Genomic DNA, 144,179 nt, shown 5'->3' on the forward strand with positions numbered 1-144,179 from the left:
TTTCCAAAATGGTGCATTTGGTGCCTCTTCCACGGCTACCATCTGCACGGGCGTTGGCTGTCTTGTTTATCAAGCATATCTTTCGCTTACACGGTATGCCAGACAAAATTGTTAGTGACCGGGGTCCCCAGTTTGCGTCTCGATTCTGGAGGGAGCTATGTCGTCTACTCAGTATTGAGTTAAATCTCTCTTCGGCATATCATCCCGAGACGAGTGGGTTGGTAGAAAGGGCCAACCAGACCTTGGTCACATATCTGCGACATTTTGTTTCTGCCAGACTGGGCATCCTTGCTACCGTGGGCAGAGTTTGCACTTAACAATGCCGTAGCCGACTCTACTGGTCAGACTCCATTCCTCTTATATTACGGCCAGCATCCGCGTGTTCCTGTGCCCCAGCCTGTGTCTTTCGCTGATCCCAGGGTGGCAGACTGGGCTGTGGAGGCACGGGACATTTGGGATCGCAAGCAGGATGCCATTCGGGCCTCCAAGGAGAGAATGAGGTCCTCCGCCGATGTTCATCAGCGCCCCGCTCCGACTTTTGCCCCTGGCGACTTGGTGTGGCTCTCCGCCCGTAACATCAGGCTGCGAGTTGAGTCCACTAAGTTTGCTCCTCGCTACTTGGGTCCCTTCAAGGTTCTCGAACAGGTTAATCCTGTGGTCTACCGCCTGGCTCTTCCTCCACGCTTGGGTATCACCGACACCTTTCATGTGTCCCTCTTGAAACCCGTATACATGTCCCGGTTTTCCGAGTCATCTGCCGGGACATCGGGTTCGTCTACGGACGATTACGAGGTGAACGCTATTTTGGGGTGCAAGGTGGTACGCGGCAAAAAGTTTTATTTGGTGGATTGGAAGGGTTATGGTCCAGAGGACAGGTCTTGGGAGCCTGCTGAAAACATTCGGGCCCCACAGCTCATTGCTGCCTTCGAGCGTAGCGAGGCCCTAGGAGGGGGGGGTAATGTTAGGAGTCGAGTTTCCTCTGCTGCACAGGGGGAATCTCGATCCATCTCCGCTGCGGTCTCCCATTCTCCTCCAGCCGCAGTGGAGTCTGCTCAGCAGGGACGTCGCTCCCAGTGTCTTGCTCACTCTCACTCTGTACGGAGAGTTACTGCTGCTTCTTCAGCTCCTGCCATTAAAGTCAGTGCTGGTCAGCGGCGAGCGGACTTCCCTGGGACTAAGTCCTTGTTTGCGCACACTGAGCATGCCCAGAGCAAGATCTCCCGTTGGAGATCGAGGGTCATGTGCTCTGGCTCTGCAGCGCATTCCATTGGTCCTCTTGGCAGGCCCTGGAAGGGCAAAGTTTCTGTGGCCACTTCCTGTCCTGCAATTATATAAACTGCGCATGACCACACGGCCATGCGCTAGTGTACAATTGAATACAATTTTTGTTTGTTGTGAGTGCAAGTCGTTCATTAAATACCCTTACCCTATTGTATGACTGTTCGCGTATGGAGTATGGCTGCTATCTAGCGCCCAACAAATCACTCAACGTGTCACACACGTATCAGCGTCTATTGCTGTGACCGCCAGTGCGGCGCCACGCGCCAGTAGTGCGCTTCCTGACCCACGTCTGGGTGCTTTGTGGTGCCTGCCAGCACGGCACAGTTCGCACTTCGGTGCTCTAATTATAAGAGTTGCCTAACACACCCTGTTGCGGTGTTGTTTCAGCAAGTGGTCTAATCGGACTTCAATCCTAGTTGGGGTTAAGTTCGCTGACTGCTTGCTCGCCTTCTATGTGCGGTACCGCGATCCTGTGACGCAACAGGATCGCTTCCTTCACGTTGGGTGAAGTTTAACCCACGTGAGTATACTTATGAGTACCGCCATATAGTCCGTCATTACTCAGCAGCAGGTTCTATCTCTGCACGGTGGACCTCGGGCTACGAACGCACCGTACACTATCAGTCTTATTATTTGGTGCGTTCCGCTAGCCCTAACACACTGTCTGCTGAAAATACTGACTCTGCTGCATAGCCTGCACGTAAGCATCATTGCAGGCCTGCATGACACTAAGCTGGAGATCAGGAGTAAGGTGTTCTGACATGCCCTGTTCAGTTTGATTAAAAAAATGATGTACTGGCCTCTAGAGGTCAGCTTTCACTTCGTCAAGGCTTTTGGTGACCTCCTGGATAAGTGTATTCATATGGTTTATGGCACTATCCAGTCAGTCACCCATCGCCTTGAGTCCATCATGAAAGACCGAGCTCAAGTGCAAAAACTCGGGCATGAGTGACCTGTCCGAGGCCCTCTGCCACTGCAGAGAAGAGCCCCCCAAAAAAGAGGCAGAGGACTGGGACAGGGGAACATCTGATGAACCAGCTTCAAGGTCTACAGTCTGTGTGACAGGCCCACTTGCTGCAGCGCTGCTGGAAGGCTGGGACGGGTCCGTGGCTGTTTGATGAAGTACCGCTCCAGAACCAGGGCCAAGAGTGCTGCTCCATGTGCTGAGAAAAAAGAAGAAAAAAACACATTACTACAAAACATTTACAATAGTAAAGCACCAACTTCTCTGGACTAGAAAAATACAGATTATGCAATCCAACACAACCCATTACACCACAAAAAATACTTACGTTCTCTGGGCAAGGCCCGGTCTCAAAAATGTAAGGATGCAGTGATACTTGTATTTGCGGATCCTTGCTCTAGAACCAATAGAAAGCAGGCTATCTTGACAAAGGTCCTTGTTGAAGCGATCCTTCATCGAATGCCAATGTGTTTTGACTTTGAACACTGTTGAAAAATATAAATAATGGTTAGACAATGCACTGGTAGTGGGGGACTAAATTATTAGGGGAACAGATAGGGCAATCTGTCACAAAGACAGGGATCGTTGAACGGTGTGCTGCCTACTTGGCGCTCGAGTCTGACACATTGCTGATCGGGTGGACAGATTACTGGGAGGGGCTGGTGAGGACCCAGCAATCATGGTGCACATTGGCACAAATGACAAAGTTAGAGGTAGGTGGAAGGACCTTAAAGATGATTTCAGGGAATTAGGCTGCAAGCTGAAAACAAGGACCTCCAGCGTAGTATTTTCTGAAATACTGCCTGTACCATGTGCCACGCCAGAAAGGCAACGGGAGATTAGGGAGGTTAATAAGTGGCTCAAGAATTGGTATAGGAAGGAGGGGTTTGGGTTCCTGCAGAACTAGGCCAACTTCTCAGTTGGCTACAAGCTCTACGCTAGGGACGGGCTCCACCACAATGGGGAGGGTGCTGCGCTGGGGAGAAAATGGCTAGAAGGTTGGAGGAGTGTTTAAACTAGTGATTGGGGGAGGGTATTCATTTTATAGGAGGGGAAGATAGTGCAGATAGAGACCTGGGCACAAATAAGGAAGATGAGGGTGGCGGTGGCATGGGGGGTGGGGTTAGAACAGTTAATAATTTAAGAAAGAATAGAGGTACAGAGAGGAACATCAAGTGCATGTATACTAATGCCAGAAGCCTTGCCAACAAAATGGACAAATTAGAATTAATGTTGTTGGAGCATAATTATAACATGGTGGGGATATCTGAAACGTGGCTGGATGAGAGCCATGACTGGGCTGTTAACTTGCAGGGTTATAGTCTGTTCAGAAATGACCGAATGGATAGGCGAGGAGGAGGGGTGTGCCTATATGTAAAATCGTCATTAAAACCCATCCGGCGTGATAATATAGGTGAATCTAATGAAAATGTAGAGTCCCTGTGGGCGGAGATAAGGGGAGGGGGAAAAATTACTGATAGGGGTTTGTTATAAATCTCCAAAAATAATGGAAGCAATGGAGAATATCCTCGTAAAGCAAATAGAAGAAGCTGCGACTCAAGGGGAAGTCATTATTATGGGGGAATTCAACTACCCTGAAATAGATTGGGGAACAGAAACCTGCAGTTCCAGCAAAGTTAATCGCTTTTTGACAACTATGAGAGACAATTACCTTTCACAACTGGTTCAGGATCCAACAAGAAGGGGGTCACTGCTAGACCTAATATTAACCAACAGGCCAAACCGCATATCAAATATAAGCGTTGGGGTCACTTGGGGAATAGTGATCACAAAATAATAAGTTTTCATGTATCCTTTAATAAGATGTGTAGTAGAGGGGTTACAAGGATACTAAAATTCAGGAGGGCAAATTTCCAATGGATGAGAGAGGATCTTGGTGCAATTAACTGGGATGATATCCTAAGACATAAAAATACACAAAGAAAATGGGAGACATTTATTAGCATCCTGGGTAGGACCTGTGCACAGTATATACTGTATGGGAATAAACATACTAGAAAGAGGAGGAAACCAATATGGCTAAATAGAGCTGTAAGGGGTGCAATAAGTGACAAAAAGAAAGCATTTAGAGAATTAAAGGAAGTAGGTAGTGATGAGTAGTGTTGAGCATTCCGATACCGCAAGTATCGGGTATCGGCCGATATTCGCGGTATCGGAATTTCGATACCGGGTTCCGGTACTTTCAGTGTATTGGAAACCGGAATCGGAAATTCCCATTCTGCAAACTCCCGGGTTTTTATGAATCAGCCAATGAGGAATGATTTGAAGTGTGGGCACTTCCTGTTCTGCAAGGTGGGCATGTAACTACTGGCATGGCTGTGATTGGCTGCTGAAATGATGTCACAACGCCCTTTAAAAGTCACCACCGCCATTTTGCGATCACTCTGCTGTGAATTCAGTTAGGGACAGGACGCTGTGTTCTGACTGAGGGCCAGTTTAGAGATTGTGATTTGCTTAATCGTGCTTAATCCAGGCTAAATTAGCAACCGCTGTGTGTTCACCTTGCTTTTGCCTTGCAGCGCTGTTCACAGCTGTCTGCAAGGTCTGTGTGTGTGAGTGCCGCTCACTCTCCTGTCTGTCCATAGCCATAGCCGGTTTTGGTCAGCTCAGGGTGCTTCACTGCCTCATACTGCTTAATCCTTTTTTGGGGGGGGCAATTAGTGCAGCCTGCTGCACATTATTTCACATATATCCTATATTAGTGGCTTTCCATCTGTATCATGCTAGATTGTGGAAAATCACTATATAGGATTAGATAGAGGAGCTTTGTTTGGCCTTGCAGCGCCATTCGCGACTGTCTGCACGGTCTGTGTGGGTGCAGGTCACTCTGCTGTCTGTCGATAGCCATAGCCGGTTGCGTTCAGCTCAGAGTGCGTCACTGCCTCATACTGCAAAATCCATAGTCCTTTTTTTGCAATTAGTGCAGCCTGCTGCACATTTTTTCAAATATATCCTATATTTGTGGCTTTCCATCTGTATCCTGCTAGATTGTGGAAAATCACTATATAGGATTAGATAGAGGAGCTTTGTTTGACCTTGCAGCGCCGTTCGCGGCTGTCTGCACGGTGTGTGAGTGCAGCTCACTCTGCTGTCTGTCCATAGCCATAGGCGGTTGTGTTCAGCTCAGAGTGCGTTACTGCCTCATACTGCAAAATGCATAGTCCTTTTTTTGCAATTAGTGCAGCCTGCTGCACATTTTTTCAAATATATCCTATATTAGTGGCTTTCCATCTGTATCCTGCTAGATTGTGGAAAATCACTATATAGGATTAGATAGAGGAGCTTTGTTTGGCCTTGCAGCGCGGTTCGCGGCTGTCTGCACGGTCTGTGTGCGAGTACTGCACTCACTCTGTAGTGTAGCGCATAATAAAGTCTAGTCCACACTCCCTAAAATAAGTGTTTCTTATAACTGTTAGCAGCTGTTCAGGAATAAGCACACACTAAGCCGCTAGTACTTTTCTGCCTATCTTTATCACTCAGTCTATCATGATGAAGAAGGCAGGGAGTAAGGCACGTGGGCGTGGGCGTGGAGCAGGGAGAGGACGTGGGGATTCTGTGCCAGCTGCAGGCACCGGTGACTCACCATCCCCCAGTTTCAGCAGGGAGCAGATCTTCATGCGCAGCTTTGTCGGAGCTCGCCGTACCCCGCTGCTGCGAGATGAACAAATTGAAGCTGTTGTCGGATGGATGGCAGCTAATGCATCGACTTCAATTAGTGCCACATCTTCTCAGGCACAGAGCACTGAAGAGCAACCATCTGTCTCTTCACCACCTGCCAAATTGCCCAGGCAGTCAGAGAGCCCAGGAAAGGAGCCATCTCTACTTCTGTTCTCTGAATCTCTTGGCTTGGAAACAGGGGGCCAGCCAAGCAGCATTCAAGAATCAGAAGAAGAGGCTGTATGCAGTGATGCGCAACAGCTTTGTCTCTCTGAATCAGAAGAGGCGGGTGGGACAGTGACTCCGGTTACCACTTCTCAGTACGCATCAGATGAGGAGACCCAGGTGCCAGTTTCTGTTGCGTACTGTGGTGCCGAGACTACCCAGGAGAAGCAGTTGGTGGCAGAGGGTAGCGTAGATGATGAGGTCCTCGACCCATCATGGCGTGAGGGCCAGGAAGGTGGTGGGAGCAGCTCTGAGGAAGAGATTCCCCGAACGGCTGGGAGAGGGAGGGGGAAGACTGCGGCACCTGGAGCCTCCACTTCAGCACCCATTAGGAGCATGCCTCATCCAAAATCCAAAGCGGGCGCTCCCAAGACTTGCACTGCCTGGTCCTTTTTTGACACAGTTGCAGATGACATTTGCTTTGTCAAATGCAAGCTGTGTAGTCAAAAAATCAAACGAGGTAAAAATGTCAGCAACCTCAATATCTCAAACATGTGGAAACATGTGCGGAACAAGCACGCGGTGGAGTTACAAAAACACACTGAAGACCTAGGCCAACGTCCAGCGGCACCTACCACCTCTTCAGCTCATGTTGTTGCCTCTTCCTCCAGCTCACACACTGCTGGTTCGGCATCCTCACTCGATCGCCATGGAAGAACCTCTTGCACTGTTGTCCAGAGACCCAGTGTAATTCCACCCACAGCACCATGTTCCCAGTCATCCTCACACTCCCTGCCCAATCTACAGCCATCAGTAGCACAGGTATGGGAGAAAAACCACCCACTGCAAACCACCCACGAGCACAGGCTCTGAATGCAGGCATTGCCAAACTTCTGTCACTGGAAATGCTCTCATTCAGGCTGGTGGAGACTGACAGCTTCCGTAAGTTGATTACATTGGCAGTCCCACAATACAATGTGCCCAGCCGCTTTTATTTCAGCAGACAAGCTGTCCCTGCCCTACAAAAGCATGTGGAGGCAAACATCAAACATGCGCTACTAAACGCCGTTAGTAGCAAGGTCCACCTCACCACCGATGCGTGGACCAGTCACCATGGACAGGGACGATACCTTTACCTCACTGCCCATTGGGTCAATGTTGTAGAGCCGGGTACAGACATGGCGAGTGGCGCTGTATGTGTACTGCCAATGCCAAGGATTGCAGGAATCCAGCCTGTACACATTGACTCCTCCTCATACTCCAGCTCCTCAGAATCATTGCTGCAGGAGCCGTCACGGTCTACCTCCACCTAGACCCGTGAATGCTTACCTGTTACAACCGATATGAGCACAGCTGTGGCCAAATGTCAACAGGCCGTACTTAAATTAATTTCTTTGGGGAATCGAAGCCACACAGTGCAGGAGCTCTGGAATGCCATCAATTCTGAGAGCGACAAGTTGTTTGCGCCAGCGAATCTCCAGACAGGCATGGTAGTGTGTGACAATGGTCGAAATCTGGTGGCAGCTTTGACCCTTGGCAACCTCACTCACATCTCATGTCTAGCACATGTGCTCAATTTGGCTGTGCAGAGTTTTCTGAGGGACTATCCGGATCTTGATGCACTGCTGCACAAGGTCCGCCTTGAGTGTGCTCACTTGCGGCATTCCAGCATGGCCAGAACGCGCATTGCAAGTCTGCAGCGCCGATTCCGTCTTCCTGAACATCACATCATATGTGACCTCCCCACCAGGTGGAATTCCACGTTACATATGTTGGAGCAGTTGTGTGAGCAGCAGCCAGCAGTAATGGAGTACCAGCTGCATCAGGCGCAAAAAAAGTCGCAGTGCGTGCCGTTCTGACTTCACAACCACTGAGTGGGCCACTATGAAGGACATCTGCCAGGTTTTACGGGCCTTTGATGAATCAACGCGGATGGCTAGTGCAGATGATGCACTAGTCAGCATGACTGTCCCCCTTATCTGCTTGCTTGAAAGAACCCTGCAAGTGCTAAGGGATGAGGTGGTGGAAGAGGATGAGGAGTCAGAAATGCAATCGGCTTCTGGACAGTCTGCATGATGTGGTTCCTCACAAAGGACTAGGTAGGGGACCTTTGGTGAGGAGGATGAGGAGGAGTCAATGGAGGAGGAAGACATCTCTCCAGAGGAGGGAGTAACACAAATCTCCAGTAGTCAGTATGTAGAGCGAGGGTAGGGTGATGCAGAGCAGGCAGACATCATGCCTCAAGCAGGGGGCAGCGTTCCTGGGCCAGTTGGCAGTCTGCAGCACATGGTGGATTTCATGGTGCAGTGCCTGAGAAACGACCGCCGCATCGCCCACATTCTTACCACGGCTGATTATTGGGTGTACACCCTCCTCGAGCCACGCTACAGGGTCAATTTGCAAACCCCCATACCACCGTTGCAGCGGGAGCGGAAAATGCGGCTGTACCAAGACACACTGGTGCAGTCCATCATCTTCTCCAGTCCAATCGAGAGAAGTGCTGCGCCAGCTACAGCTTTACAAAGCAGCTCTGTGCGTAGAGGCAGTGGAGGAATCTCTGCACAAAGAGGTAGCAGGAGCAGTGGCCCAGCACAAGCCAAGACCAGTCTGTTCCAACAGTGGCAAAATTTTGTGTGCCCGCCACAAATGTCTACGCCATTACTGATGGTGACGGATCCAGTCAGCAGGAGGCCCCGTTTCCGTCAGAGGGTGACAGACTACATGTCTTGCACTCTCAACGTACTCCCAGACGGCTGTTCCCCTTTCAAGTTTTGGGTCTCTAAGCTGGATACATGGCCAGAGCTTAGCCAGTATGCATTGGAGGTGCTGGCTTGCCCTGCTGCTTTAGTGCTGCAGGTGGTGTACTAACAGACCGTCGCATGCGACTATCATCTGATAACGTTGACCGGCTTGCTTTTTTGAAAATGAACAAGGCCTGGATCTCACAGGAATTTGCCACTCCTCTTACCGATTAACTAATTGGTTGCCAACAGAATCCAGGTCTCCAGCTGTGTTCAAGTTTCAACCACCTGAACTTTAGTCCCTGTGCTCCAACACCACCAGTTGCTGCACAGACAACACATGACCCAGTGTCACGGGCGCGTGGGCTCCGTGACAGATTCAAGCAACGCTGATGAGGCGGCACCCGGCGCCATGGGGGTGTGAATGCCGGCTGTGCTGCGTCTCATCACGACGGAAAGTACCACCTGTGGGACGGTATCACAGTATCAGGGGACACATTTTATAAGTGTTTAGTTCACCGTGTGCAAGGAGCATAATTAAAAGAACCACCTTGTCCTTGTGCACCATTAGTGCTGCACAAGTTGGCTCTTTCAGTTGCTAACGCATGGGGGGGTTAAAGGTTCACTTTCAACTTGATCCAAGTAGGCCTTGGCCTACACTCAGCTGTCCCTGGGCTCTAACACTGCTAGTTGGTGCCTGGAAGTGCTGGCTGCACAGTTAACACTTGCTACCATGTTCTTGGGTTTCAGTAACGTCAGCTGATTCCCAGCTGTGTATCTGGCAAAACCTCCTATCTGCTCCTCCTGCTGTCCCTGGGCTCTAACACCGTCAGTTGGTGCCTGGAAGTGCTGTTCGCACAGTCAACATTGGCTCCTCTGTTATTGGGGTTCGGTAACGTTAGCTGTTCCCCAGCTGTGTGCGCAGCAATACCTCAAATCTGCTTCCCCTGCTGTCCCTGGGCTCTAACACCGCTAGTTGGTGCCTGGAAGTGCTGGCTGCACAGACAACAGTGGCTCCTCTGTTATTGGGGTTCAGTAACGTCAGCTGTTCCCTAGCTGTGTGCATGGCAATACCTCAAATCTGCTCCTCCTGCTGTCCCTGGGCTCTAACACCGCTAGTTGGTGCCTGGATGTGCTGGCTGCACAGTTAACACTTGTTGCCGTGATCTTGGGTTTCAGTAACGTCAGCTGATTCCCAGCTGTGTATCTGGCAAAACCTCCTATCTGCTCCTCCTGCTGTCCCTGGGCTCTAACACCGTCAGTTCGTGCCTGGAAGTGCTGTCCGCACAGTCAACAGTGGCTCCTCTGTTATTGGGGTTCAGTAACGTCAGCTGTTCCCAAGCTGTGTGTGCGGCAATACCTCAAATCTGCTCCTCCTGCTGTCCCTGGGCTCTAACACCGTCAATTGGTGCCTGGAAGTGCTGGCTACACAGAAAAAACACTCGCTCACGTGTCAGTGGGGTTCCGCAACGCCAGCAGTTCCCCTGCTGTGTAGCCAGCAACGTGTCCAGCACAAGCCACGCTGGCACAATAACAGACATGTTCCTGCCTCCAGTGCAGGCTGCGGCCTACACTCTGCTCCTCTTTGATTCCCTGGGTTTCAACACTGTCAGTTGTCACCTGGAAGTGTTGGCTACACAGAAAAAACACTCGCTCACGTGTCAGTGGGGTTCCGCAACGCCAGCTGTTCCCCTGCTGTGTAGCCGGCAACGTGTCCAGAACAAGCCATGCTGGCACTATAACAGACATTTTACTGCCTCCAGTGCAGGCTTCGGCCTACACTCTGCTCCTCTTTGATTCCCTGGGTTTCAACACTGTCAGTTGTCACCTGGAAGTGTTAGCTACACAGAAAAAACATTCGCTCACGTGTCAGTGGGGTTCAGCAGCGCCAGCTGTTCCCCTGCTGTGTAGCCGGCAACGTGTCCAGCACAATCCACGCTGGCACTATAACAGACAATTTACTGCCTCCAGTGCAGGCTTCGGCCTGCACTCTGCTCCTCTTTGATTCCCTGGGTTTCAACATTGTCAGTTGTCACCTGGAAGTGTTGGCTACACAGAAAAAACACTCGCTCATGTGTCAGTGGGGTTCAGCAGCGCCAGCTGTTCTCCTGCTGTGTAGCCGGCAACGTGTCCAGCACGAGCCACGCTGGCACAATAACAGACATTTTACTGCCTCCAGTGCAGGCTTCGGCCTACACTCTGCTCCTCTTTGATTCCCTGGGTTTCAACTCTGTCAGTTGTCACCTGGAAGTGTTGGCTACACAGAAAAAACACTCGCTCATGTGTCAGTGGGGTTCCGCAACGCCAGCTGTTCCCCTGCTGTGTAGCCGGCAACGTGTCAAGCACAAGCCATGCTGGCACAATAACAGACATTTTCCTGCCTCCAGTGCAGGCTTCGGCCTACACTCTGCTCCTCTTTGTTTCCCTGGGTTTCAACACTGTCAGTTGTCACCTGGAAGTGTTGGCTACACAGTAAAAACACTCGCTCACATGTCAGTGGGGTTCCGCAACACCAGCTGTTCCCCTGCTGTGTAGCCGGCAACGTGTCCAGCACAAGCCACGCTGGCACAATAACAGACATTTTCCTGCCTCCAGTGCAGGCTGCGCTTACACTCTGCTCCTCTTTGCTTCCCTGGGTTTCAACACTGTCAGTTGTCACCTGGAAGTGTTGGCTACACAGAAAAAACACTCGATCATGTGTCAGTGGGGTTCCGCAACGCCAGCTGTTCCCCTGCTGTGTAGCCGGCAACGTGTCCAGCACAATCCACGCTGGCACTATAACAGACAATTTACTGCCTCCAGTGCAGGCTTCGGCCTGCACTCTGCTCCTCTTTGATTCCCTGGGTTTCAACATTGTCAGTTGTCACCTGGAAGTGTTGGCTACACAGAAAAAACACTCACTCATGTGTCAGTGGGGTTCAGCAGCGCCAGCTGTTCTCCTGCTGTGTAGCCGGCAACGTGTCCAGCACGAGCCACGCTGGCACAATAACAGACATTTTACTGCCTCCAGTGCAGGCTTCGGCCTACACTCTGCTCCTCTTTGATTCCCTGGGTTTCAACTCTGTCAGTTGTCACCTGGAAGTGTTGGCTACACAGAAAAAACACTCGCTCATGTGTCAGTGGGGTTCCGCAACGCCAGCTGTTCCCCTGCTGTGTAGCCGGCAACGTGTCAAGCACAAGCCATGCTGGCACAATAACAGACATTTTCCTGCCTCCAGTGCAGGCTTCGGCCTACACTCTGCTCCTCTTTGTTTCCCTGGGTTTCAACACTGTCAGTTGTCACCTGGAAGTGTTGGCTACACAGAAAAAACACTCGCTCACATGTCAGTGGGGTTCCGCAACACCAGCTGTTCCCCTGCTGTGTAGCCGGCAACGTGTCCAGCACAAGCCACGCTGGCACAATAACAGACATTTTCCTGCCTCCAGTGCAGGCTGCGCCTACACTCTGCTCCTCTTTGCTTCCCTGGGTTTCAACACTGTCAGTTGTCACCTGGAAGTGTTGGCTACACAGAAAAACACTCGATCATGTGTCAGTGGGGTTCCGCAACGCCAGCTGTTCCCCTGCTGTGTAGCCGGCAACGTGTCAAGCACAAGCCATGCTGGCACAATAACAGACATTTTCCTGCCTCCAGTGCAGGCTTCGGCCTACACTCTGCTCCTCTTTGTTTCCCTGGGTTTCAACACTGTCAGTTGTCACCTGGAAGTGTTGGCTACACAGAAAAAACACTCGCTCACATGTCAGTGGGGTTCCGCAACACCAGCTGTTCCCCTGCTGTGTAGCCGGCAATGTGTCCAGCACAAGCCACGCTGGCACTATAACAGACAATAAAATGGAACCTGTCCCTCCCCCCAGGCGTTTGTAACTTAAAAAGCCACCTTGTGTAGCAGTAATGCTGCAGAAGGAACAGTTGGCCATTTTTGTTATGCTTCTTGCACATGCTGCACTTAACACTTATTAAATATGTGTCCCCTCATACTGTGACACCATCCCTTAGGTGGGACTTTCCTTTGCTATGAGACTTAGCATAGCAGGCATTCATACCCCCATGGTGCCGAGCGCCGCCTCCTCAGCATTGTTTGCATCTGTCCCGTAGCCTGCGCTGTTATGTTTAACCTTGGGCATGCACAGTTAGCGCAGCCCATCTTCTGCCATCATTTGATGTCATGGTGCCTGTGCCTGTGCGGCCGCGCTGCCAGAGATCATGCCACGCTGTGTCTTCTGATTTTGTCACACTGTGGTGCTGTGATTCATGGGCCTGCGCAGTGCATATCTTTGCCTCTCCCTCTTCTCCCTCCTCCTTCTACAGACAGTGTGGCGTCAGCGGATCCCAATTCACATGCCACGGCCGTGACGCTGCACACTCCAAAGAAGGCGGATGTAGAGTAGGGAGAGGCGAAGATAGGCACTGCGCAGGCCCCGGAATCCCAGCCACGCAGTGGGACTAAATCAGAAGACACAGCGTGGCGTGATCTCTGGCAGCGCGGCCGCACAGCCACAGCCACCACGACACCAAATGATGTTAGAAGCTGGGCAGCGCTAACTGCGCATGGCCAAGGTTTAACATAATAGCGCGGGCTCCGTGACAGATTCAAGCAAAGCTGATGAGGCGGCGCCTGGCGCCATGGGGGTGTGAATGCCGGCTGTGGTGCGTCTCATCACGACGGAAAGTACCACCTGTGGGACGGTATCACGGTATCAGGGTACACATTTTATAAGTGTTTAGTTCACCGTGTGCAAGGAGCATAATTAAAAGAACCACCTTGTCCTTGTGCACCATTAGTGCTGCACAAGTTGTCTCTGTCAGTTGCTAATGCATGGCGGGTGTTAAAGGTTCACTTTAAACTTGATTCAATTAGGCCTCGGCCTACACTCTGCTCCTCCTGCTGATCCTGGGTCCAACAACGCTGGTTGCTGCCCGGAAGTGCTGTTTGCACAGAGCCAAACACCTCGCCAATGTGTTAGTGGGGTTAAGTAACGCCTGCTGCTCCCCTGCTGTATATTCAGCAACGTGTCATGCGACTGCCACGCTGGCACAATAACAGACATTCAAATGCCTCCAGTGCAGGCTTCGGCCTACACTCTGCTCCTCCTGCTGATCCTGGGCTCCAACAATGCTGGTTGCTGCCCGGAAGTGCTGTTTGCACAGAGCCAAACACCTCGCCAATGTGCTAGTGGGGTTCAGTAACGCCTGCTGCTCCCCTGCTGTGTATTCAGCAACGTGTCATGCGACCGCCACACTGGCACAATAACAGACATTCAAATGCCTCCAGTGCAGGTTTCGGCCTACACTCTGCTCCTCCTGCTGAACCTTGGCTCCAACAACACTGGTTGCTGTCCGGAAGTGCTGTTTGCACAGAGCCAAACACCTCGCCAAAGTGTTAGTGGGGTTCAGTAACGCCTGCTGCTCCCCTGCTGTGTATTAGGCAACGTGTCATGTGACCACCACGCTGGCACAATAACAGACATTCAAATGCCTCCAGTGCAGGTTTCGGCCTACACTCTGCTCCTCCTGCTGATCCTGGGCTCCAACAACGTTGGTTGCTGCCCGGAAGTGCTGTTTGCACAGAGCCAAACACCTCGCCAATGTGTTAGTGGGGTTCAGTAACGCCTGCTGCTCCCCTGCTGTGTATTCGGCAACGTGTCATGCGACCGCCACGCTGGCACAATAACAGACATTCAAATGCCTCCAGCGCAGGCTTCGGCCTACACTCTGCTCCTCCTGCTGATTCTGGGCTCCAACAACGCTGGTTGCTGCCCGGAAGTGCTGTTTGCACAGAGTCAAACACCTCGCCAATGTGTTAGTGGGGTTCAGTAACGCCAGCTGCTCCCCTGCTATGTATTCAGCAACGTGTCATGCGACCGCCACGCTGGTACAATAACAGACATTAAAATGCCTCCAGTGCAGGCTTCGGCCTACACTCTGCTCCTCCTGCTGATCCTGGGTTCCAACAACGCTAGTTGCTGCCCGGAAGTGCTGTTTGCGCAGAGCCAAACACCTCGCCAAAGTGTTAGTGGGGTTCAGTAACGCCAGCTGCTCCCCTGCTGTGTATTCGGCAACGTGTCGTGCGACCGCCACGCTGGCACAATAACAGACAGTAAAATGCCTCCTGTGCAGGCTTCGGCCTACACTCTGCTCCTCCTGCTGATCCTGGGTTCCAACAACGCTAGTTGCTGCCCGGAAGTGCTGTTAGCACAGAGCCAAACACCTTGCCAAAGTGTTAGTGGGGTTCAGTAACACAAGCTGCTCCCCAGCTGTGTACTCGGCAATGTGTCATGCGACCGCCATGTTGGCACAATAACAGACATTAAAATGCCTCCAGTGCAGGCTTCGGCCTACACTCTGCTCCTCCTGCTGAACCTGGGCTCCAACAACGCTGGTTGCTGTCCGGAAGTGCTGTTTGCACAGAGCCAAACACCTCACCAATGTGTTAGTGGGGTTCAGTAACGCCAGCTGCTCCCCTGCTGTGTATTAGGCAATGTGTCATGCGACCGCCACACTGGCACAATAACAGACATTAAAATGCCTCCAGTGCAGGCTTCGGCCTACACTCTGCTCCTCCTGCTGAACCTGGGCTCCAACAACGCTGGTTGCTGTCCGGAAGTGCTGTTTGCACAGAGCCAAACACCTCGCCAATGTGTTAGTGGGATTCAGTAACGCCAGCTGCTCCCCTGCTGTGTATCCGACAACGTGTCATGCGACCGCCATGCTGGCACAATAAGAGCAATTAAAGGGAACCAGTCCACCCCTCTCAGGCATTTGTAACTCTAAGAGCCGCCTTGTGCAGCAGTAATGCTGCACAAGGAACAGGTGGGTCTTTTAGTTATGCTCCTTGCAGACGCTGCACTTAACACTTATAAAATATGTGTCCCTCATACCGTGAAACCGTCCCGGAGGTGGGACTTTCCTTTGCAATGAGACGCAGCACAGCCTGCATTCATACCCCTTTGGTGCCAGGCGCCGCCTCCTCAGCGTTATTTGAATCAGTCACAGAGCTCGTGCTGTTGTGTTAAACCTTGGCTATGCGCAGTTAGCACTGCCCATCTTCTGACATCTTTTGGTGTCAGGATGACTGCGCCTGTGCGGCCGCACAGCCCGAGATCCCGCCACGCAGTGTCTTCTGATTTACTCACACTGCGGAGCTGGGATTCATGGGAATGCCCTGTGCATTTCTTCGCCAATCGCCTCTCTATCATCTCCTTCCGCCTTCCTCTGACTGTGCGGTGTCACGGCCGTGGCATGTGATTTGGGGTCAGCTGACGCCGCCCACTCTGAGGAAGGCATAAGGAGATGAGTGAGTTGCAAAGACAGGCACTGCGCAAGTTCATGAATCCCAGCCCCACAGTGTCTACCAATTTACTCACACTGAAGGGCTGGGATTCATGGGAATGCCCTGTGCATTTCTTCGCCAATCGCCTCTCTATCATTTCCTTCCGCCTTCCTCTGACTCTGCGGCGTCACGGCCGTAGCATGTGATTAGGGATCAGCTGACACCAGATACTCTGAAGAAGGCGGATGTAGAGGAGTGAGAGGCAAAGATATGCACTGCGCATGGCCATGAATATCAGCCCCACAGTGTGAGTAAATCAGAAGACACTGCGTGGCGGGATCTTGGGCTGCGTGGCCGCACAGGCGCAGTCATCTTGACACCAAAAGATGTCAGAAGATGGGCAGCGTTAACTGCACATGGCCAAGGTTTTACACAACAGCGCGTGCTCTGTGACAGATTTAAACAACGCTGAGGTGGCGGCGCCTGGCGCCAAAGGGGTATGAACGCCGGCTGTGCTGCGTGTCATTACGAAGGAAAGTCCCACCTCCGGGGAGGTTTCACGGTGTCAGGGGACACATTTTATAAGTGTTTAGTTCAGCGTGTGCAAGGAGCATAATTTAAAAGAGCCACGTTTTCCTTGTGCTGCGTTAGTGCTGCACAAGGTGGTTCTTTGCGTTACTAACGCCTGGGGGTTAGGGTTCCCTTTCATCTTGCTCCAATGAGGCCTCTGCCTACACTCTGTTTGTCATGCAATCCCTGGGCTCGAACACCGCCAGTTGCTGCTCAGAAGTCTCTTTGGCACGGGTGCTCCCTCCTGCCCAACCTGGTTCCAGCATCGTCAGCTGGTTCCGGGTAGTGTCAAGGTCCCTTACATACCTATACGTTGTCCCGTCATGTTGCGGTCGGGTTAGCCGACTCCATGGTGCCTCCAGTTTAGGAGCTTCCTATGTGGGCTGCGGGAAGTGGCAATCAAGGCTGGTTCTGTAGTGCCAGTAGGCCAAGCTCCCCCTGTAGGACTGTTGGTGTTCGGTAACTGCGGCAGCCTCGTGGCCTAGCTGTTCTCTCTTCTCCTGTGGACCTTCTGCTCCACATCCTGGTTCCAGCACCGTCAGCTGGTTCCGGGCAGAGCCTTTGGCTTAGGTGTCTCCTTCTGGGTATCCGAGTTCCGCCAACATCAGGCGGTCCTTGGTATTGCTTTATAGCACGGGTACCTCCTGCTTAGTAACCGGGTTCCAGCACCGTCAGCTGGTCCTCGGTCATGCCATTGGCTCTTGCACACTTGGGCAATGCATCGGGGTTCCAGTACTGTCAGCTGGTTCTCGGCAGTGTCTTTGTCATGGGTACTCCCTCCTGCCCAGCCTGGTTCCAGCACCGTCAGCTGGTTCCGGGTAGTGTCAAGGTCACTTACACGCCTATAAGTTGTCCCGTCGTGTTGCGGTCGGTTTAGCCGACTCCATTGTGCCTCCAGTTTAGGAGCTTCCTATGTGGGCTGTGGGAAGTGGCAATCAAGGCTGGTTCTGTAGTGCCAGTAGGCCAAGCTCCCCCTGTAGGACTGTTGGTGTTCGGTAACTGCGGCAGCCTCGCGGCCTAGCTGTTCTCTCTTCTCCTGTGGACCTTCTGCTCCACATCCTGGTTCCAGCACCGTCAGCTGGTTCCGGGCAGAGCCTTTGGCTTAGGTGCCTCCTTCTGGGTATCCGAGTTCCGCCAACATCAGGCGGTCCTTGGTAGTGCTTTATAGCACGGGTACCTCCTGCTTTGTAACCGGGTTCCAGCACCGTCAGCTGGTCCTCGGTCGTGCCATTGGCTCTTCTACCTTCGGGTAGCCATCCGGGTTCCAGTACCATCAGCTGGTTCTCGGCAGTGTCTTTTGCTCTTATACCTTCTGCTCCCCATCCTGGTTCCAGTACCGTCAGCTGGTTCCAGGCAGAGCCTTTGGCTTAGGTGCCTCCTTCTGGGTATCCGAGTTCCGCCAACGTCAGGCGGTCCTTGGTAGTGCTTTATAGCATGGGTACCTCCTGCTTAGTAACCGGGTTCCAGCACCGTCAGCTGGTCCTCGGACAAGCCATTGGCTCTTCTACCTTCGGGTAGCCAGCAGGGTTCCAGTACCATTAGCTGGTTCTCGGCAGTGTCTTTTACTCTTATACCTTCTGCTCCCCATCCTGGTTCCAGTACCGTCAGCTGGTTCCGGGCAGAGCCTTTGGCTAAAGTGCCTCCTTCTGGGAATCCGAGTTCCGCCAATGTCAGAAGGTCCTTAGTAGTGCTTTATAGCACGGGTACCTCCTGCTTAGTAACCGGGTTCCAGCACTGTCAGCTGGTCCTCGGTCATGTCATTGGCTCTTGCACACTTGGGCAACACATCCGGGTTCCAGTACCGTCAGCTGGTTCTCGGCAGTGTCTTTGTCACGGGTACTCCCTCCTGCCCAGCCTGGTTCCAGCACCATCAGCTGGTTCCGGGTAGTGTCAAGGTCACTTAGACTCCTATACGTTGTCCCGTCGTGTTGTGGTCAGGTTAGCCGACTCCATGGTGCCTCCAGTTTAGGAGCTTCCTATGTGGGCTTCGGGAAGTGGCAATCAAGGCTGGTTCTGTAGTGCCAGTAGGCCAAGCTCCCCCTGTAGGACTGTTGGTGTTCGGTAACTGCAGCAGCCTCACAACCTAGCTGTTCTCTCTTCTCCTGTGAACCTTCTGCTCCCCATCCTGGTTCCAGCACCGTCAGCTGGTTCCGGGCAGAGCCTTTGGCTTAGGTGCCTCCTTCTGGGTATCCGAGCTCCGCCAAAGTCACAAGGTCCTTGGTAGTGCTTTATAGCACGGGTACCTCCTGCTTAGTAACCGGGTTCCAGCACCGTCAGCTGGTCCTCGGTCGTGCCATTAGCTCTTCTACCTTCGGGTAGCAATCCGGGTTCCAGTACCGTCAGCTGGTTCCGGGCAGAGCCTTTGGCTTAGGTGCCTCCTTCTGGGTACCCGAGTTCCGCCAAAGTCAGGCGGTCCTTGGTAGTGCTTTATAGCACGGGTACCTCCTGCTTAGTAACCGGGTTCCAGCACCGTCAGCTGGTCCTCGGTCGTGCCATTGGCTCTTCTACCTTCGGGTAGCCATCCGGGTTCCAGTACCGTCAGCTGGTTCTCGGCACTGTCTTTTGCTCTTGTACCTTCTGCTCCCCATCCTGGTTCCAGTACCGTCAGCTGGTTCCGGGCAGAGCCTTTGGCTTAGGTGCCTCCTTCTGGGTATCCGAGTTCTGCCAACGTCAGGCGGTCCTTGGTAGTGCTTTGTAGCACGGGAACCTCCTGCTTAGTAACCAGGTTCCAGCACCGTCAGCTGGTCCTCGGTCGTGCCATTGGCTCTTCTACCTTCAGTTAGCCATCTGGGTTCCAGTACCGTCAGCTGGTTCTTGGCAGTTCCTCGGCCTTCTTGTACCTCCTGCTACAGTTCCAAGTTCAAGAGCCTAAGCATGACGACCCTGAAGACCGAAAAGCAAAAGAACAAGAAGCTGCAGAACAAAAAGCAGAACATTAAGCATAAGACTAAAAATCAGAGCAAAAGATATTATCTAAATTATAAGCAGATGAAGACTAAGCAGTAGTGTTGAGTATTCCGATACCGCAAGTATCGGGTATCGGCCAATGAGGAATGAATGGAAGTGTGGGCACATCCTGTTTAGCATGGTGGGCATGTAACTACTGGCAAGGCTGTGATTGGCTGCTGAAATGATGTCATGATGCACTATAAAAAACGCTTGTCGCTCACTCTGCTGTGATTTCAGTTAGGGACAGGACGCTGTGTTCTAACTGAGGGCCAGTTGAGATAGCGAATTGCTTCATTGCGCTTTTCCCAGGCTAATTTAGCAACCGCTGTGTTCACTGTTCACCTTGCTCTTGCCTTGCAGCGCTGTTTTAACAGCGTTCTGCAAGGTCTCTCTTGTGTGTGTGTGTGTGTGTGCAGCTCACTCTGTAGTCTGTGTGCAGCTATAGCCGGTTGTATTCAGCTCAGGGGGGGGGGGTTCACACTGCCTCATACACTTCTATCCATTGTCCTTTTTTGCTCATAGTGCAGCCTGCTGCACCTTTTTTCTCAAATTTCCTATTAGTGGCTTTCCACCTTTCTCCAGCTAAATTGTGGAAAAACACTACATAGGATAACCTAGAGGAGTGTTTTTGGGCCTTGCAGTGCCGTTTATGGCTGTCTGCACGGTCTCCGTGTGAGTGCAGCTCGCCCTGTAGTCTGTGTGCAGCCACAGCCGGTTGTATTCAGCTCAGGGTTCGTCACTGTCTCATACCGTAAAAAAACCTGTCCTTTTTTGCTCATAGTGCAGCCTGCTGCCCATTTTGTCTCAAATTTCCTATTAGTGGCTTTCCACTCATCTCCAGCTAAATTGTGGAAAAACACTACATAGGATAACCTAGAGGATTGTTTTGGGGCCTTGCAGCGCCGTTTACGGCTGTCTGCACGGTCTCCGTGTGAGTGAAACTCGCTCTGTAGCCCAATCTTCCCCAAAAAAAAAGTAAAGTTCACCAAACACCACTTAACACTTGTGTAGGCCACATTTTATCATTAATAAAGTCTAGTCCACACTTTAGAAAATTAGTGTTTCTTACACCTGTTAGGAGGAGCATTTCAGGAATAAGCACACTAAGGCCTTAATACTTTTCTGCTTATCTTTATCTGTGAACCAAGATGAAGAGGGCAGGGAGTAAGGCACGTGGGTGTGGGCGCGGAGCAGGGAGAGTAGCAGGGAGAGGACGTGGTGATTCTGTGCCTGCTGCGGGCACCGGTGACTCATCATCACCCAGTTTCAGCAGGGAACAGTCCAGCTTTGTTGGAGAGCGCCGTGCACCGCTGCTGCGTGAAGATCAAATCGAAGCCGTTGTCGGATGGATGCCAGCTAACGCATCGGCATCGACTTCAATTAGTGCCACATCCTCTCAGGCACAGACCACTGGAGAGCAGCCATCTGTCTCTTCACCACCTGCCAAATTGGCCAGGCAGTCAGAGAGCCCAGGACAGGAGCCGTCTCTACTTCCAGGCACGCGGTGGAGTTACAAAAACACACTGAAGACCTAGGCCAACCAACAGCGGCAGCTACCACTTCTTCAGCTCGTTTTGCCTCTTCCTCCAGCTCACACACAGCTGGTTCGGCTTCCTCCCAGGATCGCCATGGAAGAACCTCTGGCACTGTTGTCCAGAGACCTAGTGTAATTCCACCCACAGCACCACGTTCCCAGTCATCCTCACACTCCCAGCCTAGTCTACAGCCATCGGTAGTACAGGCATGGGAGAAAAGGCGGGCATTCTCGGCAAACCACCCCCGAGTACAGGCTCTGAATGCAGGCATTGCCAAACTTCTGTCACTGGAAATGCTCTCATTCAGGCTGGTGGAGACTGACAGCTTCCGTGACTTGATGGCATTGGCAGTCCCACAGTACAAGGTGCCCAGCCACTTTTACTTCAGCAGGAAAGCCGTCCCTGCCCTGCACAAGCATGTGGAGGGACACATAAAACACGCGCTACTGAACGCCGTCAGTAGCAAGGTCCACCTCACCACCGATGCGTGGACTATTGTGAATTCTGCTTTTGGTTGTAGAGGGTAATGCAGTTGTGCCTGGACTGCAGGAGTGGACAGGTGTATCTACTAATTGCAAAACTGACTGGGGTATATAGCTTTGCAGGATCCTTTAGCCAGTGTCAGTTGTCCATTGTTCTGGAAGGATTCACTTCCCTGCTGGTCTCTCCAGTTTGCTGTGCTTTTCTACAAAGATAAGTTCTGGCTTGGTTTTTGCTGTCCACCTGCAGTGGACTTTATAGTTCTGTGCTTTTTCATGTTTTTGTTTTGTCCAGCTTAGTCTGTGAAGGATTTTTTGCAGCCTAGATATTTCTCTGGAGATGCAGATATACCCCCCCATGTCTTTAGTCAGATGTGGTGATCCGTATTTTCTGCGGTGGATATTTTCTAGTGTTTTTATACTGACCGCATAGTACTCTGTTCTATTCTTTCTTTTTAGCTAGTATGGCCTCCTATGCTAAAATCTGATTTCTTATCTGCGTATGTTATTTCCCTCTCCTCTCACAGTCAATATTTGTGGGGGGCTATCTATCCTTTGGGAATTTTCTCTGAGGGAAGATAGGTTTCCTGTTTCTGTCTTTAGGGGTAGTTAGATCTTAGGCTGTGCCGAGGGGTCTAGGAAGTGTTAGGTACCCCCCACGGCTACTTCTAGTTGCGCTGCTAGGTTCAGGGTTTGCGGTCAGTACAGGGACCACCTTCTCCAGAGTCCGTCTCATGCTGCTCCTAGGCCACCAGATCATAACAGTGGACCAGTCAACATGGACAGGGGCGATACATTTCCCTCACTGCCCATTGGGTTAATGTTGTTGAGCCAGGTACAGATCGTGCGAGTGGCGCAGGACGTGTCCTGCCCACTCCAAGGATTGCAGGAATCCAGTCTGTACGCATTGACTCCTCCTCATACAAAAGTTCCTCAGAATCATCGCTGCAGGAGCCATCACAGTCCACCTCCACATGGACCCGTGAACGTTTACCTGTTACGACCGACATGAGCACAGCCGTGGCCAAACGTCAACAGGCCTTCTTGAAATTAGTTTCTTTGGGGAATCGAAGCCACACAGCGCAGGAGCTCTGGAATGCCATCAAGCAGGAGAGCGATGTGTGGTTTGTGCCAGCGAATCTCCAGCCAGGCATGGTAGTGTGTGACAATGGCCAAAATCTGGTGGCAGCTTTGGCCCTTGGCAACCTCACTCACATCCCATGTCTGGCACATGTGCTCAATTTGGTTGTGCAGAGTTTTCTGAGGGACTATCCGGATCTTGATGCACTGCTGCACAAGGCCCGCCTAGAGTGTGCTCACTTGCGGCGTTCCAGCTTGGCAAGATCCCGCATTGCTGCTCTGCAGCGCTGATTCCGCCTGCCGGAACATCGCATCATATGTGACCTACCTATCAGGTGGAATTCCACGTTACATATGTTGGAGCGGTTGTGTTAGCAGCAGCAAGCAGTAATGGAGTACCAGCTGCATCAGGTGCAAAGAAGTCGCAGTCAGCGCCGATCAGACTTCACAACCACAGAGTGGGCAACTATGAAGGACGTCTGCCAGGTTTTGCGTCCTTTCAATTATTCCACGCGGATGGCAAGTGCAGTTGATGCACTAGTCAGCATGACTGTCCCCCTTATCTGCCTGCTTCAACAAACACTGCAAGCGTTAAGGGATGATGTTGCGGAAGAGGTGGAGGATGAGGAGTCACCTTTTCCATCAGCTTCTGGACAGTCAGCGCCACGTGGTTCCTCACAAAGGGGTAGGCAGGGGACACTTTGTGAGGAGGATGAGGAGGAGTCAATGGAGGAGGAAGAGCTCCGTCCAGAGGAGGGAGTTACACAATTGTCCAGTGGTCAGTGTGTACAGCGAGGGTGGGGTGATGAAGAGCGGGCAGAGATCATGTCTCAAGCAGGGGACAGCGTTTCTGGGCCAGTTGGCAGTCTGCAGCACATGGTTAATTTCATGCTGCAGTGCCTGAGAAACGACCGCCGCATCGACCACATTCTCAACATGCCTGATTATTGGGTGTACACCCTCCTCGATCCTCGCTACCGGGACAATATCCAAAACCTCATCCCAGCGTTGACCCGGGAGCGTAAAATGCGGAGAGTACCACGACACACTGGTGAATTCCATCATCTTCTCCAGTCCAACTGGGAGGAGTGCTGCTAGTGCTTTACAAAGCAGCTCAGTGCGTCGAGGCAGTGGAGGAGGCTCTGCACAAAGAGGGAGCAGAAGCAGTGCCTCTGCCCAAGGCAAGACCAGTATGGCACAACTGTGGCAAACTTTTGTGTGCCCGCCCCAAATGTCTACACCATCACCGGCGGCTCCAGTCAGCAGGAGGCAACGGTTCCGTCAGATGGTGACAGACTACATGTCTTGCCCTCTTACTGTACTTCCAGACGGCTCTTCCCCTTTCAAGTTTTGGGTCTCTAAGCTGGATACATGGCCAGAGCTAAGCCAGTATGCATTGGAGGTGCTGGCTTGCCCTGCGGCTAGTGTCTTATCGGAACGTGTCTTTAGTGCCGCAGGTGGTGTACTAACAGACCGTCGCATGCGACTATCCTCCGATAACGTTGACCGGCTTACTTTTCTGAAAATGAACCAGGCCTGGATCTCGCAGGAATTTGCCAATCCTCTGCCTGATTAAGTAATTGGGTGTCATCCAGGTCTCCTGATGTGTTCATCTTTCTACCACCTGAACTGCACTTCCTGGGCTCCAACACCGCCAGTTGCGGCTCAGAAGTGCAGGCTGCGCAGTCAAAACATACGACCCAGTGTTATTGGGTTTCAGTAACGTCAGCTGATCCCCAGCTGTGTAGCCGGCAATGTGTCCTGCGACCGCCACGCTGGCACAACAACCTAAATGTAAGGGAACCTTTCCCCCCCCTCCGGCATTTGTTACTGAAAGAGCTACCTTGTGCAGCAGTAATGCTGCACAAGGAAAAGGTAGCTCTTTTAGTTTAGCTCCTTGCACACGCAGAACTTAACACTTATAAAATGTGTTCACTGATACCGTTATACCGTTTCGGAGGTGGGACTTTCCTTCATAATGTGACGCAGCACAGCCGTCATTCCTACCCCCTTGGTGCCGTGTGCTGCCTCCTCAGCATTGTTTTAAGCTGTCACGGACCCTGCGCTGTTCTGTTATCCCTTGGCCATGCCCAATTTGCGCTGCCTGTCTTCTGACATAATTTGGTGTCAGGCTGGCTGCGCCTGTGCGGCCGCGCTGCCCGAGATCCCGCCTCGCAGTGTCTTCTGATTTAATCACAAAGCGGGCCTGGGATCCATGGGCATGCGCAGTGCATATCTTCCCCTCAGGCTCTCGCTCATCTCCCTCCTCCTTCTTCAGACTGTGTGCCGTCAGCTGATCCCTAATAGCATGCCACAGCCGTGACGCCGCACAGTCTGAAGAAGAGGGAAGGAGGAGAGTGAGAGGCGAGGATGTGCACTGCGCATGCCCATGGATCCAAGGCCCGCAGTGGGATTACATTAGACGACACTGCGAGGTCAGATCTCGGGCAGCGTGGACGTACAGGCACTGACAGCCTGACACCTAAATGATGTCAGAAGATGGGCACCGCTAAATGTGCATGGCCAAGGGATAACATAACAGCGCAGGCTCCGTGACAGCTTAAAACAACGCTGATGAGGCGGCGCACGGCACCCAGGGGATAGGAATGACAGCTGTGCTGCGTCCCATGACGAAGGAAATTCCCACCTCCGGGACGGTTTTACGGTATCAGGGGACACATTTTATAAGTGTTTACTTCTTTGTTTGCAAGGAGCATAATTAAAAGAGCAACCTTTTCCTTTTGCATCCTTAGTGCTGCACAAGATGGCTCTTTCAGCTACAAACGCCTTGGGGGGGGGGGGGTTAAAGGTTCCCTTTCAACTTGCTCCAATCAGGCTTCGGCCTACACTCTGTTCCTCTGCTACTCGTGCTGTCCCTGGGTTCTAACACCGCCAGTTGGTGCCTGGAAGTGCTGTCTGCACAGTCAACAGTCGCTCCTCTGTTATTGGGGTTCAGTAACGTCAGCTGATCCCCAGCTGTGTGTGCGGCAATACCTCCAATCTGCTCCTCCTGCTGTCCCTGGGCTCTAACACTGCCAGTTGGTGCCTGGAAGTGTTGTCTGCACAGTCAACAGTCGCTCCTCTGTTATTGGGGTTCAGTAACGTCAGCTGATCCCCAGCTGTGTGTGCGGCAATACCTCCAATCTGCTCCTCCTGCTGTCCCTGGGCTCTAACACCGTCAGTTGGTGCCTGGAAGTGCTGTTCGCACAGTCAACATTGGCTCCTCTGTTATTGGGGTTCGGTAACGTCAGCTGATCCCCAGCTGTGTGTGAGGCAATACCTCCAATCTGCTCCTCCTGCTGTCCCTGGGCTCTAACACCACCAGTTGGTGCCTGGAAGTGCTGTCTGCACAGTCAACAGTCGCTCCTCTGTTATTGGGGTTCAGTAACGTCAGCTGATCCCCAGCTGTGTGTGCAGCAATACCTCCAATCTGCTCCTCCTTCTGTCCCTGGGCTCTAACACCGCCTGTTGGTGCCTGGAAGTGCTGTCTGCACAGTTAACAGTCGCTCCTCTGTTATTGGGGTTCAGTAATGTCAGCTGATCCCCAGCTGTGTATCCGGCAACGTGTCATGCGACCGCCACGCTGGCACAACTAAAATGTAAGGGAACCTGTCCCCCCCCCCCCCCCCCCCCTAGGCGTTTGTTACTAAAAGAAATTAAATTATGCTCCTTGGAAACACTTAACTACACACTCATGTAATATGTCCCCTCACACCGTCAAACCGTCCCAGAGGTGGGACTTTCCTTTGTAATGTGACGCAGCACAGCCGTCATTCCTACCCCCTTGGCTCCGTGCGCCGCCTCCTTAGCGTTGTTTGATTCTGTCACGTACCCTGCGCTGTTATGTTATCCCTTGGCCATGCACAGTTTGCGCTGCCCGTCCTCTGACATCATTTGTTGTCGGCCTGGCTGCGCCTGTGCGTCCGTGCTGCCCGAAATCCCACCTCGCAGTGTCGTCTAATGTGATCCCACAGTGGGCCTGGGATCCATGGCCATGCGCAGTGCATATACTAGCCTCTCACGCCCCTTCTTCCCGCTTCTTCAGACTAGGCGGCGTCAGCTGATCCCTAATAGCATGCCACGGCCGTGACGCCGCACAGTCTGAAGAAGCAGGAAGGAGGGTAGTGAGAGGCGATGATATGCACTGCGCATGCCCATGTATCCCAGGCCTGCAGTGGGAATACATTAGATGACACTGCGAGGTTGGATCTCGGGCAGCTTGGACGCACAGGCACTGCCAGCCTGACACCTAAATGATGTCAGAAGACGGGCACTGCTAAGTGTGCATGGCCAAGGGATAACATTACAGCGCAGGCTCCGTGACAGAATCAAACAACGCTGAGGAGGCGGCGCACGGCACCAAGGGGGTTGGAATAACGGCTGTGCTGTGTCACATTACAAAGGAAAGTCCCACCTCCGGGATGGTTTAACGGTGTGAGGGGACACTGTTATGACCTGGTGGTCAGGACAATAATGGACCTGGTGGTTAAGAGCACACGGAATGACCTGATAGTTACTAATAATATAGGACAAGCTCTGAGACGTGGGAACTCTGCTGACCGCAATCCCTAATCCTATCACACACACTAGAAATAGCCGTGGAGCGCTCCTGACGCTCCCTAGGCGCCTCGTCACAGCCTAAGGAACTAGCTAGCCCTAAAGATACAAAAATAAAGCCTACCTTGCCTCAGATAAATTCCCCAAAGGAACAGGCAGCCCCCACATATAATGACTGTGAGTAAAGATGAAAATTACAAACACAGAGATGAAATAGATTTAGCAAAGTGAGGCCCGACTTACTGAACAGACAGAGGATAGGAAAGGCAGCTTTGCGGTCAGCACAAAAAACTACAAAAAGACCACGCAGAGGGCGCAAAAAGACCTTCCGCACCGACTCACGGTGCGGTGGCGCTCCCTCTGCGTCCCAGAGCTTCCAGCAAGCAAGACAACAATCAAAATAGCAAGCTGGACAGAAAAATAGCAAACCAAAGAAAAACAAGCAGGAACTTAGCTTCTGCTGGGAAGACAGGTCACAAGAACGATCCAGGAGTGAACTAGACCAATACTGGAACATTGACAGGTGGCATGGAGCAATGATCTAAGTGGAGTTAAATAGAGCAGCCAGCTAAAGAATTAACCTCGTCACCTGTGGAAGGAAACTCAGAAGCACCAGCTCCACTCACAGCCACCAGAGGAAGCCCATGGACAGAACCAGCCGAAGTACCATTCATGACCACAGGAGGGAGCTTGACAACAGAATTCACAACAGGACACATTATATGAGTATGTAGTTCAGCGTTTGCAAGGAGCATAATTTAAAGAGCCACCTTTTTCCTTTTGCAGTATTACTGCTGTACAAGATGGCTCTTTCAGCAACAAACACATGGGGGGGTTAAAAGTTCCCTTTCAACTTGCTCCAGTGCAGGCTTCGGCCTACACTCTGCTCCTACTGCAGACCCTGGGCTCTAATACCGCCAGTTGTTTCCCGGAAGTGCTAGCTGCACAGAGAAAAACACCCGCCAATGTGTCAGTGGGGTTCAGCAACGCCAGCTATTCCCCTGCTGTGTAGCTGGCAACGTGTCCAGCACAAGCCACGCTGGCACAATAACAGACATTTCCCTGCCTCCAGTGCAGGCTTCGGCCTACACTTTGCTCCTCTTTGATTCCCTCGGTTTCAACACTGTCAGTTGTCACCTGGAAGTGTTGTCTACACAGAAATAATACTCGCTGATGTGTCAGTGGGGTTCCGCAACGCCAGCTGTTCCCCTGCTGTGTAGCCGGCAACGTGTCCTGCAAACGCCACGCAGACTCAACAGACCTAAAGCTGCCACCAGTGCAGGCTTCGGCCTACACTCTGCTCCTCTCCTCCTGCTGACCCTGGGCTCTAACACCGCCAGTTGGTGCCCGGATGTGCTTTCTGCACAGAGAAAAACACCCGCCATTGTGTGAGTGGGGTTCAGCAACGCCAGCTGTTCCCCTGCTGTGTAGCCAGCAACGGGTCCTGCAAATGCCACGCAGGCACCTGAGCTGAAATTAAAGGGAACCTGCCCCCCCCCAGGTGTTTCTATGTATAACAGCCACCTTGTACAGCAGGAATGCTGCATTTATACAAGGTGGCTAACTTTTTCTCCTTTCCCACGTGGCACTCAACACATACAAAATGTGTCTCATTAGGGACCATTACACTGTCCCTGAGGTGTGACTTTCCTTTTTAATGACCCCCCTTGGTAGTGCTGGCCGTCTTCTGACATCATTGGTTGGCTGGCTGCGCCTGTGCATCCGCCCAACCCGACACAACGCCCCTCGTTGTCTGATATATTTTGACTGCGAGGGTGTGATTGATGGGCATGTGCACTGCATATGCTCGCCTGTCTTCACCCATCTCCTTCCGCCTTCTTCAGACTGTGCGGCCTCATGGCCGCGGTATGCGATAAGGGATCAGCGGAGGCCGCCCAGTCTGAAGCAGGTGTAAGGACATGTGCGAGCGGTGAACATATTTACTTCACAAGGCCATGAATCCAAGGCCCGCAGTGTGAATTTTTGAAAAGACACTGCGGGTCTGGGATTCATGGGCATCGCTAACCGCAACGGTCAACATGAAATGAGGTCAGAAGATGGGCAGCGCTAACAGGGCATTGCCAAGGGATAACACAAGAGCGCAGACTCCTGTACAGCAAATAACGACGCTCAGGAGTCTGCGCCCTGCATCTCCTTCCGCCTTCTTCAGACTGTGCGGCCTCATGGCTGCGGCATGCGATAAGGGATCAGTAGAGGCCGCCCAGTCTGAAGCAGGTGTAAGGACATGAGTGAGAGGCGAACATATTTACTGCGCAAGGCCATGAATCCCAGCCCCGCAGTGTGACTTTATAAAAAGACACTGCGGGTCTGGGATTCCTGGCCATCGCTAACCGCACCGGCCGACATGAAATGAGGTGAGAAGACAGGCAGCGCTAGCCAAGGGAAAACACAATAGCGCAGACTCCTGTACAGCAAATAACGACGCTTAATAGTCTGCGCCCAGCACCTAGGTGTAAATTTTGACACCTGTGCTGCGTCTCCTTAAAAAGGCAAGTCACGCCTCCAATACAGTTTGACTGTATAATGGGCTAAATTGTGTACGTGTTTCATTCAGCATGTGCAAGTAGAAAAATTCATAGAGCAACCTTTTACTTGTGCAGCATTTATGCTGCACAAGGTGTGGCTCTTCTAGTTTGTAACACCTGAGGGGGGGTTAAAGGTTACCTTTGAAATTGGTACTACTAGGCTTCGGCCTACACTCTGCTCCTCCTGCAGACCCTGGGCTCTAACACCGCCAGTTGGGGACCGGAAGTGCTGGCTGCACAGAGAAAAACACCCGCCATTGTGTCAGTGGGGTTCAGCAACGCCAGCTGTTCCCCTGCTGTGTAGCCGGCAACGTGTCCAGCACAAGCCACGCTGGCACAACAGACCAAAAGCTGCCACCAGTGCAGGATTCGGCCTACACTCTGCTCCCCCTGCTTATCCTTTGCTCCAACACCTTTAGTTGTGGCTCTAGGAAGACAATCTTGAATAGGTCCAAATCCGGGTTCGGTCGGGTTAGCCAACTCCATGGTGCCTCCAGTTTAGGAGCTTCCTATGTGGGCTGCGGGAATTGGCAATCAAGGCTGGTTCTGTAGTGCCAGTAGGCCAAGCTCCCCCTGTAGGACTGTTGGTGTTCGGTAACTGTGGCAGCCTCGCGGCCTAGCTATTCTCTCCTCTCCTGTGGACCTTCTGGTCCACATCCTGGTTCCAGCACCATCAGCTGGTTCCGGGCAGAGCCTTTGGCTTAGGTGCCTCCTTCTGGGTATCCGAGTTCCGCCAACGCCAGGCGGTCCTTGGTAGTGCTTTTAAGCGCGGGTACCTACAGCTTTGTAACCGTGTTCCAGCACCGTCAGCTGGTCCTCGGTGCCATTGGCTCTTGCACACTTGGGCAACGCATCTGGGTTCCAGTACCGTCAGCTGGTTCTCGGCAGTGTCTTTGTCACGGGTACTCCCTCGTGCCCAGCCTGGGTCCAGCACCGTCAGCTGGTTCCGGGTAGTGTCAAGGTCACTTAGACGCCAATACGTTGTCCCGTCATGTTGCGGTCGGGTTAGCCAACTCCATGGTGCCTCCAGTTTAGAAGCTTCCTATGTGGGCTGCGGGAATTGGCAATCAAGGCTGGTTCTGTAGTACCAGTAGGCCAAGCTCCCCCTGTAGGACTGTTGGTGTTCGGTAACTGCGGCAGCCTCGCGGCCTAGCTTTTCTCTCCTCTCCTGTGGACCTTCTGGTCCACATCCTGGTTCCAGCACCGTCAGCTGGTTCCGGGCAGAGCCTTTGGCTTAGGTGCCTCCTTCTGGGTATCCGAGTTCCGCCAACGCCAGGCGGTCCTTGGTAGTGCTTTTAAGCACGGGTACCTACAGCTTTGTAACCGTGTTCCAGCACCGTCAGCTGGTCCTCGGTCGTGCCATTGGCTCTTGCACAGTTGACCAACACATCCGGGTTCCAGTACCGTCTGCTGGTTCTCGGCAGTGTCTTTTGCTCTTGTACCTTCTGCTCCCCATCCTGGTTCCAGTACCTTCAGTTGGTTCCGGGCAGAGCCTCTGGCTTAGGTGCATCCTTCTGGGTATCCGAGTTCCACCAACGTCAGCTGGTCCTTGGTAGTGCTTTCAGGCATGGGTACCTACTGCTTAGTAACCGGGTTCCAGTAACGTCAGCTGTTCCTCGGTAGTTCCATTAGCTCTTGGACCTTCGGGTACCCATCCGGGTTCCAGTACCGTCAGCTGGTTCTCGGCAGTGTCTTTTGCTCTTGTACCTTCTGCTCCCCATCATGGTTCCAGTAACATCAGCTGGTTCCGGGCAGAGCCTTTGGCTTAGGTGCCTCCTTCTGGGTATCCGAGTTCCGCCAACGTCAGGCGGTCCTTGCTAGTGCTTTTTAGCACGAGTACCTCCTGCTTAGTAACCGGGTTCCAGTAACGTCAGCTGGTCCTCGGTAGTTCCATTGGCTCTTGGACCTTCGGGTAGCCATACGAGTTCCAGTTCCATCAGCTGGTTCTCGGCATTTTCTCAGCCTTCTTGTACCTTCTGCTACATTTCCAAGTTCAAGACCCTAAAGACAACGACCCGGAAGACCACCCCTAAGATGACGACGACACCAGGGACGACAACCACTGAGATGACGACGACCCTGGAGATGACGACCCTGAAGACCACCCTGATGACGACGACGACGGCGGAGACAACGACCCAGGAGACGACGACCCTGGAGACGACGACATGGAAGACCGAGAATCAGAAGAACAAGAGGCTGCAGAACAAAGAGCAGAAGAACATTAAGCATAACACTTAATATCAGAGCAAAAGATATTATCTAAAGTATATGCAGAAGAAGACTAAGCTGTGGCCAAACTGAACGCGGACAAATGTAACTTTTGTGACAGGCAGAACGGAAGGTGTAATCTTCAAACTTTTATAGATAACAACTACGGGAATGCCTGTCACAAATGAGAATATGATGAAGAAGTAGAATAGGAAGAATAATAATAGTTGAATAAAATGAATATGAAGAATGTAATAAAAAAAAAATAGGTAGAAGATGAAGAAGAAGATGAATAAAGTGAAGAAGAAGTTGATGTCAAAGATGCTGATGATGATGAAGATGAAAGTGTGGGAAAAGTAAAAAAAAAGGTGAAGGGCATGGAATAGTGAAACATCAATATCTGACAAAATAAAAAAATTCTTAACATAGTCAATATCTTTGTAACTCCGAACATCTTAAAAAAAAATTAAAATTCCTGCTATTCTATTTGATTGGGCTAAACCTCTATGCCTTTAATGTCTCCGCCACCTCCCCAAATACATCCTGCATTATTCTTAGTTGTTTTCCTTCATGTAGAATGAACCTACAAGGAAAGAAAGGGTTTATTTTAATTCCGATATTTTGGTCCCATTGACTTGCATTGGGATCGGGTATCGGTATCGGCGATATCCAATATTTTTTGAATATCGGCTGATCCAAACCGATACCGATACTTACCGATATCGGAAGGTATCGCTCAACACTACTAAGCAGTGTATGGGGGTGAGTCCGTTCCTCCTCATGGTGCCCCTGGATAAAACCTGCTGCTGCAGGCCAAGCTGAACGCGGACAAATCCAGTTAAAAATCTTTTGTGACAGGCAGAACGGAAGGTGCAATCTTCAAACTTTGATAGATAACAACTACAGGAATGCCTGTCACACATAAGATTTTGATGAAGAAGAAGAATATGAAGGAGATTATGAAGTTGAATATGAAGAAGAAGAGTTGAATGAGAAAAATATGAAGATTTTTTGAAAATAGAAGAATGGGAAGAAAGTGAAGATGAAGATGAATAAGGTGGAGTAGAAGTTGATGAAAAAGATGCTGCTGAGGATGATGAAGAACAAAGTGTGGTAGAAGTAAAAAAAAAGGTGCCGAGCATGGAAAAAGAGAAACATAAACATCTGACAAAATCTAACAAATCTAAACATAGTCAAAATCTTTGTAACTCCGAACGTCTTAAAAAATTTATAATTCCTGCTATTCCATTTGAATGAGCTAAACCTCTATGCCTTTAATGTCTCCTCCACCTCCTCCGATACATTCTATGTTATTCTTAGTTGTTTTCCTTCATGTGGAATTAGGCTACAAGGACATAAAGGGTTTATTTTAATTTCGATATTTTTCTCCCATTGACTTGCATTGGTGTCGGGTATCGGTATCGGCGAGATCCAATATTTTGCCGGTATCAGCCGATCCAATCCGATACCGATACTTTCGAATATCGGAAGGTATCACTCAACACTAGTGACGAGGCAATAAATAAATACAAAAAATTAAATAAATTCTTTAAAAAGCAAATCAAGGCAGCAAAGATTGAGACAGAGAGACTCATTGCCAGAGAGAGTAAAAATAATCTCAAAATATTCTTTAACTACGTAAATAGTAAGAAACTAAAAAATGATAGTGTTGGCCGACTTAAAAATAGTCTGGGTGAAATGGTGGATGAGGATGAGGAAAAAGCCAATATGCTAAATGACGTTTTTTCATCAGTATTTACACAAAAAAATCCCATGGCAGACAAAATAACTAGTAATAAAAATATCTCATTAAATGTCACCTGCTTAACCCAGCAGGAAGTATGTTGGTGTCTAAAAATCACTAAAATTGACAAATCTCCGGGCCTGGATGGGATACACCCCCGACTACTGCAGGAATTAAGTACAGTCATTGATAGACCATTATTTTTAATCTTTATAGACTCCATAATAACAGGGTCTGTACCACAGGACTGGCGTATAGCAAATATGGTGCCAATATTCAAAAATGGGACAAACACTGAACTCGGTAATTATAGGCCAGTAAGCGTAACCTCTACTGTGGGGAAAATCCTGGAGGGCATTCTAAGGGATGCTATACTGGAGTATCTGAAGAGGAATAACCTCATGACCCAGTATCAGCATGAGTTTACTAGGGACCGTTCATGTCAGACTAATTTGATCAGCTTCTTCGAAGAGATAAGTTCCGGACTGGACCAAGGGAACCCAGTGGACATAGTGTATATGGACTTTTCAAAAGCTTTTGATACGGTGCCACACAAAAGGTTGATACATAAAATTAGTGTAATGGGGATAGGGGAAAATATGTGCAAGTGGGTTAAGAGCTGGCTCAGGGATAGGAAACAAAAGGGTGGTTATTAATGGAGCACACTCAGACTGGGTCGCAGTTAGCAGTGGGGTACCACAGGGTTCAGTATTGGGCCCTCTTCTTTTTAACATATTTATTAATGACCTTGTAGGGGGCATTCAGAGCAGAATTTCAATATTTGCAGATGACACTAAACTCTGCAGGGTAATCAATACAGAGGAGGACAATTTTATATTACAGGATGATTTATGTAAACTAGAAGCTTGGGCTGATAAATGGCAAATGAGCTTTAATGGTGAAAAATGTAAGGTCATGCACTTGGGTAGAAGTAATAAGATGTATAACTATGTGCTTATTTCTAAAACTTTGGACAAAACCGTCAATAAAAAGACCTGGGTGTATGGGTGGATGACAAACTCATGTTCAGTGGCCAGTGTCAGGCAGCTGCTACAAAGGCAAATAAAATAATGGGATGCATTAAAAGAGGCATAGATGCACATGAGGAGAACATAATTTTACCTCTATACAAGTCACTAGTTCGACCACACATAGAATACTGTGCACAGTTCTGGTCTCCGGTGTATAAGAAAGATATAGCTGAACTAGAGCGGGTGCAGAGAAGAGCGATCAAGGTTACTAGAGGACTGGTGGGTCTGCAATACCAAGATAGGTTATTACACTTGGGGCTATTTAGTTTGGAAAAACGAAGACTAAGAGGTGATCTTATTTTAATGTATAAATATATGAGGGGACAGTACAATGACCTTTTTGATGATCTTTTTAATCATAGACCTGAGAAAGGGACAAGGGGGCGTCCTCTACCTCTTGAGGAAAGAAGGCTTAGGCAAAATAACAGACACAGGTTCTTTACTGTAAGAGCAGTCAGACTATGGAACTCTCTGCCATATGATGTTGTATTGAGTGATTCATTACTTAAATTTTAGAGGGGATTGGATACCTTTCTTGAAAAGTATAATGTTGCAGGGTATATATACTAGATTCCTTGATAGGACGTTGATCCAGGGAACTAGTCTGATTGCCGTATGTGGAGTCAGGAAGGAATTTTTTTCCCCCAAAGTGGAGCTTACTATTGGGTTTTTTTTGCCTTCCTCTGGATCAACATGTTAGGGCATGTTAGGCTAGGCTATGGGTTGAACCAGATGGACTTAAAGTCTTCCTTCAACCTTAATAACTATATTACTATGTATGTTACTTTTGACCGTGATCACACAATTGTGTATGATGAGAGAAACTCCTGAGAATTTCTCTCATCACACACAGTTGTGTGATCCCGGCCAAGGTTACTGCTGCAGCACACCGCATTGCAATACTTTCAAAATGCATTTCGGACCCGAGTCGGGGCATTGTCCCAGCCTTTCCCCATCGCTGTGGCCACCTCATTCCATAGCCGCTGGATCGTCACGTTGACCGAGTGCTGCGGAACCCGGGTGTCCCACAACGGGACTCGCTTATGGACAAGGGAGATGAGGAGGTCATTTTCAATGAGGTCCTCATACCGTTCTGGAACCTAAAAAATAAAGACATTAATGTTGGAGAGATTAACATAAGGAAAAGAAAGAAGTCAGAGACAGCAAACTGGCATGAATATTGAAAGTCAAGAAAAAAAAGGAGTCAAAAAGAAAAAGGTAAAGAAAGAGGAAAGTAAAAAAATGAACATTCAAGAATAATAAAGTCAGGATACAATAGTCAGCCGGGTATACGTACACGCTGACGCCTTGCCACCCGAGCATCTCCACGCAGCTCCTGCTCAGCCTCTGCCACAGTGGAAGAACTGCATTAAAAAAAGGAAAAAAAAAATTTGATACGTGTGGATGTGACAGTGAAGTCTTACCAATCTGAAGAGGTGAGTACTCACTTCACTGACATCTTCAGCTTGTGCAGGCCCTGGCTGTTGCTCCTCCTCAGAAGAAGATGACATTCTGATGCATGCAGAAAGAAAAAAATGACAGAAATTAGGACATATAGAGACAGAAAATAGAAAATAAAGGTATTGGCTTTGATATACTCACATTGTTCAGAGTCTTGTTTCGTCAAAGGTGCTTTCCTCTGTCTGGTTTGCTTCCCAGTCTGCTGTATAGTGACCTGCCAATGCCCACTCCTTCCTTTTATCAGTTTGTATGAGGGGGGTGGCTAATCAGTGTCTAGACATGTTTTTCTGTGGTGCTACGCATGCGTTGACAAACACAAGCAAACGCATGTGCTTGCGAACGCATGCGTTCACATAGACCGCAATGCGTTTTTTTGCCGCATTCCTTCCGCTAACAACCGCATACATTTAGAGGTGGCAAATTAACGCCTCTAAAGTTACTATATGTAGCGTTTACCACGCCAAACCGCAAACGACGAAATGACGCAAGCGTCGTCAAATGAGGCAAAACGCAGCCAATCGCAGACATCTGCATCCCTAATGTTGAAGATAGGAATACACGACGCATGCGGAAAATTGCAGCACAAATGCTGCAGACACAACCGCAAATGTGAAACCAGCCTTAGTGATAATAATAATCTTTATTTATATAGCGCCAACATATTCCGCAGCGCTTTACAGTTTAACAGTTTCAAAAATGATAGTGATAAAATGTAATTATTATTTCTTCACCATCCAATAGTATAAAATTCTGTGACACACCTGTGTTGTCAATATCCTCACTGCATAGCTACTTGCATTCACTGAAGGGTGAAGTTTGTAAAATGGGTTACTAATAGAGGATTCTGCTGTTCTGGTACCTCAGACTGCTCTGCCAATGTGACATGACACCAGGAAAACATTTAAGCAAAATCTGCATTTCAGTATGACGATCATTCTATTCTGATTTTCGCACTGAGTATGAAAAGAAGTTTCCAACAACGTATAAGGTATTGGTGTACTCAGGAAAAATTGTGTAACAAATTAAATCGTCCATTTTCTCTCTACAGCCCTTTCAAAAATTAAAATCTTGGGGCTAAAACTACATTTTAGTGTGAAAAATTATATTTTAATTTCCACAGCCCAATTTTTCACAATTCTGTAAATCATCTTTCCAAAATGGGGTTACATATAGAGGGAATGCGTTTGCTGTTTTGCACCTTAGGGGATCCTCAGATGTGACATGGCATTGGCAGTTCATTCCGACAAAATCTGCACTCAAATCTGTTCTAGGATTTTTACTGGATGAAAAGAGTGAAGTGGTCATGAAATATCTTGAGAAGGACGACCTTTTATATTCCTATTTTACAGCTGTGCTTTCTAATAGAGATGAGCGAATATTTCTATATTCGGTTCGTCTCATATTTGCAATATTTCCAGATTTTCAGAGAGCTGCGGTTCCCACACTGTCAGAAGACAGCATGAGCACTCAGCTATGATCGGAGTTATGAAGTTTACCTGGGGTCAAAGGTGTCAGCTGATGGGACTACAGCTCCCATCAGCTGACACCTGCTGCTGCTAATAACAGTAAGAGCAGGAGCGGCAGATGGGAGTATTCACCAGCCGCTCCTGCGCTGTAAATTAATAATTAAAAAAAACTGTGTGGGTTCCCCTGTAGTTTTGATAACCAGCCAGGCAAAACTCACAGCTGGAGATTGCAACCCTCAGCTGTCTGCTTTATCAAGGTTGGCTATCAAGAATAGGAGGATCCCCACGTCATTTTTTTAATTACTTAAATAAATTATTTAAAAAAATGGCATGGGGTCCCCCCCCCCATTATTGACAGCCAGCCTTGCTAAAACAGATAGTAACATAGTAACATAGTTAGTAAGGCCGAAAAAAGACATTTGTCCATCCAGTTCAGCCTATATTCCATCATAATAAATCCCCAGATCTACGTCCTTCTACAGAACCTAATAATTGTATGATACAATATTGTTCATAGTAACATAGTTAGTAAGGCCGAAAAAAGACAAAACACTGCACTGCCACATGACAACAACGTTGAGCTATTCTATTGTCAGTAGGATTACGCAGTTTCCGTTTCAATCTTTACCCAAGCATCGATTAAGTTATGAAAAGATGATAGAGTTACTTGTCCCCAACGTGATTTGAACCCGCAACCTTCTGATCTGGAGTCAGACGCGCTACCGTTGCGCCACGAGGTCAGTTAGTTAGTTGGGGGCTGGTATTTTCAGGCTGGTAAGGGGCCATAGATATTGACTCCCCAGCCTAAAAATAGCAGCCTGCAGCTGCCCAGAAAAGGCACATCTATTAGATGCACCAATCCTGGTGCTTTGCCCGGCTCTATCCATTGGCCCTGTAATGGAGGCAAGTGGGGTTCATGTTTGTGGGATTGATGTCACCTTTATATTGTCAGGTGACATCAAGCCCACGGATTACTAATGGAGAGGCTTCTATAAAACACGTAGCTTTTACTAATCCTATAGTTGTATGGTTAATAAAGACACAGCCAGAATAAAGTCCTTCATTAGAAATAATACTAAACACAGTTTTCCATTTTATTTAAAAATAGCAAACACAATTATACTCAACTAATGACTTTTCCACCTAAGCCCTTGTTCTCCTGTAATAAAACTAAAATTAAAAAAGCAACAATATCCCTCACCTGTTAGTCATTCTGCCCCATGCCGTAATCCATGTCTGGAGGAGAAATATTTTTCCACCTGGACGGTGCCAAGATGTGACTGTCCAGGCTGAGAACCACTGGTGAATGAGCCGCTTGGAGCGCAGCATCAATGACTGGAGGTAACCTTGATGATGTCACACACTGGACACTGAGTCTGCACTCGCAGCAGCTCATTCACCAGTGGTTCTCAGCCTGGATGGTCGCATCTTGAATTCATTGAGTTCATGGCAGTGAACTCGCAGTACCTATCTGACAGCACCGTGAGCAGGTGAATTTTCTCACGCTCGTGGTGCCCTCAGACAGGGAAAAGCAGTTCACAGGCAGACACTGAGCACATGGTGCTCAGTGTGTCTGCTGTCTGCCAGGTTGCATGGCTGCATCATGCAACCATGGAGCCTGCTATCTAGATGTAGCAAAGCTCAACCAATCGTGGGACAAAAGGATTAGCAGCATCTCTGCGGAAAGGTGAGGAATATTGTTTTTTGTTTTCTTAACTCTTTTGCAGATGACGAGGGCATCGGGGGAGTGGGCGAGGTCGCAAGTATGGTTTAATAAAGATTATTATTAATTATAGGGGGACCCTACATCATTTTCTTTAGAGTCCCCCATTTTAATAGCCAGTAAAGGCTTAGTATACAGTTGTACAGTTGTGAACTGATATTAACCCCTTCACCCCAAAGCCTGTTTTCACCTAAGTGACAGGGCCAATATTTACAATTCTGACCACTGTCACTTTATGAGGTCATAACTCGGAAACGCTTCAACGGATCCTGGTGATTCTGACATTGTTTTCTTGTGACATATTGTACTTCATGATAGTGGTAAAACTTCTACGATATGACTTGCATTTATTTGTGAAAAAAACAAAAATTTGTCGGAAAATATGAAAATTTAGCAATTTTCAAATTTTTAGTTTTTATGTCCTTAAATTAGAGAGTTATATCACATAATATAGTTAATAAACAACATTTCCCATTTTTGTTAGGGAGTTATAAGGGTTAAAAGTTGACCAGCGATTTCTCATTTTTGCAACAAAATTTGCAAAACCATATTTTTTACGGACCACCTCACACTTGAAGTGACTTTGAGGGGTCTATATGACAGTAAATGCCCAAAAGTGACACCATTCTAAAAACTGCACCCCTCAAGGTACTCAAAACCACATTCAAAAAGTTTATTAACCCTTCAGGTGCTTCACAGGAATTTTTTAAATGTTTAAAAAAAATTGAACATTTAACTTTTTTTTCACAAAATTTTTACTTCAGGTCCAATTTGTTTCATTTTACCAAGGGTAACAGGAGAAATTGGATGACAAAAGTCATTGTACAATTTGTCCTGAGTACGCCGATACCCCATATGTGGGGGTAAACCACTGTTTGGGCACATGGCAGAGCTCGGAAGGGAAGGAGCGCCATTTGACTTTTCAATGCAAGATTTGCTGGAATTGAGATCGGAGCCCATGTCACGATTGGAGAGCCCCTGACGTGCTTAAACAGTGGAAATCCCCACAAGTGACACCATTTTGGAAAGTAGACCCTCTAAGGATCTAATCTAGATGTGTGGTGAGCACTTTGAACCTCCAAGTGTTTCACAGAAGTTTATAATGTAGAGCCGTAAAAAAAAATTTCATATTAATTTTCACAAAAAATGATCTGTTTGCCCCAAATTTTTTTTCCCAAGGGGAACAGGATAAATTGGACCCCAAAAGTTGTTGTGCAATTTGTCCTGAGTACGCTGATACTTCATATATGGGGATAAACCACTGTTTGAGCGCATGGCAGAGCTCGGAATGGAAGGAGCGCCATTTGACTTTTCAATGCAAAATTGGCTGGAATTGAGATCGGAACCCATGTCGCATTTGGAGAGCCCCTGACGTGCCTTAACAGTGGAAACCCCCCACAAGTGACCCCATTTTGGAAATAAGACCCCCTAAGGAACTTATCTAGATGTGTGGTGAGCACTTTTAACCCCCAAATGTTTCACTAAAGTTTAGAATGTAGCGGTGTGAAAATTAAAAAATAATTTTTTCTTTCCACAAAATGATGTTTTAGCCCGCAATTTTTTTTCCCCAAGGGTAACAGGAGAAATTGGACTACAAAAGTTATTGTCCAATTTGTCCTGAGTATGCTGATACCCCATATGTGGGGGAACCACCATTTGAGTGCATGGCAGAGCTCGGAAGGGAAGGAGCGTCGTTTGAAATGCAGACTTAGATGGATTGGTCTGCAGGTGTCATGTTGCATTTGCAGAGCCCCTGATGTACCTAAACAGTAGAAACCCCCCACAAGTGACCCCATATTGGAAACTAGACCCCCCATGGAACTTATATAGATGTGTTGTGAGAGCTTTGAACCAACAAGTGTTTCACTACAGTTTATAACGCAGAGCGTGAAAATAAAAAATATTTTTTTTCCACGAAAATGATATTTTAGCCCCCACGTTTTTATTTTCCCAAGGGTAACAGGACAAATTAGACCCCAAAAGTTGTTGTCCAACTTGTCCTGAGAATGCTGATACCCCATATATTGGGGGGAACCACTGTTTGGGTGCACGGCAGAGCTCGGAAGGGAAGGAGTGCCATTTGAAATGCAGACTTAGATGGATTGGTCTGCAGGCGTCATGTTGCATTTGCAGAGCCCCTGATGTACCTAAACAGTAGAAAGCCCCCACAATTGACCTCATATTGGAAACTAGACCCCCCAAGGAACTTATCTAGATGTGTTGTGAGAACTTTGAACCAACAAGTGTTTCACTACAGTTTATAACGCAGAGCCGTAAAAATAAAAAATATATTTTTTTCCATGAAAATGATATTTTAGCCCCTACGTTTTTATTTTCCCAAGGGTAACAGGATAAATTGGACCCCAAAAGTTGTTGTCCAACTTGTCATGAGAACGCTGATACCCCATATGTTGGGAGGAACCACTGTTTGGGCGCACAGGAGAACTCGGAAGGGAAGGAGCACTGTTTTAGTTTTTCTAAGCAGATTTGGCTGGAATTGAGATCGGACGCCATGTCGCGTTTGGAGAGCCCCTGATGTGCCAAAACAGTGGAAACTCCCCAATTCTAAATGAAACCCTAATCCAAACACACCCCTAACCTTAATCCCAATGGTAACCCTAACCCCAACCCTAACCCTAGCCCCAACCCCAACCCTAACCCTAGCCCTAACCCTAGTCCTAACCCTAGCCCTAACCCTAACCCTAATGGGAAAATGGAAATAAATACATTTTTTTACATTTTATTATTTTTCCCTAACTTAAGGGGTGATGAAGGGGGGTTTGATCTACTTTTATAGCGGGGTTTTTTGGCAGATTTTTAGGGTTGGCAGCTGTCACACACTAAAAGACGCTTTTTATTGCAAAAAATAGTTTTTGCATCACCACATTTTGAGAGCTATAATTTATCCATATTTTGGCCGACAGAGTCATGTGAGATCTTGTTTTTTGCGGGACGAGTTGACGTTTTTATTTGTATCATTTTCAGGCAGATGACATTTTTTGATCGCTTTTTATTCCGATTTTTGTGAGGTAGAATGAACAAAAACCAGCAATTCCTGAAATTCTTTTAGGGGGGGCGTTTATACCGTTCCACGTGTGGTAAAATTGATAAAGCAGCTTTATTCTTCAGGTCAGTACGATTACAGCAATACCTCATTTATGTAATTTTTTTAATGTTTTGGCGCTTTCACACAATAAAAACTATTTTATATAAAAAAATAATTGTTTTTGCATCGCTTTATTCTGAGAGCTATAACTTTTTTATTTTTTTGCTGATGATGCTGTATGGCGGTTTTTTTTTGCGGGACAAGATGACGTTTTCAGAGGTACCATGGTTATTTATATCCGTCGTTTTGATCGCGTGTTATTCCACTTTTTGTTCGCCTGTATGATAATAAAGCAATGTTTTTTGCCTTGTTTTTTAATTTTTTTTTTTGCGGTGTTCACTGAAGGGGTTAACTAGTGGGATAGTTTTATTGAGCGGGTTGTTATGGATGTGGCGATACCAAATATGTGTACTTTTATTGTTTTTTTTAATTTACATAAATAAATGGATTTACTGGGAAAAAATTTTTTTTCTTTATTTGGGGATTTTAAAAAAATTTTTTTATACATTCTATTTTTTTTTTTTTACTTTCTACCATTGTCCCAGGGTGGGTCATCACTGTATTAGATCAGATCGTTGATCTGACAGTGTGCATAGCACACTGTCAGATCAACGATCTGACAGGCAAGTTCAGGAGGCTTTCCGGCGCCTGCTCTCAGCAACTCTCAGCAGGCGCCGGCTAGCCAGGTCATTTCATGACCCGGAAGGAGTCCCACGGCCATCTTGGATCCGGGGACTCCTTCCGGATCACCAGAGCAACGCGATCTCATCGCGTTTCTCCGGTGGGAGAGCGCAGGGAGCCCCCATCCCTGCACGATCCCCCTCTATGCTGCTGTCACAACTGACAGCGGCATCAGAGGGGTTAAAATGCCCGCGATCGGCGCGAGACCGCGGTGATCGGTGTGCCGTACTAGTACTGCTGCTGGCACAAATGCTGTGCCGGCAGCGCAGTACTAGTACGGCGCATGTCGCGAAAGGGTTAATAGCCTGGCAAGCTCCATGGGTATTACCCCCTTCCCAGGCAATAAACATATGCCCCCAGCCATCGGCTTTCCATCTGCTGGTTACAAAAATTGCAATGGAGTCCATGCCATTTTTTCTGAAAATTTATATTTTATTAATTAAATACATGTACAGTAATTTGCACACTCACTGCACTAATTGTATTTGTCACTGACATCTAAATATCTATCCATTCTATATGCATTTACTGCATGTAATCCATCTTTTCTATCCTGTCGGCTCCTGCTGTGATTTTACAGTACACGGCAAATGACTTGCCGGCCTTTCTTCTATCTATCCATGTAATATGTATACATATATATATACAGCTCTGGCAAAAATTAAAAGACAACTGTAAAATGTTCAGTTTGTCTGATTTTTTCTTTATAGGTATATTTTTGAGCAAAATATAAATTGTTGTTTTAGTCTATAAACTTCTGACAACATGTCTCCGAATTTTCAAGCAATACATTTTGTATTTTTTTCTGACAAAGAAAATTGGTTAAAATAAAAAATAAACCTCAAATAATTTCATACCTCAAATAATGCAAAGAAAACAAGTTCATAATCATTTAGAAACAACAACACTAATGTTTTAACTCATTGTAAAAATTTTTTTACTTCAAACTAACATACAACCGGTTTCAACTACTTGGAGTCTTCCACAGGTATAATGTCATGCATGACATTATACCTGAGGAAGACTCCAAGAAGTCGAAAACGGTTGTATTTTAGTTTGATATAAAAATCATCCTTTAATCAGAATTTCAAGTTCCATCATCATCTTTCAGGAGCGCATATTTCTGGGAAAAATATTTACAAAGTGTTATTGCCTATGAAAGCACTGTTCAGTGTACTCATCAGTTCCCAGACTTTTGCAGCAAACTGAATGGGAAGAGGAATGGAGTGATCCATGGATTGGATCTGTATGCAGTATCTCAAGACACCAAAAAGGTGAGTGGATTCACACTGAGTATACACCTTTGGAAACTAACTGCTACACTCAGAAATCTGCGCTTCCCATTTCTCTCCCTATAATCCCTTCTTGTTTTATATAATGTTTTAACTCAGGAAGAGTTCAGAAATCAATATTTTGTGGAATAACCATGATTTTTAATCACAGCTTTCATGCGTTTTGGCATGCTCTCCACCAGTCTTTCACACTACTTCTGGTGCAAAAATGTAAGCAGTTCTTCTTTGTTTGATGGCTTGTGACTATCCATCATTCTCTTGATAACATTCCAGAGGTTTTCAATGGGGTTCAGGTCTGGAGATTGGGTTGCCCATAACAGGGTTTTGATGTGGTGGTCTCTTAATTTTTGCCAGAGCTGTATGTGTGTATGTCACTGACATCTAAATATCTATGTATTCTATGTGTATATATCTAATCCATTCTATTTTAACTAGTGTTGAGCATTCCGATACCGCAAGTATCGGGTATCGGCCGATATTCGCAGTGTCGGAATTCCGATACCGAGTTCCGATACTTTCAGTGTATCGCAGGGGTGTCAAACTGCATTCCTCGAGGGCCGAAAACCATGCGTATTTTCAAGATTTCCTTAGCATTGCACAAGGTGCTGTAATCATTATGTGTGTAGGTGATTAAATTATCACCTGTGCAGTACAAGGAAATCCTGAAAACATGACCTGGTTGCAGCCCTCGAGGAATGCAGTTTGACACCCCTGGTGTATCGGAAACCGGAATCGGAAATTCCCATAATGCAAACTCCCGGGTTTTTATGAATCAGCCAATGAGGAATGATTTGAAGTGTGGGCACATCCTGTTCTGCATGGTGGCTATGTAACTACTGGCATGGCTGTGATTGGCTGCCGAAATGATGTCACAATGCCCTTTAAAAGTCGCCGCCGCCATTTTGCGCTCACTCTGCTGTGATGTCAGTTAGGGACCGGACGCTGTGTTCTGACTGAGGGCCAGTTTAGAGATTGCGATTTTCTTAATTGTGCTTAATCCAGGCTAAATTAGCAACCGCTGTGTGTTCACCTTGCTTTTGCCTTGCAGTGGTGTTCACAGCTGTCTGCAAGGTCTGTGTGTGTGAGTGCAGCTCACTCTGCTGTCTGTCCATAGCCACAGCCGGTTGTGGTCAGCTCAGGGTGCTTCACTGCCTCATACTGCTAAATCCTCTTTTTTTTTTTTTTTGCAATTAGTGCAGCCTGCTGCACATTTTAATCAAATATATCCTATATTAGTGGCTTTCCATTTGTATCCTGCTAGATTGTGGAAAATCACTATAAAGGATTAGACAGAGGAGCTTTGTTTGGCCTTGCAGCACCGTTCGCGGCTGTCTGCATGGTCTGTGTGGGTGCAGCTCACTCTGTAGTCTGTCTGCAGCCACAGCCGGTTGTGTTCAGCTCAGAGTGCGTCACTGCCTCATACTGCTAAATCCATTGTCCTTTTTTGCAATTAGTGCACCCTGCTGCACATTTTTTCAAATATATCCTATATTAGTGGCTTTCCATCTGTATCCTGCTAGATTGTGGAAAATCACTATATAGGATTAGATAGAGGAGCTTTTCTTGGCCTTGCAGCGCCGTTCACGGCTGTCTGCACGGTCTGTGTGTGAGTACTGCACTCACTCTGTAGTTACTGTTCTGTGAAACAAACCCAAAGTGCACCAAACACTCCACTTTACTGTTGTGTAGGCCACATAAGCTCACAATAAAGTCTAGTCCACACTCCATAAAATAAGTGTTTCTTATACCTGTTAGCAGCTGTTCAGGAATAAGCACACTAAGCCGTTAGTACTTTTCTGCCTATCTTTATCACTCAGTCTATCACAATGAAGAAGGCAGGGAGTAAGGCACATGGGCGTGGGCGTGGAGCAGGGAGAGGACGTGGTGATTCTGCGCCAGCTGCGGGCACCGGTGACTCATCATCCCCCAGTTTCAGCAGGGAGCAGACCTTCATGCGCAGCTTTGTCGGAGCTCGCCATACCCCGCTGGACGATCAAATTGAAGCCATTGTCGGATGAATGGCAGCTAATGCATCGACTTCAATTAGTGCCACATCCTCTCAGGCACAGAGCACTGAAGAGCACCCATCTGTCTCTTCACCACCTGCCAAATTGCCCAGGCAGTCAGAGAGCCCAGGACAGGAGCCATCTCTACTTCTGTTCTCTGAATCTCTTGGCTTTGAAACAGGGGGCCAGCCAAGCAGCATTAGAGAATCAGAAGAAGATGCTGTATGCAGTGATGCCCAACAGCTTTGTCTCTCTGAATCAGAAGAGGCGGGTGGGACAGTGCCTCCGGTTACAACTTCTCAGTACACATCAGATGAAGGTGGAGAGCATATCCCAGAAGATATCGTTCATAAAGTCTTGGAAAATGGCTGGGGCATTACAGAGCCCGAAGGGCATCACCAGGTGTTTATAATGCCCATCCCTGGTGTTAAAAGCCGTGCTCTATTCGTCCCCCTCACGGATGCGAATCAGGTTGTAAGCACCCCGCAGATCTAGATTAGAAAATACCCTTGCTCCCTGAAGCCTATCAAAGAGCTCAGATATCAGGGGCAGTGGGTACTCGCTCTTTATGGTGATGGCGTTAAGACCCCTGCAATCTATGCATGGACGTAACTCTCCGTTCTTCTTCTGCACTAAGAAGAACCCAGCCCCTGCAGGTGACACTGACTTCCTGATGAATCCTCTTGCCAGATTCTCCTGGATGTACTGAGACATTGCCTCCGTCTTCGGGAGAGATAACAGGTAGACTCGACCCCAGGGAGGCTCAGCACCAGGCAAGAGGTCAATAGGACAATCATAGGGGCGGTGAGGCGGAAGTGTCTCTGCAGCCCTTTTGGAGAACAAGTCTGCATAGGGCCAATATTGCTTGGGGAGAGAGGAAAGATCTGCGGGTACCTCAGTTGTAGCAACTTGAACGAACTACCTCTGACATCTACCCTCACAAGACTCACTCCATCCCAAAATTCTGCCTGTGGACCACTCTATATGAGGGGAGTGGTACCGTAGCCAAGGTATCCCTAACAGGACCTCATCAATTCCCACAGGAATGTCGAGTAAAGAAATAATCTCCTGATGAGATGGTGACATAGATAGAGTAAATGGGATGGTCTGGTGTGTTATCTGGGATGGCAGTGTCGACCCATTCACCACTCATACGATCACTGGTTTGCGAGCATCACCAGGGGTATTGCGTGTCTTTGGGTGAAGCAGATGACATAAAATTGTCCTCCGCCCCGGAATCCACGCAAAGCTCTACCGAATGAGTGGATGAGCCTATGGTAATTGTCCCCTTAAAGGACAGTTTGGAGGAAAATGTCGTCGTGTCTAGTGTACCTCCTCCTACAACCACTAGACGCTGACGTTTTCCCGACTGCTGGGAACATCTGGAGGCAAGATATCCTGACTGCCGGCAGACATGATAAAACTTGAGTGCACGAGCGGTCCGGAACTTAGATCCTGCTCGTGACACCTCCATGGCCTCATGTGACTCGGGCGCCTGGACCGGAGATCCCAAAGGATTAGCAAAGGTGGGAGCCAGCCGAAACCTCTGCCTACACTGTGATCGCTCCAACCTTCATTCGTTAAAACGAAGATCTATGCGAGAAGATACAGCTATTAGCTCCCCCAGTGTGGCGGGAATCTCCCTAGTGTCCAAAGCGACCTTCACATGGTCAGCCAGCCCCCTCCTAAATACAGGGATAAGGGCTTTATCCATTCACTCCAGCTCTCCAGAAGTGGACGGCAAAATGGCAGACCATGGACAAGCCCTGAGTCAATGCCAACAGATGGAGAGCCGTATCATGGGTGACTCAAGGTCCTAAAAGGACCTGTTTCAGAGTGCTCAACAGTGGAGCACTCTGCACCACATGATAGCCATGCTCCCACAGCGGCGTTGCCCACTCCAATGCCCTGTCCGACAGGAGAGATATAATAAATCCCAGCTTTGCCCGCTCTTTGGGAAAACGTGCAGCCAAGAGCTCGAGATGTATTGTGCACTGGCTCACGAAACGCCTACAAGATTTACTATCACCAGAGTATTTATCTGGCAGCGGGAGGCGAGATAAGGTTGGAACAGGGGTGGCAGTGGACAAACTTGCTGCAGCCACGCTAGCAGCCTGAACAGCTACGGTGCTTACATCCACAGCTGAGGTTGTGCGTTTGAGAGCCGCCAACCTGCCCTCCAGCTGCTTGATGTACTGCAGCAGTTGCTGTTCATCCGCCATTACTAGCCAGACCCTGGAGTTAGTATACTGTTAGGGCTAGCGGAATGCACCAAGTAATAGAGAGATTGATATGAGGTGCGTTCGCAGCCCAGGGTCCACCGTGCATAGATACCGGCTGCAAAATAATGGTGGATGGACACTGAGCTCACACGTGGTTTAAGCTTCACCCCGTGTGAAATGTAAGGGAACTCTGTTGACTCACAGAGTCGCACTGTACACAGAAACTAATGCCCTAACTAGGGTTGTGCTTGCTCTGGAACTCTTCTCTGCTAACCGCACACATGAAGGAACCAGATGCTAAGCCAAGGCTAATTTCCCCCACTGATGCTAGCTGCCTGCCTGAGTGTACAGCCCCAAAGCTAAACTCACACCACATATATAAAGAGTGGTAGAGTATCCACTGGCAACAGCCAAACACAGATAATACTAGCGCATGGCATGCGGCCATGCAAACCTTTTATAGTTATGGCTCTCCAGGACCTTCCTAGTAGACCAATAGGAGCTGCTATAGGACCTGAGCATGTGAACCCCAACCTCCAATGAGAGGTCTTCCCTTGGGCATGCTCAGAAGGAGAAAAGCAGGACTTAGTCCCAGGAGTGCCTGCTCGCCGCCAAACAGTACTGGTTATAATGGCTGAACCTGGAAAGGCAGAAGTCACCATATGTGCAGATCTGTCTGAGCCAGGTGCTGGGACCGATGTCTCCACTGAGCAGGTTTCACTGCGGATGGAGAAGAATGGGAGACTGCAGCGAACATGGTTTGAGATTCCCCCTGTGCAGTGGCAGGAACTTGACACCTAACAGGGTGAAGATACAGATTAGATATTGCAGGAGTTCTCCTTTAATGAAAGTCATCAAACAGAGGCTGGACATACATTTGTCGGAGATGGTTTAGTGAATCCTGCATTGAGCAGGGGGTTGGACACGATGACCCTTGAGGTCCCTTCCAACTCTAACATTCTATGATTCTATTAAATATCAATCTTTCCAGTGCAAGCCCGCATGTGTGCCAAACCACCAGTTTCCTCCCACATTTGAGGTATCATCATATTCAGGAGAAATTGTACACCAAATTAGTTACTTGTTACCTTTGTAAAATTAAAAAATTTGGTGCTAAAGCAACATTTCCTGTGAAATAAATCTAATTTTTCATAGTCACAGCTCGAAGTTATAAAATTCTGTATAGATCACACCATCTATAGATACATTTCTTGAGGGGTGTAGTTTCCAAAATGTGGTAATTTTTAGGGAGTTTCCACTGTTTAGGCATGTCATGGGCTCTGCAAACGACATGGCATCTGCTATGCATTCCAGCAAATTTTCCACTCCAAAAGTAAAATGGTGTTCCTTTACTTCCAGACTCTGGTGTGTGCCCAAACAGTAGATTTCAACCACACAAGGAAAAGCAGCGTATTCAGGAGAAATTGTGCAACAAATTGTGGGGTCCATTTTCTCCTGTAACCCTACGGAAAATTAAAGCTTTGGGCTAAAACAATATTTTTGTGAGAAAAATTAAAATTTTATTTTTTTCCTTCCACATCTAAAGGGTTTACAAACTTCCTAAATGTTATTTTGACCACTTGGTCGAAGTTTTGCAATGGTGTCACTTTTGGGTATTTTCTTTCACATAGGCCCCTAAAAGTCACTTCAAATTTGATGTGTTCCCTAAAAAAAATTGTTTATGTAAATTTTGTTGGAAAGATGAAAAATTGATGAAAACTTTCAACTTTTCAACTATCTTACAAAAAAATTATATTTCAAGCATGGTCCTTATGTAAAGTATTATTTTTTGTGTTTTAAGCATGCGTTTAAAGGGCATAAAAGTTCAAAGTTAAAAAACTGCAAATTTATAAAAATGTTCATGGATTTCAATTTTTTTTCATAAATGAATGCAAATTATAGCAACATGAATTCATAATTAATATGAAGTCTCAGAATCATTGTGATATGTTTAAGCATTAACCACCATATAACCACCGATCGACCAAACCGCTGCATGACCAGCTCTACCCTCGCCTACTGTATTCTCACCCATCCCTTGTAGATTGTGAGCCTTCGCGGGCAGGGTCCTCTCTCCTCCTGTACCAGTTATGACTTGTATTGTTTAAGATTATTGTACTTGTTTTTATTATGTATACCCCTCCTTACATGTAAAGCACCATGGAATAAATGGCGCTATAACAATAAATAATAATAATAATAATAATAATAAAGCATCAAAGAGTTATTACCACAACAAAGTGACACTGGTCAGAATTAAAGAATTTGGCCTGATCAGGAAGATGAAAACAGGCTTTGGTGTGAAGGGGTGAAAGCATAGTGGGAGGTCACAGAACTTTCCATTATCATCTTTCAAAGATTAATTTTTATCTACATGAAGCCACAAAAATAAATTTCATGTTCACCCTGGATATCCTTATTCATCCCAACAGGAAAATCTGGCATTTTCTTAGTACACTACTATTCTGAGTGCACATTTTGTAAGAGCAGTTTAAATCAGAACACAGACATAGATATCAGTCAGGATTGTATTGTAGGTAAAGGAAAGTAATAAACCTACAGACTGGAGTGAACAGTGGAGGCCAAATTCTTCATTCATCTGCAGGCACGTATTGTATCTCTGGCAGATGGGTCATACAGCAGGTGGAAACCTTGGGAGGTCTTAGTGTAAGGACTTTGTGATCTAATTTAAAAGGCTATATTGAGTGCTTCATTTAGCTGTTTCGTGTGCTATAAAATGTGAAATTGAGATTTCTGAAACATGCTGGAAATTTTCTTTGTTGTCTTACATTACTTCACAAGGCATTGTTCCCTTTAAATGAAGCTGCTGCAACCTTTCCTTACAACAAATTATAGTCTCTGTGCAATTACAATAACAAGCAAGGTGACCAACAGTCTGAAAAAGAATTAAAGAATTAAAGGATTGCTTTCTCTGAAAGAGCTAATTTTCTGAAAAATCCCATTTAAAACAATTTTCATGTTCTTCAAGTATTCTATTTTGTAAAGACTAGTGTTGAGCATTCCGATACTGCAAATATTGGGTATCGCTGATATTCGCTGTATCGGAATTCAGATACCGAGATCCGATACTTTTGCGATATCAGATACCGTAATCGGAAGTTTCCTATAGTGCAATTATGCAGTATAATGAAGTGTGCGCGGTGCGTGGGCAGAGACTGCGTGTGTGTGTGCCGGCGGTGTCTGTGCATGACCGTGGGGCTCTGTGCGTGTGTGCCAGGGCTCAGTGCGTGTGTGCCGAGGCTCTGTGCAGGCTGCAGGGCTCTGTGCGGGCTGCCGTGGCTTTCTGTGTGTGTGCCGGGGCTCTCTGCGTGTGTGCAGGCATCGTCCGATGGGACTACAAGTCCCATCAGACGATGCCTGCTACACTGACAGTGATTGACACATTAGCCAATGATGGGACAGTAGTAGTCGCATCATCCGGCTAATGTGTTGAATGAAGAAAAAAAAATACTCCATACATACTCCATACATATATACTTCATACATACATACTACATACATACATACTCCATACATACTACATACATACTACATACATACTACATACTACATGCATACATACAACATACTACATACATACTACATACATACATACATACATACAACATACATACATACATGCATACTACATACATACATACTACATACAGCATACATAATACATACTATATACATACTACATACAGTACATACTACATACATACATACTCCATACATACTCCATACATACTACATGCATACATACAACATACTACATACATACTACATACTACATGAATGCTACACACATATATACATACTACATACATACATACACACTACATACATACATGCAACATACATACATACATACATACTACATACATGCATACTACATACATACATACATACATACATACTACATACAGCATACATACTACATACATACTATATACATACTACATACATACTACATATACATACATACATACTACATACATACATGCTACATACATACTATATACATACTACATACATACATACAAACTACATACATACATACATACTGCATACATACTTCATACAGTAGATTCATACATTACATACATGACATACATATAGACATACAGTACATTAAACATAGATTACATACTCTCCCGTGGAGAGCAGCAGCATCAGATGATGCGACCGTTCTCCATGGGCTCCAGAAACACAATGACGGGAGGAAGGTATTCCTCCGCCACTGTAAAAAATAGTCCCTAGTCTGACTTATGGTATTGCTGGATGAGACATTTTCCCACACAGCAATTGCCATAAAGTAAGACTTTGAACTTTAGTAACCTCAATGATGACATTGTCTCCTGTCAGTGTGTCACTGAGGGTCCTATAGAGCAGTGACATCAACCGATGTCACTGTTCTATAGGGGAGATCGTCGTGGGACACTCGTTATTAATTGGACTACGGCAGACAGGTAGTATACGGTTTATTATTTTACGTTTTTTGCAGGCGCTGAAATATGGTAAGTATGGTTAAATGAAGAATATTAAAATACTTTTTTCCTAATGTGTGCGTGTTTTATTAACCCTACTATTGGATTAATAATGGATAGGCGTCTTATTGACGCCTCTCAGTTATTAACCCGGCTTAATGTCACCTTACTTACTTACTTGGATTCGGAGGCCAGATTCATCCTTTCACATCAAAAACAGCACCAAAAGCCTGCATCAAAAACAGCATCAAAAACAGCACCAAAAACCTGCATCAAAACTTGCACCAAAAACCTGCATCAAAAACTGCGCCAAAAACCTGCATCAAAAACTGCACCAAAAATGCATCAAAAACAGCACCAAAAACTGCATCAAAAATAGCATCAAAACAGCACCAAAAACCTGCACCAAAAACTGCATCAAAAACAGCATTAAAAACTGCACCAAAAACAGCATCAGGCTATGTGCACACGTTGCGGATTCCATTGCGGACTTTTCTGCAGCAGATTTGATAAATCCGCAGTGAAAAACCGCTGCGGTTTTTACGGCGGATTTATCACGGTTTTTAATGTGGATTCTGCTGCGGTTTTCCATCTGCAGTTTTCTATTGGAGCAGATGGAAAACCGCTGCAGATTCTGCACATAGAATTGACATGCTGAAGAAAATAAACCGCTGTGTTTCCGCGTGGCTTTTTCTGCAGCACGGGCACAGCGTTTTTGATTTCCCATAAATTTACATTGTACTCAAACTCATGAGAAACTGCTGCGGATCCGCAGCTACAAAAACGCTGCGGATCCGCAGCAAAATCCGCAACGTGTGCACATAGCCTCAAAAGCAGCACCAAAAACCTGCATCAAAAACAGCATTAAAAACTGCATCAAAAACAGCATCAAAAACCTGCACCAAAAACTGCATCAAAAACAGCATCAAAAACTGCATCACAAACAGGACCAAAAACCTGCATCAAAATCTGCACCCAAAACTGATCAAAAACAGCACCAAAAACCTGCACCAAAACTGCACCAAAATGCATCAAAAACAGCATCAAAAACGGCACCAAAAACTGCATCAAAAACTGCACCCAAAACTGCATCAAAAACTGCACCCAAAACTGCATCAAAACAGCACCAAAAACCTGCACCAAAAGCCTGCACCAAAAACTGCATCAAAAACAGCATCAAAAACTGCATCACAAACAGGACCAAAATCCTACATCAAAAACTGCACCCAAAACTGCATCACAAACATCACCAAATCCTGCATCAAAACTGCACCCAAAACTGCATCAAAAAACAGCATCAAAAACTGCACCCAAAACTGCATCCAAAACAGCATCAAAAACAGCACCAAAAACCTGCATCAAAAAAACCTGCATCAAAAATGCATTAAAAACAGAATCAAAAACTGCACCAAAAACTGCATCCAAAACTGCATCGAAAACTGCATCAAAAACAGCACTAAAAAACCTACATCAAAAACTGCACCCAAAACAGCATCAAAACAGCATTAGGCCACATTCACACGTTGCGTTCTGTCCTGCGGGTTCTCCCGCAGCGGATTTGATAAATCTGCAGGGCAAACCCGTTGCGGTTATCCCTGCAGATTTATCGCGGTTTGTCCTGCGGGTTCCGCTGCGGGATTTTACCCCTACTATATGCAGCAATATGCAGCATCAATAGTAGTGTTAAAAATAATAAAATAATTATATACTCACCCTCTGACGCACCGATCTCCTCGGCGCTGCAGGCAGCGGTCCGGTTCCAAAGATGCTGTGCGACCAGGACCTTCGGTGACGTCACGGTCATGTGACCGCGACGTCACCGAAGGTCCTGGTCGCATAGCAAACCTGAGACCGGACGGCCTCGTGCAGCGCTGAGACTTCAGAGGTGAGTATAGCTTATTTTTTATTTTAATTCTTTTTTTTTTACCACAAATATGGTTCCCGGGGCCTGGAGGAGAGTCTCCTCTCCTCCACCCCGGGTATAACCCGCACATTATCCGCTTCCTTACCGCATGGTGTGCACAGCCCCATGTGGGAAGTAAGCGGATCAATGCATTTCTATGGGTGCAGAATCGCTGCGATTCTGCACAAAGAAGTGACATGGTCCTTCTTTTTTTCCGCATCAATTCTGCGCAGTTTTTTTCGGGATTTTCCGCATCATGTGCACTGCGTTTTTTGTTTTCCAAAGGGTAACATTGTACTGTACCCTGCATGGAAAACAGCTGCGGACCCGCAGCAGCAAAATCGTGGCGGTTCCGCAGTTAAAACCGCATAGTGTGAACATACCCTTATTAGCCGCATCAAAAACTGCATCAAAAACCTGCAGAAAAATTGTACCAAAATGGCATCAAAAACAGCATCAAAAACGGCATCAAAAACAGCATAAAAAACCTGCACCAAAAACGGCATCAAAAACAGCATCAAAAACCGCATCAAAAACTGCATCACAAACAGGACCAAAAACCTGCATCAAAAACTGCACCCAAAACTGCATAAAAAACAGCACCTAAAACCTGCATCAAAAACTGCACGCAAAACTGCATCAAAACAGCATCAAAAACCTGCATCAAAAACTGCACCAAAATGCATCAAAAACAGCATCAAAAACTGCACCAAAAACTGCATCAAAAACCTGCATCAAAAACTGCACCCAAAACTGCATCAAAACAGCACCAAAAACCTGCACCAAAAGCCTGCACCAAAAATTGCATCAAAAACAGCATCAAAAACTGGATCACAAACAGGACCAAAAACCTACATCAAAAACTGCACCCAAAACTGCATCACAAACAGCACCAAATCCTGCATCAAAAACTGCACCCAAAACTGCATCAAAAACTGCACCCAAAACTGCATCAAAACAGCACCAAAAACCTGCACCAAAAGCTGCATCAAAAACAGCATCAAAAAATGGATCACAAACAAGACCAAAAACCTGCATCAAAAACTGCACCCAAAACTGCACCCAAAACAGCATCAAAAACAGCACCAAAAACCTGCATAAAAAACTGCACCAAATGTGCATCAAAAACAGCATCAAAAACAGCACCAAAAACTGCATCCAAAACTGCATCAAAAACTGCACCCAAAATAGCATCAAAAACAGCATTAGGCTATGTGCACACGTAGGAAATGTGGTGCAGAATTTTCTGCACTAAATTTGTATCTGCAGATTTGATGCAGTTTCTGTGCAGTTTCTATGCAGTTTCTGCGTAGTTTCTATGCAGTCTCTAAGCAGTTTCTATGCAGTTTCTGTGCAGTTTCTGTGCTGTTTCTGTGCAGTACAATGTAAATCAATGTGAAAAGAAAAAAGCTGTACACATGGTGCAGAAAAATCTGTGCAGAAACGCTGCAGAACTGCACAAAAGAAGCGACGTGCACTTCTTTGAAATCTGCAGCGTTTCTGCGCAGATTTTTCTGCACCATGTGCACAGCTTTTTTCTTTTCACATTGATTTACATTGTACTGTAAATCACAGTGCAGTTCTGCATCAAAAACTGCATCAAAAACCTGCATAAAAATTGCACCAAAATGGCATCAAGTACAGCATCAAAAACTGCACCACAAACTGCATCAAAAACAACACCAAAAACCTGCATCAAAAACTGCACCAAAAACTGCATCAGAACAGCATCGAAAACGACATCAAACACTGCATCACAAACAGCATCAAAAACTGCATCAAAAACAGCACCAAAAACTGCATCAAAAACAGCATCAAAAACTGCACCAAAATCTGCATTAAACAGCATCAAAAACTGCATCAATAACAGCACCAAAAACCTGCATCAAAAACTGCATCAAAAACAGCATCAAAAACTGCACCAAAAACTGCGTCAAAAGCAGCACCAAAAACCTGCATCAAAAACCGCACCAAAAACCTGCGTCAAAAACTGCATCAAAAACAGCATCAAAAACTGCACCAAAAACTGCGTCAAAAACCGCACCAAAAACCTGCATCAAAAACTGCACCAAAAACTGCACCAAAAACCTGCATCAAAAACAGCATTAAAAAACCGCATCAAAAACTGCATCACAAACAGTACCAAAAACCTGCATAAAAAACTGCATCAAAAACCGCATCAAAAACTGCACCAAAAAATGCATCAAAACCTGCTTAAAAAACTGATTTTTTTTTTTTGGTGCAAGTTTTTAGTGCAGTTTTGATGCAGTTTTTGGAAATAAATAAATAAATAAACGGAAAATGTGCATGATTTGAATGGAAACGTCCATGAAAAAATGGATTTGGAGGCCAAATTCATCATTTCACATCTCAGTTTCATCCGTTTTTTGCTGGATCCGTCGCTGTGCGTTTTTTCACCGGACAGAAAATCCGTTCCTCTGTATGTGTTTTCTGTCTGGCGAAAACAGCTTTTTTGATGGTTCCGGCAAAAAACGGATGAAACGTGTGGCCATCAGGTGCAATCTGGCGCTAATACAACTCTATGAGATAAAAACGGATCCGGCGGAAAAAAACAGATTCTGCAAATGTGCTCACAGGATGCGTTTTTTACCCATAGACTTGTATTAGCGACGGATCGCAATGGATGGCAACATGGATGGTCCATCGTGCAACGGATCCGTCGTGTTTTGGCGGACCGTCGGCATGAAAAAACGTTCAAGTGAACTTTTTTTGGCCGTCGCGTCTGCCATTTTGTACTGCACATGCGCGGATGAAACTCCGACCTCTCCTCCCCGGGTTTCAGAATGGGCAGCGGATGCGTTGAAAAACTGCATCTGCTGCCCACGTCGTGCACAAATTTCACAACGTGCGTCGGTACGTCGGCCCGATGCATAGCGACGGACCCGTACCGACGCAAGTATGAAAAAGGCCTTAAAGAGCGGTTAATTAAAAAGAAAAATCGAAAAAAAACGGTGTGGGCTCCCGCGCAATTTTCTGCACCAGAAGGGGAAAGCCGACGGCCGGGGGCCAATATTTGTAGCCTGCTATGAATATCAGCCCGCAGCTGTCTGCGTAGCCTTTACTGGCTATTAAAATAGGGGGACCCCCCCAAAAAATGACGTGGGGTCCCCCTATATTTTATTGCCAGAAAAGCTACGCAGACAGCCGCGGGCTGATATTCATAGGCTAGAGAGGGGCCGTGGATATTGGCCCCCCTGGCTACAAATACCAGTCCACAGCCGCCCCAGAAATGGCGCATCTGTAAGATGCGCCAATTCTGGCACTTAGCCCCTCTCTTCCCACTCCCGTGTAGCGGTGGGATATGGGGTAATAAGGGGTTAATGTCACCTTGCTATTGTAAGGTGACATTAAGCCGGGTTAATAACGGAGAGGCGTCAATAAGATGCCTATCCATTATTAATCCAATAGTAAGAAAGGGTTAATAAAACACGCACATATTAGGATTTAATATTCTTCATTTAACCATACTTACCATACTTCAGCGCCTGCAAAAAAAACGTAAAATTACAAACCGTATACTACCTGTCCGCCGTAGTTCAATTAATAACGAGTGTCCCACAACGATCTCCCCTATAGAACAGTGACATCGGGTGATGTCACTGCTCCATAGGACCCTCAGTGACACACTGACAGGAGACAATGGCTCCTGCAGTGCATCACTGAGGTTACTAAAGTTCAAAGTCTTACTTTATGGCAATTGCTGCGTGGGAAAATGTCTCACCCAGCAATGCCATAAGTCAGACTAGGGACTATTTTTTTACAGTGGCGGAGGAATACCTTCCACCCATCATTGTGTTTCTGGGGCCCCTGGAGAGCGGTCGCAACAGCTGTAGCTGCTGTTCTCCACGGGAGATCGTCGTGGGACACTCGTGGATTTCTGCGGACAGGGAGTATATTGGTTGTTTGTTATTTTAATCTTTTTTACAGGTTGACACTGGCTTCAGGGAACAAAGTGACAAGTAATGGTGAGTATCAACTCTATGTTTAATGTACTGTATGTCTATATGTATGTACTGTATGGAGTATGTATGGAGTATGTATGTAGAATGTATGGAGTATGTAAAGAGTATATATGGAGTATTTTTTTTTTTTCATTCAACACATTAGCCGGATAATGGGACTACTACTGTCCCATCATTGGCTAATGTTTCAATCACTGTCAGTGTAACAGGCATCGTCCGATGGGACTTGTAGTCCCATCGGACGATTCCTGCACACACGCACAGAGCCCCAGCACGCTACATAGACCCCGCACGCCGCATAGAGCCCAGGCAGCCCACATACAGCTTGTGCAGCCCACATACAGCCCCGACACACCGCATAGAGCCCGGGCAGCCCGCATAGATCCCCGGCACGCCGCATAGATCCCCGGCAGGCCCGCATAGAGCCCGGGCAGCCTGCATAGAGCCCCGCTAGGCCTGGACAGAGCCCCAGTAGGCACGTACAAATCCCTGGCAGGCCCGCACAGACCCTGCCCGCACACACAGACACTAAGTGTCTGCCCACGCACCGCCCACCCTTTTCCTTCCTCCAGAACAGCATATAGAAGGACAGAAAGGGCTTATTTCCATTCCGATATTTGTGTCCCATTGAATTGCATTGGTATCCGGTATCGGTATCGGTGATATCTGATATTTTCTGGATATCAACCGATACAATCTGATACTTCTGGAAGTATCGGAAGGTATCGCTCAGCACTAGTAAAGACCCAATAAACATTCAGATAGTTGGAGGCTTGTGAAATTCTTTTGGAATTCAAATTTTACATCTTTGCCAAATTTTGCCAGGAAATTCAATTCACAATGAATAGTGTTGAGAATGTAAAGTTGTGATAAAGTGACATATACATTTATGTCAAAAAGTGTTTGGCCCTTCCTGATTTCCTACTCTTTTAAGAATTCACAATGTTTAAGAATACCAAACAAATTTAAATATTAGACAAAGCTGACACAAGTAAACACAAAATACAGTTTTTAAATGATGGTCTCTATTTTAAAGGAAACCTGTCACCAGGTTAATCCTATACGAGTTACAGCCACCACCTGAAAAGTGGTGGCCGTACCTTGTATCAGCTAAACTGGTGAAATATTCCCTTTGATAATAAAGACCTTAATTTAAAAACTGCATTTTGTGTTTACTTGTGTTATCTTTGTCTAATATTTTAATTTGCTTGGTAATCTTAAACATTTAAGTGTGACAAACATGCAAAAGAACAGGAAATCAGGAAGGGAGCAAATGATTTTTGCCGTAAATGTTTATGTCACTTTATGACAACTTTAAATTCTCTTTTCTTTTCAACTTTCTTTTTATTAAAGAAAAAGAATCACATTTGAACAGGAAATGAAAAACAAAAGAAATTTCAAAGACATTGAAACAGAAATGAGGACAACATTATGAGTCCAACAATATATGGAGTTAGGTTGAATTAGACATTCTAAATAGAATTTCAGGAACGGTCCTCAGTAAAGGAGCGAAAACATAGCTAGAAGTAGTAAATCTAGAGGAATCAATGGAAACTCAAGTAAAATTGTTGGCACAAGAATACAGGAACTGTAGAGGTGAGTGGAAAGGGGGCAAGGGGGTCGAGAAAGAAGGAAAGGAAGGGAAACAGAAGAGGAAGGGGGAGAGGTGGTGGGGAAAGGAGATCCGATGGAGGAGAAGATCCTGGAAGGTGATATCAAGGAGAGGGAGGTAGCTGGATATATGAATTTTTGTGGTCTCATGTAATGTCCGATATTGTTGATATGAAATTAGGGCTGGAGCAGAATTGGATCCACGGTTCCCAGATAGGCCAGAAAGAAGTGAGAGATTCTTGTGTATTAGCTACTAAATCAGCAGTGTGAAATAGAAGATCAATTTTATCTAATACTTGTTTTTTTAGTAGGAATGAGGGTAGATTTCCAAAAAGTGGGGATCAGATACATTATGTTGCAGGACAGTTATGAGGCCGAAGGATTCTCAGGCCATAAAGGCTGGTTGAGTAGGGTAAACTGAGGTTGCAAGAGGGGGGTTTGACCTAACACCATGGAGATTATGTCCGAAACCATTTGCCAAAAGGGAGTAATTTTTGAGCATGACCACCAGATGTGTAAATAAGAACCTAAATCAGTGCAGCATCTCCAGCATATTTCAGAAGTGGAAGAGTGCCATTGATGTAATTGGGTTGGAGTGCGATACCATCTAGATAGCACCTTGTAAGAATTTTCCTGTATTTTTACACACTGGGAGGGTCCATGTGATTTAGTGTAGATAGAAGTAATCTGGTCTTCTGTGAAAGAAATATTGAGATCTCTCTCCCAGAGACTTATAAAAGCTCTCTTGACATAGGCTCCGTCCACAATCAGAAAGTTGTACATTTTTGATAAGACTTTTTTAGGGGGATTTTTGTGGGCATAGAGTTGTTCAAAGGGGGTATGTGGGCGAAGCAAGTCTATTTGTCCTTTGTATTTGCGACAGTAGTCTTTCACTCTTTTATAGTGGAGAAAAGAGATATTTAGTTGTGGTCTAGAGGCCTGAAATTCAGTGAGGCTCATTATGGAGCCGTCAATGAAAAAGTCATCAATTGGTAGTGGTGGGTTAGACAAATCACTAATGGGGCTGGAGGGGTCATTGGGCAATTTAAGGGGGATGGATCCCGCGATATCTTGTATCGTCAAAATTGGGGAAATAGGTGGAGCTAGTTTAGGGAACTCTGATCTCCAAATTTTGAGGATAGCGATTGTGATTTTGTTAAAAAGTAATTGGTTTAGATTTGAGTGGTTATACAAAAGGGTCATAGTCCTTAAAGGGATGGGGGCTAACTGCTCCTCAATAAGTATCCATAATTTTTCTGGGGTTTTCTAATCCAGTCTACCACTCTGGTGAGCATAGCTGCTCTGTAATATTTAAAGATATCCGGAACTCCCATTCCTCCCTTCGATTTCGGTAGGGCAAGTGTATTGACGTTGATTCGGGGATGTTTACCATTCCAAATATAATTGATAAAGAAAGAATTGATTCTTGATAAATACTCCTTTAGAATGTAGATGGGGAGCATTTGAAATAAATATAGAAATTTGGGTAGGATAATGCTTTTCAGGAGATTTTTTCTACCCATCCAGGATAGGAAAGGGGCTCTCCAGGAGTGTAAGGTGGAGATAGCTTGCTTCAGCAAGGGGATGATATTGAGTTCCAGAAGCTCCCCAGTCGAGCTCCCAATCTTAATACCTAAGTTGGTGATAAACCTAGAGGGCCACTTGAAGGGATACAGTTTTTTTAGTTTATCTACAGCGGGTTTGGAAATATTTATGCTAAGTGCTTCCGATTTTGTGGTGTTAATCTTAAAATTAGATAATTCCACGTATAGATCTAATGTGCAAACCAAAGCAGGGATGTCCTCTTCGGGCTCAGATAGGAACACCAAGAGATCATCAGTGAACGCTGCAGATTTGTGGTGGAATCCACCCACTTGGACTCCTTTAATTTCTGGATCTTGTTGAATGCTCTGAATCAGAGGCTTCATGGTCATCACATATAAAATCGGGGAAAGATGGCATCCCTGCCTTGTGCCATTGTAAGGACTGAGACTGCATACCTGTTTTTGTCTGTTTTTGCCCTTAGTTCAGTTGGATTCTGCCCTTACCCAAGATGGAGTGGCTGACTTCATGGGGGGCATCTTGTATCCTGTCTGATACTCCTTGTTTCCTGTCTGCTGCATATATAAAGGAACTCTGCACACTATACCTTGCTTGTGTATCTTGTATCTCACTTGCTGCCAAGCTCAAGGACTTGCAACCTGCTTGTTCTTCTACTCCTTGGGATACCCCGCTTGCTTCTGGATCTACGTACCACTGGAAAGACTCTGTTACTCTTCACCTGCTCTGCACCCACCTCTGCTACGGTCTGCCCCTCTGCTAGGAGCCAGCCCAGGCTCTGACCTCTGGATACTGCACTGCTGGACTTGTACTTGCACCCTTGGTCTGTACTTCTAATATCTGCATATTCTTGAGACTGTTTACTTGCTTATCTGTAAAGCTGCAGTTTGCATCAGTTATCTGAAGTTCATCTTCCTACAATATATATATGAATTTAGCAGGAAAAAAAAAAATCAGAACGTATCGATCCTGACCACGTCTGACCAATTTTAACTAACAACCCAGCATAGTCAGCCACTAGACTCTAAAACTTAACATTTAATATGTATACCTCTAAAAATATTTGTACTTTAAAAACAAATTGGTGCTCATGTTTAACCATGCAACTAGACAAGAAAAATGGCATGATCTCACCCAATTGCTGTCTCTCTTCTTGTTATAGATTCTTGTGATTATTGAGAGCACGGCGTGGGACGGAGACCAATAGACCTTTTCCAATGGGGGGGAGCAAAAATAGGTAGGGGGGCAGGGTTTGAAGCTATCTTCCCTGTCGTGCCCCGTGTATAAGACTCCCGCCCTGACAAGGGCAGTCCCCAAGTTTGAGCCTACTTAGTGAAGCCCTTTAGTTAGTATAACCACCCTGGATAATGTGTCCTCTTTCTTTTCCCAACGCGTTTCCCTCCCCGTTACGGGGGTTCATCAGGGGAATAAAATGTCCAGGTTAAATGTCCAGGTTAATGGAGGTATTCTGCAGTGGCAGACATAACCTCATTCAGCGGCGTCCTCCATGTGAGGATAAGGCAGTCTTATCCTCAATATATATATTGAACTGTGATATACCGTGTTTGTCGTCATTCTGACTCACATCATCGGTCCCCATAGAAGATTAGCATAATCTTATTACAGAATACACAAGCCTCAAAGGAAATGGAGATCACTGAGTCAGATTCTATGGAGGCGTGAAAAAGCTGTCTCATTTGCTCATTTGTCACAGGACTGCATGCGGAGCTTCAGGCAATTAAGACAAAGCTGGGGGCATTGGAACCTCAAACTAATCATAATGCAAATGTGGCTGATACATCTATCCAGTTTCTAGCCACTCGCCTCTCAAATGTGGAGACTAGGGTTGAGCGAAACGGATCGGTCATTTTCATAAGTCGTTCATGAAACCCGACCCGATCCCAGCGTGGGATCGGCCATGCAGTCGGCGATCTTCGCGCCAAAGTCGCGTTTCATATGACACGTTCAGCACCATTTTTCAGCCAATGAAGGTGGACGCAGAGTGTGGGCAGCGTGATGACATAGGTCCTGGTCCCCACCATCTTAGAGAAGGGCATGGCAGTGATTGGCTTGCTTTCTGCGGCGTCACAGGGGCTATAAAGGGGTGTGCACGCTGACCTCCATCTTACTGCTGCTGATCTGAGCATAAGAAGAGGTTGCTGCCGCTTCGTCAGAAGCAGGGATAGCGTTAGGCAGGGTACATTAACCCCCAAACCGCTTGTGCTATAGCGATTTCCACTGTCCAACACCACCTTTTCTTTGCAGGGACAGTGAGTGGAGGCTAGATTTTTCTTCATCAGCTCTGTAGCTTATTGGGCTGCCCTAGAAGGCTCCCTGATAGCTGCATTGCTGTTTGTACGCCGCTCTGCAAACCAACTGCTTTTTTCAAAGCACAAATCCTGTTGCTCCTTCCTTTCTGCACAGCTATCTTGTTTGTTTGTCCACACTTTTGTGTGCAGCAGTCCTTTTTATTGCGGCCTGCCATACTTTTCTGAGATTATTGTAGAGAGATAGTAATTGTAGTACAGTCACTTTATATATATATACAGTGGGGCAAAAAAGTATTTAGTCAGTCAGCAATAGTGCAAGTTCCACCACTTAAAAAGATGAGAGGCGTCTGTAATTTACATCATAGGTAGACCTCAACTATGGGAGACAAACTGAGAAAAAAAAATCCAGAAAATCACATTGTCTGTTTTTTTATCATTTTATTTGCATATTATGGTGGAAAATAAGTATTTGGTCAGAAACAAAATTTCATCTCAATACTTTGTAATATATCCTTTGTTGGCAATGACAGAGGTCAAACATTTTCTGTAAGTCTTCACAAGGTTGCCACACACTGTTGTTGGTATGTTGGCCCATTCCTCCATGCAGATCTCCTCTAGAGCAGTGATGTTTTTGGCTTTTCGCTTGGCAACACGGACTTTCAACTCCCTCCAAAGGTTTTCTATAGGGTTGAGATCTGGAGACTGGCTAGGCCACTCCAGGACCTTGAAATGCTTCTTACGAAGCCACTCCTTCGTTGCCCTGGCGGTGTGCTTTGGATCATTGTCATGTTGAAAGGCCCTGCCACGTTTCATCTTCAATGCCCTTGCTGATGGAAGGAGGTTTGCACTCAAAATCTCACGATACATGGCCCCATTCATTCTTTCATGTACCCGGATCAGTCGTCCTGGCCCCTTTGCAGAGAAACAGCCCCAAAGCATGATGTTTCCACCACCATGCTTTACAATAGGTATGGTGTTTAATGGATGCAACTCAGTATTCTTTTTCCTCCAAACTTGACAAGTTGTGTTTCTACCAAACAGTTCCAGTTTGGTTTCATCAGACCATAGGACATTCTCCCAAAACTCCTCTGGATCATCCAAATGCTCTCTAGCAAACTTCAGACGGGCCCGGACATGTACTGGCTTAAGCAGTGGGACACGTCTGGCACTGCAGGATCTGAGTCCATGGTGGCGTAGTGTGTTACTTATGGTAGGCCTTGTTACATTGGTCCCAGCTCTCTGCAGTTCATTCACTAGGTCCCCCCGCGTGGTTCTGGGATTTTTGCTCACCGTTCTTGTGATCATTCTGACCCCACGGGGTGGGATTTTGCCTGGAGCCCCAGATCGAGGGAGATTATCAGTGGTCTTGTATGTCTTCCATTTTCTAATTATTGCTCCCACTGTTGATTTCTTCACTCCAAGCTGGTTGGCTATTGCAGATTCAGTCTTCCCAGCCTGGTGCAGGGCTACAATTTTGTTTCTGGTGTCCTTTGACAGCTCTTTGGTCTTCACCATAGTGGAGTTTGGAGTCAGACTGTTTGAGGGTGTGCACAGGTGTCTTTTTATACTGATAACAAGTTTAAACAGGTGCCTTTACTACAGGTAATGAGTGGAGGAAAGAGGAGACTCTTAAAGAAGAAGTTACAGGTCTGTGAGAGCCAGAAATCTTGATTGTTTGTTTCTGACCAAATACTTATTTTCCACCATAATATGCAAATAAAATGATAAAAAAACAGACAATGTGATTTTCTGGATTTTTTTTTCTCAGTTTGTCTCCCATAGTTGAGGTCTACCTATGATGTAAATTACAGACGCCTCTCATCTTTTTAAGTGGTGGAACTTGCACTATTGCTGACTGACTAAATACTTTTTTGCCCCACTGTATATATATATATATATGTATATATTCAAGCCACTTTCTGCCCCTGAAACTGTGTAGTGTGAAACAGTGGGCCTGTATTTTTCTGCACTGTCCCACACCTAAAAAGGGAGATTTATATTGCCAATCAGTGCATCTGCGCCAGTCCTGTCTGTGGTATCTGTCAGTCATTTTCTGCCACAGAGACAATATTGTAATACAGTGGGCCTGATTTATTCACAAGTCTCCCATATAAAAAAGGGGAGATTAATATTGGCAAATCTGTGCATCTGTGCCAGTCCAGTCTGTGGTATCTGTCAGTCATTTTCTGCCACAGAAACTATACTATAATACAGTGGGCCTGATTTATTCACTAGTCTCCCATATAAAAAAAGGGGAGATTAATATTGGCAAATCTTTGCATCTGTGCCAGTCCAGTCTGTGGTATCTGTGTTATGGACCTGGTGGTTAGGAGCACCCGGAACTAACTGATGGTTAAACTCACACAGGACAAGCTCTGGGAAGTGGGGGCTCTGCTGACCGCAACCCCTAATCCTATCACACAACTAGAAACAGCCGTGGAGCGTACCTAATACGACCTAGACGCCTCTTCACAGCCTAAGACCTAACTAGCCCTAAAGATAGAAAATAAAGCCTACCTTGCCTCAGAGAAATTCCCCAAAGGAAAAGGCAGCCCCCCACATGTATTGACTGTGAGTTAAGATGAAAGTCACAAACACAGAAATGAAACAGGTTTCAGCAAAGGGAGGCCAGACTTACTAAACAGACTGAGGATAGGAAAGGTCAGCACAAAACCCTACAAAAAGACCACGCAGAGTGTGCAAAAAGACCTCTGCACCGACTCACGGTGCGGAGGTGCCACTCAGCATCCCAGAGCTTCCAGCTAGCAAGGCAAGATCATCATAGCCAGCTGGACAAGGAAACAATGAACAAATAATTAACTAGCAGGGACTTAGCTTCTGCTGGAGTAGACAGGTCACCAGAAAGATCCAAGAGCGAATTGAACCAGTACAAGAACATTGACAGCTGGCATGGAGTAACGATCTGAGTGGAGTTAAATAGAACAGCCAGCCAAAGAATAAACTACGTCACCTGTGGAAGGAACCTCAGAAGCAGCAGCTCCACTCACAGCCACCAGAGGGAGTCCATGGACAGAACTCGCCGAAGTACCATTCATGACCACAGGAGGGAGTTCGATAACAGAATTCACAACAGTACCCCCTCTTGAGGAGGAGTCACCGAACCCTCACCAGAGCCCCCAGGCCGATCAGGACGAGCCAAATGAAAGGCACGAACTAGATCGGCCGCATGAACATCAGAGGCAAAAACCCAGGAATTATCTTCCTGACCATAACCCTTCCACTTGACCAGGTACTGGAGTTTCCATCTCGAAATACGAGAATCCAAAATCTTCTCCACCACATATTCCAACTCCCCCTCGACCAACACTGGGGCACGAGGATCAATGGAGGGAACCATAGGCGGCACGTATCTCCGTAATAACGACCTATGGAACACATTATGGATGGCAAAAGAAGCTGGAAGGGCCAAACGAAATGACACAGGATTGAGAACTTCAGAAATCTTATACGGACCAATGAAACGAGGCTTAAACTTAGGAGAGGAAACCTTCATAGGAACATGACGAGATGACAACCAAACCAAATCCCCAACACGAAGTCGGGGACCAACACAGTGCCAGCGGTTAGCGAAACATTGAGCCTTCTCCTGGGACAATGTCAAATTGTCCACCACATGAGTCCAAATCTGCTGCAACCTGTCCACCACCGTATCCACACCAGGACAGTCCAAAGGCTCAACCTGCCCTGAAGAGAAACGAGGATGGAAACCAGAATTACAGAAAAAAGGCGAAACCAAAGTAGCCGAGCTGGCCCGATTATTAAGGGCGAACTCAGCCAAAGGCAAGAAGGACACCCAATCATCCTGATCAGCAGAAACAAAGCATCTTAGATATGTTTCCAAAGTCTGATTAGTTCGTTCGGTTTGGCCATTTGTCTGAGGATGGAAAGTCGAAGAAAAAGACAAATCAATGCCCATCTTAGCACAAAAGGACCGCCAAAACCTCGTAACAAACTGGGAACCTCTGTCCGAGACGATGTTCTCCGGAATGCCATGCAAACGAATCACATGCTGGAAAAACAATGGCACCAAATCAGAGGAGGAAGGCAACTTAGACAAGGGTACCAAATGGACCATCTTAGAGAAGCGATCACAAACCACCCAAATGACTGACATCCTTTGAGAGACAGGGAGATCTGAAATAAAATCCATGGAAGTATGCGTCCAGGGCCTCTTCGGGACCGGCAAGGGCAAAAGCAACCCACTGGCACGAGAACAGCAGGGCTTAGCCCGAGCACAAGTCCCACAGGACTGCACAAAAGAACGCACATCCCGTGACAAACAGGGCCACCAAAAGGATCTAGCCACCAAATCTCTGGTACCAAAGATTCCAGGATGACCCACCAACACCGAACAATGAACCTCAGAGATAACTCTACTAGTCCATCTATCAGGGACAAACAGTTTCTCCGCTGGACAACGGTCAGGTCTATCAGCCTGAAACTTCTGCAGCACGCGCCGCAAATCAGGGGAGATGGCAGTCAAAATTACCCCCTCTTTGAGAATACCCGCCGGCTCAGGAACACCCGGAGAGTCAGGCCAAAACTCCTTGACAGGTCATCAGCCTTCACATTCTTAGAGCCCGGAAGGTACGAAACCACAAAATTAAAACGGGAGAAAAACAGCGACCATCGAGCCTGTCTAGGATTCAACCGTTTGGCAGACTCGAGATAAGTCAAATTCTTGTGATCCATCAAGACCACCACGCGATGCTTGGCTCCTTCAAGCCAATGTCGCCACTCCTCGAATGCCCACTTCATGGCCAACAACTCTCGATTGCCAACATCATAATTGCGCTCAGCAGGCGAGAATTTTCTAGAAAAGAAGGCACATGGTTTCATCACCGAGCCATCAGAACTTCTTTGCGACAAAACAGCCCCTGCTCCAATCTCAGAAGCATCAACCTCGACCTGAAACGGGAGCAAAACATCTGGCTGGCACAACACAGGTGCAGAAGAAAAACGACGCTTCAACTCCTGAAAAGCCTCTACAGCCGCAGAGGACCAATTGACCACATCAGCACCTTTCTTGGTCAAATCAGTCAACGGTTTAACAACACTAGAAAAATTAGCGATGAATCGACGGTAAAAATTAGCAAAGCCCAGGAACTTCTGCAGGCTCTTCACAGATGTCGGCTGAGTCCAATCATAAATGGCCTGAACTTTAACAGGGTCCATCTCGATAGTAGAAGGCGAAAAAATGAAACCCAAAAATGAAACCTTCTGAACCCCAAAGAGACATTTCGACCCCTTCACAAACAAGGAATTCGCAAGAAGGACCTGGAACACCATTCTGACCTGCCTCACATGAGACTCCCAATCATCCGAAAAGACCAAAATATCATCCAGGACTGAAACACAGATGGAGCATTAGAAAGCCCGAATGGCATAACCAGGTACTCAAAATGGCCCTCGGGCCATTCATCGCCATGTTTAATTCGCACAAGATTATACGCCCCTCGAAGATCTATCTTGGTGAACCAACTAGCCCCCTTAATCCGAGCAAACAAATCAGACAGCAGCGGCAAAGGGTACTGAAATTTGACTGTGATCTTATTAAGAAGGCGGTAATCAATACAAGGTCTCAAAGAGCCATCCTTCTTGGCCACAAAAAAGAACCCTGCTCCCAACGGTGATGACGACAGGCGAATATGACCTTTCTCCAAGGATTCCTTTATATAACTCCGCATAGCGGCGTGCTCTGGCACAGATAAATTAAACAGTCATCCCTTAGGAAACTTACTACCAGGAATCAAATTAATAGCACAATCGCAATCCCTATGATGAGGTAAGGCACCGGATTTGGGCTCTTCAAATACATCCCGGTAATCAGACAAAAACTCAGGGACTTCAGAAGGAGTGGATGGCGAAATTGACAGCAATGGAACATCACCATGTACCCCCTGACAACCCCAGCCGGACACAGACATAGATTTCCAATCCAATACTGGATTATGGACCTGTAGCCATGGCAACCCCAAAACGACCACATCATGCAGATTATGCAACACCAAAAAGCGAATATCCTCCTGATGTGCAGGAGCCATGCACATGGTCAATTGAGTCCAGCACTGAGGCTTATTCTTGGCCAAAGGCGTAGCATCAATTCCTCTCAATGGAATAGGATACTGCAAGGGCTCCAAGAAAAAACCACAGCGCCTGGCAAACTCCAAGTCCATCAAATTCAGGGCAGCGCCTGAATCCACAAATGCCATAACAGAATAGGACGACAGAGAGCAAATCAGAGTAACGGACAAAAGGAATTTAGACTGTAGCGTACCAATGATGGCAGACCTAGCGAACCGCTTAGTGCGCTTAGGACAATCGGAGATAGCATGAGTGGAATCACCACAGTAAAAACACAGCCCATTCCGACGTCTGTGTTCTTGCCGTTCAGCTCTGGTCAAAGTCCTATCACACTGCATAGGCTCAGGCCTATGCTCAGAGAATACCGCCAAATGGTGCACAGCTTTGCGCTCACGCAAGCGCCGATCTGAATGGCCAAGGACATAGACTCATTCAGAACAGCAGGCATGGGAAATCCCACCATGACATCCTTAAGGGCTTCAGAAAGACCCTTTCTGAAAATTGCCGCCAGGGCACACTCATTCCACTGAGTAAGCACAGACCACTTTCTAAACTTCTGACAGTACACCTCCGCTTCATCCTGACCCTGACACAAAGCCAGCAAGTTTTTATCTGCCTGATCCACTGAATTTGGTTCATCATAAAGCAATCCAAGCGCCAGAAAAAACGCATCTACATCACGCAATGCAGGATCTCCTGGCGCAAGGGAAAATGCCCAGTCTTGAGGGTCACCACGCAACAAAGAAATAATGATTTTTACTTGTTGAACGGGGTCACCAGAGGAGCGGGGTTTCAAAGCTAGAAACAGTTTACAATTATTTTTGAAATTCAGGAACTTTGATCTATCCCCAGAAAACAAATCAGGAATTGGAATTCTAGGCTCTAACATCGGATTCTGAACCACAAAATTTGAATGTTTTGTACCCTTGCAGTGAGATGATCCACACAAGAGGACAGACCTTGAATGTCCATATCTACACATGTGTCCTGAACCACCCAGAGGTTTAGGGGAAAAGAAAGACAAAAAACACTGCAGAGAAAAAAAAATGGTCTCAGAACTTCTCTTATCCCTCTATTGAGATGCATTAATACTTTGGGCCAGCTGTACTGTTATGCACCTGGTTGTTAGGAGCACCCGGAACGACCTGATGGTTAAACTCACACAGGACAAGCTCTGGGAAGTGGGATCTCTGCTGACCGCAACCCCTAATCCTATCACACAACTAGAAACAGCCGTGGAGCATACCTAACACGACCTAGATGCCTCTTCACAGCCTAAGAGCTAACTAGCCCTAAAGATAGAAAATAAAGCCTACCTTGCCTCAGAGAAATTCCCCAAAGGAAAAGGCAGCCCCCCACATATATTGACTGTGAGTTAAGATGAAAGTCACAAACACAGAAATGAAACAGGTTTCAGCAAAGGGAGGCCAGACTTACTAAACAGACTGAGGATAGGAAAGGTATCTTTGCGGTCAGCACAAAACCCTACAAAAAGACCACGCAGAGTGTGCAAAAAGACCTCCACACCGACTCACGGTGCGGAGGTGCCACTCTGCATCCCAGAGCTTCCAGCTAGCAAGGCAAGATCATCATAGCCAGCTGGACAAGGAATCAATGAACAAATAATTAACTAGCAGGGACTTAGCTTCTGCTGGAGTAGACAGGTCACCAGAAAGATCCAAGAGCGAACTGAACCAGTACAAGAACATTGACAGCTGGCATGGAGTAACGATCTGAGTGGAGTTAAATAGAACAGGCAGCCAAAGAATAAACTACGTCACCTGTGGAAGGAACCTCAGAAGCAGCAGCTCCACTCACAGCCACCAGAGGGAGTCCATGGACTCGCCGAAGTACCATTCATGACCACAGGAGAGAGTTCGATAACAGAATTCACAACAATCTGTCAGTCATTTTCTGCCATCAGTGGGCCTGATTTATTCACTAGTCTCCCATATAAAAAAGGGGAGATTAATATTGGCAAATATGTGCATCTGTGCCAGTCCAGTCTGTGGTATCTGTGTTATGGACCTGGTGGTTAGGAGCACCCGGAACGACCTGATGGTTAAACTCACACAGGACAAGCTCTGGGAAGTGGGGGCTCTGCTGACCGCAACCCCTAATCCTATCACACAACTAGAAACAGCCGTGGAGCGTACCTAACACGACCTAGACGCCTCTTCACAGCCTAAGAGCTAACTAGCCCTAAAGATAGAAAATAAAGCCTACCTTGCCTCAGAGAAATTCCCCAAAGGAAAAGGCAGCCCCCCACATGTATTGACTGTGAGTTAAGATGAAAGTCACAAACACAGAAATGAAACAGGTTTCAGCAAAGGGAGGCCAGACTTACTAAACAGACTGAGGATAGGAAAGGTCAGCACAAAACCCTACAAAAAGACCACGCAGAGTGTGCAAAAAGACCTCTGCACCGACTCACGGTGCGGAGGTGCCACTCAGCATCCCAGAGCTTCCAGCTAGCAAGGCAAGATCATCATAGCCAGCTGGACAAGGAAACAATGAACAAATAATTAACTAGCAGGGACTTAGCTTCTGCTGGAGTAGACAGGTCACCAGAAAGATCCAAGAGCGAATTGAACCAGTACAAGAACATTGACAGCTGGCATGGAGTAACGATCTGAGTGGAGTTAAATAGAACAGCCAGCCAAAGAATAAACTACGTCACCTGTGGAAGGAACCTCAGAAGCAGCAGCTCCACTCACAGCCACCAGAGGGAGTCCATGGACAGAACTCGCCGAAGTACCATTCATGACCACAGGAGGGAGTTCAATAACAGAATTCACAACAGTACCCCCTCTTGAGGAGGAGTCACCGAACCCTCACCAGAGCCCCCAGGCCGATCAGGACGAGCCAAATGAAAGGCACAAACTAGATCGGCCGCATGAACATCAGAGGCAAAAACCCAGGAATTATCTTCCTGACCATAACCCTTCCACTTGACCAGGTACTGGAGTTTCCATCTCGAAATACGAGAATCCAAAATCTTCTCCACCACATATTCCAACTCCCCCTCGACCAACACTGGGGCACGAGGATCAATGGAGGGAACCATAGGCGGCACGTATCTCCGTAATAACGACCTATGGAACACATTATGGATGGCAAAAGAAGCTGGAAGGGCCAAACGAAATGACACAGGATTGAGAACTTCAGAAATCTTATACGGACCAATGAAACGAGGCTTAAACTTAGGAGAGGAAACCTTCATAGGAACATGACGAGATGACAACCAAACCAAATCCCCAACACGAAGTCGGGGACCAACACAGTGCCAGCGGTTAGCGAAACATTGAGCCTTCTCCTGGGACAATGTCAAATTGTCCACCACATGAGTCCAAATCTGCTGCAACCTGTCCACCACCGTATCCACACCAGGACAGTCCAAAGGCTCAACCTGCCCTGAAGAGAAACGAGGATGGAAACCAGAATTACAGAAAAAAGGCGAAACCAAAGTAGCCGAGCTGGCCCGATTATTAAGGGCGAACTCAGCCAAAGGCAAGAAGGACACCCAATCATCCTGATCAGCAGAAACAAAGCATCTTAGATATGTTTCCAAAGTCTGATTAGTTCGTTCGGTTTGGCCATTTGTCTGAGGATGGAAAGCCGAAGAAAAAGACAAATCAATGCCCATCTTAGCACAAAAGGACCGCCAAAACCTCGTAACAAACTGGGAACCTCTGTCCGAGACGATGTTCTCCGGAATGCCATGCAAACGAACCACATGCTGGAAAAACAATGGCACCAAATCAGAGGAGGAAGGCAACTTAGACAAGGGTACCAAATGGACCATCTTAGAGAAGCGATCACAAACCACCCAAATGACTGACATCCTTTGAGAGACAGGGAGATCTGAAATAAAATCCATGGAAGTATGCGTCCAGGGCCTCTTCGGGACCGGCAAGGGCAAAAGCAACCCACTGGCACGAGAACAGCAGGGCTTAGCCCGAGCACAAGTCCCACAGGACTGCACAAAAGAACGCACATCCCGTGACAAACAGGGCCACCAAAAGGATCTAGCCACCAAATCTCTGGTACCAAAGATTCCAGGATGACCCGCCAACACCGAACAATGAACCTCAGAGATAACTCTACTAGTCCATCTATCAGGGACAAACAGTTTCTCCGCTGGACAACGGTCAGGTCTATCAGCCTGAAACTTCTGCAGCACGCGCCGCAAATCAGGGGAGATGGCAGTCAAAATTACCCCCTCTTTGAGAATACCCGCCGGCTCAGGAACACCCGGAGAGTCAGGCACAAAACTCCTTGACAGGTCATCAGCCTTCACATTCTTAGAGCCCGGAAGGTACGAAACCACAAAATTAAAACGGGAGAAAAACAGCGACCATCGAGCCTGTCTAGGATTCAACCGTTTGGCAGACTCGAGATAAGTCAAATTCTTGTGATCCATCAAGACCACCACACGATGCTTGGCTCCTTCAAGCCAATGTCGCCACTCCTCGAATGCCCACTTCATGGCCAACAACTCTCGATTGCCAACATCATAATTGCGCTCAGCAGGCGAGAATTTTCTAGAAAAGAAGGCACATGGTTTCATCACCGAGCCATCAGAACTTCTTTGCGACAAAACAGCCCCTGCTCCAATCTCAGAAGCATCAACCTCGACCTGAAACGGGAGCAAAACATCTGGCTGGCACAACACAGGTGCAGAAGAAAAATGACGCTTCAACTCCTGAAAAGCCTCTACAGCCGCAGAGGACCAATTGACCACATCAGCACCTTTCTTGGTCAAATCAGTCAACGGTTTAACAACACTAGAAAAATTAGCGATGAATCGACGGTAAAAATTAGCAAAGCCCAGGAACTTCTGCAGGCTCTTCACAGATGTCGGCTGAGTCCAATCATAAATGGCCTGAACTTTAACAGGGTCCATCTCGATAGTAGAAGGCGAAAAAATGAAACCCAAAAATGAAACCTTCTGAACCCCAAAGAGACATTTCGACCCCTTCACAAACAAGGAATTCGCAAGAAGGACCTGGAACACCATTCTGACCTGCCTCACATGAGACTCCCAATCATCCGAAAAGACCAAAATATCATCCAGGACTGAAACACAGATGGAGCATTAGAAAGCCCGAATGGCATAACCAGGTACTCAAAATGGCCCTCGGGCCATTCATCGCCCTGTTTAATTCGCACAAGATTATACGCCCCTCGAAGATCTATCTTGGTGAACCAACTAGCCCCCTTAATCCGAGCAAACAAATCAGACAGCAGCGGCAAAGGGTACTGAAATTTGACTGTGATCTTATTAAGAAGGCGGTAATCAATACAAGGTCTCAAAGAGCCATCCTTCTTGGCCACAAAAAAGAACCCTGCTCCCAACGGTGATGACGACAGGCGAATATGACCTTTCTCCAAGGATTCCTTTATATAACTCCGCATAGCGGCGTGCTCTGGCACAGATAAATTAAACAGTCATCCCTTAGGAAACTTACTACCAGGAATCAAATTAATAGCACAATCGCAATCCCTATGATGAGGTAAGGCACCGGATTTGGGCTCTTCAAATACATCCCGGTAATCAGACAAAAACTCAGGGACTTCAGAAGGAGTGGATGGCGAAATTGACAGCAATGGAACATCACCATGTACCCCCTGACAACCCCAGCCGGACACAGACATAGATTTCCAATCCAATACTGGATTATGGACCTGTAGCCATGGCAACCCCAAAACGACCACATCATGCAGATTATGCAACACCAAAAAGCGAATATCCTCCTGATGTGCAGGAGCCATGCACATGGTCAATTGAGTCCAGTACTGAGGCTTATTCTTGGCCAAAGGCGTAGCATCAATTCCTCTCAATGGAATAGGATACTGCAAGGGCTCCAAGAAAAAACCACAGCGCCTGGCAAACTCCAAGTCCATCAAATTCAGGGCAGCGCCTGAATCCACAAATGCCATAACAGAATAGGACGACAGAGAGCAAATCAGAGTAACGGACAAAAGGAATTTAGACTGTACCGTACCAATGATGGCAGACCTAGCGAACCGCTTAGTGCGCTTAGGACAATCGGAGATAGCATGAGTGGAATCACCACAGTAAAAACACAGCCCATTCCGACGTCTGTGTTCTTGCCGTTCAGCTCTGGTCAAAGTCCTATCACACTGCATAGGCTCAGGCCTATGCTCAGAGAATACCGCCAAATGGTGCACAGCTTTGCGCTCACGCAAGCGCCGATCTGAATGGCCAAGGACATAGACTCATTCAGAACAGCAGGCATGGGAAATCCCACCATGACATCCTTAAGGGCTTCAGAAAGACCCTTTCTGAAAATTGCCGCCAGGGCACACTCATTCCACTGAGTAAGCACAGACCACTTTCTAAACTTCTGACAGTACACCTCCGCTTCATCCTGACCCTGACACAAAGCCAGCAAGTTTTTATCTGCCTGATCCACTGAATTTGGTTCATCATAAAGCAATCCAAGCGCCAGAAAAAACGCATCTACATCACGCAATGCAGGATCTCCTGGCGCAAGGGAAAATGCCCAGTCTTGAGGGTCACCACGCAACAAAGAAATAATGATTTTTACTTGTTGAACGGGGTCACCAGAGGAGCGGGGTTTCAAAGCTAGAAACAGTTTACAATTATTTTTGAAATTCAGGAACTTTGATCTATCCCCAGAAAACAAATCAGGAATTGGAATTCTAGGCTCTAACATCGGATTCTGAACCACAAAATTTGAATGTTTTGTACCCTTGCAGTGAGATGATCCACACAAGAGGACAGACCTTGAATGTCCATATCTACACATGTGTCCTGAACCACCCAGAGGTTTAGGGGAAAAGAAAGACAAAAAACACTGCAGAGAAAAAAAAATGGTCTCAGAACTTCTCTTATCCCTCTATTGAGATGCATTAATACTTTGGGCCAGCTGTACTGTTATGCACCTGGTTGTTAGGAGCACCCGGAACGACCTGATGGTTAAACTCACACAGGACAAGCTCTGGGAAGTGGGATCTCTGCTGACCGCAACCCCTAATCCTATCACACAACTAGAAACAGCCGTGGAGCGTACCTAACACGACCTAGATGCCTCTTCACAGCCTAAGAGCTAACTAGCCCTAAAGATAGAAAATAAAGCCTACCTTGCCTCAGAGAAATTCCCCAAAGGAAAAGGCAGCCCCCCACATATATTGACTGTGAGTTAAGATGAAAGTCACAAACACAGAAATGAAACAGGTTTCAGCAAAGGGAGGCCAGACTTACTAAACAGACTGAGGATAGGAAAGGTATCTTTGCGGTCAGCACAAAACCCTAGAAAAAGACCACGCAGAGTGTGCAAAAAGACCTCCACACCGACTCACGGTGCGGAGGTGCCACTCTGCATCCCAGAGCTTCCAGCTAGCAAGGCAAGATCATCATAGCCAGCTGGACAAGGAATCAATGAACAAATAATTAACTAGCAGGGACTTAGCTTCTGCTGGAGTAGACAGGTCACCAGAAAGATCCAAGAGCGAACTGAACCAGTACAAGAACATTGACAGCTGGCATGGAGTAACGATCTGAGTGGAGTTAAATAGAACAGGCAGCCAAAGAATAAACTACGTCACCTGTGGAAGGAACCTCAGAAGCAGCAGCTCCACTCACAGCCACCAGAGGGAGTCCATGGACTCGCCGAAGTACCATTCATGACCACAGGAGAGAGTTCGATAACAGAATTCACAACAATCTGTCAGTCATTTTCTGCCATCAGTGGGCCTGATTTATTCACTAGTCTCCCATATAAAAAAGGGGAGATTAATATTGGCAAATATGTGGATCTGTGCCAGTCCAGTCTGTGGTATCTGTGTTATGGACCTGGTGGTTAGGAGCACCCGGAACGACCTGATGGTTAAACTCACACAGGACAAGCTCTGGGAAGTGGGGGCTCTGCTGACCGCAACCCCTAATCCTATCACACAACTAGAAACAGCCGTGGAGCGTACCTAACACGACCTAGACGCCTCTTCACAGCCTAAGAGCTAACTAGCCCTAAAGATAGAAAATAAAGCCTACCTTGCCTCAGAGAAATTCCCCAAAGGAAAAGGCAGCCCCCCACATATATTGACTGTGAGTTAAGATGAAAGTCACAAACACAGAAATGAAACAGGTTTCAGCAAAGGGAGGCCAGACTTACTAAACAGACTGAGGATAGGAAAGGTATCTTTGCGGTCAGCACAAAACCCTAGAAAAAGACCACGCAGAGTGTGCAAAAAGACCTCCACACCGACTCACGGTGCGGAGGTGCCACTCTGCATCCCAGAGCTTCCAGCTAGCAAGGCAAGATCATCATAGCCAGCTGGACAAGGAATCAATGAACAAATAATTAACTAGCAGGGACTTAGCTTCTGCTGGAGTAGACAGGTCACCAGAAAGATCCAAGAGCGAACTGAACCAGTACAAGAACATTGACAGCTGGCATGGAGTAACGATCTGAGTGGAGTTAAATAGAACAGGCAGCCAAAGAATAAACTACGTCACCTGTGGAAGGAACCTCAGAAGCAGCAGCTCCACTCACAGCCACCAGAGGGAGTCCATGGACTCGCCGAAGTACCATTCATGACCACAGGAGAGAGTTCGATAACAGAATTCACAACAATCTGTCAGTCATTTTCTGCCATCAGTGGGCCTGATTTATTCACTAGTCTCCCATATAAAAAAGGGGAGATTAATATTGGCAAATATGTGGATCTGTGCCAGTCCAGTCTGTGGTATCTGTGTTATGGACCTGGTGGTTAGGAGCACCCGGAACGACCTGATGGTTAAACTCACACAGGACAAGCTCTGGGAAGTGGGGGCTCTGCTGACCGCAACCCCTAATCCTATCACACAACTAGAAACAGCCGTGGAGCGTACCTAACACGACCTAGACGCCTCTTCACAGCCTAAGAGCTAACTAGCCCTAAAGATAGAAAATAAAGCCTACCTTGCCTCAGAGAAATTCCCCAAAGGAAAAGGCAGCCCCCCACATGTATTGACTGTGAGTTAAGATGAAAGTCACAAACACAGAAATGAAACAGGTTTCAGCAAAGGGAGGCCAGACTTACTAAACAGACTGAGGATAGGAAAGGTCAGCACAAAACCCTACAAAAAGACCACGCAGAGTGTGCAAAAAGACCTCTGCACCGACTCACGGTGCGGAGGTGCCACTCAGCATCCCAGAGCTTCCAGCTAGCAAGGCAAGATCATCATAGCCAGCTGGACAAGGAAACAATGAACAAATAATTAACTAGCAGGGACTTAGCTTCTGCTGGAGTAGACAGGTCACCAGAAAGATCCAAGAGCGAATTGAACCAGTACAAGAACATTGACAGCTGGCATGGAGTAACGATCTGAGTGGAGTTAAATAGAACAGCCAGCCAAAGAATAAACTACGTCACCTGTGGAAGGAACCTCAGAAGCAGCAGCTCCACTCACAGCCACCAGAGGGAGTCCATGGACAGAACTCGCCGAAGTACCATTCATGACCACAGGAGGGAGTTCGATAACAGAATTCACAACAGTACCCCCTCTTGAGGAGGAGTCACCGAACCCTCACCAGAGCCCCCAGGCCGATCAGGACGAGCCAAATGAAAGGCACGAACTAGATCGGCCGCATGAACATCAGAGGCAAAAACCCAGGAATTATCTTCCTGACCATAACCCTTCCACTTGACCAGGTACTGGAGTTTCCATCTCGAAATACAAGAATCCAAAATCTTCTCCACCACATATTCCAACTCCCCCTCGACCAACACTGGGGCACGAGGATCAATGGAGGGAACCATAGGCGGCACGTATCTCCGTAATAACGACCTATGGAACACATTATGGATGGCAAAAGAAGCTGGAAGGGCCAAACGAAATGACACAGGATTGAGAACTTCAGAAATCTTATACGGACCAATGAAACGAGGCTTAAATTTAGGAGAGGAAACCTTCATAGGAACATGACGAGATGACAACCAAACCAAATCCCCAACACGAAGTCGGGGACCAACACAGTGCCAGCGGTTAGCGAAACATTGAGACTTCTCCTGGGACAATGTCAAATTGTCCACCACATGAGTCCAAATCTGCTGCAACCTGTCCACCACCGTTTCCACACCAGGACAGTCCAAAGGCTCAACCTGCCCTGAAGAGAAACGAGGATGGAAACCAGAATTACAGAAAAAAGGCGAAACCAGAGTAGCCGAGCTGGCCCGATTATTAAGGGCGAACTCAGCCAAAGGCAAGAAGGACACCCAATCATCCTGATCAGCAGAAACAAAGCATCTTAGATATGTTTCCAAAGTCTGATTAGTTCGTTCGGTTTGGCCATTTGTCTGAGGATGGAAAGCCGAAGAAAAAGACAAATCAATGCCCATCTTAGCACAAAAGGACCGCCAAAACCTCGTAACAAACTGGGAACCTCTGTCCGAGACGATGTTCTCCGGAATGCCATGCAAACGAACCACATGCTGGAAAAACAATGGCACCAAATCAGAGGAGGAAGGCAACTTAGACAAGGGTACCAAATGGACCATCTTAGAGAAGCGATCACAAACCACCCAAATGACTGACATCCTTTGAGAGACAGGGAGATCTGAAATAAAATCCATGGAAGTATGCGTCCAGGGCCTCTTCGGGACCGGCAAGGGCAAAAGCAACCCACTGGCACGAGAACAGCAGGGCTTAGCCCGAGCACAAGTCCCACAGGACTGCACAAAAGAACGCACATCCCGTGACAAACAGGGCCACCAAAAGGATCTAGCCACCAAATCTCTGGTACCAAAGATTCCAGGATGACCCGCCAACACCGAACAATGAACCTCAGAGATAACTCTACTAGTCCATCTATCAGGGACAAACAGTTTCTCCGCTGGACAACGGTCAGGTCTATCAGCCTGAAACTTCTGCAGCACGCGCCGCAAATCAGGGGAGATGGCAGTCAAAATTACCCCCTCTTTGAGAATACCCGCCGGCTCAGGAACACCCGGAGAGTCAGGCACAAAACTCCTTGACAGGTCATCAGCCTTCACCTTCTTAGAGCCCGGAAGGTACGAAACCACAAAATTAAAACGGGAGAAAAACAGCGACCATCGAGCCTGTCTAGGATTCAACCGTTTGGCAGACTCGAGATAAGTCAAATTCTTGTGATCCATCAAGACCACCACGCGATGCTTGGCTCCTTCAAGCCAATGTCGCCACTCCTCGAATGCCCACTTCATGGCCAACAACTCTCGATTGCCAACATCATAATTGCGCTCAGCAGGCGAGAATTTTCTAGAAAAGAAGGCACATGGTTTCATCACCGAGCCATCAGAACTTCTTTGCGACAAAACAGCCCCTGCTCCAATCTCAGAAGCATCAACCTCGACCTGAAACGGGAGCGAAACATCTGGCTGGCACAACACAGGTGCAGAAGAAAAACGACGCTTCAACTCCTGAAAAGCCTCTACAGCCGCAGAGGACCAATTGACCACATCAGCACCTTTCTTGGTCAAATCAGTCAACGGTTTAACAACACTAGAAAAATTAGCGATGAATCGACGGTAAAAATTAGCAAAGCCCAGAAACTTCTGCAGGCTCTTCACAGATGTCGGCTGAGTCCAATCATAAATGGCCTGAACTTTAACAGGGTCCATCTCGATAGTAGAAGGCGAAAAAATGAAACCCAAAAATGAAACCTTCTGAACCCCAAAGAGACATTTCGACCCCTTCACAAACAAGGAATTCGCAAGAAGGACCTGGAACACCATTCTGACCTGCCTCACATGAGACTCCCAATCATCCGAAAAGACCAAAATATCATCCAGGACTGAAACACAGATGGAGCATTAGAAAGCCCGAATGGCATAACCAGGTACTCAAAATGGCCCTCGGGCCATTCATCGCCCTGTTTAATTCGCACAAGATAATACGCCCCTCGAAGATCTATCTTGGTGAACCAACTAGCCCCCTTAATCCGAGCAAACAAATCAGACAGCAGCGGCAAAGGGTACTGAAATTTGACTGTGATCTTATTAAGAAGGCGGTAATCAATACAAGGTCTCAAAGAGCCATCCTTCTTGGCCACAAAAAAGAACCCTGCTCCCAACGGTGATGACGACAGGCGAATATGACCTTTCTCCAAGGATTCCTTTATATAACTCCGCATAGCGGCGTGCTCTGGCACAGATAAATTAAACAGTCATCCCTTAGGAAACTTACTACCAGGAATCAAATTAATAGCACAATCGCAATCCCTATGATGAGGTAAGGCACCGGATTTGGGCTCTTCAAATACATCCCGGTAATCAGACAAAAACTCAGGGACTTCAGAAGGAGTGGATGGCGAAATTGACAGCAATGGAACATCACCATGTACCCCCTGACAACCCCAGCCGGACACAGACATAGATTTCCAATCCAATACTGGATTATGGACCTGTAGCCATGGCAACCCCAAAACGACCACATCATGCAGATTATGCAACACCAAAAAGCGAATATCCTCCTGATGTGCAGGAGCCATGCACATGGTCAATTGAGTCCAGTACTGAGGCTTATTCTTGGCCAAAGGCGTAGCATCAATTCCTCTCAATGGAATAGGATACTGCAAGGGCTCCAAGAAAAAACCACAGCGCCTGGCAAACTCCAAGTCCATCAAATTCAGGGCAGCGCCTGAATCCACAAATGCCATAACAGAATAGGACGACAGAGAGCAAATCAGAGTAACGGACAAAAGGAATTTAGACTGTAGCGTACCAATGATGGCAGACCTAGCGAACCGCTTAGTGCGCTTAGGACAATCGGAGATAGCATGAGTGGAATCACCACAGTAAAAACACAGCCCATTCCGACGTCTGTGTTCTTGCCGTTCAGCTCTGGTCAAAGTCCTATCACACTGCATAGGCTCAGGCCTATGCTCAGAGAATACCGCCAAATGGTGCACAGCTTTGCGCTCACGCAAGCGCCGATCTGAATGGCCAAGGACATAGACTCATTCAGAACAGCAGGCATGGGAAATCCCACCATGACATCCTTAAGGGCTTCAGAAAGACCCTTTCTGAAAATTGCCGCCAGGGCACACTCATTCCACTGAGTAAGCACAGACCACTTTCTAAACTTCTGACAGTACACCTCCGCTTCATCCTGACCCTGACACAAAGCCAGCAAGTTTTTATCTGCCTGATCCACTGAATTTGGTTCATCATAAAGCAATCCAAGTGCCAGAAAAAACGCATCTACATCACGCAATGCAGGATCTCCTGGCGCAAGGGAAAATGCCCAGTCTTGAGGGTCACCACGCAACAAAGAAATAATGATTTTTACTTGTTGAACGGGGTCACCAGAGGAGCGGGGTTTCAAAGCTAGAAACAGTTTACAATTATTTTTGAAATTCAGGAACTTTGATCTATCCCCAGAAAACAAATCAGGAATTGGAATTCTAGGCTCTAACATCGGTTTCTGAACCACAAAATTTGAATGTTTTGTACCCTTGCAGTGAGATGATCCACACAAGAGGACAGACCTTGAATGTCCATATCTACACATGTGTCCTGAACCACCCAGAGGTTTAGGGGAAAAGAAAGACAAAAAACACTGCAGAGAAAAAAAAATGGTCTCAGAACTTCTCTTATCCCTCTATTGAGATGCATTAATACTTTGGGCCAGCTGTACTGTTATGCACCTGGTTGTTAGGAGCACCCGGAACGACCTGATGGTTAAACTCACACAGGACAAGCTCTGGGAAGTGGGATCTCTGCTGACCGCAACCCCTAATCCTATCACACAACTAGAAACAGCCGTGGAGCGTACCTAACACGACCTAGATGCCTCTTCACAGCCTAAGAGCTAACTAGCCCTAAAGATAGAAAATAAAGCCTACCTTGCCTCAGAGAAATTCCCCAAAGGAAAAGGCAGCCCCCCACATATATTGACTGTGAGTTAAGATGAAAGTCACAAACACAGAAATGAAACAGGTTTCAGCAAAGGGAGGCCAGACTTACTAAACAGACTGAGGATAGGAAAGGTATCTTTGCGGTCAGCACAAAACCCTAGAAAAAGACCACGCAGAGTGTGCAAAAAGACCTCCACACCGACTCACGGTGCGGAGGTGCCACTCTGCATCCCAGAGCTTCCAGCTAGCAAGGCAAGATCATCATAGCCAGCTGGACAAGGAATCAATGAACAAATAATTAACTAGCAGGGACTTAGCTTCTGCTGGAGTAGACAGGTCACCAGAAAGATCCAAGAGCGAACTGAACCAGTACAAGAACATTGACAGCTGGCATGGAGTAACGATCTGAGTGGAGTTAAATAGAACAGGCAGCCAAAGAATAAACTACGTCACCTGTGGAAGGAACCTCAGAAGCAGCAGCTCCACTCACAGCCACCAGAGGGAGTCCATGGACTCGCCGAAGTACCATTCATGACCACAGGAGAGAGTTCGATAACAGAATTCACAACAATCTGTCAGTCATTTTCTGCCATCAGTGGGCCTGATTTATTCACTAGTCTCCCATATAAAAAAGGGGAGATTAATATTGGCAAATATGTGGATCTGTGCCAGTCCAGTCTGTGGTATCTGTGTTATGGACCTGGTGGTTAGGAGCACCCGGAACGACCTGATGGTTAAACTCACACAGGACAAGCTCTGGGAAGTGGGGGCTCTGCTGACCGCAACCCCTAATCCTATCACACAACTAGAAACAGCCGTGGAGCGTACCTAACACGACCTAGACGCCTCTTCACAGCCTAAGAGCTAACTAGCCCTAAAGATAGAAAATAAAGCCTACCTTGCCTCAGAGAAATTCCCCAAAGGAAAAGGCAGCCCCCCACATGTATTGACTGTGAGTTAAGATGAAAGTCACAAACACAGAAATGAAACAGGTTTCAGCAAAGGGAGGCCAGACTTACTAAACAGACTGAGGATAGGAAAGGTCAGCACAAAACCCTACAAAAAGACCACGCAGAGTGTGCAAAAAGACCTCTGCACCGACTCACGGTGCGGAGGTGCCACTCAGCATCCCAGAGCTTCCAGCTAGCAAGGCAAGATCATCATAGCCAGCTGGACAAGGAAACAATGAACAAATAATTAACTAGCAGGGACTTAGCTTCTGCTGGAGTAGACAGGTCACCAGAAAGATCCAAGAGCGAATTGAACCAGTACAAGAACATTGACAGCTGGCATGGAGTAACGATCTGAGTGGAGTTAAATAGAACAGCCAGCCAAAGAATAAACTACGTCACCTGTGGAAGGAACCTCAGAAGCAGCAGCTCCACTCACAGCCACCAGAGGGAGTCCATGGACAGAACTCGCCGAAGTACCATTCATGACCACAGGAGGGAGTTCAATAACAGAATTCACAACAGTACCCCCTCTTGAGGAGGAGTCACCGAACCCTCACCAGAGCCCCCAGGCCAATCAGGACGAGCCAAATGAAAGGCACGAACTAGATCGGCCGCATGAACATCAGAGGCAAAAACCCAGGAATTATCTTCCTGACCATAACCCTTCCACTTGACCAGGTACTGGAGTTTCCATCTCGAAATACGAGAATCCAAAATCTTCTCCACCACATATTCCAACTCCCCCTCGACCAACACTGGGGCACGAGGATCAATGGAGGGAACCATAGGCGGCACGTATCTCCGTAATAACGACCTATGGAACACATTATGGATGGCAAAAGAAGCTGGAAGGGCCAAACGAAATGACACAGGATTGAGAACTTCAGAAATCTTATACGGACCAATGAAACGAGGCTTAAACTTAGGAGAGGAAACCTTCATAGGAACATGACGAGATGACAACCAAACCAAATCCCCAACACGAAGTCGGGGACCAACACAGTGCCAGCGGTTAGCGAAACATTGAGCCTTCTCCTGGGACAATGTCAAATTGTCCACCACATGAGTCCAAATCTGCTGCAACCTGTCCACCACCGTATCCACACCAGGACAGTCCAAAGGCTCAACCTGCCCTGAAGAGAAACGAGGATGGAAACCAGAATTACAGAAAAAAGGCGAAACCAAAGTAGCCGAGCTGGCCCGATTATTAAGGGCGAACTCAGCCAAAGGCAAGAAGGACACCCAATCATCCTGATCAGCAGAAACAAAGCATCTTAGATATGTTTCCAAAGTCTGATTAGTTCGTTCGGTTTGGCCATTTGTCTGAGGATGGAAAGCCGAAGAAAAAGACAAATCAATGCCCATCTTAGCACAAAAGGACCGCCAAAACCTCGTAACAAACTGGGAACCTCTGTCCGAGACGATGTTCTCCGGAATGCCATGCAAACGAACCACATGCTGGAAAAACAATGGCACCAAATCAGAGGAGGAAGGCAACTTAGACAAGGGTACCAAATGGACCATCTTAGAGAAGCGATCACAAACCACCCAAATGACTGACATCCTTTGAGAGACAGGGAGATCTGAAATAAAATCCATGGAAGTATGCGTCCAGGGCCTCTTCGGGACCGGCAAGGGCAAAAGCAACCCACTGGCACGAGAACAGCAGGGCTTAGCCCGAGCACAAGTCCCACAGGACTGCACAAAAGAACGCACATCCCGTGACAAACAGGGCCACCAAAAGGATCTAGCCACCAAATCTCTGGTACCAAAGATTCCAGGATGACCCGCCAACACCGAACAATGAACCTCAGAGATAACTCTACTAGTCCATCTATCAGGGACAAACAGTTTCTCCGCTGGACAACGGTCAGGTCTATCAGCCTGAAACTTCTGCAGCACGCGCCGCAAATCAGGGGAGATGGCAGTCAAAATTACCCCCTCTTTGAGAATACCCGCCGGCTCAGGAACACCCGGAGAGTCAGGCACAAAACTCCTTGACAGGTCATCAGCCTTCACATTCTTAGAGCCCGGAAGGTACGAAACCACAAAATTAAAACGGGAGAAAAACAGCGACCATCGAGCCTGTCTAGGATTCAACCGTTTGGCAGACTCGAGATAAGTCAAATTCTTGTGATCCATCAAGACCACCACGCGATGCTTGGCTCCTTCAAGCCAATGTCGCCACTCCTCGAATGCCCACTTCATGGCCAACAACTCTCGATTGCCAACATCATAATTGCGCTCAGCAGGCGAGAATTTTCTAGAAAAGAAGGCACATGGTTTCATCACCGAGCCATCAGAACTTCTTTGCGACAAAACAGCCCCTGCTCCAATCTCAGAAGCATCAACCTCGACCTGAAACGGGAGCAAAACATCTGGCTGGCACAACACAGGTGCAGAAGAAAAACGACGCTTCAACTCCTGAAAAGCCTCTACAGCCGCAGAGGACCAATTGACCACATCAGCACCTTTCTTGGTCAAATCAGTCAACGGTTTAACAACACTAGAAAAATTAGCGATGAATCGACGGTAAAAATTAGCAAAGCCCAGGAACTTCTGCAGGCTCTTCACAGATGTCGGCTGAGTCCAATCATAAATGGCCTGAACTTTAACAGGGTCCATCTCGATAGTAGAAGGCGAAAAAATGAAACCCAAAAATGAAACCTTCTTAACCCCAAAGAGACATTTCGACCCCTTCACAAACAAGGAATTCGCAAGAAGGACCTGGAACACCATTCTGACCTGCCTCACATGAGACTCCCAATCATCCGAAAAGACCAAAATATCATCCAGGACTGAAACACAGATGGAGCATTAGAAAGCCCGAATGGCATAACCAGGTACTCAAAATGGCCCTCGGGCCATTCATCGCCCTGTTTAATTCGCACAAGATTATACGCCCCTCGAAGATCTATCTTGGTGAACCAACTAGCCCCCTTAATCCGAGCAAACAAATCAGACAGCAGCGGCAAAGGGTACTGAAATTTGACTGTGATCTTATTAAGAAGGCGGTAATCAATACAAGGTCTCAAAGAGCCATCCTTCTTGGCCACAAAAAAGAACCCTGCTCCCAACGGTGATGACGACAGGCGAATATGACCTTTCTCCAAGGATTCCTTTATATAACTCCGCATAGCGGCGTGCTCTGGCACAGATAAATTAAACAGTCATCCCTTAGGAAACTTACTACCAGGAATCAAATTAATAGCACAATCGCAATCCCTATGATGAGGTAAGGCACCGGATTTGGGCTCTTCAAATACATCCCGGTAATCAGACAAAAACTCAGGGACTTCAGAAGGAGTGGATGGCGAAATTGACAGCAATGGAACATCACCATGTACCCCCTGACAACCCCAGCCGGACACAGACATAGATTTCCAATCCAATACTGGATTATGGACCTGTAGCCATGGCAACCCCAAAACGACCACATCATGCAGATTATGCAACACCAAAAAGCGAATATCCTCCTGATGTGCAGGAGCCATGCACATGGTCAATTGAGTCCAGTACTGAGGCTTATTCTTGGCCAAAGGCGTAGCATCAATTCCTCTCAATGGAATAGGATACTGCAAGGGCTCCAAGAAAAAACCACAGCGCCTGGCAAACTCCAAGTCCATCAAATTCAGGGCAGCGCCTGAATCCACAAATGCCATAACAGAATAGGACGACAGAGAGCAAATCAGAGTAACGGACAAAAGGAATTTAGACTGTACCGTACCAATGATGGCAGACCTAGCGAACCGCTTAGTGCGCTTAGGACAATCGGAGATAGCATGAGTGGAATCACCACAGTAAAAACACAGCCCATTCCGACGTCTGTGTTCTTGCCGTTCAGCTCTGGTCAAAGTCCTATCACACTGCATAGGCTCAGGCCTATGCTCAGAGAATACCGCCAAATGGTGCACAGCTTTGCGCTCACGCAAGCGCCGATCTGAATGGCCAAGGACATAGACTCATTCAGAGCAGCAGGCATGGGAAATCCCACCATGACATCCTTAAGGGCTTCAGAAAGACCCTTTCTGAAAATTGCCGCCAGGGCACACTCATTCCACTGAGTAAGCACAGACCACTTTCTAAACTTCTGACAGTACACCTCCGCTTCATCCTGACCCTGACACAAAGCCAGCAAGTTTTTATCTGCCTGATCCACTGAATTTGGTTCATCATAAAGCAATCCAAGCGCCAGAAAAAACGCATCTACATCACGCAATGCAGGATCTCCTGGCGCAAGGGAAAATGCCCAGTCTTGAGGGTCACCACGCAACAAAGAAATAATGATTTTTACTTGTTGAACGGGGTCACCAGAGGAGCGGGGTTTCAAAGCTAGAAACAGTTTACAATTATTTTTGAAATTCAGGAACTTTGATCTATCCCCAGAAAACAAATCAGGAATTGGAATTCTAGGCTCTAACATCGGATTCTGAACCACAAAATTTGAATGTTTTGTACCCTTGCAGTGAGATGATCCACACAAGAGGACAGACCTTGAATGTCCATATCTACACATGTGTCCTGAACCACCCAGAGGTTTAGGGGAAAAGAAAGACAAAAAACACTGCAGAGAAAAAAAAATGGTCTCAGAACTTCTCTTATCCCTCTATTGAGATGCATTAATACTTTGGGCCAGCTGTACTGTTATGCACCTGGTTGTTAGGAGCACCCGGAACGACCTGATGGTTAAACTCACACAGGACAAGCTCTGGGAAGTGGGATCTCTGCTGACCGCAACCCCTAATCCTATCACACAACTAGAAACAGCCGTGGAGCGTACCTAACACGACCTAGATGCCTCTTCACAGCCTAAGAGCTAACTAGGCCTAAAGATAGAAAATAAAGCCTACCTTGCCTCAGAGAAATTCCCCAAAGGAAAAGGCAGCCCCCCACATATATTGACTGTGAGTTAAGATGAAAGTCACAAACACAGAAATGAAACAGGTTTCAGCAAAGGGAGGCCAGACTTACTAAACAGACTGAGGATAGGAAAGGTATCTTTGCGGTCAGCACAAAACCCTAGAAAAAGACCACGCAGAGTGTGCAAAAAGACCTCCACACCGACTCACGGTGCGGAGGTGCCACTCTGCATCCCAGAGCTTCCAGCTAGCAAGGCAAGATCATCATAGCCAGCTGGACAAGGAATCAATGAACAAATAATTAACTAGCAGGGACTTAGCTTCTGCTGGAGTAGACAGGTCACCAGAAAGATCCAAGAGCGAACTGAACCAGTACAAGAACATTGACAGCTGGCATGGAGTAACGATCTGAGTGGAGTTAAATAGAACAGGCAGCCAAAGAATAAACTACGTCACCTGTGGAAGGAACCTCAGAAGCAGCAGCTCCACTCACAGCCACCAGAGGGAGTCCATGGACTCGCCGAAGTACCATTCATGACCACAGGAGAGAGTTCGATAACAGAATTCACAACAATCTGTCAGTCATTTTCTGCCATCAGTGGGCCTGATTTATTCACTAGTCTCCCATATAAAAAAGGGGAGATTAATATTGGCAAATATGTGGATCTGTGCCAGTCCAGTCTGTGGTATCTGTGTTATGGACCTGGTGGTTAGGAGCACCCGGAACGACCTGATGGTTAAACTCACACAGGACAAGCTCTGGGAAGTGGGGGCTCTGCTGACCGCAACCCCTAATCCTATCACACAACTAGAAACAGCCGTGGAGCGTACCTAACACGACCTAGACGCCTCTTCACAGCCTAAGAGCTAACTAGCCCTAAAGATAGAAAATAAAGCCTACCTTGCCTCAGAGAAATTCCCCAAAGGAAAAGGCAGCCCCCCACATATATTGACTGTGAGTTAAGATGAAAGTCACAAACACAGAAATGAAACAGGTTTCAGCAAAGGGAGGCCAGACTTACTAAACAGACTGAGGATAGGAAAGGTATCTTTGCGGTCAGCACAAAACCCTAGAAAAAGACCACGCAGAGTGTGCAAAAAGACCTCCACACCGACTCACGGTGCGGAGGTGCCACTCTGCATCCCAGAGCTTCCAGCTAGCAAGGCAAGATCATCATAGCCAGCTGGACAAGGAATCAATGAACAAATAATTAACTAGCAGGGACTTAGCTTCTGCTGGAGTAGACAGGTCACCAGAAAGATCCAAGAGCGAACTGAACCAGTACAAGAACATTGACAGCTGGCATGGAGTAACGATCTGAGTGGAGTTAAATAGAACAGGCAGCCAAAGAATAAACTACGTCACCTGTGGAAGGAACCTCAGAAGCAGCAGCTCCACTCACAGCCACCAGAGGGAGTCCATGGACTCGCCGAAGTACCATTCATGACCACAGGAGAGAGTTCGATAACAGAATTCACAACAATCTGTCAGTCATTTTCTGCCATCAGTGGGCCTGATTTATTCACTAGTCTCCCATATAAAAAAGGGGAGATTAATATTGGCAAATATGTGGATCTGTGCCAGTCCAGTCTGTGGTATCTGTGTTATGGACCTGGTGGTTAGGAGCACCCGGAACGACCTGATGGTTAAACTCACACAGGACAAGCTCTGGGAAGTGGGGGCTCTGCTGACCGCAACCCCTAATCCTATCACACAACTAGAAACAGCCGTGGAGCGTACCTAACACGACCTAGACGCCTCTTCACAGCCTAAGAGCTAACTAGCCCTAAAGATAGAAAATAAAGCCTACCTTGCCTCAGAGAAATTCCCCAAAGGAAAAGGCAGCCCCCCACATGTATTGACTGTGAGTTAAGATGAAAGTCACAAACACAGAAATGAAACAGGTTTCAGCAAAGGGAGGCCAGACTTACTAAACAGACTGAGGATAGGAAAGGTCAGCACAAAACCCTACAAAAAGACCACGCAGAGTGTGCAAAAAGACCTCTGCACCGACTCACGGTGTGGAGGTGCCACTCAGCATCCCAGAGCTTCCAGCTAGCAAGGCAAGATCATCATAGCCAGCTGGACAAGGAAACAATGAACAAATAATTAACTAGCAGGGACTTAGCTTCTGCTGGAGTAGACAGGTCACCAGAAAGATCCAAGAGCGAATTGAACCAGTACAAGAACATTGACAGCTGGCATGGAGTAACGATCTGAGTGGAGTTAAATAGAACAGCCAGCCAAAGAATAAACTACGTCACCTGTGGAAGGAACCTCAGAAGCAGCAGCTCCACTCACAGCCACCAGAGGGAGTCCATGGACAGAACTCGCCGAAGTACCATTCATGACCACAGGAGGGAGTTCGATAACAGAATTCACAACAGTACCCCCTCTTGAGGAGGAGTCACCGAACCCTCACCAGAGCCCCCAGGCCGATCAGGACGAGCCAAATGAAAGGCACGAACTAGATCGGCCGCATGAACATCAGAGGCAAAAACCCAGGAATTATCTTCCTGACCATAACCCTTCCACTTGACCAGGTACTGGAGTTTCCATCTCGAAATACGAGAATCCAAAATCTTCTCCACCACATATTCCAACTCCCCCTCGACCAACACTGGGGCACGAGGATCAATGGAGGGAACCATAGGCGGCACGTATCTCCGTAATAACGACCTATGGAACACATTATGGATGGCAAAAGAAGCTGGAAGGGCCAAACGAAATGACACAGGATTGAGAACTTCAGAAATCTTATACGGACCAATGAAACGAGGCTTAAACTTAGGAGAGGAAACCTTCATAGGAACATGACGAGATGACAACCAAACCAAATCCCCAACACGAAGTCGGGGACCAACACAGTGCCAGCGGTTAGCGAAACATTGAGCCTTCTCCTGGGACAATGTCAAATTGTCCACCACATGAGTCCAAATCTGCTGCAACCTGTCCACCACCGTATCCACACCAGGACAGTCCAAAGGCTCAACCTGCCCTGAAGAGAAACGAGGATGGAAACCAGAATTACAGAAAAAAGGCGAAACCAAAGTAGCCGAGCTGGCCCGATTATTAAGGGCGAACTCAGCCAAAGGCAAGAAGGACACCCAATCATCCTGATCAGCAGAAACAAAGCATCTTAGATATGTTTCCAAAGTCTGATTAGTTCGTTCGGTTTGGCCATTTGTCTGAGGATGGAAAGCCGAAGAAAAAGACAAATCAATGCCCATCTTAGCACAAAAGGACCGCCAAAACCTCGTAACAAACTGGGAACCTCTGTCCGAGACGATGTTCTCCGGAATGCCATGCAAACGAACCACATGCTGGAAAAACAATGGCACCAAATCAGAGGAGGAAGGCAACTTAGACAAGGGTACCAAATGGACCATCTTAGAGAAGCGATCACAAACCACCCAAATGACTGACATCCTTTGAAAGACAGGGAGATCTGAAATAAAATCCATGGAAGTATGCGTCCAGGGCCTCTTCGGGACCGGCAAGGGCAAAAGCAACCCACTGGCACGAGAACAGCAGGGCTTAGCCCGAGCACAAGTCCCACAGGACTGCACAAAAGAACGCACATCCCGTGACAAACAGGGCCACCAAAAGGATCTAGCCACCAAATCTCTGGTACCAAAGATTCCAGGATGACCCGCCAACACCGAACAATGAACCTCAGAGATAACTCTACTAGTCCATCTATCAGGGACAAACAGTTTCTCCGCTGGACAACGGTCAGGTCTATCAGCCTGAAACTTCTGCAGCACGCGCCGCAAATCAGGGGAGATGGCAGTCAAAATTACCCCCTCTTTGAGAATACCCGCCGGCTCAGGAACACCCGGAGAGTCAGGCACAAAACTACTTGACAGGTCATCAGCCTTCACATTCTTAGAGCCCGGAAGGTACGAAACCACAAAATTAAAACGGGAGAAAAACAGCGACCATCGAGCCTGTCTAGGATTCAACCGTTTGGCAGACTCGAGATAAGTCAAATTCTTGTGATCCATCAAGACCACCACGCGATGCTTGGCTCCTTCAAGCCAATGTCGCCACTCCTCGAATGCCCACTTCATGGCCAACAACTCTCGATTGCCAACATCATAATTGCGCTCAGCAGGCGAGAATTTTCTAGAAAAGAAGGCACATGGTTTCATCACCGAGCCATCAGAACTTCTTTGCGACAAAACAGCCCCTGCTCCAATCTCAGAAGCATCAACCTCGACCTGAAACGGGAGCAAAACATCTGGCTGGCACAACACAGGTGCAGAAGAAAAACGACGCTTCAACTCCTGAAAAGCCTCTACAGCCGCAGAGGACCAATTGACCACATCAGCACCTTTCTTGGTCAAATCAGTCAACGGTTTAACAACACTAGAAAAATTAGCGATGAATCGACGGTAAAAATTAGCAAAGCCCAGGAACTTCTGCAGGCTCTTCACAGATGTCGGCTGAGTCCAATCATAAATGGCCTGAACTTTAACAGGGTCCATCTCGATAGTAGAAGGCGAAAAAATGAAACCTTCTGAACCCCAAAGAGACATTTCGACCCCTTCACAAACAAGGAATTCGCAAGAAGGACCTGGAACACCATTCTGACCTGCCTCACATGAGACTCCCAATCATCCGAAAAGACCAAAATATCATCCAGGACTGAAACACAGATGGAGCATTAGAAAGCCCGAATGGCATAACCAGGTACTCAAAATGGCCCTCGGGCCATTCATCGCCCTGTTTAATTCGCACAAGATAATACGCCCCTCGAAGATCTATCTTGGTGAACCAACTAGCCCCCTTAATCCGAGCAAACAAATCAGACAGCAGCGGCAAAGGGTACTGAAATTTGACTGTGATCTTATTAAGAAGGCGGTAATCAATACAAGGTCTCAAAGAGCCATCCTTCTTGGCCACAAAAAAGAACCCTGCTCCCAACGGTGATGACGACAGGCGAATATGACCTTTCTCCAAGGATTCCTTTATATAACTCCGCATAGCGGCGTGCTCTGGCACAGATAAATTAAACAGTCATCCCTTAGGAAACTTACTACCAGGAATCAAATTAATAGCACAATCGCAATCCCTATGATGAGGTAAGGCACCGGATTTGGGCTCTTCAAATACATCCCGGTAATCAGACAAAAACTCAGGGACTTCAGAAGGAGTGGATGGCGAAATTGACAGCAATGGAACATCACCATGTACCCCCTGACAACCCCAGCCGGACACAGACATAGATTTCCAATCCAATACTGGATTATGGACCTGTAGCCATGGCAACCCCAAAACGACCACATCATGCAGATTATGCAACACCAAAAAGCGAATATCCTCCTGATGTGCAGGAGCCATGCACATGGTCAATTGAGTCCAGTACTGAGGCTTATTCTTGGCCAAAGGCGTAGCATCAATTCCTCTCAATGGAATAGGATACTGCAAGGGCTCCAAGAAAAAACCACAGCGCCTGGCAAACTCCAAGTCCATCAAATTCAGGGCAGCGCCTGAATCCACAAATGCCATAACAGAATAGGACGACAGAGAGCAAATCAGAGTAACGGACAAAAGGAATTTAGACTGTACCGTACCAATGATGGCAGACCTAGCGAACCGCTTAGTGCGCTTAGGACAATCGGAGATAGCATGAGTGGAATCACCACAGTAAAAACACAGCCCATTCCGACGTCTGTGTTCTTGCCGTTCAGCTCTGGTCAAAGTCCTATCACACTGCATAGGCTCAGGCCTATGCTCAGAGAATACCGCCAAATGGTGCACAGCTTTGCGCTCACGCAAGCGCCGATCTGAATGGCCAAGGACATAGACTCATTCAGAACAGCAGGCATGGGAAATCCCACCATGACATCCTTAAGGACTTCAGAAAGACCCTTTCTGAAAATTGCCGCCAGGGCACACTCATTCCACTGAGTAAGCACAGACCACTTTCTAAACTTCTGACAGTACACCTCCGCTTCATCCTGACCCTGACACAAAGCCAGCAAGTTTTTATCTGCCTGATCCACTGAATTTGGTTCATCATAAAGCAATCCAAGCGCCAGAAAAAACGCATCTACATCACGCAATGCAGGATCTCCTGGCGCAAGGGAAAATGCCCAGTCTTGAGGGTCACCACGCAACAAAGAAATAATGATTTTTACTTGTTGAACGGGGTCACCAGAGGAGCGGGGTTTCAAAGCTAGAAACAGTTTACAATTATTTTTGAAATTCAGGAACTTTGATCTATCCCCAGAAAACAAATCAGGAATTGGAATTCTAGGCTCTAACATCGGATTCTGAACCACAAAATTTGAATGTTTTGTACCCTTGCAGTGAGATGATCCACACAAGAGGACAGACCTTGAATGTCCATATCTACACATGTGTCCTGAACCACCCAGAGGTTTAGGGGAAAAGAAAGACAAAAAACACTGCAGAGAAAAAAAAATGGTCTCAGAACTTCTCTTATCCCTCTATTGAGATGCATTAATACTTTGGGCCAGCTGTACTGTTATGCACCTGGTTGTTAGGAGCACCCGGAACGACCTGATGGTTAAACTCACACAGGACAAGCTCTGGGAAGTGGGATCTCTGCTGACCGCAACCCCTAATCCTATCACACAACTAGAAACAGCCGTGGAGCGTACCTAACACGACCTAGATGCCTCTTCACAGCCTAAGAGCTAACTAGCCCTAAAGATAGAAAATAAAGCCTACCTTGCCTCAGAGAAATTCCCCAAAGGAAAAGGCAGCCCCCCACATATATTGACTGTGAGTTAAGATGAAAGTCACAAACACAGAAATGAAACAGGTTTCAGCAAAGGGAGGCCAGACTTACTAAACAGACTGAGGATAGGAAAGGTATCTTTGCGGTCAGCACAAAACCCTACAAAAAGACCACGCAGAGTGTGCAAAAAGACCTCCACACCGACTCACGGTGCGGAGGTGCCACTCTGCATCCCAGAGCTTCCAGCTAGCAAGGCAAGATCATCATAGCCAGCTGGACAAGGAATCAATGAACAAATAATTAACTAGCAGGGACTTAGCTTCTGCTGGAGTAGACAGGTCACCAGAAAGATCCAAGAGCGAACTGAACCAGTACAAGAACATTGACAGCTGGCATGGAGTAACGATCTGAGTGGAGTTAAATAGAACAGGCAGCTAAAGAATAAACTACGTCACCTGTGGAATGAACCTCAGAAGCAGCAGCTCCACTCACAGCCACCAGAGGGAGTCCATGGACTCGCCGAAGTACCATTCATGACCACAGGAGAGAGTTCGATAACAGAATTCACAACAATCTGTCAGTCATTTTCTGCCATCAGTGGGCCTGATTTATTCACTAGTCTCCCATATAAAAAAGGGGAGATTAATATTGGCAAATATGTGCATCTGTGCCAGTCCAGTCTGTGGTATCTGTCAGTCATTTTCTGCCACAGAAACTATACTATAATACAGTGGGCCTGATTTATTCACTAGTCTCCCATATAAAAAGTGGAGATTAATATTGGCAAATCTGTGCATCTGTGCCAGTCCAGTCTGTGGTATCTGTCAGTCATTTTCTGCCACAGAAACTATACTGTAATACAGTGGGCCTGATTTATTCACTAGTCTCCCATATAAAAAAGGGGAGATTAATATTGCCTAAACTGTGCATCTGTGCCAGTCCAGTCTGTGGTATCTGTCAGTCATTTTCTGCCACAGAAACTATACTGTAATACAGTGGGCCTGATTTATTCACTAATCTCCCATATAAAAAGGGGAGATTAATATTGCCTAATCTGTGCATTTGTGCCAGTCCAGTCTGTGGTATCTGTCGGTCATTATCTGCCACAGAAACTATACTGTAATACAGTGGGCCTGATTTTTCTGCGGTCTCCCACACCTAAAAAAGGGAGATTTATATTGCCGAGTGCATCTGAGTCAGTCCTGTTTGTGGCATATCTGTCATCCACTTTCTGCCACTCAAACTGTGTAGTGTAATATAGTGGGCCTGATTTGTTCCTGCATTCTCCCACACATAAAAAAGGGAGATTTATATTGCCACTAAGTGCATCTGCATGAGTCCTGTTTGTGGCATATCTGCCAGCCAGTTTCTGACACAGAAACTGTGTAGTGTAAAACAGTGGGCCTGATTTTCCCAGCAGTCTCACACACCTGTAAAGGGAGATTTAAACTCACAACAAGTTTACGTACACCTTCTAACTGGTTTTACAGTACCATATAACGTTTGTTAGTTTGGTTACATTTTTCCAAGAGTGAGGAAGTCTGGAGGAAGAGGTCGAGGCCGTGGGAGGTCATTGCCAGCTGGTAATGATGGTAGTGGTGGTGGTCGTGGAAAAAGCAATATAGCACCCAAGTCTCGGGTTGTTGAGTCAGCGTCATCGTCTTGCTACACAAGGCCTCGAACGCTCCCTTTTCTTGGAGTAGGAAAACCGCTTTTAAAGCCGGAGCAGCAGGAACAAGTTTTGGCTTTCCTTGCTGACTCTGCCTCTAGCTCTTTCGCCTCCTCTTCGAAAAGTGCAAAATTTAAAAGCAGTGCATCGTCAGTGGATGCTCCCGGTCAGGAACAAGTCGCTTCCTTGTGTCCTTCACCCAGAACAACAGAGAAGGATGCGTCAGGCGACACAACAGGAGCTCTTTACACATACCGTGCCTGGGTTAGAAAGGGAAATTGTTAACAGGCCATGCCCATTACAAGATGAATCGGACATGGAGTGCACAGATGCACAGCCACAGCTAGATTATTATGCTGTTCCATTGACTCAGATCACAACATTGCCCTCGCAGTGTACTGAGCCAGAATCTGACCCTGATGAGACTATGGTGCCCCATCACTAACGCTATAGCACCGGCTTACACGGTGACACAGAGGAAGGTACACAGGAAATAGAAGAGGAGGTCATAGATGACCCAGTTGTTGACCCCGATTAGCAGCCTTTAGGGGAACAGGGTACTGCCAGCAGTAGCTCTGAAGCGGAGGAGGAGCCGCAGCAGGCATCAACATCGCAACAGCTTCCATCTGGCAGGCCCGTATCTGGCCAAAAACGTGTGTCAAAACCTAAAACAGTTGTAGGACAGCGTGACAGATGACAGAAATTCTAATCACCAAGTTACATAAAATAAATTACATACTTTAATCAATATTGCCAAAAACATGCTGAATTGAATTATTTGTACATGACGCAAATATATGCATAACAACCCAACAATGTATATTCATAAAATTTCCATAATATGGTATTACATAGGATTCACAATTCAAACTCTGCACACATATATTTCCGTTGTCCCGTCATATATCACATCAAATCGGGACTCTCCATAGGGAAAAAGTTCCACCCATATAATATTCCGTTTGAGTCCAAAATCTTTCCTCTTCTCCGAAGTTTGTAAATGAAGAAAAGAAAAAGTATATTTTTCTCCGGATCTCCATACACCAACCAGAAGAAATTAATGCCAGCCGATATGATATTCCAGAGATACATGATTCGATTATGTACGTCAACCACCACAACAGGGGTCCTGATGAAGCAAAAACGAATTATCCCAGAAAACCTGTAAAAAGGAGATCCTTGTTAATTCCATGGGGTGCCATAGAGTGGAGCACGTAGATCCAGCGGGATTCTACCTGTAGCAATTTCCTGTGCAGTGTGCCACCCCTGTCAGAGGTCCTCAGATGTTCCAAACCAATAACTCTTGTATTAGCGTAACTCCCAGCATGATGAATCAAGTAATGAGCCGCCACTGTGGTAAGGGTCTTACCTTTATGTCTATCAGCCGCCGCTGTGTTGATCGTAGAAAAATGACCCTGAATCCTCCGGCGCAGCTCCTGTGAGGTCTGGCCTACACAAATACGAGGGCAAGTACAAATGATGGCATAGATGACATTGGATGTTTTACAATTAATGTAAGACTTCAATCTATGTGGCGTCTGATCAATTGGATTGATAAAGGAGTCCCGCGTGAGGTGCATGTATGTACATACCATACAATTTCCACACGAAAAAGAGCCTTTCAGGACAATTCCACGATTAAGTTTGTAAGTGGGCCTAGAATAATGGCTCTTCGTGAGTATGTCCCTGAAGTTGGGAGCCCTTTTGGCGGTCACTAAGGGTCATGGACTGACTACCCGCGCCGTTTGTGTATCAGTAGTCAGGATTCTCCAATGATTATTCAGGATATCCCTTACCTGGTTCCACTGAGTATGATATCCTGTGATGAAACGCGCAAACTTGTCCGTTTTTTTCTTAGTAGAAACAAGCAAGGTGTTCTGTGTCTGTGTTCTTGCTCCCTGGTAAGCTCGAGAGATGCATTTCTTAGGGTAATTTCTCCTCCTAAATCTCTCTGTAAGGTCATGGGCTTCCTTTCGAAAATCCTCATCATCAGTGCAGTTTCGTCGTGCCCTGAGGAATTGTCCCCTCGGAATGCCATCCCTCACATGTTTTGGGTGAAAACTACAATATTCCAACAAACTATTAACCGCTGTAGGTTTGCGATAAAGGCAGGTAGATAATTTGCCATCCTGACATTTAACCTCAAGATCCAAAAATTGACTGCAATAGAATAAAACTGGTGAGTCAAAAAATGTTAAAGGGGTTATGATTGAGGACGTCCAGAAATTCCAGACATTCCTCAATAGAGCCTGACCAAATAAAGAAAATGTCGTCTATGAATCGCGACCAATGCCGTACCTTGTTAATGAAAATATTGGAGACATAGACGACAGTGTGCTCCCTCCACCCTAAAAAAAGGTTTGCAAAGGCTGGGGCGCAGCGCGCCCCCATTGCCACCCCTGATGTTTGAATATAGAAGGTTCTGTCAAATAAGAAAAAATTATGTCTCAAAACAAAATCCAATAAATTAATGATAAAGGAGGCATGCATTCTGTCAGAATTAGTTTGTTGATCGAGGAAGAACATGACCCCCTGTAGGCCATCATCGTGATTGATATTTGAATAAAGGGATTCTACATCACAAGTGACCATAATTTCTCCTGATGATAAATCCAACCCTTTGTATATACTGATAAAATGTGAGGAGTCCCTGATATAAGAAGGCAATTTAAGTACAAATGGCTGTAGAAAAAAGTCGATATATGTACATGCCTTCTCACAAAGACTCCCAATACTAAATACAATAGGTCGGCCTGGGGGTTTATTTAGATTCTTGTGAACTTTGGGTAGCATATAAAATGCAGATGTAATTGGTTCCTCTACCCAAATAAAGTCCCGTTCATTAACACTGATGACCCCCAATTCAAAGGCTCTCTCCAAGAGAACTCTCAATTTAGTAGAAAATACCCCCATGGGGTTAGAGGGGAGTCTTCGATAAAATTGCTGGTTACCAAGTTGTCTGGTTGCTTCCTTGAGGTACGGATTATGGGGCCACAAGACAACATTGCCCCACTTGTCTGCCTCCCTGATCAGGAATTCCTTATTAGACCGTAGGTCAGATAGAGCCCATTGCTCCAGAATTGTTAAATTGGGCATGAGGCCTGTACTGGGGGGCAGCGCTTCAATATCTTGTTTTACCATCTCGAAGAAGATTTTGACGGCTAGTATAATAGACAGGGGTGGACACACAGTAGATTTGTTCTTGTGAGGAAACATGGGCCTACCTGTGTTGGATTCACCCTCCTGCAGAAGCTCCATCAGGTCTTGAAAAACTCCGTGCTCAGTCTGATCGAGAGAAGAAATCGCCTGTGGCTGTTTGTGTAAAACCTGTAGGATGATTTTCCTACAGAATAGAAAAAGATCCTTGATCAAAGTGAAATTATCGGCACATTGTGCGGGCGAAAAAGTCAGACTCCTGCTTAATACTGCAGTCTCTATAGGTGTTAATTGGTGTTGAGACAAGTTGACAATCTGTAATGTATCATGCTTAACCTGATTACCAGACTCACCATCATTGTTGGTCGATGACGGAATCATTTGTGTTGTTTCCTCCGTTTGTTGTGATATGGGGGTCTGTATCCCTTGTTCCTGGTGATCCGAGTGAAGAGACCTGTGTCTCCTACGCCCCGCCAAAGACAAAAAATCACTTGAAGAAGGACCTTCAGTAGTTGGAATGTTCCGAGAGGAATTAATTGGACCCTGTCTGGTCTTTAACCCTCGACGTTGATTACCCTGATGTCCCCATTTGTAGGCAATGTGTTGATCAAAGTCCGATTTATCCCTCAGAAATTTTGATCTTTTTTTGTCCATGATCTCCTTGGCATACTTATCCAGTTTCTCTTTGAGATTGATTTTAAAAGGCTGGACTTGTAAGACCTCATCAAATTTGTTGAGCCCATTTTCTAAGTCCCTGATTTCAGTCTTCACCTGCACCAAAAGTTCCTTATCATGTGCAATGAGCATGTTGATTAAAATTTGTGAACAGTGGAGTAACCCCTCCTCCCATGTCGTGCGAAAAGCCGCCGAGGGTTCCCATGCTGGAAAAATGGGTATCCTCAAACCTCTTGGTACTAAATTCAATTTCAAATATTCCTCTAAACAACGAATATTCCACAATAATCTAATTCCATGTTTTTGTGCTGCTGTAAGGTCCATAGACAAATGCACAAAATCAGAATCAGGACAATTACCAGTAGTATCCACAAATGCCGCGGAGGCCGAGGCCTTCCACGCCGCTTCCCTCGCATCCCAATCCATACCAACCACAAGGACCCAAATGACCACAAGATATATACACTCAATACGTCCTTACTAATATAAAGAATGGGCTACAATAAGCCGTGTGCTGCCTGTGTACCCCTGTAACCTAATAAAACCTGCATCAAGCCAACTTTTTTAATTTAAGGCCTAGTAAGTCTGTCTGCGGTCCCTCCTTCCAATTGTCCTCCGCTGACCACACCAATGCTGCCTGTGCACCCCTGCAACATAATTAAACCTGCATTGAGCCTAATTTTTTTATTTTAGGCCTACAAAGTCTGTCTGCGGTCACTCCTTCCAATTGTCCTCCGTTGACCACAGCAATGCTGCCTGTGTACCCCTGTAACCTAATAAAACCTGCATCGAGCCAACTTTTTTAATTAAGGCCCAGTAGGTCTGTCTGCAGTCCCTCTTTCCAATTGTCCTCCGCTGACCACACCAATGCTGCCCGTGTACCCCTGTAACCTTTTTTAAACCTGCATCGAGCCAACTTTGTGGTGTAAGGCCTACTACCGGTGTCTGTCTGCGCCACTCAATACAGCAGTCCTCCTCTTAAAAAAGCTGAGCTGAAATTGTCAGGTGTTCAGAATATCGGAATTTGAAAACTGCATTGGGGCCACAAGCTTGGTTGGGTTCTACAAACGGTGTCTGCAGCTCCAAGGTGTTCTCCAGGTTGCCTTTCCTGAGCTTCAATCTTTAGGCTCTCGTTAATTATTTTTTAATCTAACAACTGCATTGGGGCTACAAGTTTGGTTGGGGCCTACTAACAGTGTTTGCCGCTCCAAGGTGTTCTCCTGGTTTCCTGTCCTGAGCTTTGATCTTCAGGCTCTCATTAAGTAGTTGTTAATATAACACTGCAGTTGGCCTACTAGTTTGGTTGGGGCCTACTAACGGTGTCTGCTGCTCCAAGGTGTTCTCCTGGTTTCCTGTCCTGAGCTTCGATCTTCAGGCTTTCATTAAGTACTTGTTAATATAACACTGCAGTTGGCCTACTAGTTTGGTTGGGGCTACTAACGGTGTCTGGCGCACCAAGGTGTTATCCTGGTTTCCTGTCCTGAGCTTCGATCTTCAGGCTCTCATTAAGTAGTTGTTAATATAACAGTGCAGTTGGCCTACTAGTTTGGTTGGGGCCTACTAACAGTGTCTGCCACTCCAAGGTGTTCTCCTGGTTTCCTGTCCTGAGCTTCGATCTTCAGGCTCTCATTAAGTAGTTGTTAATATAACACTGCAGTTGGCCTACTAGTTTGGTTAGGGCTTACTAACGGTGTCTGCCGCTCCTTGCCTTGCAGTGCCGCCTGTTTACTGCAGTAAACCAAACTAGTAGGCCAAATGCAGTGTAATATTAACAACTACTTAACGAGAGCCTGAAAGTGGAAGTTCAGGACAGGAAAGCAGGAGAACAGCAAGGAGCGGCAGACACCGTTAGTAGGCCCCAACCCAATTAGTAGGCCAAATACAGTGTTATATTAACAACTACTTAATGACAGCCTGAAGATCAAAGCTCAGGACAGGAAAACAAGAGAACAGCCAGGAGCGGCAGATACCGTTACTAGGCCCCAACCAAACTAGTAGCTCCACTGCAGTTGTTCCATTTAACAACTATTTAACAAGAGCCTGAAGATAGAAGCTCAGAAAAGGCAACCAGGAGAACACCTTGGAGCGCCAGACACTGTTAGTAGGCCCCAACCAAACTAGTAGCCCCACTGCATTTGTTCCTTTTAACAACTATTTAACAAGAGCCTGAAGATAGCAGCTCAGGAAAGGGAACCAGGAGAACACTTTTTTTGGAAGTGCATTTGACCAGCAAGGTTGATTGCTGTTGAGGGGAACTAGAAAAAAAAAAATCTATAAATCTTCAGCATAGCGAGTGTGAGCGAGCTGAGTGTGACCCGAGCGTAAGTGTGGACGGCGGTAAGTGTGACTTGTGATTCAGTGAAGAGGTATTTGGAAAGCCTTTAACAAATACCTGTGTGAATTGGTGTGAGTTGCTGAATTGGGAGTAGCTATATTCATAAGGGGTTAACTTAGGGTGGGGGCTCATAGTTAAGGGTTTATAAGGGGCAGCTGTCTGGGGCTCAAGTCCTTTTTGGAAGTGCATTTGACCAGCAAGGTTGATTGCTGTTGAGGGAAACTAGGGAAAAAAAAAAATCTATACATCTTCAGCATAGCGAGTGTGAGCGAGCTGAGTGTGGCCTGAGTGTAAGTGTGGACGGCGGTAAGTGTGACTTGTGATTCAGTGACTTTGGAGTCAGGGAGTTTCCAAGGGAGGAATTACTGAATTGCTGTCTGTTTTGTATTAATACTTTGTATTTATTTATTTTTTTATAATTAAAATTTTCTGTCTGGTGCAATCCCCACTAGGAAATGTGCTCCACGATTGTTAATGCCATCCAGTGCACATCTTGCCACATGTATGCAGTCCTTGAGCAGACGATCGAGGGTGCATACTGCTGTGCGAGATGTGAGCACGTTGTGCATTTGGAAACCCAGATTCTGACTCTAAATGTGCAGCTGGCAACACTGAGATCCATTGACAATATGGAGAGGAGTCTTCTACTCACGGAGCAGACGCTCAATGGGACAGATGAGGGGGGGGATGGTGGTATGGAGCTACAGGACGGTGAAGTAGCAAGCTGGGGGACAGTTAGGAAGCGAGGTAGAGGGAAGAGTGCCAGGGAGGCTAGTCCTGATCTGGAACACCCCAATAAGTTTGCTAAGTTGGCAGATGAGGGGGGTGCCAGTACAGGGGTAGCACTGCTGCAGCCAGGCATGTCCTCTGAAAGCCGGGGGAGTGACTGCTCCAGTAAGGAGGGAAATAGGAGAGCAGGGCAGGCCAGACAGGTGCTGGTAGTGTGGGACTCAATTATTAGGGGAACAGATAGGGCAATCTGTCACAAAGACAGGGATCGTCGAACGGTGTGCTGCCTACCTGGCGCTCGAGTCCGACACATCGCTGATCGGGTTGGACAGATTACTGGGAGGGGCTGGTGAGGACCCAGCGGTCATGGTGCACATTGGCACAAATGACAAAGTTAGAGGTAGGTGGAAGGTCCTTAAAGATGATTTCAGGGAATTAGGCTGCAAGCTGAAAGCAAGGACCTCCAACGTGGTATTCTCCGAAATACTGCCGGTACCACGTGCCACGCCAGAGAGGCAATGGGAGATTAGGGAGGTTAATAAGTGGCTCAAGAATTGGTGTAGGAAGGAGGGGTTTGGGTTCCTGCAGAACTGGGCGGACTTTTCAGTTGGCTACAGGCTCTACGCTAGGGATGGACTGCACCTCAATGGGGAAGGTGCAGCTGTGCTGGGGGAGAAAATGGCTAGAAGGTTGGAGGAGTGTTTAAACTAGGGATTGGGGGGGAGGGTATTCAATTTATAGGAGGGGAAGATAGTGCAGACAGAGACCTGGGCACAAATAAGGAAGTTGGGGTGGCGGTGGCGGTGGCATGGGGGGTGGGGTTAGAACAGTTAATAATTTAAGAAAGAGTAGAGGTACAGAGAGGAACATCAAGTGCATGTATACTAATGCCAGAAGCCTCGCCAACAAAATGGACGAATTAGAACTAATGTTGTTGGAGCATAATTATGACATGGTGGCGATATCTGAAACGTGGCTGGATGAGAGCCATGACTGGGCTCTTAACTTGCAGGGCTATAGTCTGTTCAGAAATGACCGTACAGATAAGCGAGGGGGAGGGGTGTGACTATATGTAAAATCGTCCTTAAAACCCATCCGGCGTGATAATATAGGTGAATTTAATGAAAATGTAGAATCCCTGTGGGTGGAGATAAGGGGAGGGGGAAAAAATAATAAATTACTGATAGGGGTTTGTTATAAATCTCCAAAAATAATGGAAGCAATGGAGAATATCCTCGTAAAGCAAATAGATGAAGCTGCGACTCAAGGAGAAGTCATTATTATGGAGAACTTCAACTACCCTGAAATAGATTGAGGAACAGAAACCTGCAGTTCCAGCAAAGGTAATTGGTTTTTGACAACTGTGAGAGACAATTACCTTTCACAGCTGGTTCAGGACCCAACAAGAAGGGGGGCAATGCTAGACCTAATATTAACCAACAGGCCAGACCGCATAGCAAATATATGGGTTGGTGTTGTGAATTCTGTTGTCAAGCTCCCTCCTGTGGTCGTGAATGGTACTTCGGCGAGTTCTGTCTATGGGCTCCCTCTGGTAACTGTGAGTGAAGCTGCTGCTTCTGAGGTTCCTTCCACAGGTGACGAGGTTAATTCGTTAGCTGGCTGCTCTATTTAACTCCACTTAGATCTTTGCTCCATGCCACCTGTCAATGTTCCAGTATTGGTCTAGTTCACTCCTGGATCGTTCTTGTGACCTGTCTTCCCAGCAGAAGCTAAGTGCCTGCTTGTTTTTCTCTGGTTTGCTATTTTTCTGTCCAGCTTGCTATTTTGTTTGTTGTCTTGCTTGCTGGAAGCTCTGGGACGCAGAGGGAGCGCCTCCACACCGTGAGTCGGTGCGGAGGGTCTTTTTGCGCCCTCTGCGTGGTCTTTTTGTAGGTTTTTGTGCTGACCGCAAAGCTACCTTTCCTATCCTCAGTCTATTCAGTAAGTCGGGCCTCACTTTGCTAAATCTATTTCATCTCTGTGTTTGTATTTTCATCTTTACTCACAGTCATTATATTTGGGGGGCTGCCTTTTCCTTTGGGGAATTTCTCTGAGGCAAGGTAGGCTTTATTTTTCTATCTTCAGGGCTAGCTAGTTCCTTAGGCTGTGCCGAGTTGCATAGGGAGCGTTAGGCGCAATCCACGGCTATTTCTAGTTTGTGTGATAGGATTAGGGATTGCGGTCAGCAGAGTTCCCACGTCCCAGAGCTCGTCCTATATTATCAGTAACTATCAGGTCATTCTGTGTGCTCTTAACCACCAGGTCCATTATTGTCCTGACCACCAGGTCATAACAGTACAGGTGGCCCAAAGTACTAATGTATCTCAATAGAGGGATAAGAGAAGTTCTGAGACCATTTTTTTTTCTTTGCAGCGTGTTTTGTCTCTCTTTTCCCCTTTACCTCTGGGTGGTTCAGGATACAAGTGTAGATATGGACATTCAAGGTCTGTCCTCTTGTATGGATAATCTCACTGCAAGGGTACAAAACATTCAAGATTTTGTGGTTCAGAATCCGATGTTAGAGCCTAGGATTCCAATTCCTGATTTGTTTTTTGGGGATAGATCTAAGTTTCTGAATTTCAAAAATAATTGTAAATTGTTTCTTGCTTTGAAACCTCGCTCCTCAGGTGACCCTGTTCAACAAGTGAAAATCATTATTTCTTTGTTACGTGGCGACCCTTAAGACTGGGCATTTTCCCTTGCGCCAGGAGATCCGGCATTGCGTGATGTTGATGCGTTTTTTCTGGCGCTCGGATTGCTTTATGATGAACCTAATTCAGTGGATCAGGCAGAGAAAATCTTGCTGGCTCTGTGTCAGGGTCAGGATGAGGTAGAGATATATTGTCAGAAGTTTAGGAAGTGGTCTGTACTCACTCAGTGGAATGAATGTGCCCTGGCAGCAATTTTCAGAAAGGGTCTCTCTGAAGCCCTTAAGGATGTCATGGTGGGATTTCCCATGCCTGCTGGTCTGAATGAGTCTATGTCTTTGGCTATTCAGATCGATCGACGCTTACGTGAGCGTAAAGCTGTGCACCATTTGGCGGTATTGTCTGAGCATAGACCAGAGCCTATGCAGTGTGATAGGACTTTGACCAGAGCTGAACGGCAAGAACACAGACGTCGGAATGGGCTGTGTTTTTACTGTGGTGATTCCACTCATGCTATCTCCGATTGTCCTAAGCGCACTAAGCGTTTCGCTAGGTCTGCCACCATTGGTACGGTACAGTCGAAATTTCTTTTGTCCATTACTCTGATCTGCTCTTTGTCATCCTATTCTGTTATGGCATTTGTGGATTCAGGCGCTGCCCTGAATTTGATGGACTTGGAGTTTGCTAGGCGCTGTGGTTTTTTCTTGGAGCCCTGGCAGTATCCTATTCCATTGAGAGGAATTGATGCTACGCCTTTGGCCAAGAATAAGCCTCAGTATTGGACCCAATTGACCATGTGCATGGCTCCTGCACATCAGGAGGATATTCGCTTTTTGGTGTTACATAATCTGCATGATGTGGTCATTATGGCTACAGGTCCATAATCCAATATTGGATTGGAAATCTATGTCTGTGTCCAGCTGGGGTTGTCAGGGAGTACATGGTGATGTTCCATTTTTGTCTATTTCGTCATCCACCCCTTCTGAAGTCCCGGAGTTTTTGTCGGATTACCGGGATGTATTTGATGAACCCAAATCCAGTGCCCTACCTCCTCATAGGGATTGCGATTGTGCTATCAATTTGATTCCTGGTAGTAAGTTTCCTAAGGGCCGACTGTTCAATTTATCTGTTCCAGAGCACGCCGCTATGCGGAGTTATGTAAAGGAATCCTTGGAGAAGGGTCATATTCGCCCGTCGTCGTCACCATTGGGAGCAGGGTTCTTTTTTGTGGCCAAGAAGGATGGTTCTTTGAGACCTTGTATTGATTACCGCCTTCTTAATAAGATCACAGTTAAATTTCAGTACCCTTTGCCGCTGCTGTCTGATTTATTTGCTCGGATTAAGGGGGCTAGTTGGTTCACCAAGATAGATCTTCATGGTGCGTATAATCTTGTGCATATTAAACAGGGTGATGAATGGAAAACGGCTTTTAATATGCCCGAGGGCCATTTTGAGTACCTCGTTATGCCATTCGGGCTTTCCAATGCTGCATCGGTGTTTCAGTCCTTTATGCATGACATCTTCCGAGAGTACCTGGATAAATTCCTGATTGTATATTTGGATGATATTTTGGTCTTCTCGGATGATTGGGAGTCTCACGTGAAGCAGGTCAGAATGGTGTTCCAGGTCCTTCGTGCTAATTCTTTGTTTGTGAAGGGGTCAAAGTGTCTCTTTGGAGTTCAGAAGGTTTCATTTTTGGGTTTCATTTTTTCCCCTTCTACTATCGAGATGGACCCTGTTAAAGTCCAGGCCATTTATGATTGGACTCAGCCGACATCTGTGAAGAGTCTGCAAAAGTTCCTGGGCTTTGCTAATTTTTATCGTCGCTTCATCAGTAATTTTTCTAGTGTTGCTAAACCGTTGACTGATTTGACCAAGAAGGGTGCTGATGTGGTCAATTGGTCTTCTGCGGCTGTGGAAGCTTTTCAGGAGATGAAGCGTCGTTTTTCTTCTGCCCCTGTGTTGTGCCAGCCAGATGTTTCGCTTCCGTTTCAGGTCGAGGTTGATGCTTCTGAGATTGGAGCAGGGGCTGTTTTGTCGCAAAGAAGTTCTGATGGCTCGGTGATGAAACCATGTGCCTTCTTTTCTAGAAAGTTTTCGCCTGCTGAGCGCAATTATGATGTTGGCAATCGAGAGTTGTTGGCCATGAAGTGGGCATTCGAGGAGTGGCATCATTGGCTTGAAGGAGCCAAGCATCGCGTGGTGGTCTTGACGGATCACAAGAATTTGACTTATCTCGAGTCTGCCAAACGGTTGAATCCTAGACAGGCTCGTTGGTCGCTATTTTTCTCCCGTTTTGATTTTGTGGTTTCGTACCTTCCAGGCTCTAAGAATGTGAAGGCTGATGCCCTGTCAAGGAGTTTTGTGCCCGACTCTCCGGGTGTTCCTGAGCCGGCGGGTATTCTCAAAGAGGGGGTAATTTTGTCTGCCATCTCCCCTGATTTGCGGCGGCTGCTGCAAAAATTTCAGGCTGATAGACCTGACCGTTGCCCAGCAGAGAAACTGTTTGTCCCTGATAAATGGACTAGTAGAGTTATCTCTAAGGTTCATTGTTCGGTGTTGGCTGGTCATCCGGGAATCTTTGGTACCAGAGATTTGGTGGCTAGATCCTTTTGGTGGCCGTCTTTGTCGCGGGATGTGCGTTCTTTTGTGCAGTCCTGTGGGACTTGTGCTCGGGCTAAGCCCTGCTGTTCTCGTGCCAGTGGGTTGCTTTTGCCCTTGCCGGTCCCGAAGAGGCCCTGGACGCATATCTCTATGGATTTTATTTCGGATCTCCCTGTGTCTCAAAAGATGTCGGTCATTTGGGTGGTTTGTGATCGCTTCTCTAAGATGGTCCATTTGGTACCCTTGTCTAAATTGCCTTCCTCCTCGGATTTGGTGCCATTGTTTTTCCAGCATGTGGTTCGTTTACATGGCATTCCGGAGAACATCGTTTCGGACAGAGGTTCCCAGTTTGTTTCGAGGTTTTGGCGAGCCTTTTGTGCTAGGATGAGCATTGATTTGTCTTTTTCCTCAGCTTTCCATCCTCAGACAAATGGCCAAACCGAATGAACTAATCAGACTTTGGAAACATATCTGAGATGCTTTGTTTCTGCTGATCAGGTTGATTGGGTTTCCTTTTTGCCTTTGGCTGAGTTCGCCCTTAATAATCGGGCCAGCTCGGCTACCTTGGTTTCGCCGTTTTTCTGCAATTCTGGTGTCCATCCTCGTTTCTCTTCAGGGCAGGTTGAGTCTTCGGACTGTCCTGGTGTAGATACTGTGGTGGATAGGTTGCAGCAGATTTGGACTCATGTGGTGGACAATTTGACATTGTCCCAGGAGAAGGCTCAACGTTTCGCTAACCGCCGGCGCTGTGTGGGTCCCCGACTTCGTGTTGGGGATTTGGTTTAGTTGTCATCTCGTTATGTTCCTATGAAGGTTTCCTCTCCTAAGTTTAAGCCTCGTTTCATTGGTCCGTATAAGATTTCTGAGGTTCTCAATCCTGTGTCATTTCGTTTGACCCTTCCAGCTTCTTTTGCCATCCATAATGTATTCCATAGGTCATTATTGCGGAGATACGTGGTGCCTGTGGTTCCATCCGTTGATCCTCCTGCCCCGGTGTTGGTTGAGGGAGAGTTGGAGTATGTGGTGGAGAAGATTTTGGATTCTCGTATTTCGAGACGGAAACTCCAGTACCTGGTCAAATGGAAGGGTTATGGTCAGGAAGATAATTCCTGGGTCTTTGCCTCCGATGTTCATGCTGCCGATCTGGTTCGTGCCTTTCATTTGGCTCGTCCTGGTCGGCCTGGGGGCTCTGGTGAGGGTTTGGTGACCCCTCCTCAAGGGGGGGGGTACTGTTGTGAATTCTGTTGTCAAGCTCCCTCCTGTGGTCGTGAATGGTTCTTCGGCGAGTTCTGTCTATGGGCTCCCTCTGGTGGCTGTGAGTGAAGCTGCTGCTTCTGAGGTTCCTTCCACAGGTGACGAGGTTAATTCGTTAGCTGGCTGCTCTATTTAACTCCACTTAGATCTTTGCTCCATGCCACCTGTCAATGTTCCAGTATTGGTCTAGTTCACTCCTGGATCGTTCTGGTGACCTGTCTTCCCAGCAGAAGCTAAGTGCCTGCTTGTTTTTCTCTGGTTTGCTATTTTTCTGTCCAGCTTGCTATTTTGTTTGTTGTCTTGCTTGCTGGAAGCTCTGGGACGCAGAGGGAGCGCCTCCGCATCGTGAGTCGGTGCGGAGGGTCTTTTTGCACCCTCTGCGTGGTCTTTTTGTAGGTTTTTGTGCTGACCGCAAAGCTACCTTTCCTATCCTCAGTCTGTTCAGTAAGTCGGGCCTCAATTTGCTAAATCTATTTCATCTCTGTGTTTGTATTTTCATCTTTACTCACAGTCATTATATGTGGGGGGCTGCCTTTTCCTTTGGGGAATTTCTCTGAGGCAAGGTAGGCTTTATTTTTCTATCTTCAGGGCTAGCTAGTTCCTTAGGCTGTGCCGAGTTGCATAGGGAGCGTTAGGAGCAATCCACGGCTATTTCTAGTGTGTGTGATAGGATTAGGGATTGCGGTCAGCAGAGTTCCCACGTCCCAGAGCTCGTCCTATATTATCAGTAACTATCAGGTCATTCCGTGTGCTCTTAACCACCAGGTCCATTATTGTCCTGACCACCAGGTCATAACAGGTTGGGGGTTACTTGGGAAATAGCGATCACAAAATAATAAGTTTTCATGTATCCTTTAAAAAGATGTGTAATAGAGGGGTTACAAGGACACTAAACTTCAGGAGGGCAAATTTCCAACGGATGAGAGAGGATCTTGGTGCAATTAAATGGGACGATATCCTGAGACACAAAAATACACAAAGAAAATGGGAGACATTTATTAGCATCCTGGATAGGACCTGTGCACAGTATATACCGTATGGGAATAAACATACTAGAAATAGGAAGAAACCAATATGGCTAAATAGAACTGTAAGGGGCGCAATATGTGACAAAAAGAAAGCATTTAGAGAATTAAAGGAAGTAGGTAGTGAGGAGGCATTAAATAAATACAAAAAATTTAATAAATTCTGTAAAAAGCAAATCAAGGCAGCAAAGATTGAGGCAGAGAGACTAATTGCCAGAGAGAGTTAAAATAATCCCCAAATATTCTTTAACTACATAAATAGTAAGAAACTAAAAAATGATAGTGTTGGCCCCCTTAAAAATAGTCTGGGTGAAATGGTGGATGAGGATGAGGAAAAAGCCAATATGCTAAATGACTTTTTTTCATCAGTATTTACACAAGAAAATCCCATGGCAGACAAAATGACTAGTGATAAAAATTCCCCATTAAATGTCACCTGCTTAACCCAGCAGGAAGTGTGGCGGCGTCTAAAAATCACTAAAATTGACAAATCTCCGGGCCCGGATGGGATACACCCTCGAGTACTGCAGGAATTAAGTACAGTCATTGATAGACCATTATTTTTAATCTTTAAAGACTCCATAATAACAGGGTCTGTACCACAGGACTGACGTATAGCAAATGTGGTGCCAATATTTAAAAAGGGAACAAAAACTGAACTCAGAAACTATAGGCCAGTAAGCTTAACCTCTACTGTGGGTAAAATCCTGGAGGGCATTCTAAGGGATGATATACTGGAGTATCTGAAGAGGAATAACCTCATGACCCAGGATCAGCACGGGTTTACTAGGGACCGTTCATGTCAGACTAATTTGATCAGTTTCTATGAAGAGGTAAGTTCCGGACTGGACCAAAGGAACCCAGTAGATGTAGTGTATATGGACTTTTCAAAAGCTTTTGATACGGTGCCACACAAAAGGTTGATACATAAAATGAGAATAATGGGGATAGGGGAAAATATTTGTAAGTGGGTTGAGAGCTGGCTCAGGGATAGGAAACAAAGGGTGGTTATTAATGGAGCACACTCGGACTGGGTAGCGGTTAGCAGTGGGGTGCCACAGGGGTCAGTTTTGGGCCCTCTTCTTTTTAACATATTTATTAATGACCTTGGGCTGATAAATGGCAAATGAGCTTTAATGGGGATAAATGTAAGGTCATGCACTTGGGTAGAAGTAATAAGATGTATAACTATGTGCTTATTTCTAAAACTTTGGACAAAACCGTCAATAAAAAGACCTGGGTGTATGGGTGGATGACAAACTCATATTTAGTGGCCAGTGTCAGGCAGCTGCTACAAAGGCAAATAAAATAATGGGATGCATTAAAAGAGGCATAGATGCTCATGAGGAGAACATAATTTACCTCTATACAAGTCACTTGTTTGACCACACTTAGAATACTGTGCACAGTTCTGGTCTCCGGTGTATAAGAAAGACATAGCTGAACTGGAGCGGGTGCAGAGAAGAGCGACCAAGGTTATTAGAGGACTGGGGGATCTGCAATACCAAGATAGGTTATTGCACTTGGGTCTATTTAGTTTGGAAAAACGAAGACTAAGGGGTGACCTTATGTTAATGTATAAATATATGAGGGGACAGTACAAAGACCTTTCTGATATCTTTTTAATCATAGACCTGAAACAGGGACAAGGGGTCATCCTCTACGTTTGGAGGAAAAAAGGTTTAAGCATAATAACAGACGCGGATTCTTTACAGTAAGAGCAGTGAGACTATGGAACTCTCTGCCGTATGATGTTGTAATGAGTGATTCATTACTTAAATTTAAGAGGGGACAGGATACATTTCTGGAAAAGTATAATGTTACAGGGTATATACACTAGATTCCTTGATAGGGCGTTGATCCAGGGAACTAGTCTGATTGCCGTATGTGGAGTCGGGAAGGAATTTTTTTCCCCAATGTGGAGCTTACTCTTTGCCACATGGTTTTTTTTGCCTTCCTCTGGATCAACATGTTAGGGCAAGTTAGGTTAGGCTATGGGTTGAACTAGATGGACTTAAAGTCTTCCTTCAACCTTAATAACTATGTAACTATGTAACACCTTGGAGCAGCAGACACTGTTAGTAGGCCCCAACCAAACTAGTAGCCCCACTGCAGTTGTTCCATTTAACAACTATTTAACAAGAGCCTGAAGATAGAAGCTCAGGAAAGGGAACCAGGAGAAGACCTTGGAGTGGCAGACACTGTTAGTAGGCCCCAACCAAACTAGTAGCCCCACTGCGGTTTTAAAATTCCGACAATTGCAGGTCATATTTTTTAAGAGGACAGCTGTATTGAGTGGCGCAGCCAGACACTGCTAGTAGGCCTTACACCACAAAGTTGGCTCGATGCAGGTTTAAAAAAGGTTACATGGGTACACGGTCAGCATTGGTGTGGTCAGTGGAGAACAATTGGAAGGAGGGACCGCAGACAGACTTAGTAGGCCTAAAATAACAAAAATAGGCTCAATGCACTTTTAAATAGGTTCCAGGGGTACACAGGAAGCATTGGTGTGGTCAGCGGAGGACAATTGGAAGGAGGGGCCACAGACAGATTTAGTAGGCCTAAAATAATAAATAGGCTCAATGCAGTTTCAATTATCTTGCAGGGGTACACAGGCAGCATTGGTGTGGTCAGTGGAGGACTATTGGAAGGAGGGACCGCAGACAGACTTAGTAGGCCTAAAATAAAAAAAGTAGGCTCTATGCACTTTTAAATAGGTTCCAGGGGTACACAGGCAGCATTGGTGTGGTCAGTGGAGGACTATTGGAAGGAGGGACCGCAGACAGACTTAGAAGGTCTAAAATTAAAAAAATAGGCTCAATGCAGTTTCAATTATCTTGCGGGGGTACACAGGAAGCATTGGTGTGGTCAGTGGAGGACTATTGGAAGGAGGGACCGCAGACAGTGACCTAAAATAAAAAAGTAGGCTCTATGCACTTTTAAATAGGTTCCAGGGGAACACAGGCAGCATTGGTGTGGTCAGTTGAGGACAATTGGAAGGAGGGGCCGCTGACAGACATAGTAGGCCTAAAATAAAAAAAAATTAGGCTCAATGCAGTTTCAATTATCTTGCAAGGGTACACAGGCAGCATTGGTGTTGTCAGTGGAGGACAATTGGAAGGAGGGACCACAGACAGACTTAGTAGGCCTAAAATAACAAAAATAGGCTCAAAGCACTTTTAAATAGGTTTCAGGGGTACACAGGCAGCATTGGTGTGGTCAGTGGAGGAAAATTGGAAGGAGGGACCGCAGACAGACTTTGTAGGCCTAAAATAAATAAAATAGGCTCTAGGCACTTTTAATTAGGTTCCAGGGGTACACAGGCAGCTTTGGTGTGGTCAGCGGAAGACAATTGGAAGGAGGGGCCGCTGACAGACATAGTAGGCCTAAAATAAAAAAAAATTAGGCTCAATGCAGTTTCAATTATCTTGCAAGGGTACACAGGCAGCATTGGTGTTGTCAGTGGAGGACAATTGGAAGGAGGGACCACAGACAGACTTAGTAGGCCTAAAATAACAAAAATAGGCTCAAAGCACTTTTAAATAGGTTTCAGGGGTACACAGGCAGCATTGGTGTGGTCAGTGGAGGAAAATTGGAAGGAGGGACCGCAGACAGACTTTGTAGGCCTAAAATAAATAAAATAGGCTCTAGGCACTTTTAATTAGGTTCCAGGGGTACACAGGCAGCATTGGTGTGGTCAGTGGAGGACAATTGGAAGGAGGGACCGCAGACAGACTTAGTAGGCCTAAAATAAAAAAGTAGGCTCTATGCACTTTTAAATAGGTTCCAGGGGTACACAGGCAGCATTGGTGTGGTCAGCGGAGGACAATTGGAAGGAGTGTCTGACACAGTTAGTACTCCAAAATAATACCTAGATGTTAATGTCTCGCAAAATAAAACAAACCAAAAAAAAGTGTGGCATACTTAGGTACAGGGGTGGGCTCCTCTGCTGACTTTCAGACATTGTTATTTGGCACCAAGTATTTACTGGTGTAAATGTAGGACAGGGACACTGAATATTTTAACTAGCATCATACATGTGAACATATTGGTATTGTCAGTGCCAGGCATTGAAGGATATCACCGCATAAACTAAACAGTGGTGGAGCAGTGAGAGATAAATTTGCAAGTGGTAGAGCACAGTTTGAGCTGGGGGGACACTCCCTCGTGCCCGGCGGTACGGGCCCAGGGCCCCTCATGTAACAACGGTGTGTCTGACGTTGGGTGCGTGCCACCACCGCCAGAGACACTTCATTGTACTATGAGGGACCCAGTGCCAGTGCTGTCGACCAAAAGTGGGCACACTCATCTCTTCAGACAAACGGCACTCTCACGGGTGCTTGCACCAAGTGTCGAGACCACGGCCCTGTGGGGGGAGTCAGCCCATTTAGGGAGGCGTAAACATGTCGTATGCTGGACATACAGCAGCTGCAAATTTAGAGATTGGAACAGTCAGTAAGACCAGTCCAAAAGCAGGACCTTTTTACAGGAAAGCTAGGTGTCAGCCAGGAAAGGTGGGGCAAAATAATTAGAAAGCCATGAGTGGTTCATTTTAATGAAGGTTAGATCATCAACATTTTGGGTAGCCAGACGAGTCCTTTTTTCGGTCAGTATTGAACCAACAGCGCTGAATACTCTTTCTGATAGCACACTAGCTGCTGGGCAAGCGAGCTTCTGCAATGCATATTTGGACAAATCAGGCCAGGTGTCTATTTTGGATGCCCAGTAATCAAATGGGAATGACGGATGAGGGAGAACATCGATAGGGAAGGAAAAATAGTTAGTAACCATACTGGACAAATGCTGTCTCCTGTCACTTTGAATTGATGCAGCAGTACCTGTCGTGTCAGTGGTCATTGCGAAATCACTCCACAACCTGGTCATAAAACCCCTCTGTCCAACGCCACTTCTGACTTGTGCACCTCTAACACCTCTGCCCTGTTGCCCCCTGCAGCTCGTGTGAGAACCATCACCGGCGCTGTGTGTTGGGAATGCCTGAATCAAACAGTCAACAAGAGTTGCTTGTTTGGTTGCCAATATTTGTCCAAGGTTCTCATGTGGCATGATATTTTGCAGTTTCCCCTTATAGCGTGGATCCAGGAGGCAGGCCAACCAGTAATCGTCATTGGTCATCATTTTTATAATGCGGGGGTCCCTTTTTAGGATACGCAAGGCATAATCCACTATGTGGGCCAATGTTCCAGTTGTCAATTCACTGCTTGTGCTGGGTTCAGGAGCACTTTCGGGCAAATCAACGTCACTTGAAATTAGGATTATTTAGTCTAGAAAAAAGACGACTGAGGGGCGATCTAATAACCATGTATAAGTATATAAGGGGACAATACAAATATCTCGCTGAGGATCTGTTTATACCAAGGAAGGTGACGGGCACAAGGGGGCATTCTTTGCGTCTGGAGGAGAGAAGGTTTTTCCACCAACATAGAAGAGGATTCTTTACTGTTAGGGCAGTGAGAATCTGGAATTGCTTGCCTGAGGAGGTGGTGATGGCGAACTCAGTCGAGGGGTTCAAGAGAGGCCTGGATGTCTTCCTGGAGCAGAACAATATTGTATCATACAATTATTAGGTTCTGTAGAAGGACGTAGATCTGGGGATTTATTATGATGGAATATAGGCTGAACTGGATGGACAAATGTCTTTTTTCGGCCTTACTAACTATGTTACTATGTTACTATGTTACTTGTCTCCCTCAAAAACCCTGAACGTGGCCTTGCAACGCCACCAGTTTCTATTGCCCCCTGAGAAGCTTCCTCATCCAAAAAATACTCATCCCCATCATCCTCCTCATCCTCCTCCTCTTCGCCCACCACCTCGTCCAGTAGACTTCCCTGACCAGACAATGGCTGACTGTCATCAAGGCTTCCCTCGTCCTCGGCTGCAGACGCCTGCTCTTTTATGTGCGTCAAACTTTGCATCAGCAGACGCATTAGGGGGATGCTCCTGCTTATTATGGCGTTGTCTGCTCTAACCAGCCGTGTGCATTCCTCAAAACACTGAAGGACTTGACAAAGGTCTTGTAGCTTTGACCACTGCACACCTGACAACTCCATGTCTGCCATCCAACTGCCTGCCCGTGTATCTGTATCCTCCCACAAATACATAACAGCATGCCTCTGTTCGCACAGTCTCTGAAGCATGTGCAGTGTGGAGTTCCACCTTTTTGCAACATCGGTGATTAGGCGATGCTGGGGAAGGTTCAAAGATCGCTGATGGTTCTGCATACGGCTGGAGTGTACAGGCGAACGACGGATGTGCGAGCAAAGTCTGCGCACCTTCAGAAGCAGGTCGGGTAACCCCGGATAACTTTTCAGGAAGCACTGCACCACCAGGTTTAAGGTGTGAGCCAGGTAAGGAATGTGTTTCAGTTGTGAAAGGGCTAAGGCAGCCATAAAATTCCTTCCGTTATCACTCATTACATTGCCTGCCTCAAGATGTACACTGCCCACCAATGACTGAGTTTCTTGCTGCAAGAACTCGGACAGAACTTCCGCGGTGTGTCTGTTGTCACCCAAACACTTCATTGCCAATACAGCCTGCTGACGCTTGCCACTAGCTGTTCTATAATGGGACACCTCGTGTGCAACAGTGGCAGCTGCGGATGGAGTGGTCGTGTGACTGCGGTCTGTGGACGAGCTCTCGCTTCTGCTGGAGGAGGAGGAGGAGGGGGGGCGAACACCTACAGCCAACTGTTTCCTAGACCGTGGGCTAGGCAGAACTGTCCCAATATTGCTGTCCCCTATGGACCCTGCATCCACCACATTAACCCAGTGTGCAGTGATGTACACGTAACGCCCCTTGCCAAGCCTACTGGTCCATGCATCTGTTGTCAGGTACACCTTTCTACTCACAGATTGCCTGAGTGCATGGACAATGCGGTCTTTTACATGCTGGTGGAGGGCTGGGATGGCTTTTCTCGAAAAAAAGTGTTGACTGGGTAGCTTGTAGCGTGGTACAGCGTAGTCCATCAGGGCTTTGAAAGCTTCACTTTCAACTAACCGGTAGGGCATTATCTCTAACGAGATTAGTCTAGCAATGTGGGCGTTCAAACCCTGTGTACGCGGATGAGAGGATGAGTACTTCCTTTTCCTAATGAGAGTTTCTTGTAGGGTGAGCTGGACTGGAGAGCTGCATATGGTGGAACTAGCGGGGGTGCCGGTGGACATGGCAGACTGAGAGAGGGTTGGAGATGGTATTCTGGCTGTTGGCCTACATACAGTGTTTTCTACCAAGAACCTGGTGATTCCCTGACTGCTTTGGCCTTGCGACAAAACCTCCACATTTGCCGCAGGTGGTGTGGTAAATGGTGGGCTTACAGTGAGGGAAGAGGGGTAGCGTTGCTGACTAGCTTCATTGTGAGAGGGTGCAACAATGTTAAGGGACGTTTGGTAGTTAGTCCAGGCTTGCAAGTGCATGGTGGTTAAATGTCTACGCATGCAACTTGTATTTAGATTTTTAACATTCTGACCTCTGCTGAAGGTCCTTGAGCATTTCTTACAGATGACTTTGCACTGATCATTTGGATCTTGGTTTAAAAAAATGCCAGACTGCACTCTTCGGATACCTTTTCAGGCATTGCACACTGAGCTACTTTAACCGGATGGCCAAGCTGTCCTATAACTGTTTTTGGTTTTGTCACACGATTTTGGCCAGATAGGGGCCTGCCAGTTGGTGCCTGTTGCGATGTTGATGCCTGCTGCGGCTCCTCCTCCTCCGCTTCAGAGCTACTGCCAGCTGCACCCTGTTCCCCCAATGGCTGCCAATTGGGGTCAACAACTGGGTCATCTATGACCTCCTCTTCTATGTCCTGTGCACCTTCCTCTGTGTCACCGTGTAAGCCGGTGCTATAGCGTTCGTGACAGGGCTCCATAGTCTCATCAGGGTCAGATTCTGGATCAGTACACTGCGAGGGCAATGTTATGATCTGAGTCAAAGGAACAGCATAATAATCTGTCTGTGGCTGTGCATCTGTGCACTCCATGTCCGATTCATCTTGTAATGGGCATGGCCTGTTAACAATTTCCCTTTCTAACCCAGGCGCGGTATGTCTAAAGAGCTCCATGGAGTAACCCGTTGTGTCGCCTGACGCGTCCTTCTCTGTTGTTCTGGGTGAAGAACACAAGGAAGCGACTTGTCCCTGACTGGGAACATCCACTAACGACACGCTGCTTTTACATTTTGCACTTTCCGAAGAGGAGGCAAAAGAGCTAGAGGCAGAGTCAGCAAGGAAAGCCAAAACTTGTTCCTGATGCTCCGGCTTTAAAAGAGGTTTTCCTACTCCCAGAAAAGGAGGCGTTCGAGGCCTTGTGTAGCCAGACGATGACGGTGGCTGAACAACACGAGACTTAGGTGATTGTTGTGAATTCCGCTCTTGGGCTCCCTCTGGTGGTTGTAAGTGGCACTTTTGTGAGTTCTGCTCTTGGGCTCCCTCTTGTGGTTTCTAGTGGTATGGCTGCTCCTTGGAGTTAGCTGTCATCAGCTGCCTCCACTTATCTTCTCTTCTGCTCGGCTATTTAGGTCTGGCTCTGTCTTCAGCCAGTGCCACTGTAAATGGTTTCTGGTTGGATTCACATCTCTTTGGAGTTCCCTGTTATCCTGACCAGTTCAGCTAAGCTAAGTTTTTGCTTGCTCTTTTCTGTCCATAGATTGTGGACTTATCCATTCTGTGCTTTCTATGTTTGTCCAGCTTATCAGTGTGAATGTATTCTGTCTTGCTGGAAGCTCTGGGAGGCAGATTTGCCCTCCACACCTTTAGTCAGGTGTGGAGTTTTTTTTGTAAACTCTGCGTGGATTTTTGTAGTGTTTAATATTGACCGCACAGTATTCCATCCTGTCCTATCTCTTTAGCTAGACTGGCCTCCTGTGCTCATCCTAGTTTCATTCTGTGTATGTCTTTTCCCTCTCCACTCACAGTCATTATTTGTGGGGGGATTTTTTCTGAGGCAAGAAAGTTTTCCTGCTTCTTTCTTTAGGGGTAGTTAGCTCTTAGGTTGTGACGAGATGCCTAGGGAGAGTTAGGAGCATTCCATGGCTACTTCTAGTGTTGTGTTGAGCTTAGGGACTGCGGTCAGTACAGTTACCACGTCCTTCAGAGCTCATTCCATGTTGCTCCTAGACCACCGTATCATAACAGGTGATATATTGCTTTTCCCACGACCACCTGATGCTCCACCACCACTAACATCATTACCAGCTGGCAATGACCGCCCACGGCCACCTCTTCCACCAGACTTCCTCATTCTTGGAAATATATAACCAAACTAACAAACGGTATTTGGTACTGTAAAACCAGTTACAAGGTGGATGCAAACTTGTCAATTTAAATCTCCCTTTATAGGTGTGTGAGACTGCAGGGAAAATCAGGACCACTGTATTACAGTACACAGCTTCAGTGGCAGACAGTGGCTGACAGATATGCCACTAACAGGACTGACGCAGATGCACACACCGGAAATACAAATCTCCCCTTCTTTTTTTTATATGGAAGACTAGTGAATAAATCTGGCCCACTGTTTTACAGTATGGTTTCTGTGGCAGAAAATAACTGACAGATAACACAGACTGGACTGGCACAGATGCACAGATTTGCCAATATGAATCTCCCTTTTTGCTTTTATATGGAAGACTAGCGAATAAATCTGGCTCACTGTTTTACAGTATAGTTTCTGTGGCAGAAAATGACTGACAGATACCACAGACTGGACTGGCACAGATGCACAGATTTGCCAATATTAATCTCCCCCATCTTTTTTTATGGGAGACTAATGAATAAATCTGGCCCACTGTTTTACAGTATAGTCTCTGTGGCAGAAAATGACTGAGAGATAACACAGACTGGACTGGCACAGATGCACAGATTGGCCAATATTAATCTCCCCTTCTTTTTTAATGGGAGACTAGTGAATAAATCTGGCCCACTGTTTTACAGTATAGTTTCTGTGGCAGAAAATGACAGAGATAACACAGACTAGACTGGCACAGATGCACAGATTTGCCAATATCAATCTCCACTTTTTGTTTTTAGATGGAAGACTAGTGAATAAATCTGGCCCACTGTTTTATAGTATAGTTTCTGTGGCAGAAAATGGCTGACAAACAGATACCACAGACTGGACTGGCACTGATGCACAGATTTGCCAATATTAATCTCCCCTTCTTTTTTTATGGGAGACTAATGAATAAATCTGGCCCACTGTTTTACAGTATAGTTTCTGTGGCAGAAAATGACTGAGAGATAACACAGACTGGACTGGCACAGATGCACAGATTTGCCAATATTAATCTCCCTTTTTGTTTTTAGATGGAAGACTAGTGAATAAATCTGGCCCACTGTTTTACAGTATAGTTTCTGTGGCAGAAAAAGACTGAGAGATACCACAGAGTGGACTGGCACAGATGCACAGATTTGCCAATATTAATCTCCCCTTTTTGTTTTTAGATGGAAGACTGGTGAATAAATCTGGCCCACTGTTTTACAGTATTGTTTCTATAGCTGAAAATGACTGACTGATACAACAGACTGGACTGGCACAGATGCACTGATTGGCAATATAAATCTCCCTTTTTAGGTGTGTTACAGTGCAGAAAAATACAAGCCCACAGAAAGTGGCTTGAAGATATATATATATATATATATATATATATATATGTATATAAAAAAAAGGGACTGTACTACAATTACTATCTCCCTACAGTAATCTCAGAAAAGTATGGCAGGCAGCAATAAAACTGCTGCACACAAAAGTGTGGACAAACAAACAAGATAGCTGTGCAGAAAGGAAGGAGCAACAGGATTTGTGCTTTGAAAAAAGCAGTTGGTTTGCACAACAGCGTACAAACAGCAATGCGGCTATCAGGGAGCCTTCTAGGGCAGCCCAATAAGCTACAGAGCTCATGCCCAGAAATCTAGCCTCCACTGTCCCTGCAAGGAAAAGGTGGTACAGCACAAGCGGTTTGGGGGTTTATATTGTCCCTCAGCTCAGTTCACGACACAGACTCTTAGCAGCTCCTGGGGATCTGGACCCAGTGCTCAGCCTCCAGACGCTCCCTTCAGCCCCTCCGCTGTCTTCAACTCACCGATAAGCCGACATCAAGGTGAGTTATCTGTTGCACAGATCTGATGTCTGCTGACTTCCTGCACTCTGCTGCCACAACTCTGCAGGAACTTTGTATTCTGGGACAGACGCAGTCACTACGGTTGAGCGAAACGGATTGGACAAATTCAAAAATCTCCGACTTTCGGCAAAGTCGGGTTTCATGAAACCCGACCTGATCCAAATGTAGGATCGGCCATGAGGTCAGCGATCTGTGCACAAAAGTCGCAGCATTTCTTATGACACTTTCAGCGCCATTTTTCAGCCAATGAAGGAGGACGCAGAGTGTGGGCAGCGTGATGACATAGGTCTCGATCCCCACCATCTTAGAGAAGGGCATGACAGTGATTGGCTTGCTTTCTTCGGCGTCACAGGGCTATAAAGGAGCGTGCATGCCGGCCGCCATCTTACTTCTGCCGATCTTAGCATAAGGAGAGGTTGCTGCAGCTTCATCAGAAGAAGGGATATAGTTAGGGAGGAAAGATTAACCCCAAACTGCTTGTGCTGTAGCGATATCCACTGTCCAACACCACCATTTTTTTGCAGGGACAGGGGAGGCTATATTTTTCTGCATCATCTCTGTAGCTTATTAGGCTGTCTTAAAAGACTCACTGATAGCTGCATTGCTGTTTGCAAGCTGCTGTGCAAACCAATTACTTCTTTAAAGGTACCGTCACACTTAGCGATGCTGCAGCGATACCGACAACGATCCGGATCGCTGCAGCGTCGCTGTTTGGTCGCTGGAGAGCTGTCACACTGACAGCTCTCCAGCGACCAACGATGCCGGTAACCAGGGTAAACATCGGGTAACTAAGCGCAGGGCCGCGCTTAGTAACCCGATGTTTACCCTGGTTACCATCCTAAAAGTAAAAAAAAACAAACACTACATACTTACCTACCGCTGTCTGTTCTCCAGCGCTGTGCTCTGCACTCCTCCTGAACTGGCTGTGTGAGCACAGTGGCCGCTCTGCTTTCCGGCTGACCGACGCTCACAGCCAGTACAGGAGGAGTGCAGAGCACAGCGCTGGAGGACAGACGGCTGTAGGTAAGTATGTAGTGTTTGTTTTTTTTTACTTTTAGGATGGTAACCAGGGTAAACATCGGGTTACTAAGCGCGGCCCTGCGCTTAGTTACCCGATGTTTACCCTGGTTACCAGTGAAGACATCGCTGAATCGGTGTCACACACGCCGATTCAGCGATGTCTGCGGGAGATCCAGCGACCAAATAAAGTTCTGGACTTTCTTCCCCAACCAGCGACAGCACAGCAGGGGCCTGATCGCTGCTGCCTGTCACACTGGACGATATCGCTAGCGAGGACACTGCAACGTCACGGATCGCTAGCGATATCGTCCAGTGTGACGGTACCTTAAAAGCAAAAATCTTGTTGCTCCTTTCTGTACAGTTATCTTGTTTATTTGTCCACACTTGTGTGCAGCAGTCCTTTTTATTGCTGCCATACTTTTCCTGAGATCATTGTAGGGAGATTGAAATTGTACTACAGTCCTTGTATTTTTTCATATATCTTCCAGCCACTTTCTGCCACTTACATTGTGTTGTTTTATACACTGGGCCTGAGCTTTGGTTCAGTCTCCCCCCCAAAAAAGTGAGATTCAAATTCTCACAAAGTGGATATACTTCAGTCCTGTTAGTTTGTCGTATATCAGCCAGCCACTTTCTGCCACTTACATTGTGCTGTTTTATGCACAGGGCCTGAGGTTTGGTTCAGTCTCCCCAAAAAAAGGGAGATTCTAATTCTCACAAAGTGGATATACTTCAGTCCTGTTAGTTTGTCGTATGTTAGCCAGCCACATTCTGCCACTTAGATTGCGTTGTTATATACATGGGACCTGAGTTTTGGTTCAGTCTCCCAAAAAGGAGATTCAAATTCTCACAAAGTGGATATACTTCAGTCCTGTTAGTTTGTCGAATATCAGCCAGGAACTTTCTGCCACTTACATTCTGTTGTTATATGCACAATGCCTGAGTTTTGGTTCAGTCTCCCAAAAAAAGGGAGATTTAAATTCTCAACAAGTTTATATACACTTTCTACCTTGTTTTACAGTACCATATAACGGTTGTTATTTTGGTTAGATTCTCCAAAAAATGAGGAAGTCTGGTGGAAGAGCCCGTGGGCGGTGGTTGCGAGCTGGTACTGATGGTGGTGGTGGTGCATCTGGTGGTAGTGGCAAAAACACAATAGCACCTAGCATCATCGTCTGGCTACACAAGGTCTTGAAGGCTCCCTTATCTGTCAGCCACTTTCTGACACAGAAACTGTGTAGTGTAATACAGTGGGCCTGATTTTCCCAGCAGTCTCACACACCTATAAAGGGAGATTTAAACTCACAACAAGTTTACGTACACCTTCTAACTGGTTTTACAGTACCATATAACATTTGTTAGTTTGGTTACATTTTTCCAAGAATGAGGAAGTCTGGTGGAAGAGGTCGTGGCCGTGGGCGGTCATTGCCAGCTGGTAATGATGGTAGTGGTGGTGGAGCATCAGGTGGTCATGGGGAAAGCATTATAGCACCTAAGTCTCGTTGTTGAGTCAGCATCATCGTCTTGCTACACAAGGCCTCAAACGCTCCCTTTTCTGGGAGTAGGAAAACCGCTTTTAAAGCTGGAGCTGTAGAAAAAAGTTTTGGCTTTCCTTGCTGACTGAGCCTCTAGCTCTTTCGCCTCCTTCTTCAGAAAGTTCCAAATATAAAAGCAGCGAGTCATCAGTGGATGCTCCCAGTCAGGAACAAGACGTTTCCTTGTGTCCTTCACCCAAACCAAAAGTGAAGGATGCGTCAGGCGACTCTACAGGTTACTCCATGGAGCTCTTTACACATACCGTGCCTGGGTTAGAAATTGAAATTGTTAATTGCCCATTACAAGATGAATCGGACAGGGAGTGCACTGATGCACAGCCACAGCTAGATTATTATGCTGTTCCATTGACTCAGATCACTACATTGCCCTCGCAGTGTACTGAGCAAGAATCTGATCATGCTGAGACTATGGTGCCCCATCCCGAACGCTATAGCACCTTACACGGTGACATAGAGGAAGGTGCACATGACATTGAAGAGGAGGTGATAGATGACCCAGTTGTTGACCCAGATTGGCAGCCATTGGGGGAAGAGGGTGCCGCTGCCACTAGCTCAGAAGCGGAGGAGGATGATCCGCAGCAGCCATCTACATCGCAACACCTGTCATCTGGCAAGCCCGTATCAGGCCAAAAATGTTTGTCAAAAACAAAAACAGTTTTAGGACAGCGTGGCCATCTGGTGAAGGTAGCACAGCGTGCAATGCCTGAAAAGGTATTCCATAGTAGGAAGAGTGTATTGTGGCAATTTTTAACCAAGATCCGAATGATCAGTCAAAAGTTATCTGTAAGAAATGCTCAAAGACCTTTAGCAGAGGGAAGAATCTTCAAAATTTAAAGGCCGGCCTCACACTAGCGAGTTTTACAGACGTAAGAGAGGTGCAGAAAATACGGATTGCATATGGTACAATGCTTCTCTATGCCCCTGCTCCTATCAGCCGTATTTTACTGATCCGCATTATACGGTCTTCTACGGCCGTAGAAAATCTCAGCATGCTGCGTTTGTCACCGTATTGTGCAAAAAATCCGCCAATGAAAGTCTATGGGGGCCAGAAAAATACGGATTACACACGGACCAGCAGTGTGACTTGCGAGAAATACGCAGCGGTGTTAGAGAGAAAAGCCGGCAATTCAGTGCGGTGTACAGTAAAAGCACACTGACAGCTTACAATAGAATAGGTAGAATAAATGTGTACACATAGAATAGGTATATATATATATATATATACATATATATATATATATATATATATAATTGAGACACATATATGTATATATATATTAATATTTAATACAGCGCTAGATAGCTTTAAAGCCGGTAATTCAATTGCCGGCTTTTGCTATCTCCTTCCTAAACCCGACATGATATGAGACATGGTTTACATACAGTAAACCAACTCATATCCCCATTTTTTTTGCATATTCCACACTACTAATGTTAGTAGTGTGTATGTGCAAAATTTGGGCTCTTTAGCTATTAAATTAAAGGGTTAAATGGCGGAAAAAATGGCATGGGCTCCCGCGCAATTTTCTCTGCCAGAGTAGTAAAGCCAGTGACTGAGGGCAGATATTAATAGCCTGGAGAGGATCCATGGTTATTCCCCCCCCCCCCCCCCCCTGGCTAAAAACATCTGCCCTCAGCCACCCCAGAAAAGGCACATCTGGAAGATGCGCCTATTCTGGCACTTGGCCTTTCTCTTCCCATTCCCATGTAGCGGGTATTTTATTGTTTTCTCAATCCACCTGAAGACCCTCACTCTGTAACAAAGAAAAAATAATAAACCAACAATATACATACCTTCCGATGATCTGTAACGTCCCACGATGTAAATCCATCTGAAGGGGTTAAAATATTTTACAGGCAGGAGCTCTGCTAATGCAGCTGTGCTCGTGGCTGTAAAACCCCAGGGAATGAATGGAATGTAGGTCAATGACCTGTAGTTACCTTCATTCGCGGTGATGTGCCCTCTGCTGGTTGTCCTCATATGAACTCGAGCCTGGGAGCTTTTCAGGAAAGTTCCCACGCTCGAGGGACATCCAGCAGAGGGCGCATCACCGCGAATGAAGGTAAATATAGGTCATTGACCTACATTATCTTCATTCCCCGGGGTTTTACAGCCATGAGCACAGCTGCATTAGCAGAGCTCCTGCCTGTAAAATATTTTAACCCCTTCAGATGGATTTACATCGTGGGACGTTACAGATCATCGGAAGGTATGTTTATTGTTGGTTTATTATTTTTTCTTTGTTACAGAGCGAGGGTCTTCAGGTGGATTGTGAGAGCAATAAAATATTAAAACAACCTTTGTGTTTATTTCATTAAAATACTTTTTAATAATGTGTGTGTGTGATTTTTAACCCTTTCATTCAATTGGATTAATAATGGATAGGTGTCAGAATTGACGCCTCTCCATTATTAATCTGGCTAAATGTCACCTTACAATAGCAAGGTGACATTAACCCTTCATTACCCCATATCCCACCGCTACACGGGAATGGGAAGAGAGTGGCCAAGTGCCAGAATAGGCGCATCTTCCAGATGTGCCTTTTCTGGGGTGGCTGGGGGCAGATGTTTTTAGCCAGGTGTCATGATATGTACTTTTGCCCTGTCCTGTATTTGAATAATATGCCATTTGATGTATGTAACTGTTCTCTGGTTTCTATTAGCTGTAATTTATGTATTTTCTTGTGCTGGGAGTTCACCTGTAACAATATGTCTCCTTCCCCCCCAATACTTGCAGCCCTAAGCTATAATGTAATTAAGCTTTGTCAACACCACTAGTGAAAGAATAGCCATTCTTCCTCACAGCAGGTGGCTAGTCAAATGTACATACTACATAGACTAAGTGGAGCCCACCAGTCTAGAATCTTCTGGTGGACCCTACCATAGAATAGAGGGTGTGACCCCTACCCCCCTTCATGGGCGGATCCCAGGAGCTCAGACAGTCCATTCTTATTTTGAGATCAGATGTGAGTTGATCCTTGAAGGAGAAGGAGTGGGGATTCTTAGCTGAGGCAAGACCCCACCCCCATCTGGGACTGCGGAAGCGAACGGGGCGAGACTTGAGCTGAGGACATATCTCGTCGTTCGTGAGATTGTTTTGGGATCCCTTGGACTCGTGTGGACTATTGCTTTGTTAGCTGGCACAAGGATTATCGGGAGGTGCCCCCGAATCTGTTCCGTTGGACTAATTGTGGATTCTCAATATAACAAAAAATTGGAGCAAACAACCAAAGTATATAAAATATATCAAATTTATTAAATTCCATTTAAAAATTACATATCAATACAGAATACCACACAGAGCAAAAATAAAGGGTTAATGGTGCACCTTAAGTGATGGCACCCCCTGGACACGAACATAAAGCCACTATATCATGTGTCAGTCACACAATAAAGCAAGAGCCATACAATGCCCAGTGCATTGAATAACAAAGGCTAGCTGATATAATCTCCTAGGTCACAGGTAAACGGATCCCTCCAAATTAAACAGCACAGTGGCTATGCAGTGGAAAATACCAAAGACCATAAGTGGACCTTACCTATGTTCCCGTCCATGGGGGTACCCACGCGCCCCTACGCGCGTTTCACAACAGCTTCCTCAGGGGGCGAAGTGTGCGAATTGTGGATTCTGTAGATCTACCTGCATGTGTTGTTCCAGCGTTCTTGATAATAAATCTGTTGAATCATCCCTCGGCCTGTTGTCCTTTCTTGCTCTGCTGTACACCCCGTCACACCAGGGGGGGGGGCAATAACCATGGACCCTCTCCAGGCTATTAATATCTGCCCTCAGTCACTGGCTTTACTACTCTGGCGGAGAAAATTGCGTGGGAGCCCACACCAATTTTTTTCCGCGATTTAACCCTTTAATTTAATAGCTACAGAGCCCAAATTTTGCACATACACACTACTAACATTAGTAATGTGGAATATGCAAAAAAAAATGGGGATATGAGATGGTTTACTGTATGTAAACCATGTCTCATATCATGTCGGGTTTAGGAAGGAGATAGCAAAAACCGGCAATTGAATTACCGGCTTTAAAGCTATCTCGCGCTGGATGATATATTAACCCCTTCATGACCTTGGGATTTTTCGTTTTTCCGTGTTCGTTTTTCACTGCCCTCCTTCCCAGAGCCATAACTTTTTTATTTTTCCATCAATTTGGCCATGTGAGGGCTTATTTTTTGTGGGACAAGATGGACTTTTGAACGGCATCATTGGTTTTAGCATGTCGTATACTAGAAAACAGGAAAAAAATTCCAAGTGCGGTGCAATTGCAAAAAAAGTGCAATCCCACACTTGTTTTTTGTTTGGCTTTTTTGCTAGGTTCACTAAATGCTAAAACTGACCTGACAATATGATTCTCCAGGTCATTACGAGTTCATATACACCTAACATGACTAGGTTATTTTTTATCTAAGTGGTGAAAAAAAATTCCAAACTTTGCTAAAAAAAAAAAAAAAATTGCGCCATTTTCCGATACTCGTATCGTCTCCATTTTTTGTGATCTGGGGTCGGTTGAGGGTTTATTTTTTGCGAGTCGAGATGACGTTTTTAATGATTGCATTTTGGTGCAGATACGTTCTTTTGTTCGCCCGTTATTGTATTTTAATGCAATGTCACGGCGACCTAAAAAACGTAATTCTGGCGTTTCGAATTTTTTTCTCGCTACGCCGTTTAGCGATCAGGTTAATGCTTTTTTTAATTGATAGATCGGGCGATTCTGAGCGCGGCGGTACCAAATATGTGTAGATTTGATTTTTTTTTTATTGATTTATTTTGATTGGGGCGAAAGGGGGGTGATTTAAACTTTTATATTTTTTTTATTTTTTTCACATTTTTTTTAACTTTTTTTTTTTACTTTTGCCATGCTTCAATAGCCTCCATGGGAGGCTAGAAGCAGGCACAACGCGATCGGCTCTGCTACATAGCAGCGATCTGCTGATCGCTGCTATGTAGCAGAATTGCAGGTGTGCTGTGAGCGCCGACCACAGGGTGGCGCTCACAGCCACCGGTGATAAGTAGCCATAGAGGTCTCTAGGACCTCTATGGTTACTATTCTGAAGCATCGCCGACCCCCGATCATGTGACGGGGGTCGGCGATGACGTCATTTCCGGCCGCCCGGCAGGAAGCGGTAGTTAAATGCCGCTGTCTGCGTTTGACAGCGGCATTTAACTAGTTAATAGGTGCGGGCAGATCGCAATTCTGCCCGCGCCTATTACGGGCACATGTCAGCTGTTTAAAACAGCTGACATGTCCCGGCTTTGATGCGGGCTCACCGCGGAGCCCTGCATCAAAGCAGGGGATCTGACCTCAGACGTACTATCCCGTCCGAGGTCAGAAAGGGGTTAATATATATACATATATGTGTCTACTGACATATATATATATATATATATATATATATATATAGACACTATATATGTTTTTTTGAGCCCATGGATCCATTGTAAATCCGTATGTTGGTTTTGCAAGCCTGCGAGAAAAAAAAGCAGTACGGATGCCATACGGATTACATACGGAGGATGCCATGCGCAAAATACGCTGACACACCCTGCCTACGGAGGAGATACGGACCACTATTTTGGGGACTTTTCTGCGTATTACGGCCGTAATATACGGACCGTATTTTTATACGCTGAGTGTGACGCCGGCCAAATACAACGTGCATGCTTAGACATTTAACCAGCATGCACTTGCAAGCCTTGACTAACTACCCAACGTCCAGTTCCGTTGGTGCACCTGCTCAGAATGAAGGTATTCAGCAATGCTACATTGCTTACCTCACTGTAAGCCCACCGGTTAGGACACCACCAGCAGCAAATGTGGAGGTATCGTCGCAAGGCCAAAGCAGTCAGGGAATCACAAGGTTCTTGGTAGGAAACACTGTAGGTAGGCCAACATCAAGAATACCATCACCAACCCTCTCTCGATCTTCCATGTCCACCACCACCCCCGCTAGTTCCAGCATATGCAGCTCTCCAGTCCAGCTCAACCTACAAGAGACTCTCATTAGGAAAAGAAAATACTCATCCTCTCATCCGCGTACACAGGGTTTGAACACCCACATTGCTATACTAATCTCATTAGAGATGATGCCCTACTGGTTTGTTGAAAGTGAAGCTTTCAAATACCTGATGGCCTACGCAGTACCACGCTATGACCTACCCAGTCGGCACTTTTTTGCGAGAAAAGCCATCCCAGCCCTCCACCTGCATGACAAAGACCGCATTGTCCATGCACTGAGGCAATCAGTCAGTGGAAAGGTGCACCTCACAACAGATGCATGGACCAGTAGGCATGGCCAGTGACGTTACGTGTCCATCACGGTGCACTGGGTTAATGTGGTGGATGAAGGGTCCACAGGGGACAGCCATAGTGGGACAGTTCTGCCTAGCCCACGGTATAGGAAACAGTTGGCTGTAGGCATTCGACACCCCTCCTCCTCCAGAAGTGAAAGCTCGTCCACAGAGTGCAGTCGCACGACCACTCCATCCGCAGCTGCCAGTGTTGCACACGGGGTGTCCCATTATCAAACAACTAGTGGTAAGCGTCAGCAGGCTGTGTTAGAAATGAAGTGTTTGGGCGACAACAGACACACCACGGAAGTACTGTCCGAGTACTTGCAGCAACAAACTCAGTCATGGCTGGGCAGTGTACATCTTGAGGCAAGCAAGGTAGTCAGTGATAACGGAAGGAATTTTATGGCTGCCATAGCCTTTCAGAACTTAAACACATACCTTGCCTGGCTCATACTTTGAACCTGGTGGTGCAGTAGTTCCTCAAAATTTTTCCGGAGTTACCAGCCCTGCTCCTGAAGGTGCGAAGACTTTGCTCGCACATCCGCCGGACGCCCATACACTCCAGCCGTATGCTGAACCATCAGCGATCACTGAATCTTCCCCAGCACCGCCTAATAATCGACGTTGCAACAAGGTGGAACTCCACACTGCACATGGTTCAGAGGCGTGCTGTAATTAATTTGGGGGAGGATACACATACACGGGCAGGCACTTGGATAACAGACATGGAGTTGTCTGGTGTGCAGTGGTTGAAGCCACAAGAACTCTGTCAAGTCCTTCAGTGTTTTGAGGAATGCACACGGCTGGTAAGTGCAGACGACGCCATGATAAGCATGAGCATCCCACTAATGCGTCTGCTGATGCAAAGTGTGATGCACATTAAGTAGCAGGCATCTGCAGCCGAGGAGGAGGGAAGCCTTAATGACAGTCAGCCATTGTCTGCTCAGGGTACTCTCCTGGATGTGGTGGCGGATGAAGAGGAGGAGGGAGAGGAGGATGATCTGGATGAATATTTATGGGAAGAGGATGCTTCACAGGGGGCAATAGAAACTGGTGGCGTTGCAAGGTCAGGTACAGGGTTTTTGCGGGACACAAGTGATGTTGATTTGCAAGAAAGTGCCCCTCAACCCACCACAAACAGTGAATTACCACCTGGAACATTTTCCCACATGGCTGACTATGCCTTGCATATCCTAATAAGGGACCCCCGCATTATCAAAATGATGACCGATGACGATTACTGGTTGGCCTGCCTCCTGGATCCATGATATAAAGGAAAATTACAAAATATCATGCCACATGAGAGCCTTGAGCAAATATTGGCTACCAAACAAGCAACTCTTGTAGACCGTTTGGTTCAGGCATTTCCAACACACAGCGGCGGTGATTGTTCTCACACGAGCCTTAGGGGGCAACATGGCAGAGGTGTTAGAGGTGCACAAATCCGAAGTGGCATTGGACAGAGGGGTTTTATGACCAGTTTGTGGAGTGATTTCGCAATGTCCGCTGACACGACAGGTACTGCTGCATCGATTCAAAGTGACAGGAGACAGCATTTGTCCAGTATGGTTATGAACTACTTTTCCTCCCTTATCGATGTTCTCTCTCACAGGTTATTCCCCTTTGATTACTGGGCATCTAAAATAGACACCTGGCCTGAATAGGCAGAATATGCATTACAGGAGCTCGCTTGCCCTGCTGCTAGTGTGCTGTCAGAAAGAGTCTTCAGTGCTGCTGGTTCAATACTGACTGAAAAAAGGACACGCCTGGCTACCCAGAATGTTGATGATCTAAACTTCATTAAAATGAACCAATCATGGATTTCAAATTACTTTGCCCCACCTTCTCCTGCTGACACGTAGCTTGTCGGAAAAATGTCTTGCTTTTGGCCTCCTCTTACTGACTTCTCCAATTCCTCCATCTGCAGCTGCTGAATGTCCACCATAGGCCATTTTTATACCTCCTTAAATGGGCTGACTCCCCCCACAGGGCCGTGGTGCCCACCTGGCGCAAGCACCCGTGCGAGTGCCATTTGCCTGGACTGGTGGGTGGGCCCACTCTTGGGCGACGGCACTGGCACAGTGTGTTAGGTGTTGAGTTCCCGCCTCTGCACAGGGGGAATCTCGAACCATCTCTGCTCCAGTTTCCCATTCTTCTCCAGCCGCAGTGGAGTCTGCTCAGCAGAGACGTTGTTCCCATCGTCTTGCTCAGTCTCACTCTGTGCATAGGATTACTGCTGCTTTTCCTGCTTCTGCCATTTAAGCCACTGCTGGGCAGCGGCAAGCAGACGCTTTTGGGACTAAGTCCTGCTTTTTCCCTTCTGAGCATGCCCAGGGTGAGATCTCCCGTTGGAGATTGAGGGTCACATGCTCAGATGCTGCAGCGGTTCCCATTGGTCCTCCAGGAAGGTCTTGAAGGTGCTAAACTTCTGTGGCAGCTTCCCATTGGCCCTTAATTGGAAGGTCCTGAACGTGCTGCAGCTATATAAGCTTCGCATGACCGCACGGCCATGCGCTAGTGTACATTTGTAAACGTGTGTGTGTTGTGAGTGAAAGTCGTTCTTTAAAATCCCCTCCCTATTGTATGACTGCTCACGGAAGGTGGATGATTGCTATCTAGCGCCCGACTTAGCCATCAGCACGTAAAACACAATACAGCATCTAATTGCTGTGACCGCCAGTGCGGTGCCGTGCGCTTTCACATCGCTTTCCTGACCCAAGTCTGGGTGGTTAGTGGCGTCCGCCAGTGCGGCACCGCACGCACTCTCGTGCATCTTTATTATTATTTCTGTCACTCTGACACCCCAGTTGAGGTGTCGAGCGCATGAGGTCTATATGAACTCAAATCCTGTGTCTTGGGATCGAGTTCCGAGACTCCTTGCTTGCACTCTTGGTGCGGTACCGCGGCCCTGTGACGCAACAGGGTTCACTTCCTTCACACAGGGTGAAGTTAACCCGTGTGTGTATTCACATTGTACCGCCCAATAGTCCGTCATTACTTGGCAGCAGGTTCCATCTCTGCACGGTGGACCCCAGGCTGCGAACGCACCTTACTCTATCTGTCTTATTATTTGGTGCGTTCCGCTAGCCCTAACACAGGGTCACTCATAGTACAATGAAGTGTATCTGACGGTGCTGGTGCACAACCAACTTCAGACACACCGTCGTAATATGAGGGGCCCTGTACCAGTACCGCCGCCCAAGCTCGAACTGTGCTCTACCACTTGCAAAACTTACCTCTCCCTTCTCCACCACTGTGTAGTCTGTGCTGTTAAATCCTTCAATGGCACTGCCAATACAAATTTGTTGAAATGATAGATGATAGTTAAAATATACAGGGGCCCTGGCCTCCATTTAGACCAGTTAATACTTTCCACTGTCTGCTACTCAGCAGAGGAGCCCACCCCTGTACCTAGCTATGCGGCCTGTTTAGTCCTGTTACCAAGTTTGAACTGCATTTAGCCTACTTTTTTATTTGAGCCCACTAACTGTGTCTGCCACTCATTACAGTTGTCCTTCACTGAACAAAGCAATGCCGCCTGTTTAGTCCTGTTACCAGTTTTGAACTGCATTTAGCCTACTTTATTATTTGGGCCTACTAACTGTGCCTGCCATTCATTACAGTTGTCCTCCAGTGAACAAAGCAATGCCGCCTGTTTAGTCCTGTTACTAATTTTGAACTGCATTTAGCCTACTTTATTATTTGGGCGTACTAACTGTGTCTGCCACTCATTACAGTTGTCCTCCACTGAACAAAGCAATGCCGCCTGATTGGTCCTGTTACCAATTTTGAACTGCATTCAGCCTACTTTATTATTTGGGCCTATATCTGTGTTTCCTCCTCATCCTGCCCATTGCCCAGCCACTGCTAGATGAGTCTGCTGGTACATTGACCCAGACCACTACATTCCCCTTGCACTCTACACAGCCAGAATCTGACCCTGCTGAAAGTCAGGTTCCCCTTCCCGCATACTATACCACCTTACATGGAGACAAAGACGAAGGTGCAGATGAAAGTGCAGGTTCCTTCATCAGGTGGGGGGCATACTCGTTGGCGACGTCACTGGCACAAGGCCCCTCATAGTACGCAAAAGTGTCTCTGCCAACCGCCGTCAAACACACCGCCGTACTATGAGGGGCCCTGTGCCAGTGCCAACGAGTGCCCCCCCCCTGCTTGCTCAGGATCACAGCACTTGCAAAGTTGAAATACTTACCTCTCCCTGCTCCACCGCCGTGACGTATTCCGCGTTTCCTGTGCCCACGAAAATTTTGAGCCAGCCCTACCCCCCCACAACTTTAGCCAAATGACCCCCAATTTCCAATGCCTAACTATAATTATAAAGTAAATTAAGATTGACAAGCTTAAGTAATAAGAATTGATGTCTTTGGCATTAAAATGGGCACTGTAGGTGTTTTCCTGTCCTCCACTCACTGCCAACTTTGATTCCCTATTGATTTGCATTGGGTTTCGTGTTTCAGTCAGCCTCTAACTTTTCGCAATAATCGGTTGATTTCACCCGACTCGATCCGAAAAAAGTAAAAGTCGCTCAACTCTAGCAGTCACATCGTCTCCCAGAGATGTTCCAACGTGTCCTCTCACCACTCAAAATCTTCAATTCTCTGTTTAGTGGGCAGGAGACTGATATTTGTGTCATTATCAGCAGGAGCTCAGTGGCATGCAACCTCTCTCCTCAGCGTCCTGGCCACGCCCCCGATAGTTTTGACATAGCGATTTGCTTCATTGTGCTTTACCCAGGCTAATTTAGCAACCGGTGTGTGAGATCCTTGCTTTTGCCTTACAGCGCTGTTCACAGCTGTCTGCAAGGTCTCTGTGTGTGTGAGTGCAGCTCAATCTGTAGTCTGTCCACAGCCACAGCCGGTCGTGGTCAGCTCAGGGTGCATCACTGCCTCATACTGCTCAATCCATTGTCCTTTTTTGCAATTAGTGCAGCCTGCTGCACATTTTTTCAAATGTATCCTATTAGAGGCTTTCCCTCCGTATCCTGCTAGATTGTGGAAAAACACTATATAGGATTACATAGAGGAGCTTGTTTTGGCCTTGCAGTGCCGTACACGGCTGTCTGCACGGTCTGTGTATGAGTGCAGCTCGCTCTGTAGTCTGTTCTACCACCACAGCCGGTTGTAGTCAGCTCAGGGTGCGTCACTGCCTCATGACCGCGTATAGCCCATTGGGGATCCTTTCCTGACACCACCCCACAAACCCGCCACTTGTGACCAAACCAAAATTCCCCTACTTAACGCTAATTATGCAATAAAAACATAACTCGTAAAATTCTTTGGATAATTTTGGCCACAGTGGCCAGTTTATTAACAAACAAAACATAATAATTATAATTATCACAAAAACATCTGAATAACCTGAGGGGGAGGGTTCTTGGAGCTAAAAATCTGGCATCATGTATATAGGCAAAAAATGCCCCCAAAATTTCAAAACCACACCTTTTTTACCCTCAGCCGTAACCACCAGCTCGAGGGCACCATGTAACTCTTTTCAGGGCAGACCAAAAACCCCCAAAGCTCCCGAGGACAATTCCCGTCCAGAGCCCGTAACCACAAGCCAGATCAACCCCCATCAAATTGGCCTTCCTCCAATAAAATGTCACCAACTTCAAGAACCCCGCCAACCACCAACCACGAACAACCCTGACCATCTCAGGCTCGTGAGTGCCCCACCACCGCCAACGCCCTCTCCACTCCTTCCTGGAGAGCGAGCGCCCACATGTCGATACCGATCTCATTCAAATGCACGCCATCCTCTCTCCAAAAATTTCCGAACCCAGCCTCCAACTCAAAGTGCCTCACTGCAATTCCCCCGTTGCCGGATACAAACTTTGCCACATACCTGTTAAGTTTTATCCAGGCCCAATTAATACCTTTCAAGGATCGAGCCAACCTCCACTGCCTCCTGAGCACGATGTCCGACCACACCATCAGAACTCCCGGATAAGAGATGCACAATCTCAACAAATCAAAACGAATGTCCCTAATCAGTTCCCTAACCGTTTCGTACCCAAGTCATTCCCCCCCATGTGCACCAGTAAGATATCTGGAGCTCTATCTAGACACACAGCCCGAGAAAATTCCGGCAACACCCTATTCCATAACATACCCCCGAAACCCAACCATCAAATCACAACCGTCTTACGGCTAAAAGCTAACTGTCTGCCATCCGGCCTGTTGTCCGCCCAAAACGGACCCCAATACACGAACGAATGTCCAAAAATCCAGGCCAATAACGGGGGACAACCTAAAAAGCATAACAACAATTACATACCAGCATAACTCAATACCCCCCAAAAGCCACACCTAACGACGTACATAAGTCAAATAACGATTTGAATTCCATCTCCCAATATGTTTAATCTCTTCAGCTCCTAAACCCAATCCGTTAGCCTCTGTCGCAGCCCCGATCCTAAAAGAGTGAGACCCGTAGGACCCAGAATCACATCCCAACTCAGCCAACGCCTTCTTCAAAACTGCCGAAAATTGAAAACGTGACAAAAAGGACCCGTCTTGGTGACAGAGCAGAGGGCATGATCTACCAGACCACAGACTCCAGTATTCTTCCAAGCAACATTGCGGGCACATCAAACCCCCATCCACCCTACCTAAAACTACCCGCTTACCCTTTCCCAACTGACCAGTTTTCGACCACCGAATTCAAAACGAAATGCCTCCCACCCAAAAATCAACATCCTCAGCCAACAATTCCCCCGCCCTGTGTTTGTTAGGAGACACAAGCTCCCCCAATCTCAACATTCCAAAGAACGCCCAAGAATATGCCAACCTGAACAGGGAAGCCTCAAAATGAGAACAACAAAGTCTACCAACTACATCTCCCAACCTCGTTAACATGTTAAAGGAAATGGGTCTGCTCTTGTCGACGCTAACATTCCTGCTCTGAAAACCCTTCAGAGCCTGCTTTATCAGAAAATTTTTGGTAATATCAACCGATCCCTGCAGCTTAAAACCAAACGCCAAACCTGCCATAAATTTATTAAATTTTGATACCGACCAACCCCACTCAGACACTTTACCCATCAAAAACAATCTTCTAGCGCTCTATCGTTATCAGATTCCACCACTCCCCATTGACCAGACCAGCTTTCCCAGATTTTCCAAGCCGATCTGTAAGCTAGCCATGTAGGCCCAGAGACTGAGGACTGAATCAACCGACCTCCTCGTCCGCAACAATTTTCCACAAACGTGAAGGGCATACCACTCCTGAGACCTCCGCGTCTGGCGCCAACTCCCGGAAATGCTCCAACTGTGAACGAGACAAAACATCCGCTATAGAGTTTTTCACACCCTGGAAGTACACCGCAGAAATGTATGCATTCAATTCCAAACACCACAACACCAAATCTCTAACCAATCTAATCACCGGAGGAGAGGACGAAGTTAAACTATTGATAATGGAGACCACGCTTATGTTATCACAGTGAAACCTGACCTTCCGATTTTGAAAAATGTCACCCCAAATCACCACTGACACCACTATTGGGAACAATTCTAACATTCCAAGATTCTTGAGTAAACCCTGTCTCTGCCAGCCGGCCGGCCACAAACCGACACTCCACCGACCTCCGCAATACGCCCCGTAACCCACCGAACCGGCTGCGTCCGTGTAAATCTCGCAATCAAAGTCATCAACCATTTCTAACTGAATCAAAGATCTACCGTTGTAATTTGAACGCTGCCAAAGAACCAAGTCCCCTCTATGCTCTTTAGTCAAGCGAGCGAAATGATGTGCCGCCCTGATTCCAGCCGTCGCCAACGACAACCTGCGGCAAAAAACCTTGCCAATGGGCATAATCCGGCACGCAAAGTTCAAATGCCCCAAAAGGGACTGCCACTCCTTCAAAGTAACCTTCCGCAATCGACCAATCCTGTGTACCTCCTATATCAACAACAAAAGCTTATCCTCGGGCAACCGACACTCGATTTTCTCTGAGTCAATAAGGATGCCCAAGAAACTCAAAACTTTGGCCAGTCCTTCCGTCTTCCCCTTGGCCAAGGGAACGCCAAAAAGCCCAGCCAACCACTCAATGGTAGCCAAAAAATTCCCGCATACGGCCGAGTCCAGGGGGCCAATAAACAAAAAGTCATCCAAATAATGAATAGCGGAAGGAACTCCGGTAACGTCCCTAATCACCCATTCCAGGAAGGTGCTAAATGTCTCAAACAGTGAACAAGGAATAGAACAGCCCATAGGCAAACATCTATCTAAATAAAAACCACCGTTCCAAAAACAACCCAGCAGAGGAATACTCTCAGGGTGAACTGGCAGCAACCGAAAGGCCGATTCGATGTCCGTCTTAGCCAATAAAGAGCCCCTTTTCCATACCGCCGTACCCACTGGACTGCAGCATCAAAAGAAGTGTACACCACTGAACATAACTTGTCATCAATGCCGTCATTAACTGACCTACCCCGTGGATAAGAAAAATGGTGGCCAACCGAAACTTGTTGGGCTCCTTCTTAGGCACCACCCCCAATGGCGAAACAAACATGCCTTTGATCGGCAAAGAACTAAATGGCCAAGCTATCCTCCCCAATTCTACCTCCTTTGCCAACTTCCTGCTGACCACCGCCCCATGCAAATCTGCTGACCTCAAGTTCTTAGTAGTAAAAGGAACCACATGCTTGGGAGCCAGAATCTGAAAACCATCCGAAAACCCGCGTAAAAGAATTCCCACCTTTGACCGATCTGGGTATATATTTAGACACGGGGCCATCTTTTGAAGCCTGGAGTCTCCCCCTTGACTGCCACCCACTCCTGGCTTACCCCTTGCCTTCTTGAAGCACTTTGATGCTCTGTGGGAGGCTCTGTTGCAATGTGAACACACGTGTTTAAATTTGCAGGAGTTCCTGTACTTACAATGGCCATCATTAAACTGCCAACAAGTTCCTGACTTCTCTTTCCCACCCTGGGCCCCCTGACCTCCGCTGCTATGTCCAGACTGTTGGTTGCCGGTACCTCCGCTCCCTTGAAAGGACTGACTGTACCTCACAGGGGGCATAACTTTCAACCACAGCCCAATGTCCTCTGACGTAACTGCTCATCATAACGCAGCCAAGCCTGACCCCATATGTACGGTGTGCCTCCCCAATTGAGTCGAAATAACAAAAAAGACCTGAACAGTTGTTTGGAAATTTCTCGCCAATTACACTAGCCAGTATCGCAAAAGCCTGCTGCCAGTTAACTAAGGTTTGCGAAATCAAGCGCCACATTCTCTTCTCCTCCTCCTCCTTCTTGCTGTCCTCCTTCTTGCCCTTGTCCAAATTAAACTTTTCTAAAGGAAGGAGGGAGAAAATCTCCACATACTCATCCTTCCAAATTTTCTCCTTCACCTCCTTCTTTAAATGCGCCCCGAGCGGGCCCTCAAAGCATACATACACCTCCCATTTTGCCCTGCCATCCAACTTTACCGTATCCCCTTTATCTTTCTCTGTCTGCACTGACACTGACACCCCGGCGGCCGACTCCTGTGCAGACACCCCAGGCCTTGCTGTGTCACTCATCGCCCTCAATCTGATACCCAAACCGTGTAACCAGGCTCCCAGAGGCGACCCCCCAGCGCCTTCCGCAACACCCCCTTCCAGACTTTTCAAAAAATGCGACACTCCTGCAAGAATATCACTAATCCCCGACACCCCTGAACTCCCTTCTCCTGCTAGAACGCCACTGTTGGCTACCCCACTCTGACTTTCCCCAACCTCACTTAAACAACCCCCCACTGGTGACAAACGAGACATGGACAAATACTCACGAGGCTGCCCGGGTGCTGTGTTCCCGCCAGCCGGACCTCCGGACTCCTGATGCTCTCTGTCCAGCGGCTGGTCGCTCCCCCGTGCTGCTCCAGGCCCGCGCCCCTGGCCTCCACATCACCAGGGGGGACCGGAGTAGGGGATACTCGCCATTCCCTTGACTGTCTGCTGGATCTGGATCTGCAGATGGCAGCAGCCTCCCTTGGACTGCCGCCCATTGATGCACTGCTGTCATCTCTGGATCTGGAGCCCGGCAGAGCGTCTGGAGCCTGCCTGCCCCGCAACCGACTCTGCCTGCCGCTCCCACATTCCGGTGCCCTTCCTCCAGCCACTCCTGGCGTACTTGCGGGTGCCGACCCGCGCTGCCTGTCTTCCCTCTGCCGCCTGCCTCCCTATCACCGCCGCTGGCCCAGCCACGCTCACCGGAGTTGTTCTGCTGCTGCTGTGCCCTCTCCTGCGTGCAGGCACGGGCCGAACTTCCGGTGCGGCCTGCATTTCCAGTGAAGCTGGGCTGGACGCTGAACTCCTCGTCGCGATGGTGCGCCACCGACCCACGCCAGCAGAGCGGGTGCCTGGATTCCTGCCGGAGGTGGCACTGGTCGGGTCCGCTGCGCCGCTGCACCTAGCCTCCGCAGAGTCCCAAGAGGGGCTCCGCGGACTCCACCTGCCACGTGCCAGAATCTCCGGTGACAGCCGCTCCAGGGGCCTGGTCCTCTGCGCCCTGCTGCCCCGCTGCCCTGTGTTGCCCAGCAGAGAGGCCAGCTGCTCCTGCAACCAGCCGTCCCTCCGGGACCGAGCCATGTCCCGCAGCCTGTCCACAAGATCCTCGACCGACTCCATGGTAAGTGGGGGGAATTGGCTCCACGCTGGGCTCCTGTTCACTCTGAGCTCTTGTTCCCACTCTGGGCTCCTGTTCCACTCTGCTGCTTTTCACGTAAAGTTCCTGTGCGAGTGACTTTCCCACACTTTTCCACTCCTTTTGTCACCGATCCTTGAATTTCCAAACCCCTCCCCCATCCCCTTTCTAGCCAATTGGATCCACAGCCTCTTTCAAAAATTAATACAGGAAAACCCTCCCCATGGCAAAGCAGTCATAGGGGGCTTCCACTGAGCTGGGCCCATTCCAGCCCCCATCTTACCGTTTCATTGTCCGTTTCTCAATTAGTGCAGCCTGCTGCACATTTTTTAAAATTTATCCTATTAGTGGCTTT

General features: G+C 46.9%; 1 non-coding gene across 1 annotated transcript; it reads right to left on the reverse strand.

Annotated features, from left to right (window-relative positions):
- Window positions 1–38,395: 38,395 nt before the first annotated feature.
- Window positions 38,396–38,467, reverse strand: TRNAW-CCA (transfer RNA tryptophan (anticodon CCA)). The gene has a single exon. It is a non-coding gene; the product is annotated as a tRNA-Trp (tRNA).
- Window positions 38,468–144,179: the final 105,712 nt, after the last annotated feature.

The sequence above is a fragment of the Ranitomeya imitator genome, chromosome 3 (genome assembly GCF_032444005.1).
Source record: "Ranitomeya imitator isolate aRanImi1 chromosome 3, aRanImi1.pri, whole genome shotgun sequence".
NCBI classification, from domain to species: domain Eukaryota; kingdom Metazoa; phylum Chordata; class Amphibia; order Anura; family Dendrobatidae; genus Ranitomeya; species Ranitomeya imitator.